Source organism: Maylandia zebra, linkage group LG23 (assembly GCF_041146795.1).
Source record: "Maylandia zebra isolate NMK-2024a linkage group LG23, Mzebra_GT3a, whole genome shotgun sequence".
Taxonomy (NCBI): domain Eukaryota; kingdom Metazoa; phylum Chordata; class Actinopteri; order Cichliformes; family Cichlidae; genus Maylandia; species Maylandia zebra.
The window spans coordinates 49,848,763-49,992,941 of NC_135188.1; the positions used below are offsets into that span (position 1 = coordinate 49,848,763).

The following is a 144,179-nucleotide window of genomic DNA, read 5'->3' on the forward strand; positions in this document are numbered from 1 at the left end:
TGAGTTTAAGAAGTCTCTTTTCATCCAGTGTATTCTGACCGGTAGGAAACTGCACAGGAAATGCCATGGCTTCCAAATGAGGAGTTCTGAAGAAGCTAACAGGATTGTTTCTTTCTGCAGGAGCCACACAATATGTGTTATCAGTGAAACAGAGAATCTCTTCTGAAATGTCAACAGGCTGCAGACAACTTTCTAGAGCAAAACCTCCATTGTTCAAATCACTTTCTGGTTCATCTGGATTTTGTTCCTCTGGTTGTTCATCACAGGATTGCATATTAATAGCTTGGTCACTTTCAGACTCACTTTCGCACAAAAGGGCATCTTTTTCATAGTTGTCAATTTCCATTAAATCTGCTTCATCATAATCATCACTTCCCATGCTGGCTTCATCACTGCTGTCATCATCAGGTAACGTTGGATCACAAAGCAATGCATCATCTCTGATAATAATATCTGTGTACTGTGGATGAATTTGTTTGAGTTTACGCAGGGCTTGAATGAGTTTAGACCAGGTGACAGTCTGGAACAGCTGATGGCCTTTGTAGCACAGTCGTCTTTTCAGCTTTATCCTCATGATCTGTGATTGGCTTCTGATCCTCGGTAAACTGTCAACTGTTTGTTGGACTTCAGATGGTACACACACCACATTACCACGTATGAGTCTCTGTCTGCCCTTTGGAAGAGGAATAATCTTAGCAAATGGTATGCATTTGGCAATCAGATGTCTCTCCAGAATGTTGAGATCGCACAGTTCAGCTGGAATATCCTGCAGTTCTAAACCGTTGACAGCAGCAAGTCTTGGCATGCGTCCACTTTTGAGGGAACTGTGACACGTGTGACAGATATACTCCTTTTTTCTCTCAACAGGAAAGCTGCAGTGATCATGACATGCTTCATCACACACATGAACAAATTTACCAGTTAGACACTGCTGAGCTACAATTTGGTGTTTTGAGTAATTTTCTCTTTTGCAGATTTTCACCTGATTAGGAAAAGAAGCTTTTAGACAAACAGTACAAACATAAGATGGTGCTGACTTAATGTTGGATCTGAAACGAGATATGGCCTCATTCATTAAAGTGTTCTCTGGATGACACTGTAAACTGTCAGCTGGTCGATGCATCTGACGATATTTTCTTTTTATTTTCATTGCACATCTGATATTATGCATCTGTCTAAAAGAAATACTGTTCCAATATTTTACTCTCATTCGTTCTCTCATATTGTCCTTGTGTTGCTGCTGAAATTGTCTCTCTTCTCCATAACGTTTAGTGATGTAACATTTTTTTTTCTGTCTAAATTCTACACTTTCTTTATATAGGTTAGAAACATATGACCTCATGTAAGCTTTATGTTTCTCTCTGAATCCAGCACAAGTTCTGTAATTTCTTCTTATACGTTCCTTCTGCTGTTCTTTGAATATAGGAGATTGTCTATAAGATTCTTTATATGTTTTTCTCATACGTTCCTTCTGCTTTTCTCGAAAAATGGGAGATTCTCTATATGTTCTTGTTATACGTTCCTTCTGCTTTTCTCGAAAAATGGGAGACTCTCTATATGTTCTTGTTATACGTTCCTTCTGCTTTTCTCGAAAAATGGGAGATTCTCTATATGTTCTTGTTATACGTTCCTTCTGCTTTTCTCGAAAAATGGGAGATTCTCTATATGTTCTTGTTATACGTTCCTTCTGCTTTTCTCTGAATAAAGAATCTTCTTTATACATCCTTATGACACGTTCTCTTTTTCTCTCTCTAATTTTAGCACTATCTCTATAGATTTTTCTAAAATGTTCTCTCTGTTTCTCTCTATATGTAGCATTGAGTTTACACAGATTATTTTTGTACACACTCTTCTTCTGTCTGTGATCAGGATCATGAGACTTTCTGCTAGAATCTTTTTTCTTTGCCTTAAAGCTTTCATCAAAAGCGTACATCTGTCTTTCTTTCTTTTTCTGATTTTCCCTTCTCTGTGGTAGTTTTTCTTGGACCAACAGTCGTCTCCTAATCTTTCTCCTTTGCTGTTTATTATGCTTCAACAGTTTATGTGAGAGTTCATCTGTTGTCATAGTTAAACAGGAGGCAGTGTTTAAATCATTCAGAGGAACAGAATCTTTTGTTACCTGAGTGTCTCTTACAGAAGATGCAGAGGTTTCTATTTCTAAATAATCAGAATTGTTCAGCTCAGCAGCTGGCTCATTTGAATAATCCACTCTGGATGACATCACTTCAGTAGCTAAAGTGTCGGCCACAGTTTTCTGTGTTTTCTCAGTGGATTTGGGGGTTTCAAATTTAGGTTCATTTAAAGCTGGTGCTGGAACAGTTGTAGCTGTTTGTCTGTTTTCATCAGCATTTCTTTGGTCAGCAACGTTTTCACTGTGGAACTCAACAGGCTGTAGCTCATAAGTGCAGGTTGGTGCGATGCTACACATTCGGTACAAACGTTTGATCCTGTCAATCATGTCGTTAAGACGTGTGAATTTTAACATAACTGCAGTTCCACCACTTACACTTAGCGACAATGGCATTCCTGTAGACTTACGTGGGTGAGGATCAAAATATGCGTATTCACCTGAAGTCAGCCTGGAAACTGCAATGGCGGTTCCTCCCATGACTAGCAAAGCATAGCAAATGTCTGAAGCCAAACACTGTAGTCCCTGTTCAAGGCTCGGAAGATGATCTGTACCGTCAAATGTGCCATAAAGAGCAAACTGAGACATGTCGACTTGATACTCGTGTCTGCGGCTGATGATCACAGTGGGAAGTTCATCACAGGCTAGAAACACGCTGTTCACAAACCTCTTTCTGGCATCTGAATACACGGCATGGCCTTTGTCCAACACACGGTTAAGATCTGCTCTGGTAATGAATTCATCCTCGTGTAAGAATGACAGGAAAACCAAACTGTTCGCCATGCATTGCTGATTCCGGTACTTTCCATACTTAGCATTGGCCTGGCTTCGGGATGCACAGATGCTACTCACTCGTGGACGACTTTCACTGTTTGTAACCTGTACATGAGACGGTCCTGGAGCTTCTCCATCATGCTGCGTTTTGCACAGTTAGCTGGGGTTCAGTCTGGATTACCTGCTGTACTTTAGCATTTGGCACCGATGATGAGCAAACACCTCTCTTTACCACATCTGCATAAGACACTGCGGCTGTCTGAACGCTGAGCTGCACTTCTGGACTGGGAATACTTGTAACAGACACCTTTACCTGCTCACCGGTCTGAGAAAGATTTACCTGTTCCTTCTGCTTTTGCCATCTAAGCTTCTGGGACTGTGACCTTTGACCTTTCCTTGGCATTTTGTGCAAGTACAAACTGGACCTTATATGTATTTATACACAAATGTATACAAAAATCAACCTGTAAACACTGAAAAACTCCTCAAGTTTCTATTAAATGGATAAATGTAAAACTATACAAATGGTAAAGTGTTCTTATAACTGTTTAATTGATGTAAAAGGCTGACTTAAATACAAACTCAATATAAAAGTTATTGAAAGATCTTTAAAAAGTTTTATTGTAGCTTTTTCAAAAACTGTATATTATACTTTTTTTTTTTTAACCAGACTGGTTAATAAATAGGTCTATACTTCTGTGAAGTAATATGCAGAATAAATCTCAACAATCAATCAACAGGCTATAATAAAACTCTTAGTTTTAAAGTAGACTTTGTGTAAATCTTTCAGATATCTAAAATCTAAAGCAAATATAAGGAGCTGTGGTGGTGATCAGATGACAGGCGATGAGGATTCTTCAGCTGGATGTTCTGCAGCAGTCAGGAAACAGGAAGTCTGGGTTCTCAGGGCAGCCTCTAGATGACAATTGTAACTGAATACTTACACTGAGTGACAAAAAAAGGGTTTGTCCTTAAATAATAATAGTTTAAACTTGTAGTCAAATGTTATAGCCAGTGAAACAGACTTGAAAAATGTATTTGAATCTAATTTAATATTTATCTAAATAGAGCAGTCTGAATGTATATATTACAAAATAACCAGATTGTCTTATTACAAATAAACCTTTAAGAGGTGTATATTTTATATAATTTCTCAAAGTAATTGCACCTGTAAGCCAAACAGCCAATCAATGTTTATTCCAAAGTGTAATGCAAAATTAAAATGACAAATTTAGGGCTGTGTAAATAGTTTCTACAGTGACTTCTACTGTACTGTATATTCAACTTCTTACTTGTAATTTCCAGTAAAATGAGTGGATATGAGAGAGTTTAACGACAGGAAAGAAGGAGCAGTGAGAGCAGAGATCTCTCAGATTTCTGAAAACAGATCGTCGAAGTTGCGGTAACTTCAATTTCCAAAAACTTGGTTTGTTGTCAACCTTGGTTTGTTGTCAAACTTGGTTTCTTGTCAAACTAGGGCTTATGCTTGTCAAAATTAGATAGAGTACATGGCGGAGAAATGATAGAAGATAGAATCCCTTGTCAAAAAAGATGGAGCAGGGAGAGGGAGAGTGATAGGACAGACTGAATTTGCTTGTTAATGGCTTGTTAATGATAGAGGGAGAGGGTTTTCTGCAGCAGGTCACCTGTAAGACAGAAAGAAAGTGGAATTAGACACACTTCCAATAAACCTGGCTTTACCCTATTTTTCAGACTATAAGGCACATTTAAAAGCCTTTAATTTTCTCAAAAATAGACAGTGCACCTTATGTATGGTTGTGCTTACTGATTTCAAACCAATTCTATGTGGTACACGGCACTCTGTCAAATGTTTTAGTATGACTTTGGTAAGCTACAAAGCAGCACCACTTGATGTATCGTCGGAGCATGGCTACCATAGTCAGCACCCTCGTAGAGTAATTCGTACTGTGCTTCAACATAATATGGTGTGTGTGTATAAGGGCCTGGCACCTGTTGAGAGCCATGCTTATGTAGCAGATTTCAAACTGATCAATCCACATTCATCAGTCCATAAATCCTGAAAAGTAAGTGTATTGTTCTGTATTTTATGTCTTACAACTGAACAATTTTGAGAGTTATTGTAAATGAGTTGAATAAAGTTTGACTTATCTGTTTTGTTTGGCTTAATGTGCCTTAGAATTTAGTGCGCCTTACAGTCCGAAAAATACAGAACATATATATCATTACACACTGAAGAGTTGTACAGTACATTATTAGATTCAACTGAATAAAAATGTTTATCATATGGTGGTGGAACATTTCTAAGGACATTTTCGCATTCTATTAACACAATAAAAACAAACAGAGTCTGTAAACCAAGATATGGTGCTATAGTAACTTACTATAAACATTATATGGTCAAGCTAAACCCACACAATGAAGTCAGAGCAGACAGTTTCAGACCACCTGCTTTAAACACTTCACATGCACTCAACTCACATGATCCTAAATGCCCAAAGGTCTCAAATTCCCGTTTCTGTGTGTACTTACCTGGTACAACAGTATATCATAATGTCTGGGGAGCAGTTAACATAAAAGTAAAAAATAATTTACTCAGTATGACTTTTGGCAAAATGAAAAATTTGGAGACAGATGACTCCTAAACAGCAGTTTCTACATTTTTCAGTCAAATTTGGGGCATGTTTAATACACACTCCACTAAATCTACAATAAACTTAGCATGGCCGATATTAGGGCCTAATTAAAAATGTACTATGATGATAAGAGAGATCTGTAAGTCTGGAAATGTTTACATAGACTTTTCTATGATCTGATTATTCCCAAGAGCTGTGCTGACTCACTGCACTAAACTGAATCTCCTATAATGAGAAACATTTCCCAGAACTGCACCTCAGACAAACCTTTACTTACCAGACTGAGACGATCAGATCAGCAGTCTAGAGAAAGGAAACAATTCATCAGATCACTGTTTGATGATTCAGACTGTTGAGCCTCTTCACACACAATCCAATTTACTGTGACATAAATTAACTAGTAAATTTATTTAAGGCTTTATGAGCTTACTGTAGTCTAAAGAGGAGATAAATGAACTGCAGCGTCTCACATGGCTATAGCAAGTGTAATAAAAGCATTCTTTACTACAGAAATACAAAGAATAGCCACCAATATTTGTTGGCACAAGTGCAGGATATACCAAATATTTCCTACACAGAAGCTTTGTGGCTCCAACATTTTCTACAACAGGTCAGTACTAGTAAAGTGTGAAAACCAAAACTTTTAAAAATGTTAGATACAAAGTAATTATATAAATCAGAAGCAACAGAAAACCTCATGTCTGATATGAATATGTAAATCTTAAAATAAATATTGACATGTTACAATAGCAGAGGTGCACCATGTTTTGTAATTAAAATTAAATGTCTTAAATTTTTACACTAAAAAGTCCTCTCATTGTACCCGTTGCTAGGAATATTTATGTATTTTGCAGTGTACCTTTTTGGCAACTTTTCTATTTAATTTTAAAACACATTATATTCACCAAATAAGTGATAAACTAATTAGACACACTGGCTGTAATGTACCTAACAATGTCCACTCACACCTCTGGTTCTCTTAGTTTTTCATTATGACTTTGTGTTTTTGCCAATCAGTAAATGGAAACATATCACAAAAAGTCAGACTACTGTATGTAAGTTGCCAAATGTGCTACGCAATGCCAGGTTCATACTGCTTCAGTTACAATCACTGTTTACTTACCAGCAAAGGCAAAACCAAAGATCTCTTTCACTCTGTGTAACAAAAGACAAAGCACAAAAACACAGAATAAGACAACTCAAATCAGCATCACAGTCAATACTGCATCACTCTGTGTAGTCCAAAAGATTCAGTACACTTCTTTGTTTACCACAGCAACAAACAACTCACCTCTTTTTTCTACACCTTATTAAAGATTACGTCTTCATTAAGGTAAAATGTGGTTTCATCCATTTGTAATAAGCCACACACGTTTCTCAGTTATGTGATAGCTCTATTAGTTTGGTGCTATTAGATAACACAGTAGATTTAATAAGCAATGATTTACTACACCTAGCTCTGCACACTTTATCAAATTCTGACATCACAATTTCAAAGCATGAACAATCATAAATGAAAGCTTGGATGATATTTTTGTAGGCTTCAACATTTGAGTTCGTCTGCATTCAAATTCTGCTTCCTAAAAATATTATCACCTGCACACAGTATCATTTAATATGCTGTTGTTTTAAATATCTACATATCATATTTATATTAATGGTGCACTGCTGCATTTTATTTATTTGAAGGTGGACGTTTTTTATATTTCGTTAGTTTTTCACAAAGTGAGAAGTTAAACAGAACTGCAGGTGAAGGTTTTATTTAAAAAAAAAACAACCTGCACAAACAAGTGTTTGTTAAACAGTTCTTAAAATTTAACTAAAAAACTAAAATTACCTAATTAAAAAAAACTTCTTGTTAAGAGATGTTATTATTCTTATATTATGTGTTTCATCCTCACTCTCTCTCTCCCTTCTGTTAATTAACCCACAGCACAAAAACACACCGGTACAGGCACGTGACTCTTCTTCTCCCGGCTTTCAGTCAGAAGCTGTGTCCCAAAATGTCGGCTGCATCCTCCGGAGGCCGCATTTGAAGGCCGATTATGTCACAGCCAGTCGATGAAGGCTGTCTCAAATGCGGCCGACAAATGAGTCCTTCATTTCATAAACTTTTAACATATTTTTAGGCGAGAAAGTAGCGGTGTAAATTGCAAATATCTGCTTGGTTTATCAAGACATCGCATATTTGCAAAAGTGTGCCGACGTTTTCAGAGACGTCTGTCACCCACCGGCTCGATGGCAAGCCGGGAGGGGGGTTCAGACCCCCGCTCTTTCGCTACTCAGGTTAAACATGATATACAAGTCACTCTGATAACTTAAAAATGTAATTGTTTGCCTTTTTCTGTGTTTTATTTGTTCTGGAGTAAATCGGTTTGGCTGAGATCAAAGTTATTAGATTATTAGATTAAATAAAGCTTTATTAATCCATCCGGTGGGTTCCTCCGGGATTTTCACATAGCTCAATAAACGTTAAACGGTCGAGAATTTACGCCAGTGTCCTGTTATATTTTAAATAGCAAGGAGCAGACGGCCGAGTTTATTAAACTCCAGCGAGACAGCGGTGACGCAAATCTGAAGGCTAGACCGTCCAGTTTCACAGCCTTCTCGGTCCACGTAGACCGCGAAGGCCGGGTCCTCCGAAAGATGCAGCCGACGTTTTGGGACACAGCTAATGGCGGTAAAATGGCTCCTTTGAAGTTGCCGACCCTGCTGCTTCAGCAGCTAATCAGTGGTTCTAAAATGACGGCTCATTACCTTACAACCGAAAGAATGAGGCCGTTTTAACTGACTGATTTGTGAAGAGAACTAACTTCAGCTTCCCTAACAGACTCAGAAACACTAACACACCGAATGAACCAAATACAACACAATAACTGTAATAAACAATCAAATGAACCATATTAATTTCACACTGGGCCTATAGCAGCTAGGCTAGGCGTTAGCACTTAGGGCTAGCATACCAAACACTCCTTTTAAATAGTAAAATTACAACGTTTCACTAAAAAAGCAGCCATTGTGTTACTTTAACATGACTTATACTTCGACTGGCTTCATAAGTCACTAACAACAACTGGGTAAATCCCTCATACAGCTTATAGACATTTCATTTCAGAAAAGAGAGACAGAGAAGCAGCGCTTACCGGTGGGGATCGAGCTGAGAGTGGACGGAGATTCAGGAGTCAGGCAGAGACGTTAAAAAAAGAGGCATTCACGGGTAGTGGGAAACTCCGCAATTACACAAAATTGGCATGGAAAACGTGAAAAATATATGTAAATTTAAATATTATTATACTAGATTTTTTTGCAACAAAAAGCAACTAGCAGAAATTTAATTCTATAAGTTTAATAAATGTTTAAAACAGGATTCTTTGAATTTGAAATAATGGTTAAAAGACATAAATAAACACAAGGTCATTATGTTAAAATGTACTTTATTATGATAGATTTATTTAACTGACTGCAGTAATAAGAACAGTCTTCTGCTGAACACCAACACCAAGGAGCTGGTGTTGGTGATCGCCTAAGCATCCTCACAGTAGGAGCTGCAGAGGTTCATCTCACTCCACTGCAGGACTCAAGAGGTTCAGGAGGTCCCTTAACCCCACTGCTATGAGACTTTTTAACAGGGACTCCTGATATGTTCATTGCACATTTGTTTCTTTTATTCTACTACATATTGGTTGTAATCATGAATTCTGAATTGCTTTAAAGCTGAAGCTGTCTGCTAAAACTAGCTGAAAAAGCTGAAAAGTTGCAGAAATTGTAAAAACTTTGCAGAAGCAAAGGAACTTTGCTAAAATGTAATAACTTCGCAGAACTGCAATATCTTAGAGGAAACATAATACTTGGCAGAAATACAATAGCAGAACTTAGCAGAAATATTGTAACTTACCAGAAACATGATAACTTCTCAAAAATACAAGAATTTAGGAGAAATAGTATAAGATAACAGAAAGAATATATTTCGCCAAAAATACTTAAACATTACAGAAACACTATGATTTAGAAAAATAATACAACAGAGCAGAAATATTGTGATTTACCAGAGATACTGTGATGAACTATGAATATTGTAATTTTAAATTAAGACTATGTTTTAGCACAAATATTATAATTTGGCAGAAATACTATAATTTGGCAGAAATACTATGTTTCAGCACAAATACTCTGGTTTAGCACAAATATTATAACATAGCAGAAATACAATTATATAGCAGAAATGCTATATTTAGAAAGAAAAATATAATATAGTAGAAATAGTATGATTTAGCAGAAATACTGTATTTAGCACAAGTACCAAAAAGTAGCAGAAATACTATGATTTAGCAGAAATACTATGATTGAGCAGAAGTACTAAGATGTAGTAAAAGTACTTTGATTTAACAGAAATACAATTATGGAGGAGTAATACTTTAAAATGGGAGAAATAGCCTAAAGGGAAGAGTATTTGTGCCATGGAGTGTTAACAAGAATGTGAGGTCCATATTAGAAAAGCTGGTAAAATCATAAAAGTTTGCAGAATTGTAATAAATGATGAATATGAATTACCGGTCTGTGACAGTGTATTAATTTGTAGGAAAAAAAAAACATGTTGACCAAGGTGGAATCGAACCCACGACCTTTGGTTTGCAGACCCGTGTCATTACCAACTGCGCCACTTGGAAAGAGAGGAGCCCCTTTGAAAAACAGGGTGATGAGGAGTCAGAATTAGATCGCGGTGAGAGGCGAAAACCCCATTTTTTGCAGTTACAAAACGTTGTGTAACTCAAACACTAGGTGGACTAGAAGCATAATTCTTCTACTGGCTGAATCAGTGGACTTTGGTGTACTTTGACTGCGATTTTCATTGCTCTTTGTACAACCGTCACTGAGATATGACGAGAGAGGAAACGGAAGACCTCAGATATGATTGGCTGACTGGGAAGCCGTGCAGGCCCTGATATGTGATATGTGTCTGAGTCCGCACAGAGGATTGGCTGCCTGGCAGAAATATATAGAAATAGTATGATTAAGCATAAATACTACATTTAGCAGAAATACTATATTAAGCACAAATCCTATAAAAAGCAGAAATAGTATATTAAGCACAAATCCTATTAAAAGCAGAAATAGTATGATTTAGCACAATAGTAATAAGTTAAACAGAAAAATCGGAAAAGCAAAATGGACAGCTGAAAAAATGCTGAACATGCTGAGGGTCCCTCAAATATACTTGTTAAATGAAAAAAATCAGCAAAAAAAAGTATATAACAGCCACACAATCAGAAATATGTACACATAAGGAAACACACATGCACAGAGAGAGACACACACAAGATCCAATTCAGTCAACCAGTCTAAATATATTGAATTTGAAGCTTAGAATGAGGTCATCCCATTGAAAGCCTTTCTCTCTCTCTCTCTCTCTGTCACACACACACACACACACACACACACACACACACACACACACACACACACACACACACACACACACAGGGAGAGAGAAGTAAGTTTCTAGGTCAGCCTGGGAGCTGCTGAATTTGAATCCACCAATCAGAGAGCCTGTGCACTTTTTCCCGCCAAAACAGGTGCTTCTGTTTACACACGCAGCACAGAGACACACAGGATTTTTGCAGTCTATTTCTCATAGTGACGACTCCCCTCAAACAAATGACCATAATTTCCTAACCGTAGGGGCTAGAAGGGTCATTCTTACACCGTTTTGTTCAGAAGAGATGGGGGAATCTTCAAGTGTTGACAATTTATCATTAAAATATGAATTTTTAGAGATATATGACATGGATGACTTGTTGACTTAGAAGCCAAGAATTCCCCAATATGCAAATTTGAATGCCTGGAGCCCACATACATGATTGGCTGGCTGGGAAGCTGTGCAGGCCCTGATTTGTGGATTTGAATTCCTCAGCCCTCAGATATGATTGGCTGGCTTAGAAGCCACGAAGGCCCCAATATGCAAATTTGAATGCCTCAGGACACATATATGATTGGCTGGGAAACCGTGCAGGCCCTGATTTGAAAATTTGAATGTCTAAGTCCTCACAGAGGATTGGCTGCCTGGGGACCTGGCAGAAATATATAGAAATACTATGATTAAGCATAAATACTACATTTAGTAAAAATACTATGTTTTAGCACAAATACTATAAAAAGCAGAAATACTATAATTTAGCAGAAATACTATATTAAGCACAAATCCTATAAAAAGCAGAAATACTATATTAGGCACAAATCCTATAAAAAGCAGAAATAGTATGATTAAGCATAAATACTACATTTAGTAGAAATATTATGTTTTAGTACAAATCCTATAAAAAGCAGAAATACTGTACTGTGATTTAGTAGAAAAACTATAATTAATCAGAAATACTATATTTTGCACAAATCTTATAAAATAGCAGAAATACTATGATTTAGCAGAATAGTAATAACTTACAAAATTACAAATATGGAGGCATATTGAAACAAATGCACAGAGGGACACACAAACACAGGCTCTAATTCAGTCAACCAGTCTAACTATATTCAATTTAAATCCTACAATGACATGCTGCCAAATAAGGGCAGGGTCCTCTCTCTCCCACTAAACACACACACACACACACACACACACACACACACACACACACACACAGAGGGAGAGAGCTGCCGAATTTAAATCCACCAATCAGAGTGGCTGTTTACGTTTTCCCGCCAAAACAGGTGCATCTTTTTACACACGCAGCAGCACAGAGAGGCACAGGATTATTGCAGCCTATTTCTCATAGTGAGGACTCCCCTCAAACAAATGACCATAATTTCCTAACCGTAGGGGCTAGAGCGGTCATTCTTACACCGTTTTGTTCAGAAGAGATGGGGGAATCTTCCAGTGTTAACAATTTATCATTAAAATGTGAATTTTTAGAGATATATGACATGGATGACTTGTTGACTTAGAAGCCACGAATTCCCCAATATGCAAATATGAATGCCTGAGACCACATATATGATTGGCTGGCTGGGAAGCCGTGCAGGCCCTGATTTGTGGATTTGAATTCCTCTGCCCTCAGATATGATTGGCTGGCTTAGAAGCCATGAAGGCCCCAATATGCAAATTTGAATGCCTCAGGACACATATATGATTGGCTGGGAAGCCGTGCAGGCCCTGATTTGAAAATTTGAATTTCTCAGTCCTCACAGAGGATTGGCTGCCTGGGGACCTGGCAGAAATATATAGAAATACTATGATTAAGCATAAATACTACATTTAGTAGAAATACTATGTTTTAGCACAAATACTATAAAAAGCAGAAATACTATAATTTAGCAGAAATACTATATTAAGCACAAATCCTATAAAAAGCAGAAATAGGATGATTAAGCATAAACACTACATTTAGTAGAAATACTATGTTTGAGCAAAAATCCTATAAAAAGCAGAAATACTATATTAGGCACAAATCCCATAAAAAGCAGAAATAGTATGATTAAGCATAAATACTACATTTAGTAGAAATACTATGTTTTAGCACAAATAGTATAAAAAGCAGAAATATTGTAATTTAGCAGAAATACTATATTAGGCACAAATCTTATAAAATAGCAGAAATAGTATTATTTAGCACAATAGTAATAAGTTAAACAGAAAAATTGGAAAAGCAAAATGGACAGCTGAAAAAATGCTGAACATGCTGAGGGTCCCTCAAATATACTTGTTAAATGAAAAAATCAGCAAAAAAAATGCACAGGGAGAGAGAAGTAAGTTTCTAGGTCAGCCTGGGAGCTGCTGAATTTGAATCCACCAATCAGAGAGCCTGTGTACTTTTTCCCGCCAAAACATGTGCCTCTTTTTACACACGCAGCACAGAGAGGCACAGGATTATTGCAGCCTATTTCTCATAGTGAGGACTCCCCTCAAACAAATGACCATAATTTCCAAATCGTAGGGGCTAGAGCGGTCATTCTTACACCGTTTTGTTCAGAAGAGATGAGGGAATCTTCCAGTGTTTACAATTTATCATTAAAATATGAATTATTAAAGATATTTGACTTGTAATGCACCATAACTGAGTAGAGCGAAGCAAAAACTGCCTTGACTTGCCCTCAAACAACGCTTTCTAACTCGAAATCTATTTGGAGTATCGATATCATTCTTTCACCGTAAGAGACAGCAGGCTTTGGTGAACAATCATGGAAATTTTCAGGTCTCTGTGGAAATCCAACAAAAAGTTATGACGAGAGAAAAAAGTGGTTCATTTCCACAGTTTGAAATCTGAAGAAATCTGAGCGAAGGACGAATTTCCTACCCTCAAACAAGTCCAACTCATTTCAGAACGGTAATAGGTGAGAAAGAAATTCTTGAATTGTGAGCGTCAGGGGTGTCTGAAGATATTCGGGGACAAGCCTCATGTCTTAACTTTGCTTCGTTAAGGAGATATGACAATTCGAATATGCCTCTCATTACAGAAATCCAGCGGTGATTTTGAACAAACTCTCCATTCACTTTATATGGAGAGTTTTCTGACCTTGTGTTAGTCTGAGGAGATTTGCAAAAATTCTATAAATCCCACAACAATGATGGTGACATTTTCTGAAAGCCAGCAAAAATACCTACGTTTTGATGTATAATTTGTGGAAGTTGAGTGAAAATTGAGCAAGTAGCAGGAAGTTGTTCGGACATGAAGTGAAAATTGCAAAACCTTCAGTGGCACACTGGAAGCCAAGAGCATAGCAACCATAACAACACATGTATTTTGTGAAAAATCACAATTTTGCAACTCAAAACTTTAAGAGGCATAAAAGTAAAACAGTAGAAGATTTGAAAAAGCTGAATCATACCTGAATAGCCCAATAATTTGTGAACATTTCAAAGTTTGAATGGTTTTTCTAGGTGAAAGTATGAGGAAGTAGTTAAGTTTCAAAAACAAGCAAATTTTAGCAGAATTGCTGAAGTTTCCCATTCATTTCAATGGGACAAATTAAAGGAAAAAAGTGGAATATTTTAAAAAGTATAATAGTTAAAAATAGCAAAAATCATAGCAGGAATTAGCAAAAATAGCTGAATAGTTTAAAATTTGAACGGTGAAAATCGGCTGAAAATTGTGGAAGTAGTTTAACGGCGAAAAGTGTACGGAAACACCCGGAATAATAATAAAGAATAAAGAGAAACAGGAACTCAATAGTGTGGATGCTTAAAGCATCCACACAATAATAAAGAATAAAGAGAAACAGGAACTCAATAGTGTGGATGCTTAAAGCATCCACACAACTAGAAAAATTTGCATTTCCTGCGAAAATGCAGTGTGGATGCTTAAAGCTGAAGCTGTATGCAAAAAGCAGCTGAAAAAGCTGAAAAGTTGCAGAAATTGTAAAAACTTTGCAGAAGCAAAGGAACTTTGCTAAAATGGAATAACTTAGCAGAACTGCAATATCTTAGAGGAAATATAATACTTGGCAGAAATATAATAGCTTAGCAGAAATATTGTAACTTACCAGAAACATGATAACTTCTCAAAAATACAAGAATTTAGGAGAAATAGTATAAGATAACAGAAAGAATATATTTAGCCAAAAATACTTAAACATTACAGAAACACTGTGATTTAGAGAAATAGTACAACATAGCAGAAATATTGTGATTTACCAGAGACACTGTGATGAACTATGAATATTGTAATTTTAAATTAAGACTATGTTTTAGCACAAATATTATAATTTGGCAGAAATACTATAATTTAGCAGAAATACTATATTAAGCACAAATCCTATAAAAAGCAGAAATATTATAATTTAGAACAAATAGTATAAAAAGCAGAAATACTATAATTTAGCAGAAATACTATGTTAGGCACAAATCCTATAAAAAGCAGAAATAGTATGATTTAGCAGAAATACTGTATTTAGCACAAGTACCGAAAAGTACCAGAAATACTATGATTTAGCAGAATAGTAATAACTTATTGAAACACAAATGCACAGAGGGACACACAAACACAGGCTCTAATCCAGTCAACCAGTCTAACTATATTCAATTTAAATCCTACAATGACATGCTGCCAAATATGGGCAGGGTCCTCTCTCTCCCACTAAACACACACACACACACACACACACACACACACACACACACACACACACACACACACACACACACACACACAGGGAGAGAGAAGTAAGTTTCTAGGTCAGCCTGGGAGCTGCTGAATTTGAATCCACCAATCAGAGAGCCTGTGTACTTTTTCCCGCCAAAACAGGTGCTTCTGTTTACACACGCAGCAGAGAGAGGCACAGGATTATTGCAGCCTATTTCTCATAGTGAGGACTCCCCTCAAACAAATGACCATAATTTCCTAACCGTAGGGGCTAGAAGGGTCATTCTTACACCGTTTTGTTCAGAAGAGATGGGGGAATCTTCAAGTGTTGACAATTTATCATTAAAATATGAATTATTAGAGATATATGACATGGATGACTTGTTGACTTAGAAGCCACGAATTCCCCAATATGCAAATTTGAATACCTGGAGCCTACATACATGATTGGCTGGCTGGGAAGCCGTGCAGGCCCTGATTTGTGGATTTGAATTCCTCAGCCCTCAGATATGATTGGCTGGCTTAGAAGCCATGAAGGCCCCAATATGCAAATTTGAATGCCTCAGGACACTTATATGATTGGCTGGGAAACCGTGCAGGCCCTGATTTGAAAATTTGAATGTCTCAGTCCTCACAGAGGATTGGCTGCCTGGGGACCTGGCAGAAATCTATAGAAATAGTATGATTAAGCATAAATACTACATTTAGTAGAAATACTATGTTTTAGCACAAATACTATAAAAAGCAGAAATACTAGAACTTAGCAGATATACCATATTAAGCACAAATCCTATAAAAACCAGAAATAGTATGATTAAGCATAAATTCTATAAAAAGCAGAAATACTGTACTATGATTTGGTAGAAAAACTATAATTAATCAGAAATACTATATTTGGCAGAAATACTATATTTTGCACAAATCTTATAAAATAGCAGCAATAGTATGAATTGGCACAATAGTAATAAGTTAAACAGAAAAATTGGAAAAACAAAATGGACAGCTGAAAAAATGCTGAACATGCTGAGGGTCCCTCAAATATACTTGTTAAATGAAAAAAAATCAGCAAAAAAATCTATAACAGTCACACAATCAGAAATATGTACACATAAGGAAACACACATGCACAGAGAGACACACACACAAGATCCAATTCAGTCACCCAGTCTAAATATATTGAATTTGAATCTTAGAATGAGATCATCCCATTAAAAGGCTTTCTCTCTCTCTCTCTCTCTCTCTCTCTCTGTCACACACACACACACACACACACACACACACACACACACACACACACACACACACACACACACACACACACACAGGGAGAGAGAAGTAAGTTTCTAGGTCAGCCTGGGAGCTGCTGAATTTGAATCCACCAATCAGAGAGCCTGTGTACTTTTTCCCGCCAAAACAGGTGCTTCTGTTTACACACGCAGCAGAGAGAGGCACAGGATTATTGCAGCCTATTTCTCATAGTGAGGACTCCCCTCAAACAAATGACCATAATTTCCTAACCGTAGGGGCTAGAAGGGTCATTCTTACACCGTTTTGTTCAGAAGAGATGGGGGAATCTTCAAGTGTTGACAATTTATCATTAAAATATGAATTATTAGAGATATATGACATGGATGACTTGTTGACTTAGAAGCCACGAATTCCCCAATATGCAAATTTGAATACCTGGAGCCTACATACATGATTGGCTGGCTGGGAAGCCGTGCAGGCCCTGATTTGTGGATTTGAATTCCTCAGCCCTCAGATATGATTGGCTGGCTTAGAAGCCATGAAGGCCCCAATATGCAAATTTGAATGCCTCAGGACACTTATATGATTGGCTGGGAAACCGTGCAGGCCCTGATTTGAAAATTTGAATGTCTCAGTCCTCACAGAGGATTGGCTGCCTGGGGACCTGGCAGAAATCTATAGAAATAGTATGATTAAGCATAAATACTACATTTAGTAGAAATACTATGTTTTAGCACAAATACTATAAAAAGCAGAAATACTAGAACTTAGCAGATATACCATATTAAGCACAAATCCTATAAAAACCAGAAATAGTATGATTAAGCATAAATTCTATAAAAAGCAGAAATACTGTACTATGATTTGGTAGAAAAACTATAATTAATCAGAAATACTATATTTGGCAGAAATACTATATTTTGCACAAATCTTATAAAATAGCAGCAATAGTATGAATTGGCACAATAGTAATAAGTTAAACAGAAAAATTGGAAAAACAAAATGGACAGCTGAAAAAATGCTGAACATGCTGAGGGTCCCTCAAATATACTTGTTAAATGAAAAAAAATCAGCAAAAAAATCTATAACAGTCACACAATCAGAAATATGTACACATAAGGAAACACACATGCACAGAGAGACACACACACAAGATCCAATTCAGTCACCCAGTCTAAATATATTGAATTTGAATCTTAGAATGAGATCATCCCATTAAAAGGCTTTCTCTCTCTCTCTCTCTCTCTCTCTCTCTGTCACACACACACACACACACACACACACACACACACACACACACACACACACACACAGGGAGAGAGAAGTAAGTTTCTAGGTCAGCCTGGGAGCTGCTGAATTTGAATCCACCAATCAGAGAGCCTGTGTACTTTTTCCCGCCAAAACAGGTGCTTCTGTTTACACACGCAGCAGAGAGAGGCACAGGATTATTGCAGCCTATTTCTCATAGTGAGGACTCCCCTCAAACAAATGACCATAATTTCCTAACCGTAGGGGCTAGAGCGGTCATTCTTACACCGTTTTGTTCAGAAGAGATGGGGGAATCTTCCAGTGTTAACAATTTATCATTAAAATGTGAATTTTTAGAGATATACGACATGGATGACTTGTTGACTTAGAAGCCACGAATTCCCCCAATATGCAAATTTGAATGCCTGAGGCCACATATATGATTGGCTGCCTGGGAAGCCGTGCAGGCCCTGATTTGTGGATTTGAATTCCTATAAAAAGCAGAAATAGTATGATTAAGCATAAATACTACATTTAGTAGAAATATTATGTTTTAGTACAAATCCTATAAAAAGCAGAAATACTGTACTGTGATTTAGTAGAAAAACTATAATTAATCAGAAATACTATATTTTGCACAAATCTTATAAAATAGCAGAAATACTATGATTTAGCAGAATAGTAATAACTTACAAAATTACAAATATGGAGGCATATTGAAACAAATGCACAGAGGGACACACAAACACAGGCTCTAATTCAGTCAACCAGTCTAACTATATTCAATTTAAATCCTACAATGACATGCTGCCAAATAAGGGCAGGGTCCTCTCTCTCCCACTAAACACACACACACACACACACACACACACACACACACACACACAGAGGGAGAGAGCTGCCGAATTTAAATCCACCAATCAGAGTGGCTGTTTACGTTTTCCCGCCAAAACAGGTGCATCTTTTTACACACGCAGCAGCACAGAGAGGCACAGGATTATTGCAGCCTATTTCTCATAGTGAGGACTCCCCTCAAACAAATGACCATAATTTCCAAACCGTAGGGGCTAGAGCGGTCATTCTTACACCGTTTTGTTCAGAAGAGATGGGGGAATCTTCCAGTGTTTACAATTTATCATTAAAATATGAATTATTAAAGATATTTGACTTCTAATGCACCATAACTGAGTAGAGCGAAGCAAAAACTGCCTTGACTTGCCCTCAAACAACGCTTTGTGACTTGAAATCTATTTGGAGTATCGATATCATTCTTTCACCGTAAGAGACAGCAGGCTTTGGTGAACAATCATGGAAATTTTCAGGTCTCTGTGGAAATCCAACAAAAAGTTATGACGAGAGAAAAAAGTGGTTCATTTCCAGAGTTTTAAATCTGAAGAAATCTGAGCGAAGGACGAATTTCCTACCCTCAAACAAGTCCAACTCATTTCAGAACGGTAATAGGTGAGAAAGAAATTCTTGAATTGTGAGCGTCAGGGGTGTCTGAAGATATTCGGGGACAAGCCTCATGTCTTAACTTTGCTTCGTTAAGGAGATATGACGATTCGAATATGCCTCTCATTACAGAAATCCAGCGGTGATTTTGAACAAGCTCTCCATTCACTTTATATGGAGAGTTTTCTGACATTGTGTTGGTCTGAGGAGATTTGCGAAAATTCTATAAATCCCACAACAATGATAGTGACATTTCCTGAAAGCCAGCAAAAATACCTACGTTTTGATGTATAATTTGTGGAAGTTGAGTGAAAATTGAGCAAGTAGCAAACAGTTGTTCGGACATGAAGAGAAGACTGCAAAACCTTCAGTGACACACTGGAAGCCAAGAGCATAGCAACCATAACAACGCATGTATTTTGTGAAAAATCACAATTTTGCAACTCAAAACTTTAAGAGGCATAAAAGTAAAACAGTAGAAGATTTGAAAAAGCTGAATCATACCTGAATAGCCCAATAATTTGTGAACATTTTAAAATTTGAATGGTTGTTCTAGGTGAAAATATGAGGAAGTAGTTAGGTTTCAAAAACAAGCAAATTTTAGCAGAATTGCTGAAGTTTCCCATTCATTTCAATGGGACAAATTAAAGGAAAAAAGTGGAATATTTTAAAAAGTTTAATAGTTAAAAATAGCAAAAATCGTAGCAGGAAAGAGCAAAAATAGCAGAATAGTTTAAAATTTGAACGGTGAAAATCGGCTGAAAATTGTGGAAGTAGTTAAACGGCGATGCTTAAAGCATCCACACAATAATAATAACTAGAAAAATTTGCATTTCCTGCGAAAATGCAGTGTGGATGCTTAAAGCTGAAGCTGTATGCAAAAAGTAGCTGAAAAAGCTGAAAAGTTGCAGAAATTGTAAAAACTTTGCAGAAGCAAAAGAAGTTTGCTAAAATGGAATAACTTAGCAGAACTGCAATATCTTAGAGGAAACATAATACTTGGCAGAAATACAATAGCATAGCAGAATTTAGCAGAAATATTGTAACTTACCAGAAACATGATAACTTCTCAAAAATACAAGAATTTAGGAGAAATAGTATAAGATAACAGAAAGAATATATTTAGCCAAAAATACTTAAACATTACAGAAACACTATGATTTAGAAAAATAGTACAACAGAGCAGAAATATTGTGATTTACCAGAGACACTGTGATGAACTATGAATATTGTAATTTTAAATTAAGACTATGTTTTAGCACAAATATTATAATTTGGCAGAAATACTATAATTTAGCACAAATACTATAAAAAGCAGAAATACTATAATTTAGCAGAAGTACTATATTAAGCACAAACCCTATAAAAAGCAGAAATACTGTACTATGATTTGGTAGAAAAAACTATAATTAATCAGAAATACTATATTTGGCAGAAATACGGTATTTGGCACCAATCTTATAAAATAGCAGAAATAGTATGATTTAGCACAATAGTAATAACTTAAACAGAAAAATTGGAAAAGCAAAAATGGACAGCTGAAAAAATGATGAACATGCTGAAGGTCCCTCAACTATACTTGTTAAATGAAAAAAATCAGCAAAAAAATCTATAACAGCCACACAATCACAAATATGTACACATAAGAAAACACACATGCACAGAGAGACACACACACAAGATCCAATTCAGTCAACCAGTCTAAATATATTGAATTTGAATCTTAGAATGAGATCATCCCATTAAAAGCCTTTCTCTCTCTCTCTCTCTCTCTCTGTCACACACACACACACACACACACACACACAGGGAGAGAAAAGTGAGTTTCTAGGTCAGCCTGGGAGCTGCTGAATTTGAATCCACCAATCAGAGAGCCTGTGCACTCTTTCCCTCCAAAACAGGTGCATCTTTTTACACACGCAGCACAGAGAGGCACAGGATTATTGCAGCCTATTTCTCATAGTGAGGACTCCCCTCAAACAAATGACCATAATTTCCTAACCGTAGGAGCTAGAACGGTCATTCTTACACCGTTTTGTTCAGAAGAGATGGGGGAATCTTCAAGTGTTGACAATTTATCATTAAAATATGAATTTTTAGAGATATATGACACGGATGACTTGTTGACTTAGAAGCCACGAATTCCCCAATATGCAAATTTGAATACCTGGAGCCCACATACATGATTGGCTGGCTGGGAAGCTGTGCAGGCCCTGATTTGTGGATTTGAATTCCTCAGCCCTCAGATATGATTGGCTGGCTTAGAAGCCATGAAGTCCCCAATATGCAAATTTGAATGCCTCAGGACACATATATGATTGGCTGGGAAACCGTGCAGAACCTGATTTGAAAATTTGAATGTCTAAGTCCTCACAGAGGATTGGCTGCCTGGGGACCAGGCAGAAATATATAGAAATACTATGATTAAGCATAAATACTACATTTAGTAGAAATACTATGTTTTAGCACAAATCCTATAAAAAGCAGAAATACTATAATTTAGCAGAAATACTATATTAAGCACAAATCCTATAAAAAGCAGAAATAGTATGATTAAGCATAAATACTACATTTAGTAGAAATACTATGTTTTAGCACAAATCCTATAAAAAGCAGAAATACTATAATTTAGCAGAAATACCATATTAAGCACAAATCCTATAAAAAGCAGAAATACTATATTAAGCACAAATTCTATAAAAAGCAGAAATACTATATTAAGCACAAATCCTATTAAAAGCAGAAATACTATAATTTATAACAAATAGTATAAAAAGCAGAAATATTATAATTTAGCAGAAATACTATGTTAAGCACAAATCCTATAAAAAGCAGAAATACTATAATTTAGCAGAAATACTATGTTAGGCACAAATCCTATAAAAAGCAGAAATACTATAATTTAGCAGAAATACTATATTAGGCACAAATCCTATGAAAAGCAGAAATAGTATGATTTAGCAGAAATACTGTATTTAGCACAAGTACCGAAAAGTACCAGAAATACTATGATTTAGCAGAATAGTAATAACTTATTGAAACACAAATGCACAGAGGGACACACAAACACAGGCTCTAATCCAGTCAACCAGTCTAACTATATTCAATTTAAATCCTACAATGACATGCTGCCAAATAAGGGCAGGGTCCTCTCTCTCCCACTAAACACACACACACACACACACACACACACACACACACACACACACACACACACACACACACAGACAGACAGACACAGAGGGAGAGAGCTGCCGAATTTAAATCCACCAATCAGAGTGGCTGTTTACGTTTTCCCGCCAAAACAGGTGCATCTTTTTACACACGCAGCAGCACAGGCAGGCACAGGATTATTGCAGCCTATTTCTCATAGTGAGGACTCCCCTCAAACAAATGACCATAATTTCCTAACCGTAGGGGCTAGAGCGGTCATTCTTACACTGTTTTGTTCAGAAGAGATGAGGGAATCTTCCAGTGTTAACAATTTATCATTAAAATGTGAATTTTTAGAGATATATGACATGGATGACTTGTTGACTTAGAAGCCACGAATTCCCCAATATGCAAATATGAATGCCTGAGACCACATATATGATTGGCTGGCTGGGAAGCCGTGCAGGCCCTGATTTGTGGATTTGAATTCCTCAGCCCTCAGATATGATTGGCTGGCTTAGAAGCCATGAAGGCCCCAATATGCAAATTTGAATGCCTCAGGACACATATATGATTGGCTGGGAAGCCGTGCAGGCCCTGATTTGAAAATTTGAATTTCTCAGTCCTCACAGAGGATTGGCTGCCTGGGGACCTGGCAGAAATATATAGAAATACTATGATTAAGCATAAATACTACATTTAGTAGAAATACTATGTTTTAGCACAAATAGTATAAAAAGCAGAAATACTATAATTTAGCAGAAATACTATATTAAGCACAAATCCTATAAAAAGCAGAAATACTATATTAGGCACAAATAGTATAAAAAGCAGAAATACTATATTAGGTACAAATCCTATAAAAAGCAGAAATACTATATTAGGCACAAATAGTATAAAAAGCAGAAATACTATAATTTAGCAGAAATACTATATTAAGCACAAATCCTATAAAAAGCAGAAATACTATATCAGGCACAAATCCTATAAAAAGCAGAAATAGTATGATTAAGCATAAATAGTACATTTAGTAGAAATATTATGTTTTAGCACAAATCCTATAAAAAGTAGAAATACTGTACTGTGATTTAGTAGAAAAACTATAATTAATCAGAAATACTATATTTTGCACAAATCTTATAAAATAGCAGAAATACTATGATTTAGCAGAATAGTAATAACTTACAAAATTACAAATATGGAGGCATAATGAAACACAAGTGCACAGAGGGACACACAAACACAGGCTCTAATCCAGTCAACCAGTCTAACTATATTCAATTTAAATCCTACAATGACATGCTGCCAAATAAGGGTAGGGTTCTCTCTCTCCCACTAAACACACACACACACACACACACACACACACACACACAGACAGACACAGAGGGAGAGAGCTGCCGAATTTAAATCCACCAATCAGAGTGGCTGTTTACGTTTTCCCGCCAAAACAGGTGCATCTTTTTACACACGCAGCAGCACAGACAGGCACAGGATTATTGCAGTCTATTTCTCATAGTGACGACTCCCCTCAAACAAATGACCATAATTTCCTAACCGTAGGGGCTAGAGCGGTCATTCTTACACCGTTTTGTTCAGAAGAGGTGGGGGAATCTTCAAGTGTTGACAATTTATCATTAAAATATGCAAATTTGAATGGCTGAGACCACATATATGATTGGCTGGCTGGGAAGCCGTGCAGGCCCTGATTTGTGGATTTGAATTCCTCAGCCCTCAGATATGATTGGCTGGCTTAGAAGCCATGAAGGCCCCAATATGCAAATTTGAATGCCTCAGGACACTTATATGATTGGCTGGGAAACCGTGCAGGCCCTGATTTGAAAATTTGAATGTCTCAGTCCTCACAGAGGATTGGCTGCCTGGGGACCTGGCAGAAATATATAGAAATAGTATGATTAAGCATAAATACTACATTTAGTAGAAATACTATGTTTTAGCACAAATCCTATAAAAAGCAGAAATACTATGTTAGGCACAAATCCTATAAAAAGCAGAAATACTATAATTTAGCAGAAATACTATATTAGGCATAAATCCTATGAAAAGCAGAAATAGTATGATTTAGCAGAAATACTGTATTTAGCACAAGTACCGAAAAGTACCAGAAATACTATGATTTAGCAGAATAGTAATAACTTATTGAAACACAAATGCACAGAGGGACACACAAACACAGGCTCTAATCCAGTCAACCAGTCTAACTATATTCAATTTAAATCCTACAATGACATGCTGCCAAATAAGGGCAGGGTCCTCTCTCTCCCACTAAACACACACACACACACACACACACACACACACACACACACACACACACACAGACAGACAGACACAGAGGGAGAGAGCTGCCGAATTTAAATCCACCAATCAGAGTGGCTGTTTACGTTTTCCCGCCAAAACAGGTGCATCTTTTTACACACGCAGCAGCACAGGCAGGCACAGGATTATTGCAGCCTATTTCTCATAGTGAGGACTCCCCTCAAACAAATGACCATAATTTCCTAACCGTAGGGGCTAGAGCGGTCATTCTTACACTGTTTTGTTCAGAAGAGATGAGGGAATCTTCCAGTGTTAACAATTTATCATTAAAATGTGAATTTTTAGAGATATATGACATGGATGACTTGTTGACTTAGAAGCCACGAATTCCCCAATATGCAAATATGAATGCCTGAGACCACATATATGATTGGCTGGCTGGGAAGCCGTGCAGGCCCTGATTTGTGGATTTGAATTCCTCAGCCCTCAGATATGATTGGCTGGCTTAGAAGCCATGAAGGCCCCAATATGCAAATTTGAATGCCTCAGGACACATATATGATTGGCTGGGAAGCCGTGCAGGCCCTGATTTGAAAATTTGAATTTCTCAGTCCTCACAGAGGATTGGCTGCCTGGGGACCTGGCAGAAATATATAGAAATACTATGATTAAGCATAAATACTACATTTAGTAGAAATACTATGTTTTAGCACAAATAGTATAAAAAGCAGAAATACTATAATTTAGCAGAAATACTATATTAAGCACAAATCCTATAAAAAGCAGAAATACTATATTAGGCACAAATAGTATAAAAAGCAGAAATACTATATTAGGTACAAATCCTATAAAAAGCAGAAATACTATATTAGGCACAAATAGTATAAAAAGCAGAAATACTATAATTTAGCAGAAATACTATATTAAGCACAAATCCTATAAAAAGCAGAAATACTATATCAGGCACAAATCCTATAAAAAGCAGAAATAGTATGATTAAGCATAAATAGTACATTTGGTAGAAATATTATGTTTTAGCACAAATCCTATAAAAAGTAGAAATACTGTACTGTGATTTAGTAGAAAAACTATAATTAATCAGAAATACTATATTTTGCACAAATCTTATAAAATAGCAGAAATACTATGATTTAGCAGAATAGTAATAACTTACAAAATTACAAATATGGAGGCATAATGAAACACAAGTGCACAGAGGGACACACAAACACAGGCTCTAATCCAGTCAACCAGTCTAACTATATTCAATTTAAATCCTACAATGACATGCTGCCAAATAAGGGTAGGGTTCTCTCTCTCCCACTAAACACACACACACACACACACACACACACACACACACACACACACACACACACACACACAGACAGACACAGAGGGAGAGAGCTGCCGAATTTAAATCCACCAATCAGAGTGGCTGTTTACGTTTTCCCGCCAAAACAGGTGCATCTTTTTACACACGCAGCAGCACAGACAGGCACAGGATTATTGCAGTCTATTTCTCATAGTGACGACTCCCCTCAAACAAATGACCATAATTTCCTAACCGTAGGGGCTAGAGCGGTCATTCTTACACCGTTTTGTTCAGAAGAGGTGGGGGAATCTTCAAGTGTTGACAATTTATCATTAAAATATGCAAATTTGAATGGCTGAGACCACATATATGATTGGCTGGCTGGGAAGCCGTGCAGGCCCTGATTTGTGGATTTGAATTCCTCAGCCCTCAGATATGATTGGCTGGCTTAGAAGCCATGAAGGCCCCAATATGCAAATTTGAATGCCTCAGGACACTTATATGATTGGCTGGGAAACCGTGCAGGCCCTGATTTGAAAATTTGAATGTCTCAGTCCTCACAGAGGATTGGCTGCCTGGGGACCTGGCAGAAATATATAGAAATAGTATGATTAAGCATAAATACTACATTTAGTAGAAATACTATGTTTTAGCACAAATCCTATAAAAAGCAGAAATACTATGTTAGGCACAAATCCTATAAAAAGCAGAAATAGTATGATTTAGCAGAAATACTGTATTTAGCACAAGTACCGAAAAGTACCAGAAATACTATGATTTAGCAGAATAGTAATAACTTATTGAAACACAAATGCACAGAGGGACACACAAACACAGGCTCTAATCCAGTCAAGCAGTCTAACTATATTCAATTTAAATCCTACAATGACATGCTGCTAAATATGGGTAGGGTTCTCTCTCTCCTACTAAACACACACACACACACACACACACACACAGACACAGACAGACACAGAGGGACACACAAACACAGGCTCTAATTCAGTCAAGCAGTCTAACTATATTCAATTTAAATCCTACAATGACATGCTGCCAAATATGGGTAGGGTTCTCTCTCTCCTACTAAACACACACACACACACACACACACACACACACAGACAGACACAGAGGGAGAGAGCTGCTGAATTTGAATCCACCAATCAGAGAGCCTGTGTACTTTTTCCCGCCAAAACAGGTGCTTCTGTTTACACACGCAGCACAGAGAGACAGGATTATTGCAGTCTATTTCTCATAGTGAGGACTCCCCTCAAACAAATGACCATAATTTCCTAACCATAGGGGCTAGAGCGGTCATTCTTACACCGTTTTGTTCAGAAGAGATGGGGGAATCTTCAAGTGTTGACAATTTATCATTAAAATATGAATTTTTAGAGATATATGACATGGATGACTTGTTGACTTAGAAGCCACGAATTCCCCAATATGCAAATTTGAATACCTGGAGCCCACATACATGATTGGCTGGCTGGGGAGCTGTGCAGGCCCTGATTTGTGGATTTGAATTCCTCAGCCCTCAGATATGATTGGCTGGCTTAGAAGCCATGAAGGCCCCAATATGCAAATTTGAATGCCTCAGGACACATATATGATTGGCTGGGAAGCCGTGCAGGCCCTGATTTGAAAATTTGAATTTCTCAGTCCTCACAGAGGATTGGCTGCCTGGGGACCTGGCAGAAATATATAGAAATACTATGATTAAGCATAAATACTACATTTAGTAGAAATACTATGTTTTAGCACAAATAGTATAAAAAGCAGAAATACTATAATTTAGCAGAAATACTATATTAAGCACAAATCCTATAAAAAGCAGAAATAGGATGATTAAGCATAAACACTACATTTAGTAGAAATACTATGTTTGAGCAAAAATCCTATAAAAAGCAGAAATACTATATTAGGCACAAATCCTATAAAAAGCAGAAATAGCATGATTAAGCATAAATACTACATTTAGTAGAAATACTATGTTTTAGCACAAATAGTATAAAAAGCAGAAATATTGTAATTTAGCAGAAATACTATATTAGGCACAAATCTTATAAAATAGCAGAAATAGTATTATTTAGCACAATAGTAATAAGTTAAACAGAAAAATTGGAAAAGCAAAATGGACAGCTGAAAAAATGCTGAACATGCTGAGGGTCCCTCAAATATACTTGTTAAATGAAAAAATCAGCAAAAAAATGCACAGGGAGAGAGAAGTAAGTTTCTAGGTCAGCCTGGGAGCTGCTGAATTTGAATCCACCAATCAGAGAGCCTGTGTACTTTTTCCCGCCAAAACAGGTGCATCTTTTTACACACGCAGCAGAGAGAGGCACAGGATTATTGCAGCCTATTTCTCATAGTGAGGACTCCCCTCAAACAAATGACCATAATTTCTAAACCGTAGGGGCTAGAGCAGTCATTCTTACACCGTTTTGTTCAGAAGAGATGGGGGAATCTTCCAGTGTTAACAATTTATCATTAAAATGTGAATTTTCAGAGATATACGACATGGATGACTTGTTGACTTAGAAGCCACGAATTCCCCCAATATGCAAATTTGAATGCCTGAGGCCACATATATGATTGGCTGGCTTGGAAGCCGTGCAGGCCCCAATATGCAAATTTGAATGCCTCAGGACACATATATGATTGGCTGGGAAACCGTGCAGGCCCTGATTTGAAAATTTGAATGTCTAAGTCCTCACAGAGGATTGGCTGCCTGGGGACCTGGCAGAAATATATAGAAATACTATGATTAAGCATAAATACTACATTTAGTAGAAATACTATGTTTTAGCACAAATACTATAAAAAGCAGAAATACTATAATTGAGCAGAAATACTATATTAAGCACAAATCCTATAAAAAGCAGAAATACTATATTAAGCACAAATTCTATAAAAAGCAGAAATACTATATTAAGCACAAATTCTATAAAAAGCAGAAATACTATATTAAGCACAAATTCTATTAAAAGCAGAAATACTATATTAAGCACAAATCTTGTAAAATAGCAGAAACAGTATGATTTACCACAATAGTAATAAGTTAAACAGAAAAATTGGAAAAGCAAAATGGACAGCTGAAAAAATGCTGAACATGCTGAGGGTCCCTCAAATATACTTGTTAAATGAAAAAATCAGCAAAAAAATGCACAGGGAGAGAGAAGTAAGTTTCTAGGTCAGCCTGGGAGCTGCTGAATTTGAATCCACCAATCAGAGAGCCTGTGTACTTTTTCCCGCCAAAACATGTGCATCTTTTTACACACGCAGCAGAGAGAGGCACAGGATTATTGCAGCCTATTTCTCATAGTGAGGACTCGCCTCAAACAAATGACCATAATTTCTAAACCGTAGGGGCTAGAGCGGTCATTCTTACACCGTTTTGTTCAGAAGAGATGGGGGAATCTTCCAGTGTTTACAATTTATCATTAAAATATGAATTATTAAAGATATTTGACTTCTAATGCACCATAACGGAGTAGAGCGAAGCAAAAACTGCCTTGACTTGCCCTCAAACAACGCTTTGTAACTCGAAATCTATTTGGAGTATCGATATCATTCTTTCACCGTAAGAGACAGCAGGCTTTGGTGAACAGTCATGGAAATTTTCAGGTCTCTGTGGAAATCCAAAAAAAAGTTATGACGAGAGAAAAAAGTGGTTCATTTCCAGAGTTTTAAATCTGAAGAAATCTGAGCGAAGGACGAATTTCCTACCCTCAAACAAGTCCAACTCATTTCAGAACGGTAATAGGTGAGAAAGAAATTCTTGAATTGTGAGCGTCAGGGGTGTCTGAAGATATTCGGGGACAAGCCTCATGTCTTAAAGTCGCTTCGTTAAGGAGATATGACGATTCGAATATGCCTCTCATTACAGAAATCCAGCGATGATTTTGAACAAGCTCTCCATTCACTTTATATGGAGAGTTTTGAGACCTTGTGTTGGTCTGAGGAGATTTGCAAAAATTCTATAAATCCCACAACAATGATAGTGACATTTTCTGAAAGCCAGCAAAAATACCTACGTTTTGATGTATAATTTGTGGAAGTTGAGTGAAAATTGAGCAAGTAGCAAGAAGTTGTTCGGACATGAAGTGAAAATTGCAAAACCTTCAGTGGCACACTGGAAGCCAAGAGCATAGCAACCATAACAACGCATGTATTTTGTGAAAAATCACAATTTTGCAACTCAAAACTTTAAGAGGCATAAAAGTAAAACAGTAGAAGATTTGAAAAAGCTGAATCATACCTGAATAGCCCAATAATTTGTGAACATTTTAAAATTTGAATGGTTGTTCTAGGTGAAAATATGAGGAAGTAGTTAAGTTTCAAAAACAAGCAAAATTTAGCAGAATTGCAGAAGTTTCCCATTCATTTCAATGGGACAAATTAAAGGAAAAAAGCTTAATATTTTAAAAAGTATAATAGTTAAAAATAGCAAAAATCGTAGCAGGAATTAGCAAAAATAGCAGAATAGTTTAAAATTTGAACGGTGAAAATCGGCTGAAAATTGTGGAAGTAGTTTAACGGCGAAAAGTGTACGGAAGCAACTAGAATAATAACTAGAAAAATTTGCATTTCCTGCGAAAATGCAGTGTGGATGCTTAAAGCTGAAGCTGTATGCAAAAAGTAGCTGAAAAAGCTGAAAAGTTGCAGAAATTGTAAAAACTTTGCAGAAGCAAAAGAAGTTTGCTAAAATGGAATAACTTAGCAGAACTGCAATATCTTAGAGGAAACATAATACTTGGCAGAAATACAATAGCATAGCAGAATTTAGCAGAAATATTGTAACTTACCAGAAACATGATAACTTCTCAAAAATACAAGAATTTAGGAGAAATAGTATAAGATAACAGAAAGAATATATTTAGCCAAAAATACTTAAACATTACAGAAACACTATGATTTAGAAAAATAGTACAACAGAGCAGAAATATTGTGATTTACCAGAGACACTGTGATGAACTATGAATATTGTAATTTTAAATTAAGACTATGTTTTAGCACAAATATTATAATTTGGCAGAAATACTATAATTTAGCAGAAATACTATATTAAGCACAAATCCTATAAAAAGCAGAAATGGTATGATTAAGCATAAATACTACATTTAGTAGAAATACTTTGTTTTAGCACAAATCCCATAAAAAGCAGAAATACTGTACTATGATTTAGTAGAAAAACTATAATTAATCAGAAATACTAAATTTAGCAGAAATACTATATTAAGCACAAATCCAATGAAAAGCAGAAATAATATGATTAAGCATAAATACTACATTTAGCAGAAATACTATATTAAGCACAAATCTTATAAAAAGCAGAAATACTATATTAAGCACAAATCCTATAAAAGCAGAAATAGTATATTAAGCACAAATCTTATAAAATAGCAGAAACAGTATGATTTAGCACAATAGTAATAACTTAAACAGAAAAATTGGAAAAGCAAAATGGACAGCTGAAAAAATGCTGAACATGCTGAGGGTCCCTCAAATATACTTGTTAAATGACAAAAATCTGCAAAAAAATTTATTACAGCCACACAATCACAAATATGTACACATGAGGAAACACACATGCACAGAGAGACCCACACACAAGATCCAATTCAGTCAACCAGTCTAAATATATTGAATTTAAATCTTAGAATGAGATCATCCCATTAAAAGCCTTTCTCTCTCTCTCTCTCTCTCTCTCTCTGTCACACACACACACACACACACACACACACACACACACACACACACACACACACAGGGAGAGAGAAGTAAGTTTCTAGGTCAGCCTGGGAGCTGGTGAATTTGAATCCACCAATCAGAGAGGCTGTGCACTTTTCCCCACCAAAACAGGTGCATCTGTTTACACACGCAGCAGCACAGAGAGACACAGGATTTTTGCAGTCTATTTCTCATAGTGACGACTCCCCTCAAACAAATGACCGTAATTTCCTAACCGTAGGGGCTAGAAGGGTCATTCTTACACCGTTTTGTTCAGAAGAGATGGGGGAATCTTCAAGTGTTGACAATTTAATATTAAAATATGAATTTTTAGAGATATATGACATGGATTCCCCAATATGCAAATTTGAATGCCTGAGACCACATATGTGATTGGCTGGCTGGGAAGCCGTGCAGGCCCTGATTTGTGGATTTGAATTCCTCAGCCCTCAGATATGATTGGCTGGCTTAGAAGCCACGAAGGCCCCAATATGCAAATTTGAATGCCTCAGGACACTTATTTGATTGGCTGGGAAACTGTGCAGGCCCTGATTTGAAAATTTGAATGTCTCAGTCCTCACAGAGGATTGGCTGCCTGGGGACCTGGCAGAAATATATAGAAATACTATTATTAAGCATAAATACTACATTTAGTAGAAATACTATGTTTTAGCACAAATATTATAAAAAGAAGAAAAACTATAATTTAGCAGAAATACTATATTAAGCACAAATCCTATAAAAAGCAGAAATACTATAATTTAGAACAAATAGTATAAAAAGCAGAAATACTATAATTTAGCAGAAATACTATGTTAGGCACAAATCCTATAAAAAGCAGAAATATTATAATTTAGCAGAAATACTATGTTAGGCACAAATCCTATAAAAAGCAGAAATACTATAATTTAGCAGAAATACTATATTAGGCATAAATCCTATGAAAAGCAGAAATAGTATGATTTAGCAGAAATAGTGTATTTAGCACAAGTACCGAAAAGTACCAGAAATACTATGATTTAGCAGAATAGTAATAACTTATTGAAACACAAATGCACAGAGGGACACACAAACACAGGCTCTAATCCAGTCAACCAGTCTAACTATGTTCAATTTAAATCCTACAATGACATGCTGTCAAATAAGGGCAGGGTCCTCCCTCTCCCACTAAACACACACACACACACACACACACACACACACACACAGGGAGAGAGGACTAAGTTTCTAGGTCAGCCTGGGAGCTGCTGAATTTGAATCCACCAATCAGAGAGGCTGTTTACGTTTTCCCGCCAAAACAGGTGCATCTTTTTACACACGCAGCACAGAGACATAGACCTGCTTCTTTCAGTTTATTTCACATAGTGAGGATTCCCCTCAAACAAATGACCATAATTTCCTAACCGTAGGGGCTAGAGCGGTCATTCTTACACCGTTTTGTTCAGAAGAGATGGGGGAATCTTCAAGTGTTGACAATTTATCATTAAAATATGAATTTTTAGAGATATATGACATGGATGACTTGTTGACTTAGAAGCCACGAATTCCCCAATATGCAAATTTGAATACCTGGAGCCCACATACATGATTGGCTGGCTGGGAAGCTGTGCAGGCCCTGATTTGTGGATTTGAATTCCTCAGCCCTCAGATATGATTGGCTGGCTTAGAAGCCATGAAGGCCCCAATATGCAAATTTGAATGCCTCAGGACACATATATGATTGGCTGGGAAGCCGTGCAGGCCCTGATTTGAAAATTTGAATTTCTCAGTCCTCACAGAGGATTGGCTGCCTGGGGACCTGGCAGAAATATATAGAAATACTATGATTAAGCATAAATACTACATTTAGTAGAAATACTATGTTTTAGCACAAATACTATAAAAAGCAGAAATACTATAATTTAGCAGAAATACTATATTAAGCACAAATCCTATAAAAAGCAGAAATAGGATGATTAAGCATAAACACTACATTTAGTAGAAATACTATGTTTGAGCAAAAATCCTATAAAAAGCAGAAATACTATATTAGACACAAATCCCATAAAAAGCAGAAATAGTATGATTAAGCATAAATACTACATTTAGTAGAAATACTATGTTTTAGCACAAATAGTATAAAAAGCAGAAATATTGTAATTTAGCAGAAATACTATATTAGGCACAAATCTTATAAAATAGCAGAAATAGTATTATTTAGCACAATAGTAATAAGTTAAACAGAAAAATTGGAAAAGCAAAATGGACAGCTGAAAAAATGCTGAACATGCTGAGGGTCCCTCAAATATACTTGTTAAATGAAAAAATCAGCAAAAAAATGCACAGGGAGAGAGAAGTAAGAGAGCCTGTGTACTTTTTCCCGCCAAAACATGTGCCTCTTTTTACACACGCAGCACAGAGAGGCACAGGATTATTGCAGCCTATTTCTCATAGTGAGGACTCCCCTCAAACAAATGACCATAATTTCCAAACCGTAGGGGCTAGAGCGGTCATTCTTACACCGTTTTGTTCAGAAGAGATGGGGGAATCTTCCAGTGTTTACAATTTATCATTAAAATATGAATTATTAAAGATATTTGACTTGTAATGCACCATAACTGAGTAGAGCGAAGCAAAAACTGCCTTGACTTGCCCTCAAACAACGCTTTCTAACTCGAAATCTATTTGGAGTATCGATATCATTCTTTCACCGTAAGAGACAGCAGGCTTTGGTGAACAATCATGGAAATTTTCAGGTCTCTGTGGAAATCCAACAAAAAGTTATGACGAGAGAAAAAAGTGGTTCATTTCCACAGTTTGAAATCTGAAGAAATCTGAGCGAAGGACGAATTTCCTACCCTCAAACAAGTCCAACTCATTTCAGAACGGTAATAGGTGAGAAAGAAATTCTTGAATTGTGAGCGTCAGGGGTGTCTGAAGATATTCGGGGACAAGCCTCATGTCTTGACTTTGCTTCGTTAAGGAGATATGACGATTCGAATATGCCTCTCATTACAGAAATCCAGCGGTGATTTTGAACAAGCTCTCCATTCACTTTATATGGAGAGTTTTCTGACCTTGTGTTAGTCTGAGGAGATTTGCAAAAATTCTATAAATCCCACAACAATGATGGTGATATTTTCTGAAAGCCAGCAAAAATACCTACGTTTTGATGTATAATTTGTGGAAGTTGAGTGAAAATTGAGCAAGTAGCAGGAAGTTGTTCGGACATGAAGTGAAAATTGCAAAACCTTCAGTGGCACACTGGAAGCCAAGAGCATAGCAACCATAACAACGCATGTATTTTGTGAAAAATCACAATTTTGCAACTCAAAACTTTAAGAGGCATAAAAGTAAAACAGTAGAAGATTTGAAAAAGCTGAATCATACCTGAATAGCCCAATAATTTGTGAACATTTTAAAATTTGAATGGTTGTTCTAGGTGAAAATATGAGGAAGTAGTTAAGTTTCAAAAACAAGCAAATTTTAGCAGAATTGCAGAAGTTTCCCATTCATTTCAATGGGACAAATTAAAGGAAAAAAGCTTAATATTTTAAAAAGTATAATAGTTAAAAATAGCAAAAATCGTAGCAGGAAAGAGCAAAAATAGCAGAATAGTTTAAAATTTGAATGGTGAAAATCGGCTGAAAATTGTGGAAGTAGTTTAACGGCGAAAAGTGTACGGAAGCAACTAGAATAATAATAATAATAATAATAATAATAAAGAATAAAGAGAAACAGGAACTCAATAGTGTGGATGCTTAAAGCATCCACACAATAATAAAGAATAAAGAGAAACAGGAACTCAATAGTGTGGATGCTTAAAGCATCCACACAATAATAAAGAATAAAGAGAAACAGGAACTCAATAGTGTGGATGCTTAAAGCATCCACACAACTAGAAAAATTTGCATTTCCTGCGAAAATGCAGTGTGGATGCCTTAACGGCTGAAGATATCTGCTGAAAAAAGCTGAAAAAGTTGAAACAAACAAAAAAAAAAGATGCCCTGAGCAGGATTCGAACCTGGCCCTCCTGGTCAAAGGGCAGCTATTTAGCTCACTGAGCAAAACACTTTCTCACCAAGAAAAGGTGGAGAGATTGACAATTGTGCTGAAATGAGCAGAAGCTACTGAGAATTGTGCTGATAACAGGTGGAAAGGCGGAAAATTTTTCAGAAGAGGTGAATAAGCAGAATTTGGGCAAAAATAAAGGGGTGAAAATTCTGCTGAAAAGAGTTCAATCAGCAGAATTTCTGCTGAAAAGAGGTGAATGAGCAGAATTCTGCTGAAAAGAGTTTTTTTCTGAAAACAGCAGAAAAAACTGAAAATTTTGCTGAAAAGAGTTGAATGAGCAGAATTCTGCTGAAAAGAGGTTTTTGCTGAAAAAGAGTTGAAAAAGTTTGGATTTGTGCTGAAAAGGGGTTAAAAAAACTGAAAATTTTGCTGAAAAGGGGTGAAAAAGATGAAATTTGTGTTGAAAAGAGTTTAAAAAAAGTTTAACTGTTAAGTGAAAGAAATGTTGCCATAAGCTGGATTTGAACCCAGGCCTCCCAGTCTGAGAACGGATGCTTATCTCACTGAGCTAAAACACAGCTCAGCCCATCATGCAAAATCAGTGACCACATTGATAATGTGTTCCATTCATTTCAATGGTCAAAAGTCATAACACACATCAGCAGAAATAGCAGAATTTTTTAAAGTTTAAACATAGTATTTCTGCTAAAACTTAGTATTTATACTAAATAATATTTTTTTCCTGCCAAATCATAGCATTTGTGCTGGAACACAGAAAGTTCTGCCAAATCATACAATTTGTACTAAAACATTATTTATGATTAAGCAGAAACACTGGGACTTGGTAGAAATACTATGATTTACATGAAATACTTTGACTTAGCAGAAGTACTACAATCTAGGAAAAAAGTACTACAGCATAGCAGAAATTCTATCATTGAGCAGAATTACTAGGATTTAGAAGAAATACTAAGATTTGGCACAAACACTGATGTGGCTCAAGAACCTTTATTGTGCAGTTATACTATGATTTGGAAGAAATACTATACTTTGGCACAAATACTATGATTTGGAAGAAATACTATGTTTTAGCACAAATACTATGATTTGGCTCAAATACTATAACTATCCTCGGTCAGAAGGAGAGGCTGACATCCAGGGATTAGATTACCACAGGTGGAGTTTATTGCGGTCAGATGGATGGTACAGGGAGGTATGGCATACAGTAGGAGGATGTGGAGAGGTGATATGGTGTGGTTTCTATGATTAAGAACAGGGTATGCATTACAACATGCATACAGATTAAAGATTAAGAAAACTGGCAACAAATTCCTCCACTACAAATCAGTCTGATGCCACTTTTTACAGGGTTCCCGTTTACTAAGGCACTACCCAAAAAGCGCCACAAGAGGGCACCCCAACACAAGAGATGACCTATTTACACTGATGCACTTAGTAAACAGCCCCTACTTAGCCACTACATAATACAGTGATATTACAGTATACAAATTCACACAAATACTATGATTTGGCAGAAATACTATGACTTAGTAGTAATACTATAACATAACAGATTTCCTAAAAAAAAACTATGAAATTGCAGTAATTCTATGACTTGGCAGAGATACTACGTTTTAGCACAAATACTATAACAACGCAGAAATACTATGACTTAGTAGTAATACTATAACATAACAGTTCAATGTTCTTGCACAAATACCACAATATGGCAGAAATACTATGTTTTAGCACAAATACTGTGATTTGGTATAAATACTATGATTTGGCACACATACTATATTCCGCAGATACACTATAACATAACAGATATTCTACAACTTAGTAGTAATACTATAACATAACAGAATTATTATTTGGGCACAAATACCACGATTTGGCAAAAATACTATGATTGGGTACAAATACTATGATTTGGCAATAATACTGCATTTTAACACAACTACTGAGATTTGATTGAAATACTATGATTTAGAAGAAATACTATTACTCCATACAAATACGATACTTTGGGACAAATACTATGTTTTGGTTCCAATACTATGATGTGCAACAAATACTATGATTTGGCACAAGTACTATGATTTAGTACAAATACTATGATTTGGCAGAAATACTATGACTTAGTAGTAATACTATAACATAACAGATTTCCTAAAAAAAAACTATGAAATTGCATTAATTCTATGACTTGGCAGAGATACTACGTTTTAGCACAAATACTATAACAACGCAGAAATACTATGACTTAGTAGTAATACTATAACATAACAGTTCAATGTTCTTGCACAAATACCACAATATGGCAGAAATACTATGTTTTAGCACAAATACTGTGATTTGCTATAAATACTACGATTTGGCACACATACTATATTCCGCAGATACACTATAACATAACAGATATTCTACGACTTAGTAGTAATACTATAACATAACAGAATTATTAATTGGGCACAAATACCACGATTTGGCAAAAATACTATGATTGGGTACAAATACTATGATTTGGCAATAATACTGCATTTTAACACAACTACTGAGATTTGATTGAAATACTATGATTTAGAAGAAATACTATTACGCAATACAAATACGATGCTTTGGGACAAATACTATGTTTTGGTTCCAATACTATGATGTTCAACAAATACTATGATTTGGCACAAGTACTATGATTTAGTACAAATACTATGATTTGGCAGAAATACTATGCCTTAGTAGTAATACTATAACATAAGAGATATACTATGGTTTTGCAGACATACTATGTTTTTGCACAAATACCATGATTTGGCACAAATGCTATGATTTAGCAGAAATACTATGATTGGGTACAAATACTATGATTTGGCAATAATACTGCGTTTTAACAACAACTACTGAGATTTGATTGAAATACATACTATGACTTAAAAGAAATACTATGACTCCATACAAATACGGTGCTTTGGCACAAATACTATGATTTGGCAGAAGTACTATCATTTAGTACAAATACTATGATTGGGCAGAAGTACCATGTTTCAGTACAAATACTATGATTTGGCAGGAATACTCTGGTTTAGCAGAAATACTCTGATTTAGCAGAAGTACTATCTTTTGGTAGAAATTCCTGCTAAAAGGTACTATTTCTGCGTTTTAGCAGAAATACTGTAATTTGGCATAAATACTATAATTTGGGATAAATACTATGATTTGGCACATATAATATATTCAGCACATACATTATAAAATAACAGAAATATTTGGCCCCAAAACCATGATTTTGCGCAAATACCATGATTTTTGCAAAAATACTATTATTTAGCAGAAATACTATGATTTGGCAAAAGTACTTAGATGTAGTAGAAGTACTTTGCTTTAGCAGAAATACTATGATTGAGGAGTAATACTTAAACATAGGAGAAATATTGATACACAGACACACATACACAGAGAGTAAAGGGAACAGGAGCTGTGGAGAGTCTGGGCTTGGTATATGTAGGTCAGTTAAATTAGCTGCACCTGCTGTAGTCAGCCCTTACACACACAGACACAGAGAGAGGTGTGAGTTTTCTTCAGTGTATTTCTGACATTCAGGATTCCCCTCGAACAAATGGCCATAATTTCCTAACCGTAGAGGCTAGAACGGTCATTCAGACATCGTTTTATTCAGAAGAGATGGGGGAATCTTCAGGTCTTCATAATTCAGAGATAAACTATAAATTATTAAAGATATATGACTTGTAATACACTGTAACTGTGTAGAGGCGAAGCAAAAACTGCATTGACTTGCTCTCAAACAACCTTTGGTAACTCTAAATCTATATGGAGCATCAAAATCATTCTTTCACCGTAAGAAACAGCAGGCTTTGGTGAACAGTCATGGAAATTTTCAGGGCTCTGTGGAAATCCATCAAAAAGATATCATGAGAGAAAAAAGTGGCTCATTTCCAGAATTTGAAATCTCATGAAATCTGAGCGAGGGACAAATTTCCTACCCTCAAACAAGTCTAACTCATCTCCTAACGGTAATAGGTGAGAAAATAATTCTTGAATTGTGAGCATCAGAAGTGTCTGACGATATATTGGGACAAGCCTTATGTCTTAACTTTGCTTCGTTAAGGAGATATGACAATTTGAAAATGCCTCTCATTACAGGAATCCAGCGGTGATTTTGAACAAACTCTCCATTGACTTTATATGGAGAGTTTTCTGACTTTGTGTTACTCTGAGGAGATTTGCAAAATATCTATGTGTCCCACAACAATGATAGGGACATTTTCTGAAAGCCAGCAAAAATACCTACGTTTTGATGTATAATTTGTGGGGCTTGAGTGGAAATTGAGTGAGTAGCAAGAAGTTGTTCGGACATGAAGAGAAAATTCAAACAGTTTCACTGTCCCCTCTGAGTTAATTGCATAGCAACCATAGCAACGCATGTATTTTCTGAAAAATCACAATTTTGCAACTGAAGACTTAAAGAGAGATAAGATGAAAACGGTAGAAGATCTGAAAAAGCTGAATCACACAGGAATAGCCCAATAATTTGAGAACGTTTTAAAGTTTGAATGGAGTTTCTAGGTGAAAGTATGAGGCAGTAGTTAAGTTTCAAAGACAAGAAAGTTTTAGCAAAATTGTGGAAGTTTCCCATTCATTTCAATGGGACAAATTAAAGGAAAAAAGTGTAATATTTTAAAAAGTATAATAGTAATAAACACCAAAAGTCATAGCCGGCATTAGCAGAAAGAGCAGAACAGTTTAGAGTTTGAACGGTGAAAATAGCACAAAAATTGTGGAAGTAGTTCTGCGGCGAAAAGTGTACGGAAACACCCGGAATAATAAAGAATAAAGAGAAACAGGAACTCAATAGTGTGGATGCCCATTGAGGGCATCCACACAATAAAGAATAAAGAGAAACAGGAACTCAATAGTGTGGATGCTTAAAGCATCCACACAATAAAGAATAAAGAGAAACAGGAACTCAATAGTGTGGATGCTTAAAGCATCCACACAATAAAGTATAAAGAGAAACAGGAAAACAATAGTGTGGATGCTTAAAGCATCCACACAATAATAAAGAATAAAGAGAAACAGGAACTCAATAGTGTGGATGCTTAAAGTATCCACACAATAAAGAGAAACAGGAAAACAATAGTGTGGATGCTTAAAGCATCCACACAATAAAGAATAAAGAGAAACAGGAACTCAATAGTGTGGATGCTTAAAGCATCCACACAATAAAGAATAAAGAGAAACAGGAAAACAATAGTGTGGATGCTTAAAGCATCCACACAATAAAGAGAAACAGGAACTCAATAGTGTGGATGCTTAAGCATCCACACAATTAGGGGTATAACATGGCATAAAATAATATTATAATCTAACAACACCTTGGCTCAGGCGATTAGAGGATCATCAGGGGGTCCTTTTGTCCCTCTGTGGGGGGTTACTCCCACTAGGTTTATATCTGGGACTCTCCACCACTTGACCTTAGAACTGAAGAAGCTTCTCGGATGAGAGGTGAAACATCTTCAAGTAACTTAAAGAAGTCCAGACGCTTCTCTTTGCAAGCTCCTTTGACTACGATGACCTGGATGACTGAGAACCTTCACAGACAAGTCTAGATACTGTGTACAGTGGGGCAAAAAAGTATTTAGTCAGCCACCGATTGTGCAAGTTCCCCCACTTAAAATGATGACAGAGGTCAGTAATTTGCACCAGAGGTACACTTCAACTGTGAGAGACAGAATGTGAAAAAAAAAATCCATGAATTCACATGGTAGGATTTGTAAAGAATTAATACTTATTTTCCACCCTGATTTACGAATAAATTCTTTACAAATCCTACCATGTGAATTCATGGATTTTTTTTTTCACATTCTGTCTCTCACAGTTGAAGTGTACCTCTGGTGCAAATTACTGACCTCTGTCATCATTTTAAGTGGGGGAACTTGTACAATCGGTGGCTGACTAAATACTTTTTTGCCCCACTGTATATTCAGACATCCCTGGATGTTTAAGAGTTTAGAATTTCTCTGGTTCATTAGCTTTATTCAGATAATTCAATAATCACTCAAGATTCCCAAGTCCTCCTGAATTCAAAGAAATATTCAGGATATCCGGCGCTGTGCTTTCCCACAGGTGAACTCAGGTGAAATGAAAGAAGTAGTGGATGCCCTCCTCCTCTGGCACAATGATAACTCAGAAAAGCTCCTTGGAGTAAGAAGAGCAGGTGCAGAAGTGGTTCTTTCTAAGAACGTATATCTGTATTTATAAATGACATACTAAGGATGAGTAATGCTTAAAGAATGAGGAAAGTAAGCAGCGACCAATGACACGTTTAACAATGTGTCATTGTTATCCACTATTCTATGTTTGTTTATGAGTACAAGATCCTTTTTTCTATCAAATAACCTAAAACATGACTGACTGCACCTTTAAAAATACTAACTTAAATAAACCAAGATAACCCAGCAGTCCATAGGAAACAATGTGTGCACTATGTCACTAAAGTTATTTTAACTGCAAATGTAAAAGTAAACATAAATGAACCACAGAGGAAATGACATGACTTTCAGGACAGATGTGATCAGGTGGAAAGTGCAGAAAGCTGACTGATGTCCACCCGTGGCTGCATTCAATGTTGGCCTGTCAGGATTTTCTTTGATGGCCATTTAGCTCTTATGGCATGAACTTGCTCGGTGCATTATTATTGGCTTTTCTACAGTCTGATATTTGTTTAATAATTGATTGATACAGTGCATTAAATAAGTTGATAAATAAGATGTTAAAAACGTCATCATCATATCAAGCATGATCGATTTGGGGGGAGTTTGTTTGGCACATGCTGACTGCATTCTAATTGTAACCAGAACAGGAGGCGAGAGCAGAGAATGAGAGTGCAGCAGTTTGGTGAAAGGAACAGGAAAGGTGAAGAAGAGGTGAGCATCCAAGAGATGAGCAAGAGGACAGTTTCAAAGGAGACATCACGGCACAATAAAAGCTGTAAGAGCAGAGATTCATTCATATCTTTACTATTTTTTACAGTAAATCAAATATATAGTACAAACAAGAAGAACTCAAATTGCATTGTTGTTCAGTATAATTCTGTGACTTCAACCTTTAGCTAACGTATGATGTTTGACATTTTATATAAATGTGACTATAACATATAGTCGATAATATTAAAAAGGTGCTGTTACTGAGTGAAACAAAGATTTCAGGTCTGGATTTAGCCCCAGTGTTGTAAGATCCCAGCAGCGCTCGTATTTATGGCCACATTTTTAAAAGAGACGAGCTTTCTGGGTGCTGACTCAGAGGGACCACCTTAGTTCATTGAAACTTTAATGCCAGTTTAGTTTAAGACATTAAACTGGACACGTTTCGAATCAAATTGATAATAACAGAGCGATGCTGGACATAAGCAACTGTGTTAGTGTGATGCCCTGCATATTTGAAAGATTACGATAAACTTCCGTTCTTACTGAATCTGTAACATTGCCTTGATCTGCCTACATCATTTTTTAAATAGTTTGCGTTGTTGAATGAGTTTTGTGTCACTGTGCACCAGAGATGGGCAGTAACGCGTTACTTGTTTCTATACAAGATTTTTCAGTGCATTTATTTCAGTTACAATTTTTTTTTTTCGAAGCAGGTGTGTGCTCAACAGAAAGTTCATGCAGTGTTGTGTGAATCAGACCACATTTCCCATAATGCTTAGAGTTCCCAGCTACAATAACCAATAACAAAGAGTCTCATCCTTAGGGTCAAAGGTCCTTATAAAACACCGTTCTGATTGGTCGCACACAGGCATGTTGCTTTCAGGTACCGTTGGAAAACAAATTATCAATCTCCACATTATAAGACCGTACTAATGAACAGTAGTGAGGCAAAATGGCCGTTCAAAGTCTGTAAAACAGGGGTTAGGGTTAGGGTCCATAAAAAGTCCTCATAATAACATAAATTGTCCCAATAAGTGGGTTTGAGCTTTCAGCTGCTCTGCTCCCAGAAATAAGAAACATTGGTTCTCCCCCAGGTTAAATCCCAACTCAAAACTCATCTGTTGAAATCTGCATATTCACTGTGAATCCACTGTTTGTTAATTTTATCTTGTGCTTTTGTTTTATTGTTCTTATTCTTCCATTGTTTTACTAAGTGTTTTATCCTATTGTAAAGTGTCCTTGGGTGACTTGAAAGGCGCTCATAAATAAAAAAAATTATTATTATTATTATTAATAATAATAATAATAAAAAACATCAAATCAGAATTGGGCTTCAGATTGTAAACAATAATGGATGTACAGAGCTTATAATGATCCTCTGAGCTATGTACACAATCAAAATACACAAAAGGCACATGTTTTTATTGTCCAGTTCAGCTGATTCCCCTAGTTGGGGACCCCTTTTCCTCTCAGTTGTTGCAATGTGAGGACATAGGGTGACCCGAGTGGGGGGCCAGGCAGCACGGGCGGGTTAGGGGGAGCTCAAGTTGGGAGGTTGGCCACCAAGGGTGGCCAAACTCCATGCACAGTCCATACCTGTTCCCATCCCGGGCCCCCACGTCACTCATGGATTGCTCTCCAGGAGGGAAGTGTCCTCTCTTGTCCCGAATAAGGGGGTTGAAGCTGGGCTTAGGGAACCCAGAAGTTAGGTTTAGGACTGGAAGAAGATGGGGATTGAAATTAGGGCCCAATGTCCGGTTGGGGCTCCAGGCGGTTAGGTTTAGGGCCGGAATGAAGTCCCTGCATGGGGTTAAAAGAGGTTAAGGTTAGGGAAGGCCTCAGGGCCAGGAGTTTATAATGGGATGGCCATAAAAGGGCCTATACAAGTAAAAAGTGAAGGAAAAAGGAAAAAAGTAAAGAGAAGGGGAAAATTCCCTTAATTGGAGTTACAGCACCCTCTAGTGGGTTGTATTGGGGTTAAGCTCTCACATAATGGCATCTGAAGCCTCCCTCAAGCACAGAAATACATAAAATCAGTCACTCTGATTGGTTTCATGGAGATGCCCCATTAACATGATTATTCCAATGATCCAACATGTGCTCTGCAGTCTTGTCAGTCCAGCGGAGATTGTCTGATTCCGTGCTGAACTTATCAGCAGGTAGTGCAGGAATGTGCTCCTTTAGACCTGTAATGAAATTGTTTATGTGCAATAATGTGTCTTGTTCTGTTTTGGGAAGGGCAGAAGAGAAGTTAATCACTGGGATATAAATGTCAGCTTGGGGGAATTTTTCTTGTGCTGACCTCAGCGCCCTTCTCAGCTCCGTTATTGGTGCATTTTTATCCCTCTGACGCCTGTTATTCAGGCCGAAGGATAGAACCAGCTTCTCCACCGGTGTCATAGTCTGCTTTATCTAGATGGATCTCTGCATGGCCCCATCTAGCTCCTGGGAAGCTGTCAATTTGTACTCCCTCCGCTACATAGAGAGGGATCATGCCCACATTGGAGTCTCCGATGATCACCGATGCTTCCTTTGTGTGAAGTCTCCACTCTCTGAGCTTTTTCTTTGTGCTTGGGTGTCTCTTCCGGTCTTTGAAGACTTTAAGAGGTAACCCTAGGTAATGAATGATTGTGTTAGTGTACATATATTCAGGGATGCACATAAGTGGTCCGCAGGTGCGCATGCGCTGTTAAAATAAAGGATGCGCGCCAGATAAGAAGTTGCAACGCACGTTTGCTTACATAAGATTTTATCTTATGTACGCAAGTTAAGGTGAGCTGGCTTCAAATGATTTTCACAGCATATTCTGCACCACATCTCTGTGCGTTCATCATTTCTTTGAACCCAGCTCACCTCCTGCAACCATTTTTCTGAGAATACGCACTTCTTTTGCTGTTCGTACTCCTGCTGACATTTCTTTGGAAGTGAAGGAACACCAAAGCAATTTCTTCGGTGGCTATAGCTCAGCAGATAGAGCAGGTCACCTACTGATCGGAAGGTTGGAGGTTCGATCCCAGGCTCCCCCAGTCTGCATGTCAAGTATCCTCGGGCAAGATACTAACCCCAAGTTGCTCTCCGATGCATCCATCGGAGTGTGAATGTAGTTAGAAAGCACTCAGTATAGATGAAGTGCTTGTGAGAATGGGTGTGATTGGGTGAATATGGCATGTTGTATAGAGCGCTTTAAGTACTCTGAGAGAGTAGAAAAGCGCTACATAAGAATCAGTCCATTTAAAGGAGCTTCTTCGACATTTTTAAGAGTTCTAAACAAATGTCTGTCCCCCTCCAGAAAATCTTATGTACGCAAACGCGCGTTGCAACTTCTTATCTGGTCTTTTAGTTTGACAGCACATGTGCACCTGTAGGACCACTTATGTGCTCTCCTGCATGTATTTAAGGAAACAACTGTGTTTAATGGAGGCTGTCAGTGACAGTCAATGCCCAAAAGGTTTTTGTTCAAGCAGTCCTGGCAGACGGCCTCGCTCTTACTTTCCTCATGTTCTCATTTTATTTAACTGGAGTTGATAAATGACTTCATCCACCCATCTAATATGTTGAAAACATCAAAGCAAGAAACTTGCTCACCATGTTTTCTTGATACTGCAGTTAATAAATCTTTCGAGCTCAGTAACTTTAACAATTTATTTCATCAGCATTCCAGTACCTGAAAACATTCCAGCATTTATCGTTGATAAATCTTGTATGAGAAGAAAGATTAAAAGTAATTGAGCAATATAGAGTTTAATAAATAATCACATCCGGTGCAGTGCAATAAAGTTTGCTTAAAAGAAACCTCAACATAAACAGACACTTAAACTGTGTACATGCCGGAAGTGATTCACTCATCACACATTGCTTTGAAGCTGGTGGTTGGTCGCTTGCTGACGCCCCAGTTGCCCAGATACCACTACCCTGTGAATCAACAACATTCTTCATTCCCACAGGTAGCACTTCAGGCTTTCACCTGACGCCTGAAAATGAATAAACTTTTATTCTGAATCCCGTCTACTTCACATCACCAGTGGTTATTTTGCCCGCTGTAGTCGTGGAACACCCTTCACTTTCTGGTCAGCGTGTAGCTGTGAATCTCTTCCAGTATGCACACAGCGTCACAGTGGAATCTGAGTTTCAGGATTGCAGCTGTTAACTCAAATTAATGCAAACTTCTTTGTGTTGTGTAAACTCTCAGCACTTTCTTAGTTCTTCCATGTGTAGCTGTAGTTGTTCATGGTGATGTGTGTCAGGGCTGTCTTTCCCAGGGTGGAAGGCTGCTGCAGCTGCTGGATGGAAGCAGGATGGAGACCACAAGAGGACAGTTCTACCGAGGCCTCGCCAACCTGCAAAGTGTTCACAGAATAAATACCCCTACACTAATTCACACTTTCTCTCCAACTCCTATTTTAGAATAAATCTGAGGTTGTTAGCTGGCACTAAGTGCTGTGGACAGCACGTTGACACAGGTTAACAGACAAACAGCAAAACCAGCCATGCAAACTAGCTCGTTCAACATCTGCATTATTTAAATTACCAATGCACGTGCCAGAAACCTGAGCGCCTCAGTGGGTACATTTAGTAAATTATCGTGAATTAAGTGGCTGGCCCGACTGTGTGAAGAAGACAGAGGCTTCACACATGTTACATGCAGATAACCCTGGTTATGGTTTAGGCATCATCTACTTCTTAGCAAGCAACCTGCAAAGTTGACATTAAAGTTGATTTGATCACATTCAGGCTACAGCTCATACATGCATGACATTCATGAATCAAACAAAAAGCAGCTTCATGTTTTCTGTGTGTTACCTGCTGCTTGGTGCCGTGTACGTTCATAACCGCGGTAGGAGTATGTGTGTAAAGCGCAGCTGAGAAGTTTCCTTTCTGCGCAGGCCGAAGTAACGTTAGGATAGCATGGAGAGACGAGGGGAGGACAGGTCCTGCAGTGTGGCAAGTACAAGTATACTGAACACTAACACACACAGTGGGAGCTGAGAACTGATACGAGACAAAAGTCTGCTTGTCCAGCTGCGTACCTGTGATCTCCAGACTGCTGATGTTCTGGTAGGAAGAACCAACTTGACTTCTCACGTTCACACAACGGCTCTATAAAAGCATAAATCACACACAGTGTCAAATTCAACTCAGAAGTATAAATGATACGTGAGATGGTTACAGACAGAGCTTCGTGTGTGTGCTCCAAACACCTTCAGAGTGTGCATTGTAGCTCCTCTAAAAGCACTGGGAGCCAGCAGTGTGGGCGGTAACCCTGCCTGGGAGCCGGATGAAGCAACCACACCCTTCCAATTGATGAAGAAGTTGATGAGAGTGAAAGTGTGAAGTCCTTTCACACATATCACAGACTCAGGCTTATGGTCCACAGACATGACGTGGCCCTCCTTATGACTAGAGAAGAGGTCAAGGAGTTGTCACAGAAAAACACACAGAGTACATGTAAAACAGACTAACGTGACAGTGCTAATGAGGATACAGCTGTAGGGTGTGGAGGTCTGGCTTCTTGATTTTGTCCTGGACTCCCATCTCCTTCAGCCAAGACAAAGTGCTGTCTTCATCTCTGTAGTCTCCATCATGGTCTCCTCCATCAACTGTATCGCTCAGCTTGGAGCACCTATACATTGAGACCACATTTACACACAATGGCACAAAAACACCACAACAAAAGGTTCTTCTTACGTCTGACTGATTACACTTTTAAAATTTCCAGGTTATTAGTGCCTCATTTTTCCTTATGGTATATTTAAAGCATGACGACTGGTTATATCTAGTTCCTTCTACAGGCCTTTATGGCTTAACTTACCATCGTTAAAGTAGACTTTCATATGTGGCGCTCTCTGCTTCTCCTTGCTAACAGTTTTATTTATCATAAAAATAACTAAACTTTTTACTTTTCTTATCTTTTGTAGAGTGCTTGTGTTAAGTCTGTAGGGTGCAGGTTTCTTTTTATTGCCCAAAAAGTTATTCCAGTCATTCCCCGTTTAATTAACATTTAATTTAACCTAATTAACAAGAATAATCCAGGCATCTGAGTCTCTTAAAAAGTATTAGATCAGTTGTATCTGACGCATGAATATCCTAATCTCCACCATGTGTTTGGACTACCGAAGCCTCTGCTGCAATCTAATTAAATCCTTTCTTTATTTCTCTTGATTGGGTTGTGCAAACCATTTACATGAAGGGTAATCATACTACGTACTTGATTTTGCATTTGGTTGTTTTTTGTTCTAACAGTTGAGTTACGTGGTGACCAAACGTGAGCTGTTGCAGAACTATGAAGCACACTGATGGATATTTTCAAACAGAAAGAATGAGAGAGAGAAAACAAAGCTGGAAGAACTTCATTTTAGCGTTAGCTATTTTGGTGTGCGAGGGATAATGTAGCCAACCCAGCAGAGCCCCCTTAATGCAACAGGAAAAAAAACAACTTCTAAAGTGTGTTCTGTGCATTTTGTCCATTTAGATTCGATCTTTCACCAAATGTTTCATTATTCAGTGGATAGTCTGAATTATGCTTATGTTAGGCATAGGGGTACCTGGTCATCATGCACATACAAACAGTCATAACCCACTAAGTCATTGAAAGTTGGGTTCAATGATATAGTAAGGCCAGACACTCCCTGGTGCACTCGCCTTGCTGTCAGTGGTCCAAGCATCCAGTGCAAAGGCCAGGAAACTATGAATGTTAGAAGAAACATCTGTAGTACTGAGTGTTGCTAGTACTTGGCTGCTCCATCCAGTATTTGAATCCATAGTGTGGTACTGCGTTTGTATGGACATTGATCCACAGCCGGGTAAGAACGTCCACACTGACCAGCTTCAGTGAATAATTCTGTGAGAAGGCGACTCCGCTGAGAACCGGAGTTCTGTCCACGCAGGAACCAAGAAAATGTGGTTCCATAAAAGTGAAATGTGAACCACGATCAGTTATTAAACATGCCAGCGATGGCATTACTCCACATACTTGGTGTCGACTTCTCTAACTGCACATTCTCTTACCCAATTTCTTCATTATTGCCATGCAGTTCTTTCAAACTGTTGCCTTCAGTTGCAAAGTTGTAATTTAGCACAGCCATTGGAAGCTTTGCAGGGTTGCTCTGATAGCTCTCATATGTCCTCACTGGAGATGGACCGATCCGATATTACGTATCAGACCTAACTTACTGGATCGGATATCAAAAAGAAATAAAAAATGTAATCCGATCCATTAAATATCAAAAAAGCAGCTCACAGAACTTGCGACAACTCCTAACTCAGCTCATAACCGTAGCACGTGGGAGCAGTATGCATCACGTGATAGAGCGGCTGTGGTGCGCCAGACCTGTCGGCGGTCTGGTTGAACATTTGTAGCCTTGCTACCAAACCGGCATTTCATCTCCGAGAAAGTGATCCCAGAGAGAAGTAAAGCAAGTGTGTAAGTTCATCTCTGAATGTTTGTAAAGCATTCCAGCGTTAGCGACTGCCTCTCTCTCTCTCTCTCTCTCTCTCCTGCTGCTACTTCAATCATGAAACTGATCAATGATCAGCTGATCGGCTTTTCTGTCGCGAGTCCGTCTCTCTTGTTTGTTTATTGCCCACTTTGCACCAGAAAGAGGAAACCAGCGGCTGAACAACAGCAGCTTGATAAGCTTAAACGTGTATTTAATATTACTTTCTACACCAGGATCTTTTTCTACGCAGCTGACGGCTGGTAACTGTGCAGGGGCGGATCTAGCAAACTTTAGCCAGGGGGGCCGATAGGGCATGAACAGGGAAAAGGGAGCACAAAGACATACTTTTCTCTCTTATTCTCATTTAAAATGTCTCGCTTTTAATAAATAATTATCTGAATCTTACACCCAAATTTTAATCTGATGTAAAATGTATAGAAGTCCATTACTGTATATAGTAACTGTTAAGTCTAATATACCCTAGTAAGCTATACTACTTTTTCCATCTGTGCAGTCTGCAGTTCTGTTGAAGAAAGATGATGAATCTATATAATTATTCTTGAAAAATAATTTATTTCTGTGCATTTTTTTCACACTGCATCAAATTAAAGTTGATTACGTCGATTAAGTATCATGAGGTGGAGGGTGGTTCCCTTTTTTTTTTTTTGCTGGAAGTTTGCAGCCCTATTAGTTAGGTTGCTTAATATTTCTGTTAAGTACTCTTTAAAATACCAGAATAGGGAGGATGGAGCAGGTTTAGCTTTATTAGATTGATCAGTGTTGCTGAACTATGAAATATTTTGGGTGCAGTGTATTTTTTGCATACAGGTATAACAGAATAGCTTTAGTGTTTGTTTGTTTTTTAAACTTGAGTATGAACTTATACAAAATGCAGCAATACATTAAAAAAAAAAACGTTTCATTGATTAAAAAATACACTATATTGGATTCATATCGGTATTGGCCAATATCCAAATTTATGATATCGGTATCGGACATAAAAAAGTGGTATCGTGCCATCTCTAGTCCTGACTTGGGCGCTTCTCAGTTTCCACCTCGAGGTGTCCTGTGCAGCAGATCCCCTTGGTCTCCTTAAATCCTCCACTGCCTTGTTTGCCCTGCTGTACACTACCAGCCTGTACACTTGTATTCTGGCAGCAGGGCTGGTGTCTGGGATCAAATGTCTTGCTTCGAGTTTTGCTGCTGTATTCTGAGTTTGACTCCACTCAGGGCTCTTGAGCTGTTTTAATAAAATCATTTATAGAATCAGATGTTGTATCCTTCCAAGGCCTCCACATGTTGGGAGCCTCCAGGTCTGCTCATGAATGCAGATTCGAGTTCCACTCTTCCATATCAGCTCATCTTCCCACCCTGTTGGTCGTCGTCTTCAAATCAGTTATTAGGTCGCCTAGTTTCTGTTAAAGTTCTGCTATCATTTCTCAGTAGAGCTGGGCGATAGAACGATAACAATATGTATTGCGATATAACTTTTTCTCAATAGAAAAATTTAACTATCGCGATAGACCTCGCCGCTCTTGTCCTCTTAAAAAAAAAAAAGAAAGAAAAAAAAGAACAGCCAATCCAAATTACGTAGCGCAGAGCCGAACCAATCACAGCCACAGCGTCACGTCACGTGACTTGTTACGTACAGCACAAGTGCCAAGCCGCACGTGTGTATTTGTTTGGGAAGCAGCCAGCCACTGTACCGCCCGGGTAATGAGTGTGCCGACTAGAAAAATCAACCGAGTGTGACTGAAGGCTACCGAAGAGAAAACAGATGATGGTTCCAACGCCGGAGAGATTGTCGAACGGAAGAACCATAGAAGTTCCGTAGTGTGAAGGTATTTCGGCTATTTCAAGTCTGACAAAAAACAGAGTAGCGTGCACTGTAAATTGTGCCGAAAGCAAGTCTGGAAATACAATAAACTGGTGCATGCGCTACGTCCACACGTACCCGGGTATTTTTGAAAACGCAGATTTTTCTATGCGTTTGCACCTTTCGTCCACACGTAAACGGCGTTTTTGGTCACTGAAAATGAAGATTTTTGAAAACTCAGTTTTTGCATTTACGTGTGGACTAGAAAAATGGAGAAAACGCAGCGTCAAAGGTGTGCGCATTTTTTGACGTCACACTGTGCGCCACGTTATTGTTTCGGTGAAATGAATTTCTACAATACTGTTAATTCTACTCTCTGCAGTGTTTAAATGCTTACATATACACACAGTTACTGTCCCTCCACACATACGACTCTGTTCTGCTTCTATGCCCAGGCTTTGTTTACTTTTTCCCACCGAGGCTTCTAGACTTCTGATTGGCCAACATTTCTGCACGGTTAGGAATCTAGCGCCACCTAGGGCTGGGCCATATTATACCGTTCACGGTAATACCGGTATAATGTTAGGCAACGATAGGAAAATGAAATATCGCGATAGAATGGGAGTAAAACGCGCATGCGCAGTGCCTTTGTTTTCATACGCACATGGCCGATTGTTGAGTGAAACAGATGAACCAGAATTGGTTTGTAAAAATGGTGCAACTTCCGTGATGTGGAACTGGTTTGGTGTTTGTCCGTCAGATACACAACAAAGCACATTTTTTTGCAGAACATGCAAGCGGGCAGTCGTTATTGTCGTATTTGTCGGACTAAGATGCTCTTAAATCTGGGAGTAATCTGGGTCCTAAACTCCGTATACTTCAGGTCAAACAACACTGCAGCATCACTTAGAGTTAAAAACTGTCTAAATTCTTTCATCTTTAATAAAACGATCAGCATTGCTGCTTTACCAGGTGTAACTATAAAGTTTAACTTCCAGGCATCCATGAAAACAAAAGTTATTACATTTAACGGAGTTAGAAGTTAGCAGGAAGCTAGCGGAAGTTAGCTCGCTAGTTTCGCTAGTTACCTAAGCATGATATTGCATGTTCTGACTGAGAGATTTCTGAAAAAAATCAAACGTACAGCTCTGCTATCACTTCCAACATAAATGAAGACAGGAAACTAAACAGCAGTGACGTTTGTAGGGTTACTGAAGTTGGGCTAGCTGGTATATAATGATGTGCTACGTGATCGCTAGCGACACAGCTATGTTAGCATAACATAAACAGTGAAGCTGGAGGACGAACACTAACACTTTTCCACTTATAAAAAGTTAACGTGAAGGTTCTTCATGGTTAGAGACAAATGCAATCGCATGGCAGGATGCTGTAAACGGACCAAACTTCAGTCAGGAGTGGTCTGATTGATGCCACAATGGACCATTGATCAGTCGTCCATTGTGGCATCAATCAGACCACTGGTATAATAAAAGCATAATCACAACTGATAAGTTCGCTGCAATTTCCAGTGTGTGGGGATCATTTGTCACCAACTATGGAATTAACAATTTATCTTATTTCTTAGGTGTTTTCAACCTCTGCTGCCACGCTGACGGCGTATGCGGCCAAACGGAAGAAGACAGTCTATATTCTTAGCAGCATGCACAGCATGGTTCAGACTGATAACACTACCAAAAGGAAGCCAAACACTGTCACCCTTTACAACAAAACAAAGTGTGGCGTGGATGTGATGGATGCCAGGATTGTGAGTGATTGCTGAAAATGTTGAAATGTACTCACTCACTTTTTATTATTATTTGTAAATATGTGTGCAAATGGTTGGTTTTTTGTACTGTTTTCATCAATAAATCTCAGCAACAAAGGACATACACCCATGTGTGTTGATTTCTCCCTAAGATGGCAAACTGAAACACTCCAAGTTGGTGACTTTTGGAGATTTATTTCCCTGGATGATTGAGAATGCATCAAGATGAAACACAAAAGGGAAGTTCACAGCTTTTAGCAGCTCCCCCACCCCCTCATCCACATACCCCCACTCCCCTCCCTCCAGAATTCCCAGGTAACAACCTAATTTACATATGAATGACTAGCCAATTTAGCTTCCACTTCCAGCATTTGACTGCTCTCCGGCTTTTAAAGGTAGAACGGTAGAAGCCTGGGACTCCAGGTGTTTTAAACCCCGAAGAAGAAGAAGCTGTGTCCGGTATTGTAGCTGTGTCCAAATTCAGGGGCCGCATCCTTCGGAGGCCGCATTTGAAGGCCGATTACGTTACAGCAATGCGATGAAGGCTGTCCAACTTCGAAGACTTCGGCAAATACAGTCGACAAATGCGTCCTACTTTTCCCCAGATTTGAAGGACGGGTCGGGCGTATGGCCCAACCTATCCCAGAATTCACAGCCAATTCCAGTTTCCAACAATGGCGGCAGCTAGTTAGTTTTAATATTACTCTTATTATTCTTTCTGGGTCACAAAATACACGTTTAACATATTTTCAGGCCAGAATGTAGCTGTGTAAACTTCAAATATCTGCTCAGTTTATCAAGACACCACATATTTTCAAAAGCGCTCCGACTTTTTCGGAGACGTCTGTTACCCACTAGCTCGATAGCTAGAGCCGTGAGAACAGCGGACTCCCGGCAAATCGTTTTCAAACCCACCACCGTCTTTCGCTACTCAGGTTAAACATGATATATGAGTCACTTAGATAACTTAGAAATGTTGTTGTTTGGCTTTTTTCAGTATTTTATTTGTTCCTGAGTAAATCGGTTTGGCTGAGATTAAAGTTTTTACACAGCTGAATAAACGTCAAGCAGACAGCTGATTATCAGAAGTGTGAGATGCTCGAGGATTTACTCCGGTGTCCTGTTATATTTTAGATAGCAAGGAGTTTATTAAACTTCACCGAAACAATCTGCAGATTTCATTAAAATTTAATAAACTATCATCTTGTCTTTATTTTTAGTTAGCACCTTAAACACTTAAAGCTGTAAGCTAATGATAGTTATATAAGAGCAGATGCTGCTGGTGCAATAAGCTGTACGTTTTATGTTCAATGGATGATGATCTGATTGGTCGACTAATCGGATCATGCATCTGTTGGACGTAAAACATACAGCTTATTGCATCAACATGTGTCTGCTCTCCAAATTCAGGGGTCAAAAGATGTGGCCCCTGAATTTGGACACAGTAAGCGGAGACTGCTGCTTCTTCCGCTTCTTATTCGGGGTTTAACGGCAGCTGGCATCCTTTTACATGCAGTGCTGCCATCTTCTGTTTCAGGCGTTATTACACTCTTAAGTCCTACTACTTATTCCTGCGTTTTTCGGGATCCTACAAAGCTTCACATGACGCATCGACTATTAAATTGGCTCATGGCCGCTCAGACATGGTGTTTGTCTCTTCAATCGTCTTTTTAAAAATCTTTCCCATCTGGCAGCTCCGCCAGATGTGAACTACCCAAAGATTTTTCATTTTAAAAAAGGAAGTATTATTATTTATTATTAGCTGTATGAGAAGTCAGCTATTCTAGAATGATATGAAGCTGTGTGGAAACTGCTGAGTGTTTTTTAGAAACAGTGATCAGAATCAGAACCCTGACAGCTCCCAGCCCTACTGAGCTCAGACAATGAAAGAGCAGCACTTACGTGACCTCTTGTTCCTTCTGCTCCTCCTCTTGGTGAATGGTCTGCTTCTGTGCCTCCCTGCACCTCCTCTGTTCCTCCAGCAGAGGAAGGCTGAACTCTATACCTATATGGGTAAACTGATCAGTGAGGAGCAGCGAATGATGAAGCTGTCATGTCCTCTGTTCAGTCCTAACCTCAGGCTCGAGGTCTGACATTGTTTGACTCCTACAGCTAATTTTTCTTGTACTTTTTTATTTGACAAGTCATGTCTTAAAGAATAAACTACAGGCAAAGCTTTTTCATACAGCGGTCAGGTTTGTGGACTATTTTACTGCCACTACATGTCACATTTCAGACGAGTGGAAAGAAAATGTTGGTTGTCCACGCTGCCTGCCCGGCAGGCTGACGACAATGCCTTATCAGCCTTTTACGGCTGTATCAAATGAAAATTAATTTTGAGACCAAAGCTACAGTTCAGCTCTCACCTTCAGCCTTCATTGCCTCTCTGAGGCCCCTCGTTGTGGGGGAAATGAAAGCAGTGATGCTGCTGGATCCTCCAAGACCTGCTGCCCGGAACAACACTGTGAACTGACAATGAAACAGATGAGCTGAAGGACGGTGTTGCTGAGCACAGTTCAGATTGCATATTAACACCTACCTGATAGGAACAGAGGTAGAAGTACGGACACAGTCTGGCCTTTAACAGACTGTAGAGAGATGACAGACTGACGGACCTGAGCAACAAACATGGACAAAGGAAGGAGTGTGGGAATAATGCCACTGAATACATGTACAGTACACAGAACACAGCAGCCAGTGTTCAGCAGTTTCACAGTACACACAGCATTCATTTGGACTCTGGCTGCATCGAGTATTTTGAATTACAAAAAAGAAACCTCAACAAGGCAGCGCCTGTTCCTGGAAGCTCCACTAAAACCTTTACTGGATACAGGCTGGCGTTAAAACACCTGTTTCACTTTATAACTACACCTGACCTGTTTGTCACAGCTACAGTAAAGTTACATTCAAACTCACAGCTGAACACACGCACACGTCACCTGGTCCAGGAGATACAACAATGTCAGAAGTCTTTTTGCAGAGCATCACCATGGAGCTCCACCTAAAAATGCTATTTCATTGTGTGGCTGCTCTTACTTGGCCATGAAACACTTCACTGTACAAAGGTTCATTTAATGTGCAACCCTGCTGTGTGAGATTTAACCCCACCTGTGAAGCTGGATTCAGGAAAGAAGTGTTTAAACATGTTTAGCGCTAGTACAGAGCGTGATGTCACTGGGTCCGATGGTTAGCTGGTTGCTGCTAACAGACTGGGTTTGTGTTAGCTAACTGTGACAGAGCTGATAACTCGGCGGAAAAAAAGGTCCCTGATACTAAAACACAGTCTAAGGAGGTCATAACTTCCTTCTCTCTCTGACAGATTTATTGGGGCTACTCAGCCTAACAATGACCTCTTTCATCTACATCTCTTCGGACCTCCAGTGTAAAGATCTCAAATCTTAGAATCCAGTTGAGTTTTTTTTAATGATTCATTTATCAATAGGACATATCAGTGAAACCACCTGTCAGCCAGTTATACATAAAAATGGCTGTAATTCCTAAACAAACAATATTTTTATTAAAATCCGTCGAGTTAAAGCTGAAAGTCTGTGATTCAATCGCATCTTGATTCATTTAAAATCAGGACAGAGAGAAAAATGAAATCATTGCAGTAAAACCTTGTCACCCTGTCAGCCTCACCATTCTGTCATGAGACTCTGCTGTATCGTTGCATCATGAGCCCAGGGGGCGCTCTTGCCAAAGAAGCTCCTTTCAGCGTTGATCCTAGGGAACAGAGACAGCCAGGGTATGGAGGGATGCTGCCAGTAGACCAGGCTTTGCTGGAAGGCACAACGTAGCTCTGAGCAGGACCTGGGATCCTATAGCAGGCACAGAGACAGGTCGGGCTGAGGAACAAGCTACTGAAGAACCCAAGACAAACTAAGAGCTGTCGGGTGTCCATATCAGCATACTTTATTAATACCTAAGGAAATTATGTGGGTTACAGTTGCTCCAGTAAAGTAACAGTATCAGACGAGTAGGGCTGCCACGATTAGTCACTAGTCACGACTATTAAAATTGTCGACGACAAATTTAATAGTCGACACGTCGTTTGAAGCTTTGTAAGATCCCAAAAGACGCAGGAATAAGTAGCAGGATTTAAGAGTGTAATAACGGACTAAAACAGAAGATGGCAGCACTGCATGTACAAGGATGCCAGCTGCCGTTAAACCCTGAAGAAGAAGAAGCTGTGTCCCTGTCACTACCCGATCCGTACCGGAAACCCGATCGGTACCCCGCATGCGCGAAAGGTTTCTACTTCCGGTGGTAGCGTTTTACGATAGTTATGGGTCAGAGTATCTGTTAAGATGTTAAGAATTGCACATTTATTTTGGCATTGCCCGGTTTTGAATGCTTTTTGGAGCCGGATTTTTATGTGGTTTTCAAACCAATTTAGGAAAAAAGTACCACGTGATGGTACATTGGCTATACTTGGATCATTTGCATCAGTCGAATCTTTTTCCTTTTCACAAAAACAGATAATTACAATGGGTATGCTGGCTGCAAAGAAACTTATTCTTTTACAGTGGCGGTCTTCTTCGGCCCCGTGTTTTAACAGGTGGCTTAATGAGATGGTGTCTGTGGCCAGGGTGGAGCAGATAAGATTTGATAGAGAGGGGAAACTGGCGAGTTTTTGTATGATTTGGCAACCATTTCTAGAATTCTTAAAAAAAAAAAAAACTGATCATAATTCATGCCTCACTCTCCGCGTGAATTATTTTATTTGTTTTTTGTTTTTTCTTCCTCTTCTTTTTCTTCTTTTTTCCTTTCTTTTTTTTTTTCCTTTCATGCTTATAAGTTCACAAATGTTAAAAACAGTAATTGTTCTTGGTTGATTTTGTATAAGCATGTTATGTTTAATTTAAATGCAAAAATAAAATTTAAGAAAAAAAAAAAAAAAAAAGATGTTAAGAATAACAAGTATATCTTAAAATGTTTGCAATAATGAAGCATTTCAGTACAATGTAGACAAAAACGAAAAATAAAAAGAAAGTTACGGATCAGGACTCTCCGATCCTTACTGCGCATGTGTAAAGTCTGACCGTACAAATCGGGTCTACCCGATCCGTACCGCGCATGTGCAGATGTTTTCTTCTTCTTCTGTTCGTTTAATGGCAGTTTACTCCCCAGTGTACGAGGATACCGCCACCTGCTGACCGAGCGAATAAACCCTATTATAAACTGAATTATCGTCATTACAAACGTGTGTTAAATCTGATTTAGCGATAGTCGAGTGTGTTTATGCTTGTCTGTGAGGAGAGGATTGTTGGAATAGTGATGATGATGTGCGCTATCACTGTCAATTGTCAGTAAACACTTAATCTGGCTGATGAATCTACACGTGAGATATTACAAAGTCTGCATTATTAACTCTGTAATTAGGCGCCATTCTTCTTATTTTACGGCGCTGTTGCTCAATCGGGGGACGCTCTCTGTTGAGGAGAAAAGCATGAATTTCTTTGTATACGGATTATCCATTGTTCAAATGTCCCGGGCAGTCGAAAAGGAGGCAGAGCTGTTGAGAAATGCTAGGAGCTAACTGGGCGCGTATCATTCAAATATATTGAATGTCGCAATGTTGGCAAAGAGAGGAAGTGACGTAAGATTTGCACATGCGGGGTACCGATCGGGTTTCCGGTACGGATCGGGTAGTGACAGTCCCAGAATTCATAGCGCGGCCCTGTTCAGTTTCCAACAATGGCGGCAGCTAGTTAGTTTTAATGTTACTCTTATATTCTTTCTGGGTCACAAAATAAACGTTTAACATATTTTCAGGCGAGAATGTAGCTGTGTAAACCTCAAATATCTGCTCAGTTTATCAAGACACCACATATTTTCAAAAGCGCTCCGACGTTTTCGGAGACGTCTGTTACCCATTAGCTCGATAGCGAGCCGGGGGCAAGGTCACTAGAGCCGTGAGAACACCGGACTCCCGGCAAATCGTTTTCAAACCCACCACCGTCTTTCACTACTCAGGTTAAACATAATATAAGTCATTCAGATAACTTACAATTGTTATTGTTTGGCTTTTTTCAGTATTTTATTTGTTCCTGAGTAAATCGGTTTGACTGAGATTAAAGTTTTTACACAGCTGAATAAACGTCAAGCAGACAGCTGATTATCAGAAGTGTGAGATGCTCGAGGATTTACTCCAGTGTCCTGTTATATTTTAGATAGCAAGGAGCAGACAGCAGAGTTTATTAAACTCCACTGAAACAATCTGCAGATTTCATCCATCCATCCATCCATTCGCTTCCGCTTATCCTTTTCAGGGTCGCGGGGGGAGCTGGAGCCTATCCCAGCTGTCATAGGGCGAGAGGTGGGGTACACCCTGGACAAGTCGCCAGTCTGTCGCAGGGCCAACACACAGGGACAGACAACCATTTGTGCTCACATTCACTCGCACATTCACACCTAATGGCAATTTGGATTTTCCAATTAACCTATCCCCACAAGCTACAGATTTCATTAAAATTTAATTCATCTTGTCTTTATTTTTAGGTGGCACATACGTAAGCACTTAAAGCTGTAAGCTAATGATAGTTATATAAGAGCAGATGCTGCTGGTGCAATAAGCTGTACGTTTTACGTCCAATGGATGATGATCTGATTAGTCGACTAATCGCAAAAATAATCGGTGACTAGTCGACTATCAAAATAATTGTTTGTGGCAGCCCTACAGATGAGATTATTTAATGATACAATATGTTACACATGTGTATTTAGTTCTATACTTCTGGAGATAATTTGTTCACTCTGGTGCTCTTACACTGGTGCAGATTAATTGTCATCTGGTATTGACTAATAACAAATACACACATGCATTTTGTGTGATAAGCACAAGTATTAAAACCTAATGGTGAAATAACTAGTAGCTCAGTGTTCCAACATGCAGAAGAAGCAACTGCTATTGCAACTGCAATCTTTCTGGTTAAAGGATCCAGAATTTTTAGAATACATTGGAAAGCAAATAGATTATTATTTTGCTTATAACACTACTCAAGCTACGGCGACTATAAAATGGGAGGCCTTTAAAGCTTTCCTGAGAGGGCAAATGATCAGTTTTACAAGCTTTAAACATAAAGCATCCGGGATGGAACTGGTTCATTTGGAGAAAAAGATAAAAGATATTGAGGAAGAGATATTTATATCCAAATCTAATGCTCGAATTGTAGAGTTAAATAAACTCAGAGTTAAATTTAATATTTTGTCATTAAATAAAGCTACTAAAAGTTTACTAAGACTGAAACAGTCACAGTATGAACAGGGTGAAAAAGCAAGTAAAATACTGGCTTGGCGTATTAAACAGACTCAGGCTGAAAGAACAATAAACTCTATAACTACAGATGAAGGACAGCTCACAGCTGATCCTAAACATATAATGACTCTTTTTGTACTTTTTATAAACAGCTATACAAAACTGAGCATTTAAAGTCATTTTCATCAAAACAAAAAATCTTTTTGGATCAACTGCATTTTCCTAGACTACCAGAAAACGATATGGATGAACTAGAGCTTAATATAACAGTAGAAGAAATTACTAATGCTATAAGGAACATGAAAGGGGGCAAAACTCCTGCACCTGACACAATACCAATAGAAATATTTAAAATATTTAAAGATAAATTAATCCAGCCTTTATTGGATATGCAACACATTATAGTTCTTATAGACCAATCTCACTGTTGAATTATGATTACAAGATACTTTGCAAACTATTAGCTATAAGTGTCACGGGCGCCGAGGCGAGCCGTGTGGAATAAATGAGGATCCAATCGCAGGCAGTCGTGGAGAAGTGAAGGTGATTTATTGAACACAAAAGGAAGGTGGACAAACAGCAAACGGGGCTCGAACTAAACTAAACTGGGGAAACAACTAAACTACAGAGCACAAACCTGAATGAAAACGAGCAGAGGACGATGAACAGCAGGGAGAAGACACGGTGGATACACAGACTGACACTGAGTAATACAAACTGACACGGAGTTACACAGACAAACCGGCAACAGGCAGGAGAACACACAGGGCTTAAATACACACACCAGTAATCAGGGGATGAGAGACAAGAGGGCAACACAGCTGGGAGGAATCTGAGCTGACGGGACAGGGGAAACGTAAACTGAGCACACTCACATATGACACAGACCTTCACAATAAAACAGGAAACTCAGACACATGGAACCAGACAAGACATTGAACTAAACAGACAGATTCACAAACAGATGGGGAGACACCATAGACAGACAGATACAGACGCAGACTCAGATTAGAGCTGGGCGATATGAGATTTTTTCATATCACGATATGTTTTTTTCATTTCAGGCGATAACGATATCTATCACGATATCAGCCAAATAACTATATTTGTAAGATTTAAATGTGCCGTTGCTCACAAGTAAAATGTGAAATAATCAGCAGCTTGTTTTTATTTAAATATTTATTTCCCATAATAAGTTCAACAGGGTAGATGTACTTAAGGAACATGAGACTTTTTCAGATAAATAAAGGCAAATATTGCAAACTACACAAAAGGCAGCCGCTAAAGCGTTTAAGTTTCAAAATAGAACAAACGAAACAGACTAAATTGTCAATTCCACTTAGAAACAAAATATTAATTCTAAAAATAAATCTTAGTTTGTGTTACAGAAGAACAGACAAAACTGACTAACTTTTGTCAATATCAAATAAACTGAGAACTAAAAGGAAATTCTCAATCTCTCCTTGTTGTAGAGCTGAGCTTTTCAAACAGTTTTAACAGTTACTTTAGTCTGACAAAAGCCGAATGAGGAATTAGCGCTTCCAGTCAGAGACTGAGGCTACGTCCACGCGTACACGGGTATTTTTGAAAACGGAGATTTTCCGTTTTCGTTTTAAAAAATAATCCCGTCCACACATAAAGGCAGAAATGAAGGAAAACGCTGCTATGAACATGCCAAAGCAGCAGGTGGCGCTAGATTCCTAACCGTGCAGAAATATTGGCCAATCAGAAGTCTAGAAGCCTCGGTGGGAAAAAGTAAGCAAAGCCTGGGCATAGAAGCAGAACAGAGTCGTATGTGTGGACGGACAGTAACTGTGTGTATATGTAAGCATTTAAACACTGCAGAGAGTACAATTAACAGTATTGTAGAAATTCATTTCACTGAAACAATAACGTGGCGCAGTGTGACGCATGCACCAGTTTATTGTATTTCCACACTTGCTTTCGGCACAATTTACAGTGCACGCTACTCTGTTTTTTGTCAGACTTGAAATAGCCGAAATACCTTCACACTACGGAACTTCTATGGCTCTTCCGTTCGACAATCTCTCCGGCGTTGGAACCATCATCTGTTTTCTCTTCGGTCACGCTCAGTTGATTTTTCTAGTCGGCAAGCTCATTTCCTCCATTACCCGCTGGCTGCTTCCCAAACAAACACACGTGCGGCTTGGCACTTGTGCTGTACGTTACAAGTCACGCGACGTGACGCTGCGGCTGTGATTGGTTCGGCTCTGCGCTACTTAGTTTGGATTGGCTGACCTTTTTTTTTTTTTTTTTTTTTTAAGAGGACAAGAGCAGCGAGGTCTATCGCGATAGCTTAATTTCTCTATCGAGTAAAAGTTATATCGCGATACATATCGTTATCGTTCTATCGCCCAGCTCTAACTCAGAGGCAGACACATAGAACTTAAACAATCATCATCAAGAAAATGATAACGAACTAAAAGCGCTGGGTCACCGACCCAGGACCATGACAATAAGACTAGAGACACTCTTGCCTAAGATGATTCATTCAGACCAGAATGGCTTTATCCAGGGGAGGCAGGGGTTTCACAATATGCGGAGGGTCATGAATATCATTTATGAAAAAAAAGAGACAATGCGTTAATCTCAATGGATGCGGAAAAACACTTCGACAGGATCGAATGGCCGTTCTTATTTGAAGTTTTGAAAAAGTTTGGTATTGGAAACAGATTTTTTAAATGGATTAAATTGATATACTCCAACCCTCAAGCAGAGATTTTAATTAATGGTCTTTTTTCCGCACCATTCAGATTATATCGTGGAACTAGACAAGGGTGCCCCTTGTCACCTCTCTTGTTCACCTTGGCAATTAAGCCTCTTGCGATGGCAATTCAGAATCATAAAAACATATCAGGAATTAAAGTAGGCAATGTTGACCACCGTATTGCCCTATATCAGGGCTCTAGACTAACTTTTTGCCATGGGCGTACCGGTACGCCTAACTTAAAAAAAGTTAGGTGCACACAAATTTTATAATAATTGATATAATACTAGAAAAATTTGCATTTCCTGCGAAAATGCAGTGTGGATGCTTAAAGCTGAAGCTGTATGCAAAAACTAACTGAAAAAGCTGAAAAGTTGCAGAAATTGTAAAAACTTTGCAGAAGCAAAAGAAGTTTGCTAAAATGGAATAACTTAGCAGAACTGCAATATCTTAGAGGAAACATAATACTTGGCAGAGATACAATAGCATAGCAGAATTTAGCAGAAATATTGTAACTTACCAGAAACATGATAACTTCTCAAAAATACAAGAATTTAGGAGAAATAGTATAAGATAACAGAAAGAATATATTTAGCCAAAAATACTTAAACATTACAGAAACACTATGATTTAGAAAAATAGTACAACAGAGCAGAAATATTGTGATTTACCAGAGACACTGTGATGAACTATGAATATTGTAATTTTAAATTGAGACTATGTTTTAGCACAAATATTATAATTTGGCAGAAATACTATAATTTAGCAGAAATACAATATTAAGCACAAATCCTATAAAAAGCAGAAATGGTATGATTAAGCACAAATACTACATTTAGTAGAAATACTTTGTTTTAGCACAAATCCCATAAAAAGCAGAAATACTGTACTATGATTTAGTAGAAAAACTATAATTAATCAGAAATACTAAATTTAGCAGAAATACTATATTAAGCACAAATACTATGAAAAGCAGAAATAGTATGATTAAGCATAAATACTACATTTAGCAGAAATACTATATTAAGCACAAATCCTATAAAAGCAGAAATAGTATATTAAGCACAAATCTTATAAAATAGCAGAAATAGTATGATTTAGCACAATAGTAATAAGTTAAACAGAAAAATTGGAAAAGCAAAATGGACAGCTGAAAAAATGCTGAACATGCTGAGGGTCCCTCAAATATACTTGTTAAATGACAAAAATCTGCAAAAAAAATTATTACAGCCACACAATCACAAATATGTACACATGAGGAAACACACATGCACAGAGAGACCCACACACAAGATCCAATTCAGTCAACCAGTCTAAATATATTGAATTTAAATCTTAGAATGAGATCATCCCATTAAAAGCCTCTCTCTCTCTCTCTCTCTCTCTCTGTCACACACACACACACACACACACACACACACACACACACACACACACACAGGGAGAGAGAAGTAAGTTTCTAGGTCAGCCTGGGAGCTGCTGAATTTAAATCCACCAATCAGAGAGGCTGTTTACGTTTTCCCGCCAAAACAGGTGCATCTTTTTACACACGCAGCACAGAGACATAGACCTGCTTCTTTCAGTTTATTTCACATAGTGAGGATTCCCCTCAAACAAATGACCATAATTTCCTAACCATAGGGGCTAGAGCGGTCATTCTTACACCGTTTTGTTCAGAAGAGATGGGGGAATCTTCAAGTGTTGACAATTTATCATTAAAATATGAATTTTTAGAGATATATGACATGGATGACTTGTTGACTTAGAAGCCACGAATTCCCCAATATGCAAATTTGAATACCTGGAGCCCACATACATGATTGGCTGGCTGGGAAGCTGTGCAGGCCCTGATTTGTGGATTTGAATTCCTCAGCCCTCAGATATGATTGGCTGGCTTAGAAGCCATGAAGGCCCCAATATGCAAATTTGAATGCCTCAGGACACATATATGATTGGCTGGGAAGCCGTGCAGGCCCTGATTTGAAAATTTGAATTTCTCAGTCCTCACAGAGGATTGTCTGCCTGGGGACCTGGCAGAAATATATAGAAATACTATGATTAAGCATAAATACTACATTTAGTAGAAATACTATGTTTTAGCACAAATACTATAAAAAGCAGAAATACTATAATTTAGCAGAAATACTATATTAAGCACAAATCCTATAAAAAGCAGAAATACTATATTAGGCACAAATCCTATAAAAAGCAGAAATAGTATGATTAAGCATAAATACTACATTTAGTAGAAATACTATGTTTTAGCACAAATAGTATAAAAAGCAGAAATATTATAATTTAGCACAAATAGTATAAAAAGCAGAAATATTATAATTTAGCACAAATAGTATAAAAAGCAGAAATACTACATTTAGTAGAAATACTATGTTTTAGCACAAATAGTATAAAAAGCAGAAATATTATAATTTAGCACAAATAGTATAAAAAGCAGAAATATTATAATTTAGCACAAATAGTATAAAAAGCAGAAATACTACATTTAGTAGAAATACTATGTTTTAGCACAAATAGTATAAAAAGCAGAAATATTATAATTTAGCACAAATAGTATAAAAAGCAGAAATATTATAATTTAGCACAAATAGTATAAAAAGCAGAAATACTACATTTAGTAGAAATACTATGTTTTAGCACAAATAGTATAAAAGGCAGAAATATTATAATTTAGCACAAATAGTATAAAAAGCAGAAATATTATAATTTAGCACAAATAGTATAAAAAGCAGAAATATTATAATTTGGCACAAATAGTATAAAAAGCAGAAATACTACATTTAGTAGAAATACTATGTTTTAGCACAAATAGTATAATAAAGCAGAAATACTATAATTTAGCAGAAATACTGTATTTAGCACAAGTACCGAAAAGTACCAGAAATACTATGATTTAGCAGAATAGTAATAACTTACAAAATTACAAATATGGAGGCATATTGAAACAGAAATGCAGAGAGGGACACACAAACACAGGCTCTAATCCAGTCAATCAGTCTAACTATATTCAATTTAAATCCTACAATGACATGCTGCCAAATAAGGGTAGGGTTCTCTCTCTCCCACTAAACACACACACACACACACACACACACACACACACACACACACACACACACACACACACACACACACACACACAGACAGACACAGAGGGAGAGAGCTGCTGAATTTAAATCCACCAATCAGAGTGGCTGTTTACATTTTCCCGCCAAAAAAGGTGCATCTTTTTACACACGCAGCACAGAGAGGCACAGGATTATTGCAGTCTATTTCTCATAGTGACGACTCCCCTCAAACAAATGACCATAATTTCCTAACCGTAGGGGCTAGAGCGGTCATTCTTACACCGTTTTGTTCAGAAGACATGGGGGAATCTTCCAGTGTTTACAATTTATCATTAAAATATGAATTATTAAAGATATTTGACTTCTAATGCACCATAACTGAGTAGAGCGAAGCAAAAACTGCCTTGACTTGCCCTCAAACAACGATTTGTAACTTGAAATCTGTTTGGAGTATCGATATCATTCTTTCACCGTAAGAGACAGCAGGCTTTGGTGAACAATCATGGAAATTTTCAGGTCTCTGTGGAAATCCAACAAAAAGTTATGACGAGAGAAAAAAGTGGTTCATTTCCAGACTTTGAAATCTGAAGAAATCTGAGCGAAGGACAAATTTCCTACCCTCAAACAAGTCCAACTCATTTCAGAACGGTAATAGTTGAGAAAGAAATTCTTGAACTGTGAGCGTCAGGAGTGTCTGAAGATATGCCGGGACAAGCCTCATGTCTTAACTTTGCTTCGTTAAGGAGATATGACGATTCGAATATGCCTCTCATTCCAGAAATGCAGCGGTGATTTTGAACAAACTCTCCATTGACTTTATATGGAGAGTTTTCTGACCTTGTGTTAGTCTGAGGAGATTTGCGAAAGTTCTATGAATACCACAACAATGATAGTGACATTTTCTGAAAGCCAGCAAAAATACCTACGTTTTGATGTATAATTTGTGGAAGTTGAGTGAAAATTGAGCAAGTAGCAAACAGTTGTTCGGACATGAAGAGAAGCCTGCAAAAGCTTCAGTGGCACACTGGAAGCCAAGAGCATAGCAACCATAACAACGCATGTATTTTGTGAAAAATCACAATTTTGCAACTCAAAACTTTAAGAGGCATAAAAGTAAAACAGTAAAAGATTTGAAAAAGCTGAATCATACCTGAATAGCCCAATACTTTGTGAACATTTTAAAATTTGAATGGTTGTTCTAGGTGAAAGTATGAGGAAGTAGTTAAGTTTCAAAAACAAGCAAATTTTAGCAGAATTGCTGAAGTTTCCCATTCATTTCAATGGGACAAATTAAAGGAAAAAAGTGGAATATTTTAAAAAGTATAATAGTTAAAAATACCAAAAGTCATAGCCGGCATTAGCAAAAATAGCAGAATAGTTTAAAATTTGAACGGTGAAAATCGGCTGAAAATTGTGGAAGTAGTTCTACGGCGAAAAGTGTACGGAAACACCCGGAATAATAATAATAAAGAAGAAAGAGAAACAGGAACTCAATAGTGTGGATGCTTAAAGCATCCACACAATAATAAAGAATAAAGAGAAACAGGAACTCAATAGTGTGGATGCTTAAAGCATCCACACAATAATGTGTTTTTCTGGATACACTGTGCTTTTTCAGCATTCAAAGATTGATGACACCGTGTCAGAGCACTGGCTATGAATTTCAGAAGGATCAGGCCTTAACTTAACAGAAAAGTTAGCAATAGTTCTTTTCCTATTACAGCTACAGTGGGGCAAAAAAGTATTTAGTCAGCCACCGATTGTGCAAGTTCCCCCACTTAAAATGATGACAGAGGTCAGTAATTTGCACCAGAGGTACACTTCAACTGTGAGAGACAGAATGTGAAAAAAAAATCCATGAATTCACATGGTAGGATTTGTAAAGAATTTATACGTAAATTAGGGTGGAAAATAAGTATTTGGTCACCTCAAACAAGGAAAATCTCTGGCTCTCACAGACCTGTAACGTCTTCTGTAAGAAGCTTTTCTGTCCCCCACTCGTTACCTGTATGAATGGCACCTGTTTGAACTCATCATCTGTATAAAAGACACCTGTCCACAGCCTCAAACAGTCAGACTCCAAACTCCGCCATGGCCAAGACCAAAGAGTTTTCGAAGGACACCAGGAAAAGTATTGTAGACCTGCACCAGACTGGGAAGAGTGAATCTACAATAGGCAAGCAGCTTGGTGTGAAAAAATCAACTGTGGGAGCAATCATCAGAAAATGGAAGACATACAAGACCACTGATAATCTCCCTCGATCTGGGGCTCCACGCAAGATCTCATCCCGTGGGGTCAAAATGATCATGAGAACGGTGAGCAAAGATCCCAGAACCACACGGGGGGACCTGGTGAATGACCTGCAGAGAGCTGGGACCAAAGTAACAAAGGTCACCATCAGTAACACACTACAACGGCAGGGAATCAAATCCCGCAGTGCCAGACGTGTTCCGCTGCTGAAGCCAGTGCATGTCCAGGCCCGTCTGAAGTTTGCCAGAGAGCACATGGATGATACAGTAGAGGATTGGGAGAATGTCATGTGGTCAGATGAAACCAAAGTAGAACTTTTTGGTATAAACTCAACTCGTCGTGTTTGGAGGAAGACGAATACTGAGTTGCATCCCAAGAACACCATACCTACTGTGAAGCATGGGGGTGGAAACATCATGCTATGGGGCTGTTTTTCTGCCAAGGGGACAGGACGACTGATCCGTGTTAAGGACAGAATGAATGGGGCCATGTATCGTGAGATTTTGAGCCAAAACCTCCTTCCCTCAGTGAGAACTTTGAAGATGAAACGAGGCTGGGTCTTCCAACATGACAATGATCCAAAACACACAGCCCGGGCAACAAAGGAGTGGCTCCGTAAGAAGCATTTGAAAGTCCTGGAGTGGCCTAGCCAGTCTCCAGACCTCAACCCCATAGAAAATCTGTGGCGGGAGTTGAAAGTCCGTGTTGCTCGGCGACAGCCCCAAAACATCACTGCTCTCGAGAAGATCTGCATGGAGGAATGGGCCAAAATACCAGCTACTGTGTGTGCAAACCTGGTAAAGACCTATAGTAAACGTTTGACCTCTGTTATTGCCAACAAAGGTTATGTTACAAAGTATTGAGTTGTATTTTTGTTATTGACCAAATACTTATTTTCCACCCTGATTTACCAATAAATTCTTTACAAATCCTACCATGTGGATTCATGGATTTTTTTTTCACATTCTGTCTCTCACAGTTGAAGTGTACCTCTGGTGCAAATTACTGACCTCTGTCATCATTTTAGGTGGGGGAACTTGCACAATCGGTGGCTGACTAAATACTTTTTTGCCCCACTGTACATCCACTTCTGTCGTGCCTAGGCTGCTCACTAGGGCTGGGTATCATCACTAATTTCTATAATCCATTCGATTCCGGTTTTCAAAGTCCCGATTCGATTCAACTTAGCCTCAGACAGTCAGAAATATTATAATTCTGATCATTTATCAGTACTGACTTCATCAGAATTGTGAACATCACAGCAGATGCCTTTGTGTGAAAGTAACTGAGAATAAAACACAGAAAAACATGAAAGGAGATTTTCCTGGTCTGGCTTTTTATAGCAGATAACCTTAAAAATATTCTACAATGTTCTGCATATAAAGTTTAAATTTCTTCAGTATTGAATAACAGAAAAAATAGGCTTTCTTGTCCGAGGTCATTTAAGTGAAAAAAGAAAAAGAAAAGAAAAAGACAGCAGCCACAGCGCTGTAAACAACGGTAGACTGGTGGGTAATAAGCGAAAGAATAATACAGAAAACAGAGATTGGAGACGGGAAACTGTTCTTGAAGTACAGAGAGCGATAGAGAGAGCTAGCTGTGCATGAAGTGTGATTTTAATAGTCGTGGAAGCAAAACAGCAAAATTCATGACGACATTGATCAAATGTGAAGTGCAATTTGCTGCTTCTTTTGGTGCTGGCTCGGTGAATTTTGGTTGGAGAGACAAAACCTGCAGCTCAGAATCAGCGCAAAAAGACGTAAACACAGCGCGGACCGGACGCATCAGAATCGCTAAGCTCCGACAGCGTGTCCGTCTACGGGCCGTCGGGTGAGAAAGCCGAGAAAGACAAAGCTGATTCTGATGCGTCGGGTCTGTGTTTACGTCTTTGTGTGGAGTCCGTGTACCTGCTCTCATTTGCTGTTTGGTTGTTGTTGAAATGGTTTTGTGAGTTTTAATCTGAGAATCTGGCGTTTCTGGCAAAACACAGTTATATTTAAAAGTCGATTCAGGATTTAATGAATTGATATCGCTTTATTCAAGCTACTCACCTCCCACTTCCACCTGCACCACGGCCAATCAGAGGTCCCGCCCCTGACTATCTCTGATTGGTTTAGTCCACGATAGGGGCATAATGTGTGTCTGTTGTTGACCACAGGGAAGGTTGCAGATTTTTTTTTTTTTTTTTTTTTTTTTTTTTTTTTTTGCTACCCGAACAGTTGGTCGCACAGGTGCAACCAAATTTTTTTTTTTTTTTTAGTCGCACCACTGAAAAATTTGGTCGCACTTGTGACCAAATTGGTCGCAGTCTAGAGCCCTATATATGCAGATGATGTGATCCTGTTCTGCACTAATTTAAACAAATCAACACCATCCATATTAAGTCTCATTAATACATTTAGTACATTTTCGGGTTATAAAATAAATTTTGATAAATCCGAAATATTATTTTTGAATAAAAATGAACGACAAAATCCTCCAATCAACACTCCCTTTCTGCTATCTCAAATTCAAATTTAAATTTTATTTGTCACATACACAGTCATATGCAGTACGATATGCAGTGAAATGTTTAGAAAACTGCTCGTGACCTAAAGAAAAAAAAAAGAAAAGGCTATGAATAAGATAGGAAATAAATATGAAAATTAAAAAGGGTAAATTTAACTAGGAAGCAATAAAATAAAATATAAAAATTAAAGTTAAAAATGAAATAACTGTACAACACAAATTAGAATGAAGGGTAAATTTAACTGGGAAAGAATAAGATAAAATATATAAATTAAAGTTGAAAATGAAATAACTGTACAACAAAACACACAATATAAAGTTTAGAAATATATAAGAATGAATGAAGAAATATAAATAGATATATACACAATAACAGCAGCTGTACAAGTGAACATGGGTTTACTTATCTGGGTGTGAAATTAACTCACTCAATTGAAAATATTCTGGCATCCAATTATAATTATAATTCCTTGACGACGTCAGTTACTGCATTTCTAAACAGATGGATGAAACTACCTATATCTTTAATTGGTTGTATTAATATACTAAAAATGTCAATTTTGCCAAAATATCTTTACCTTCTTCAATCAGTATCTCTCTCTCCACCAAACTCTTTCTTCTTAGATTTGCAAAAACTATTCCAAAACTTTATTTGTAACAACAGAAGACCAAGACTCAGAATCTCATTACTATACCTTCCTTATGAAAGAGGGGGTTTACTTATATCTGTACTCAGCCGACAGGAAGACACTAAATAAGCAAACTAAGAACCCCTTTTTAAAAAACACTATAATGATCTGGTTAGAAACACATAACTACTTGGGAGAAATGATACAGCTGTCTAGGTTTACTCCGATATTTGGAAATAACAGCTTTCTTCCTGGTAGGGCGGATGCAGGTTTTAAACTTTGGTTTGATCAAGGTATAAGAAAAGTGTCTGATATATTTAGGAATAATACTCTTATGTCTTTTGAACAACTTAGAAGTACTTTTTCTATTCCTGTCAAACCTTTTTTAAATTTCTTCAATTAAGAAATTTTATCTTAACCACACAAGGTAACAGCTTAGAAATCCCCACCTCCTCCTCTCTAGAGAACACAGTTATAAAGCATCTAAATAGGAGAGGCCGAGTTTCTGCATTGTACAAATTATTTATGGAAAATTCCAAAGAATCAACACAGTCTATTTTAGAGGCAAACGGATATATCTGATGATGAGTGGTATAAATCATGCTCCTTGGCCCAGAGTCAGACAATTAATGTGCAATCTCGGCTACTTCAATATAAATGGTTAACAAGACAATATATTACTCCGTCAAAAATGCATCATTTTAACTCAAACATCCCAGACTCCTGTATTAAGTGTGGAGTGGACAGGGGCACTTTATTTCACTGTATATGGGAGTGTCCACGTGTGAAAATCTTTTGGGAAAAGGTAATAAATCTGTTGAGTCAAATCATTGGTGATGTGATTCCACTTCATCCTAAAATATGTATTTTAAATATATACCCGAATAATTTTGTACCTGCTGCAAACAATAGAGCTCTGTTAACGACTGGACTTGTGGAAGCCAAGCGCTGTATTGCTATGTGTTGGAAAAATCAAAAAATATGTGGACTATCTAAGTGGCTTAATGGACTGACATCTATACTATCTATGGAGAAAATAACTTATGCATTAAGAAATAAACTGGACAAGTTTGGGCTATATGGTCAAAATTCTACAACTTTCTGGAGAACTGCAGCGTGCACGCTGTGGACTTAACGTCCTGAAACTCTAACTTGATTTGTATATCTGTCCTTCCCTTCTGTTATGCTTTGCTTTGTTTTTGTTTCTATTACTATGTTGTTTCTGTTGTTGTTGTGGTTTTGTTTTTATTTATGTATTTATTTATTTTTAATGCTCGCGGTGCACCATGTAAAACCGGTTAAAACCAATAAATAAATGTTAAAAAAAAAAAAACAAAGACAGATTTCACAGCTGCTCTGTTCCCAAGTTGACTGCGCGACTGACAGCCTGGAGTTTGAAATCCGCTTCATAACCACGTCTCTTAACAGGTGCCCTTTGTGGTCCTTATACGCACACAATCCGGTAGTATTGCGTTGAAGCACAGTATGTATCACTCCGTAATGCTCCGTAAATCCATCAAGCGGTGCAGCTTCGTAGCTACCAAAGTCGTACTAAAACATTTTTGACAGATTGCTGAGCGCCGTGTACATAAAATCGGTTCACGGTCAGTAAGCACAACCAGAATTCATACATAAGGCGCGCTGTCGATTTTTGAGAAAAAGAAAGGACTCTAGGCCGTGCAGCCCCCGTGCGATGTGAATGCAACATTACAGACAATCCCCACTGTGGTCATCAATGTAACCAACCAACTGATCTACCCCACAACAGCAGTGATCAGTGAGTTTTTTGGCAACAAAATGAGCACCCACAAGGAGCAGTACCCTCCATGGAGAAGGAAACTAGAGGCCAAGGTCAAGGCAGCATAGAGGGAAGTATCGGAGCTGCAGAAAGGTGTGATAAAGGAAGGGATGTATAAGAAGTACAGCAAGCTGGTCATACCTGATCATCAAAGACTCACAGCCTTGGCTAGCAGCTTGAAGAGGTACACCAGAGAGATCGAAGCCATGAAAATCAAATCATCTGAGGTGTGAGGTGCTGGAGATGGAGCAATATCGGAAGAGTATACAGCAGAAGGACACAACCCGTGACAGCAATGCTCAGTGTTCAGTGGATCTAAGAGCGGACCACAGCAGCCTCTCTGAACGGGATCCATTAAGCATCACAGCAGCAGACATCCATGAAAGAGTCTCAAGCATGAAGTGTTGGGCAGCACCAGGCCCTGACATCATCCACGCCTACTGGCTAAAGAAGCTCATATATACAAAACCCCTACTAATGACAGCAGGGACCTGCAATTTTCATTATTATTATAAATAATAATTATTAAGACGCAAATCTTTGTTTTAGACTGAGACTCAGAATCATCAAACTGATCCAGGTTTACATGGAAACTGTGACACGGATCATCTCTGTTATTCTGTGATATCATTTTTTAATTTGGTTACAGAAAAAAAATCTGGCTGAATAAAAAACAAGATTTTAGGTTTAAACATCTGAAGTAGGTCTAAAATCGAAAAGTCGTGAGATGGTGAGGGCTCAACAAGTGCTGAAAAAAATATTTATTTGGAGGGCTGTAACTGGTGTCACTGGTGTCTCAACATATGTGACTATTGTGTGCCTGTCCATCTTCCACATGTATGCAATGAGCCTACCTGTGGACTGTGTGGCAGGGAACTGAACTGTGCCTTGCAGTGCTGGCTGAGCCCCTGAGCTTCTTCCTGAGCTTTGAGCTGCTCTGCCCATGAAAGGGAGACCAGAGAGGTCAGGAGGAGACGAGTCTTCAGGCTCCAGTCTGCTGGATACTGGGTGCACACAGGAGCTGCAGTGGGAGCACTGGCTTGGGGGCTCTAGAAGGACAGAGGGGAATCCTTTGAATACACGGTTATACACTGCACAACAGAAAACCTGGGAAAAAGTGACAATTCTCACAGATATGTCAGTCAGCATTTAAAAAAATACAGAAAAAATCCCCACCTTTAGCAGGGGGCTTTTAATATGCTCCGGTTCTTCTTCCAACAACACATCACTGTCAGACAGAGATCCAGATTTCTGCAGCAGGACACAGACAGGAAAGGTAAGAGGGGGTCCTATAGTGTCTCCCTTCATGTTTACATCTCTACCACATAAACACAGGAGCTTTCTGATGATACGGGCGGTGCAAAGGACCGAGACCAACCTGGCTGGAAGCTTGTCGGTACTCCTGTTTTTGTGCCTCATCGAGCCTGAAACTGAGAGCCAGATCTAGCGTGCCTTCTCTCTTCGATGATTCTTCATCTCTCTCATTGTTTGTGATCCCGGAGCTATCAGAGTTTTCGGGGTTACAGCTGGCGTCCCTGAAAGTCAGACGTTTCTTCTTGGGACTGTAAGTGTTTTCTATTTTTGCGAACGGGTTCCTGCGTTTTATTCCAACCCCGGAATGGTTCTGGGCGCCGGAGAGCGGTTCCGGGGAGAAAGTCCGCACGCACGTCGGAGATGAGCCGCTTTGTTCGGGGCGGTCTGTGGACCCGGCACCGGTGTCGCTTCGGGCTCTTTTGCACCTCATTCGCAAAATTTCCGCTGGTCGCTTGAAGCTGGGTGAGTATCCAAAGTGTTCCGACATCCTGTGGAGATGCAGTTTGCCCCAAACAATCCGCTTTTAGCGCTGTTTCCTTTAGAAAGCGCAGGACCCGCGGCTGTTTTTGTTTTGCACTTTCTGCGCTGTAAAAATTTGGCGCGCAGCGTGCTGACGTAGAGTCCCCGCGTGATAATGGCTGTGAAAAGGAGCTAAACGGACGTCATTTCCTTACGTTTGTTTTTGTGACGCACGTTAAAAATAAATACACAATAATCTACAGTGTTAAATGCAATTATTGTATCTGTTGGAGCCTTTACTCATCGGGAACTTTGGACATTATGTCAGGATGTGACGTCGTGTCGGGTTTTACTACATTTGAATTGTATGATTTAAATTAATAATTTAATAATAATCAGAGACGTATACACAAGGAGATGTTGGAACAGTTTGAAAACTTGAGGGTTTGTGGAAAGACCTTTTCAGAAAAACACAAGGCAAAGCCTTGACTTCCGGCTTTGACTTCTTCTCTTCCTATATCAGCGCTTATGTGGCAATATTGTCTGAGTGGCGACGCCTATCATCCAGGAGAATACTGCAGCGGCTTCCTGTGCCTTACCGGCGGATATACAGTGACGAGTACCTGGAACTTAGAGGGGATTTGAGACAAATTTAACGTCGCCAGCTTCGCACAGATCTACAAATGTAAGCTGCTTTCAAGTTCCAGTGTAAAACTGGGACATTTGGGCTTCCATTGTATACCTGCATTTTGTTTTCAGATGAAGTAGTCTTTTCTTTCTAAAAAACAAACAAACTTGAAAGCGTTATTTATCATTGCAGACACTATACAGTAGCCTGTAAAGGTTAGTATATGGTTTAAATAATCTGTTGTTACATGCGATGATTATACTGATCTTGTAATGACCGTAAACAGGGAGCTAAAATTAATAAAAAAATGGATGGACATAAATAAATTATCATTAAATATAAATAAAACTAAAGCAATGTTTTTTGGTAATTTAAAATATAATGTAGAATTACCAATTATCATTGAAGGTGTACCAATTGATAATGTGAGTGAAAACAAATTTTTGGGAGTCGTAATTGATAATAAAATTTCATGGAAACCCCACGTCAGACACATAAAAACCAAAATTTCCAGAAGCCTCGCAGTTTTGAACAAAGTGAAACAATTCCTTGATAAAGATGCACTTCGTACTCTGTACTGTACCCTGGTTCTTCCATATCTTACATATTGTGTGGAAGTGTGGGGAAACACATATAAAAATACAACTAATCCATTAGTCACAGTACAGAAACGAGCACTGCGTATTATTCACAAGGCTGGTTATCTAGATCATACTCACAAACTCTTTCTTCAGGCAAAGTTACTTAAATTCCAGGATCTGGTTAATTACAATACATCCATAATTTTGTATAAAGCTTTTACTAAACTTTTACCGGCAAATTTACAAACTAGATTTGAAATTCGAGAAAAGGTTTATAATGTGAGAGGCTTTGGAGAATTCAAATTACCCAGAACTCGAACAACCCGTAAAGGTTTTTGTGTGTCTGTATGTGGTGTGAAAATCTGGAACAGTCTGAGTTTACAATTGAAACAATGCAAAAATATTCATAGATTTAAATTCCTCTACAAACAGTTGGTCTGGTCACAGTATACTCAATGATGGGTTTTAGTGTGCTCTGTAATGTCTGTTCTCTTACCATTGCTGGTATGGATTCCAAAAAAAAAAAAAAAAAAAAAAAGTGTGCGTATGTATGTACATATATGTACATGTGTGTGTAGATATATATGTATGTATATGTATGTGTGTTTGTTACTTGTAGTTATTACTGCCTGTTACCTGTGGTCAATGGCGTGTCCAGCGGGGTGGCCTGGGGGGGCACAGGCCACCCCCCCAACCAGACTGGCCACCCCAGGTGCCACCCCAAAGGCAAAATAATAAAATTCAATCAAATATCAAATGTCCGATTATGTTTTCACGGTGACGCTCAGATATCCGAGTGTAAGTGAATGCAGCATCGCTTCTGCGCTATGCGCATCACGTTAGCAAAGGTAGGAGAGCCAAGCGCGAAAGATGGCACTGCAGGAAACAATTTTTCGGTGAAAGAAAATGAGGACAGAATAAATGTCCCGGTAAGTAATATCAAGTTTGTTGAGTTTAGTAAACTTCGGTGAAATTAGAATACCAAGGAAAAAATAACACTTAAAGAATTATTGCAGCTGTGGAATATTTCAGACAGTATGCTACTGAGGGGAGCTAACATAAGAGTTATGAGTTATAAGATATAATCTAAGTCGTAACATTGCTGTATGGAGCTGCAGATTTGGTTGCAGGTTAACATAGCTGGACTGGCATACCGGACATATCCCCAGTGACTTATTTTTTATTTTTTTTTGTAATGGCATGAACAATGAGAGGTGGTGGATTGGCCAGATGCAGGTCGATGTGTAGAAATAACTCAGTTGTTTGGTGGTGGCTATGGTGGGGCTTCCACAGAGGCCAGCAGGTGGATGAGGGAAGGGGAGGCAGGAGGAGAGCCCCGAAGCAGCCGCCAGTCCGAGTGTCAGGTGAACTGAACTTCAGGTAAGAAGTTATGACCTGCAGTCTGTCTGGGTCAGATATAAACCAAGTTTAGGTGGAGTTTATTTTCATGTTGCTGACTTTTTACTGTCAGTTGCAATAACTCATACTGCGTTCTAGCCAGTTTGACGGAGTTTTTATACAGCTGGGTGGGTGCTATGATGTTACTGATAGTGAACTTTATTTTATTCATAAGGTTAGTAGAGTTGCCAACGGCTCCTTAAAAAAATGGAATGGTCCCTCATTCAGAGAAAATATTACACGTTTCGTATTGAGCTGAGAAGAGACGCAGTTTGTCCCGAACTTCAGCTAGAATGGAAAAAAGACACAAAGCTGGAGTTATTCTGTCTTTATGCTGCACAGCTGCCTCTTCTTCTCTCATTCTCTCCCCTCTCTCTCCTGTTGCTACTTCAATCATGAAACTGATCGATGATCAGCTGATCGGCTTTTCTCTCTTGTTTGTTTATCGCTCACTTTGCGCCAGAAAGAGGAAACCAGCGGATGTCGCGCTAAACAACAGCAGCACGTTTAAGCTTGATCAGCTGTTGTTAGAATGTATTTAATATTAATTTCTAGTATCAGCTGTTGTTTGCTGGAGCCACAGCTGTAAAGCTGCTGGTCATGATATCGGTTTGGATATGTGGTGAGAGGGAAACATGAAGATGAAACCAGGAGATGTCCTTACTGAACCATCAGAGCTGAACAGGTGATGGAGAAACAGGTTTACCTTTTAGGTGACATGGATGAGTTGAAGTTATCAACTGTTTCTGAGAGATAAATAACACCAGGATCCTTTTTTATGTAGCTGACAGCTGGTAACTGTGCAGGGGCGGGTCTAGGAAAGTTTTTCCAGGGGGGCATGTAGGGCATTAACAGGGAAAGGCACAAAGAAATACTTTTCTTTCTTATTCTCATTTAAAATATATAGCTTTTATTAAATAATTATCTAAATCTTACAACCCAAGTTTTTATCTGACGTAAAATGTATAGAAATCATACATATACCAACAAGACTGTACATCACTGTCACAACAGGGTTTGTTTTCAGTCAAAGTCTTTATGGCTTTAATACCTGGTGGGTCGGTCTGTAGTAAAAATGCCCAATTTTTTTGTCCCAGTCCAGCCCTGCAGGTTAATACTGGCAGTGTCACCGTGCCAGCTGACTGTATTTCATCATCAGCCAGTGTTGTTCTTTATCAATATTACCAAAGTTTACCATAAGGCAGCATAGAAAGTATTTACTTGCTTTCAGGTTTCATTCAAATGTTAGTCTTTTCATTTGTTTCTCCACTTTTTTCCTGTTTCAAAATCAAACACCAGTTTGTGAGAAGATTATCTTCTTTTTTTAATAAGCAGATAAAGTTTTGCATTGGCTAATTTGTCAATTGTTTGTTACAAATGTTCGTATTTTAATATTCAAAAATGTTTTTGCCCAAAACATATGTGTACTATATGTCAGTAAAAATACTATGCAAATATTGATGTCCTTGACTGCTGAGTAAACACTGACAAAGCACTGATTGTATCTCTTGTACTTTATCAATGCAGTATCTAAAAACTTTGCACCGTAGTGGTTAAAATCTCATTCTAATAAGAGTTAAAAGTGCATTTGGTTATTAGGTTTATAGGATTATTGAATTATGGTTAAGGGTTGGTAGAATTTTTTTTTTAAACATTATCTGCCAATTAAATCTGCCACCCTTCTCCAAATCTGTGCCCCTACCTGGCCCCCCCAACAAAAATTTTCTAGACACGCCACTGCCTGTGGTAATGCAATTTATAATTTATATATTCTGTATTCAGTTATGAAGGCTCTAATTGTTGGTTGCAAGCTGCCGTTTAGATGCTTGTATGTGCCCGGGGCTGTTGATGGGTCTGTATGCAATGATGGGCGTAGCTGCGGGAAGTTTTTTTTTTTTGTTGATGAGTGAGTATAGGGGTGGGATTTAATAAGTTTTCTTCATCCCACTCCTTTTTCAGGCAATTTTTGTTTTTTGTTTTGTGCATTTTATGTTCAATATAGGTATTTGTTGTGCCTGAAAATGAACAAATAAATGAAATGAAATGAAATGAATGCTGAACGCTCTTCTGTGGGGAAAAGCCAACCAGTGCTCAGCTGCAGATAGAGGGAACAACATGGTTGTATCATCCTCTCGAGTGAGTACAGTTTTCCTTTTCAAGATCAGCTCTATAAATTCGCTATAGGCTCCTCTTGTTCATGTGTATCTTTTATCAGTTTATTTATTCGTTTCTTTTTGTGTCATTTCAGTTATTACATTATGTGTGGTATAGTATGACAATGTCTAAGGCAGTACAGGCAAGAGGAGAAATAAAAGGGGGAAGGAGGGAAGAAATAAGGGAAAATATAATAAAAGGATAGTGGCACGAGCCGAGAACAGGGTCCCAGGGCTCCAGGCGCCCAAGAATTGGCCAGCACCTGAGCCAGAGCCCCCTAACAAGGAAGAGGTCCAAGCCATCCCATACCAGCAAGGGAGCGGCTCAACAACCACACCAGAACATCCAGCCACGTGCCGTTGATCCCTCCCTGGGATGCTGCCCCTCCCTACATCCCAGGGAGGGGCAGCATCGTCCAGCGGAAAGTGGTAGGAAGAGGGAACCACTCCCTCCATGACCATTTCCCAAAGGGGCCAAGGTTCTGCAAGCCCCAGGTCCGGTCATGAGCTTACACTGGATTTTTGAGCCAGTATTTTGTACTGGTCTTACTGAAGTGCTCTTACTGCACCATTGCTTATAAATTGCTCCACACTGCAGTTTTGATATCACAATAATTTGCCTCGCTTAGTAAATCTGTCCCATGGCATATAAAATTTAATACATCTTATTTTCTTATATTTTATGGTTGTGGTCCAGTTTAACCCGTTTCCTCCTTCCTGGTTAGAATTTCAAAATAGGCCAGGGGTCAAAAAGAGGAACACCAATGCCCTGTTCCACACTAATATAATCAGTGTTCTCACAATCGAGGTAAACAAGGCAAACAAGCTAGAAAACGTGGTCCCAATATGATAGAGAAGCTTAAACATGACTAGAGTTTGCTTATGAAGAAATCAATGGCATTAACAAAAGAAAAAAACAAGCTCTTGAGAAAATATTCAAAAACAGCAAAGTGATATCAGTAACAGATTATCTGAAGCGGAGTGCTACAAAAAAGGATGGCGTCTGCATCTGTACGCTGAGAATGAACAAGAGAACAGGACATGAGACAGAAAGTATCCTGATTCTGTCAGAAAGCTGCTACCGAGCTCAGACAGAAGGCAATGATTGATGTGACGCACACGCTGGGCAGACGAGCCATGTGCAATCATCGTCCTCTGCTCTGTGAGAAACATCTGAAAGAGAGCAAACAACAGTTCCTTCCTGAAAGAGAAGAAGCTTCATTTTGGTGAGAACGAGAGTGGTCAGAGCAGCGCTGTGGAAACAGCTTACATCCAAAGATTCTACTCTGTCTATAATCACTGAATATAAATGAGGCAGACATTTTTCCTGCTATTTTGAAAGACCACAACATTTTGACACTGACACCAAATATCAGTAAGTGGAACAATAGAAGGGGTTAGGCTCAGACTAGCTCACTTCTGAAGAGTGAACAGCCCATATCAGATATCAAGGATGTTATAGGAAAGTCCTGGAATTTGGCCTCAAAAAGTAATGTATGTGGAAAATACTGGGAATTTCTAAGGTTTTAAATGAGAAAGATAGCCACTGCATATGGCAAAAAAACAAGCACATAAAAATAGCTCAAAAATAGAAAAAATAATGATGTTTCTGCTGTCAATTTACCAATTAAATGATTAGCTGCTCTCTTTAATGAAGCGATCTGTAAAAGAAGAACTGTCCCCTTCATTGAAGAAAGGACATCTCCCTTTAATTCCCCAAACCAACAAAGATCCTTTATTTATTGATAACTGGAGACCAATTACACTCAACAATGATTATAAAATGACAATTTTCATAGCTTTGAAACACTGATCCAAATAAAAGAATTCAGGAATCCCACTGTGGATTCGTGAGTGGCATTCATATCTCAATAATATTCACCTGTTTTTGGAGCTAACTACAAATAATGGCTTGTTGGCAGTCACCTGATTTTATTCTTGATTCTCTACAGTTCTCCACAATTTTATCTTTAACCCTAAATTTTTAAAAATTTGATAACTTTTTTTATCAAAGCAATCAAGACATCATCGGTGAAACTGCCATCACTCAGATTAAGAGGGGAATTTCGTTATGGCCGTCCCATCTCTTCTTAGCGGTAAGCCAAATTCTGAACCTTTCAATAATCTACCATAAGTTTAGTTGCATTATCTTTAAATATACACAAGTCACTGTCTCTGGGGTGACTGTAGCACAGGAGGTAGAGTGGGTCACTTTAGTGGTTTGATCCCCGTCTGCATAAATAACCCCAAGCTGCTCTCTGATGCATCCATTTGAGTACGAATGTGTGTGACTGTTAGATAAAAAGCACATAAGTATAAGAAAAAAGTGATTGTATTAATGGCAAATGGACTGATATGAATGGTGCTTTTCCACTCTCTCAAACACAATAATAATAATGTGTACGTTGCTCAGGGGTACCTCAGGGGAGCCGTTCAGTGGAGTCAAACCCCCGACCTTCCGATCATGGGGCAACCACTCTACCTACTGAGCTATCCCTGCCCCTCAATGTGTCACAATGACACAAATGAAATCTCAAAGTTTGATCTGTTATTAACATCAGGCTTAAACCTTAATTTAAATAATTTTGACATTCTTGCTTTAAAAGACATTGCTGATACAGAAATATCCCAGGTAAAAATATTGTTAAATATTTGGTAGTTTTGATCCCAGTGGAGGACAAAAGCTTGATGGATGATAACATAGACCTGGTGATTTGATATGTTCAAATGAAATGTAGCTCCTAGCTGGCTAAAGACTTCCTCTTTATGTGTAAGTGCTGTTAAGCGAAGAAATAAGCTGCACAACATTTTTCCCTGCAGATTATCACAATTATTGGTCCAGTTGCTGCATCCACACAGAGGATGGCTACACGGATTTCTTCACCATTGAGACCGGTGTGAGGCAAGGGGGTATCCTCTCTCCCTTCCTCATCCTTCTTGCCATTGACTTTGTTATGCAGAGGGCCATGGACCAAGATGGCTTTGGGATACCTTGGCATCCACCAACATGCCTCAAGGACCTCGACTTTGCAGACGACATCGCTTTGTTGGCTGACGTCCGGAAAATCATGACTACTATGACATCATGCTTGGAGCAAGAGGCAGCCAAAGTGAGCTTATGGATCAGTGGAAACAAAACCAAGGTCATGAGGACAGGTTACGTGACGAAACAGGACCCCATTACGGTAGGACTGCAACCACTGGAGGAGGTGAATCAATTCACCTACCTGGGCAGCATCCTGGCAAGTGATGGAGATGCTGAGCATGACGTTGTGTGTCGAATTGTTAAAGCAGGTGCGGTCTTTCAGCAGCTCCGGCCAATCTGGTCGACCCCAAAGATCGTGGTCAACTCCATCGTTATACCTACTGCAATCTACACTTGTGAGATGTGGAAAACATCAGCCAGAATTGCAAAAAGACTCCATGTGGCCCAGCAGCAATGGCTAAGACATATTCTGGGGGTCTCCTACCGGGACCATGTCACCAACGAATAAGTACACCATCGAACTGCCACACGTCCCCTCCAGGACATTGTGACTGAGTGGCGTGTGCGGTTTGGAGGTCATGTTCTACGTCAACCCCCACATCAACTGCCCAAGATTGCCATCACATGGAACCCACCCCATGGAAGACGCAAACCAGGCCGCCCCCATACAACATGGCGGAGGACCTTCATCGATGACTTATGCACCATAGACATTGCATGGGATGAGGCCGAAGCAGCCGATCGAGTAGGTTGGTGGACACTTGCCGCCCAATGCGCTGAACAGCACAGGAGGACCTAAGTCCAAGTAAGTAAAGGTCTCCAAAGAGGAGATCCCATACTAAATATATTAATATATAGAAAAAGATCTATTTAAAAATATTTTTTAAAGCTTAAAAGAGTATGAATATGTAAGATTTCCATGGGAGTGCAGAGGATCCTCTTTCACAGCATATTTTATATCTAAAGAGACTTTTAATAGAACATATTTTAAATGTCCAGTACATGAAAATAAGATGCCAATCCAGCAGTATTAGTTTGTCCCACTGTTGGCAGTAAAACAGAACTGTTAGTTCACCCCTGACAAAAAACTACAGGACTATCACACTTTCACTCAGGCATCACCAGAGTACACAGACCAGAGTTTTCCTCAGTACTTTCATTTTGATTCGCCCATGGTTATTATTCCAAAAGGAAACTATACCAAGTTCATACTCACACTTGTATAATAAATCCCTGAACTCAACAGGCTTTAAGAGCAACAGATGTTAACTAGTTACTTAAAAAAAGTCAACTTCTAATGTAAAGTTTGACTAAAACTAAGGGTTTACTGTTTTTGTTCAATGTGTTATTCATTATATTGTATTAAAAGTAGACAAATGCGTGTCTAAGAGTGATTCTTTTTTTGTTCAGTCACAAGGCATTAATGCAGAAACCAGCGCAGTGCTTCAGATGGATGTCAGAGCCTGAAGATTTGATATATGCTGTTAAGGAATATTGAACACATTTAAGGTATTTCTGAAAATCGTGATATAAATAAATGTTTAAGTGGATCTGTAGTTATTTAGATTCAGGAGTCTCCTGTATTTGTAGTTGGTATCTATGGCAGTTCCCTCTGAACTCAGATGTTTAATTTGAGATGGAGGGTTAGTTAGAATCTCTAAAACACTAATGCGCTTATATTATCATTGTATTTGACAACACGTGGACCCAAATAAATCAAAGGGATATATTTACATTGATGTATATATTAAAACTGGCCTCTGGAGATGAAAGAAGGGCAGCAGGACAGCGCAGGCTGAACAGGTGAAATGCAGGGAGTTAAGTAGGTAGGTGCTTGGTCATGAAGCATGATGAAAGTGTCAGTGGCGTTTAGGTTGGGTCATGAGCATGGTGGGTGACACTGGAGATTCAGGGGAACAGCGAGAACCATGGTTAGTACAGTGAAGATCAGACAGGACCAATCAGACAATATCACGTATGTTATGCAGTCAATACAAGGAAAAAAGTAAAAGAGCTGTGTTTGTAAATATTAAAATAATAAATAAACATGAATAAAATGTGAATACAGGTTTGGAGATTTAAACTGTAACTGTAATTTCAAATTTGTGTGAGAAATTTTACAAATGAAAATTTCAAAATACAAGTTTAAATTTTTAACGAGTTTGTTCAGACTATTGAAGGAAAATCATAAACAGCGAAACAAATAGTCTCAGGTTTTTTTCTCACTGTAGCTCCTGTTTCCCTGTCATGATGATCACTGAGACTTTATGAGAATCCAGCTCCTTGTTAATCTGTCATCAGTCATACAGAGCTCAAAAAATGGAGCACCTGGATCAGAGTACAGTATTACATTTCTGGGATACTCATCTGGTCAGTTGTGTGGGGGGTATTAATCAGGGGGAAACAATTGGCTGACTCTATCCTCATCTTTTCAGAGTTTTTTCCACTAGTTTTGATTTGGCGAGGCTCAGTGTCACTATGGGTAGCATGAGGCGATACCTGGACTCTACCATTGCCTGAGGGTTTGCTGTGTCTCCCAGCACAGTCTCAGGAGCATGGAGGAGATTCTAGGAGACACACAGCTACTCTGGATAGTTGAACAAAAACTTTTTAAACAGTCAGCAGCAACAGTATCCGGATGAACACTGCCAATCCCTTACAAAATGACCTTCAGCAGGCCAGTGGTGTGAAGGTCCAATTGTCATTTATGTTGTTTGTATCATCGTTCTACATAACCATTTGGGTACTGTGCCAGTAATGATCTGGGAAGACAAATCAATGAATGGATTGCATAGACCTCTACAGGCTAGGCAATGGCACCCTGACCACCATTAGATACTGGGATTAAATTGTCTTAACACATTATTAGACACTACACTGGTGCAGTGGGCTCTGACTTCCTCTGACAATGCATGACAATGGCCTCCCTCATGTATTAACAGTAGTTCATCCTTTTGGATGGAGGAAATAATATAATGCACTGGGCTCCACGCTTGCCTGATCTAAGTCCAATAGATCATCTGCTCAGTACTCAATTTTCTGAAGGGTCAATTACTACAGACCTCCAAGCTTCATGTGGCCTTCAGATTAGCTCAAGAACAAAGAGCTTAATCGGAAGGGTTTCCATGAATGAGGACCTACATCTAAGCTTTACATAACCAAGCACAACACAAAGTGTTGGATAAAAATAAAGCATGCTGCCACTAAACTCTAAAGCAGTGAAGATGTGGTATCTGGAGTGAAGAGTCATGCCTCTCCATTTGGCAGTCTAATGGGCAAGTCTCGGTTTGTTGCCAGGAGTTAGTTGTCTGACTGCACCGTGCCAGGTGTAATGGTTGGTGGAGGGGGGATTATGGTGTTGGATAGCTATTCAGGACTTGGGCTGGGACCCTTAATTCCAGTTAAAGGAACTCTTAATAATTTAGGATACCAAAGTATTCCAATTTCAAGCACCAAACTTTGTTCCAACAGGAGTGCACACCAGTGCACAAAGCGGTTTGGAGTGGAAGAACTGGACTGGCCTGCATATAGACCTGGGAATGAGTTAGAGTGGAGATTGCAAGCCAAGCATTCTCGTCCTTCATCAGTGACTCACATCATAAATGCACTCCTGGAAGAATGCTAAAACATTCCTATAAGCACACTCCTAAACCTTGTGGAAAACCTAATCAATTAAGAATGGGATATCATATGTATGTGAAGTCCGACAAGCAAATGCTTTTGACAATATAGTGTATACTGTGTCATATATCAAAACTCAAAAGAAAGCACCAATACCTGTCGTCATGAGATGGAAACATCATGCTACACACCTTAGAGAGTACCAACTCTTGTTCTTACATTTGGGAACGATATTACTCATTTGGTATTAAATTCCAGGCTGCAGGTGTCAGGTATCTCACTCGACTTTTAAGTGTGTTGGTGTTGCACTTCAGGTTCAGGGTCAGAAACAGCAAAAGATCGTGTGTGTGTTGTGTGTGTGTTTTGTCTTAGGACAGATTATTCATGAAGAGACAAATAACAATGAAAACATATTAAAGGACCAGGAAACAGTTGTGTTTTCTTTATATTTACATCAGTCTAATTGAAATATACACAACAGTGTTATAGCAAACTATGACGTAAGTGTGTGTGTGTGTGTCTTTGTATGTCTCTCTGAGTCTGTGTGTCTATTTGAGAGAGACAATGAGAGAGAGGAAGGGGTGATGAAAACAATCTTAGGGTGTCATATACAGTCATTGCTATATATGGTACAAATCAGTAGTGGATCACTGGAAAATTTGACACACAGACACACAATTACATGGACTCTCACCCAAACACACATATGCACACAGACAGGAACAAATATGAAATAAACTCTAAAAAGGTGTCATGAGAACAAATTCAATGCTTTTACAATGGTGCAGTCTTTGGTGCAATGGTTTGTTGGTTCAAAATTAAATGGTGGTGGATTTGGAGGACAGAGAAGACCATCTTGGATGAACACAGCTAATGGGATACAGTGAACTTTGGAAATGGAAACAATGGAAAACTTTGAACTATTTCATGTCTAAAATGATATTTCTTGAACTTTAGTTGAGAAAGAAAAAAGGGAGAAAGAATGCTGATACAGTAAACACAAACAGTTCATCACAACATTTGTCAGGAGCAAATAATATATTCACATCATCAACCACATTATGACGAATAAGTCCTGGTACTGAACAAAGGATGCTTGGCTGAGATCAGTCCAGTCCTGCTCGAGCACAGTGTCTTCAGTTTGTTGTTTCTCCTCTACAGAGAGCAATCCTATCTTGATAGACCCTGATGTGACAGTATTTCCTACTGGCTGTACTCTTCTGGCTCCTAGTTGTGTGATGTTTGGTACCGACATTAGCCAGTTCTAACATAAACTGGTCTTAACATGCAGCTTAACTTAAAACTCAATATTGCTTGCTAATTAGTAGGCAGACCCACCGGATGTTACCGTTTCATTTTATTTGTTCCACCCTTGCCAGTGTGTGCATCACATGACAAAGTGGGTGGGTGCACCCTTCACTTCTGCCATTGCTCGTTTAGTAGGGTCTCCAGACAGCTTCAGCAGGAGCCATGTTTGTTGGTGAGCTACTGTGACTGGACTCCACCTCCGCACCCACCCCTTCGTTCTGACTGGGTAAAGAGGGGTGCAGGAGGGAAGAACCTGTGGAGGCATTGGTGCATGGTGGCAAGATCCTTGGTGGTGAGCGTGAATCACTGCTGCCTGCTCCGCTTGTCATCATGGAGAACTGGTAGGAGCCAGCGGCAGTGGAGTAGTAGAGATATGGTGAGGAGGTGGACTGGAAGGGCCCGTTCTGAGCTTGGGGTGCATTTGCAGGATAGGGTGGAGGCAGGTAGGTGTGGTACCTCCCTGCAGGGGTGGTGGCCATGGCTGTTGCCATTGTGATACCGAGTGCACCATTGGAGACTGGATTGTGGGATGGGGTGTAGGTAAAGGCAGCTGCAGTGGGAGGATAGTGCACCCGGGGATCAGAAAAACGTGAGTCAGGCAAGGAGGGCAGGGAACTGAAAGGCCGTTCTAAGGTCATCCTTGGGTCACCAAAGGCAGTGAGCTCAGAGCCTGAAAGAAGACAAAGGTTGATTGTTACAACTTAATCACAGTGTTCCCTACGTGTGTCACCACGCATAGGTTTGTTACCTGTTAGTCGAGAGGACAGGTCACTGAGAGAAGAACGACCAGGTGATAGAGAATTAGCCGTGGGAACAGTGGGTGTAGTTATCTGGCCAAGATAAGGATACGATTGATCGTAAGACCATGATGGTGATGACTGCATCTGTCTGGAATCTGAAAGAGATACAAGCAGACAGGAGAAAGGGACTGTGAGCGAAAATACATGTAATATATAATCACTGATACCTTTGGAGCAGTAAAATGTTTCAAAGGTTTATTCCTTCAACAGTGCTAGTTTCAGTTACTGTGCAAATGTACTGTATATAAGGTTGGAATCCCGCAGTCAGCTGAGACTGAAGAAGTCATCTGGATGAAATGTTTCTCCCACTGAAAACGCTACGTCCAGATGAACAGGAGGTTCAAGAAAAGTTTTTTTCACATGACTTTTTCCTGTGCTACTGACACTCCCAGTTTATGTTATGTTGCATGTGGGTGGGGTGATTAGCACTGTTTCTATTTAGTGAGAAGGTCCTGAGTTTGATTCCACCCCCAGGTTTTTCTGTTTGGAGTTTGCATGTTCTCCTGTGTTCGCGTGGGTTCTCTCCAGGTACTCCGGCTTCCCCCCACAGTCCAAAGATTAGCAGTTGGGGTTAGGTTAGCTGATAATTCTAAACTGTCCATAGGTGTGAATGTGAGTATGAATGGTTGTCTGTGTTAGCTCTGCGGCAGGCTGGCGACCTGTCCAGCCCTATGACAGCTGGGATAGGCTCCAGCCCGACCCTGACAAGGATAAGTGGATGAGACTGGATGAATGTTGAATGTGACTATTAAAAACTTCAAAGCCACACTTTAAAGAAATGTTCATGTTCAAAGTAGCCATTCATTTTACCCCAATCTCTCCCTTCCTAATTATGTCCCTCCATCTATTTTCTTACAACGTTAATTATGTCTTCCTTACTCTGTTGTTGGGGCTGCAATTAAGTCAAAACTCTTACCTCAGGATTGAGGACTGGTATGATATGTTCGTGCTGAAATACTGTGTTTTTTTCCTTTCACCAAACAAGCCAATTTGGCCAAACATATTCACATTAGACTTGTATATCCAACATCGTCCCAGAAGTCTTGTGGCTTGCTCAGATGCCATTTTGCAAAGCTAAGGTTTTAGGGATACAAGGCTTTTGGCTGACAATGCTACCAAACAAGCCATACCTCTTCAGTTTTTTCTAATCAAAAGAAAAACATTGAAAGAAACCTGGAACTGATGAGCCTCTAACATTGATCTCTTTCTACCTTGGTGTTGCATTAAATCCCAAAGGAATACCCCACAGAGCAAACGACCAAAAATGTCTGCCTTTATAGAGGTGGGCACACTCGCTGATGATCATTTAATCATGACCATTTGATTAACATCTTCATGGAAGTAGTAATGGTGTGCTTGGTTTTTTATACACTGCTTCTGCATTTTGGCTTATTTTCTTTAGTAAATAAATAATAACACAGTGTAATATGTCACATTTTATAGTTTATCTGAGTTTGTATTAAACTAATGTTAAGACCTACTACAGACCACATTATTTTTTTTACATGTTCTGAGATATAAAACTTTAGAATTTAATTTTAATTTGTTAACTATTACACTGAGAATTTGGAGTTACATTCATCGTAATAAGCAACTTCTATGATAACAAAAACTGTGTGGTACGACTGATTCAAGAAAAATAACTAACCTGCTATACTGAGATTAAATTAAGGGAAGAGGTTCATGCCAGTAACTCTTTAAGCATAAACTAAACATCAGATGAAAAAATAAAATTACATGACACTTCAAGAAATAATCATGTACGAGCTTAATAAATTAAATGATGCATTGCATCAGCTTGCATGAAACAATACAGAAGTCTTTCTAGATAATTGATTTTGGCTCCTGATTGTTTCTTTTTTTGAAGGAATTATGGACTGATGCCGCATACAAACAAAAATCGCCCTTCTTACAGCTTTATTAGAAAGGTGGAGTGAAGACTGACAGGAAAGCAGAGGGGGGAGACATGGCAACGGGCCACGGGTCGGACTCAAACCTGGGCTGGCCACTCTCAGCCATGCAGCATTTGATCACCTGCTTATCCAACTGAGCTCAACCAGCACCCTGTTTTGACATTTACTTGCTTTGTTTATTTCAAGGCTTTTACCAAGGCTACTGGCTCATGGGTTGCTCCTGGTTAGTATTTAATGAAGTGGCAGGCCAGTGTATTTCCACCTCCAACTTGTGGTGGTATTCTGTACCCAGAGCTTAAGTATGGAGGCTTGTTCTCTGGATTTTCTCCCAGTCACTCACAAATGGAATTGGTTGGGTTGGCATGGGTTTTCACACTGGTATTGATGGTAGTCCCATGAGTTAAAGGGCTATCTGCCTGTATCAGTATTAGTAGATCCTAACCTTTCACAAAGTGAGGATACATCTGAGCATTCCTGGTGCTATAAGAGGCAAACTGGGTCTTAATCAGCCCAACAGGTAATATTTGTGGGCAGTGGAAGACTTGAAAATTGCAGCTATGCAGACAAAGTATGTAAAGATATATAAAGCTTTTTTACACAACACGTGTTAATTCTAACTCTGTATTTCTTGGACTCACTTTGTCAAGTCTTAACAAAATGATCAAGTCTTGAGCTGTTTGAGGTCCAAAAGACTGGCAGGAACAGGAACTTTGAAATGCCTGTAGAAAAGCCAGTTCAGCATCAGAGTCCTTTGTTTTTAATGGTCCTATATGATCTCTTCAAAGGTTTTGTAACGATAAAGGCACTGATCCTATTAGAAGTCCATCTGTAAGGAAGACCATTGATCATTGATCAAAGACCACTGATCAATATCCATGAGTCCCATTCACAGAGAGTTGGGGAATGGCTGCAATCACAGCATGTAAGATGGTGTACGACGCTTACAAATGTGGATTGCACAACACTGGACATTATATTTCTTCATTTCCATTTAATACTTGTACAGCTGCTGTTACTGTATATATATATTTATATTTCTTCATACATTCTTATATATTTCTAAACTTTATATTGTGTATTTTGTTGTACAGTTATTTTATTTTCAACTTTAACTCATATATTTTATCTTATTCTTTCCCAGTTAAATTTACCCTTCATTCTAATTTGTGTTGTACAGTTATTTCATTTTTAACTTTAATTTTTATATTTTATTTTATTTTATTGCTTCCTAGTTAAATTTACCCTTTTAAATTTTCATATTTATTTCCTATCTTATTCATAGCCTTTTCATTTTTCTTTAGGTCACAAGCAGTTGTCTAAGCATTTCACTGCATATCGTACTGTGTATGACTGTGTATGTGACAAATAAAATTTGAATTTGAATTTGATTTGATGACAGATGTACCCTTAGGCCCCTCCTCGATTCAGAGATGGTCTTTCCCTTTTCACGTAAATGGCCTCCTGGACTCCACCCTCAAACCAGCGTTCCTCCCTGTCCAGGATGTTACATCCTCATCCTTGAAAGAGTGTCCACTGGCCTGTAGGTGTAGGATAGACTGCAGAGTCCTGGCCTGACAAGGCGGTAAATGGTAAATGGACTGATTCTTATACAGCGCTTTTCTACTCTCTACTCTCCCGGAGTACTCAAAACGCTGTATACAACATGCCTCATTCACCCATTCACACCCACTCATACAGGCACTTCTAAACTCAAGTGCAACTAATTAACATTCACACACATTCACACTCCGATGAACGCATCGAGGAGGGTGGGCCAATTGGGGTTAGTATCTTGCCCAAGGATATTTGGCATGCAGACTGGGGAGCCAGGAATCGAACCACCAACCACCCAATCAGCAGCTGATCTGCTCTACCACCTGAGCCACAGCCACCCCACAGCTGTTCTGTTTTGTGCCATCCGCTTCACCAGAGGTTGTTTGGTTTCCCCCATGTATAAATCCTGGCAATCCTCCTGGCACTTAACAGTGTACACTATGTTAAGGATTTCCCAGGTTGCGGAGTCGCGTTTCCAATTCACTAAGCCTGGCCTCCAGAGCTGCAAATAGGCTACATTTCTCACAAATATTTGTAAAGGATGCTGAAGAGTAGCTATATGTCTGACATGCTGAGCAGGAAAATGTGGGAGGGACAAGTAAAGAAGCCACGCTGCCAGTGACTTGGCTATGAGCTAAGGTAGCGAATACCTAAAGACAAAATGAATGAATACTAGAAACTTATCAGCTGGTTCAGTGGTGTGTGCTTTGGATAAGGCACATAAAGATGAAACTATGTGATAAGTCATTATCTGAAGGTTTAAATTAAATTGGCTACACAAAATACCACTGTGCATTTAACAGGAACTGGAAGTGATACAATAGCGCAGAGAGAGCCAACAACACAAATGTGTAATAAGCTGCCATTTCAAATGTAACGGAGATACAGCTACGTGCATGTTTGTTTATTCACAGCATGGAGAAATTATAGATGTGAAAGAAAGGAAGACAAATCAGAAATGAATGCTTGGTGGGGTTAGTGAGAGCGACAGGTTGTTCAGAGAAGAAAGGGCGAGGAAAAAGTAAGTTAACTGCTGAACGTTGATTTTTTTTTTTTCATTTTAACAGGGTCCATGACAGTAGGAAGCACTTAGAGATCACCTCTGTTTCTTTTTCACTCAGTGTACACACACCTCTTCTGCTACTTTACATCTCCGCTCATTGTCACAGCTTGAAAATACATGAAAGAAATATCAAACTGTTCATAGAAAGCAATCATCCACCACAGTCACATTACCTCCATGCCTCCATGCCATGCTACAGTACAGTCGTTTTAAAGGTAGTAAGAATGTTATAACAGGAATCCAACAAATGTATATATATTTCTTTGCGTATTTGAACTTAAGGTTCCTTAAAACAGGTTCGTTTGAGCAATGTTATGATGTTTGGCTGCTTAGTTATCTGGAATTTTACTTTGAGTTTTATTCCTTTTAACATATTTTTAAACAGCACAAAAACAGTTCAGTTGATTCACTTCTGAACTGTTTCAGCTGGAAGGGGCATTTAAGCTACATATGGCAGCTGTAGTATGCGAGCTTTTTCTTTTTAGTTTGTGACAGTTACATACAAATTTTTTTTTCTCACAGTAGCACTTCCTGCTAGCTGACTCTCATTTCCTCCTTAAGATGCCAGTTGTGTCCTCACACACACACACACACACACACACACACACACACACACACACACACACACACACACACACACACACACACACATAGATATATTTAAATGCACACATTAGTAGGAACTGACATTCTGTGTCACCTCCACTGAAGATGAGGAGAAACAAATACTTTCTTTCGGTACAACATAGAGCATCCATGGAGAAGATAACAGATCTCATTAACTAAAGCCACAAGAAGATAAATGACACACAAATGCCTGTTATCACTAGAAGCGGAGTTAAATGGACTAGCTTTTCTTTTCCTTCTTTTCCTGGGTTGCTGATCGAGGATTTTGAGCTTTGGCATTTTTGGTGGTTGTCTTGTTTTTATGATTATTCTTGGTTCTTATTTCTGTCTATGGGGTTTGGATTATTCCTGTCATCTGTGCCTTTAGTTGGTTAGCAGTTATAGTTTCTCTTCGTGTTCCCATTCTCTTCCCTTGGTCTTGTCTCCATGATTTGTCTTCTGTCCCTGTGTCAAGCTTGTTTCTTAGTCTTGGTCTCAGTGCTACTTCCAGTTTTATTCACTTGTCCTGTGTGTGGCATATTCAGTTTTGCTTCCCCTGTCTTGTTACTCCTGATTTGTCCCTGATGTGTTCCCAGCTGTCCCCACTTCCCTAACAACCGTCCAATATTGTGTCCGAGTCTCCCTTTGATCTTTGTTCGTGTTCTCCCTGGATAGTATGATTTCCTGTAGACAAATTTGGACTCATCAGCCCAAATCCCCGTTAGTTAACGCAGATCGCCTCGTGCGAGGGCTGTATGGCGTGAACGTGTTGGCGCGGCTAGCTCGTTAATGCGTTGATGCATTAACGAGCGTCATCTGGACCAAGTATCCGTCGCCTTCGCCAATGCTGGTCCCCTACCAAGCCTCCAGAGGTGTTCCATTGACTCCACCTTCACCGATCCCCGGTGTGTCCGGTACAGCCATCTGATGGGGTCTGTCAACTCCACTGCCTATGTGGACCTCCAACCCAGCTTAAGGGAGTCTGTCACTCTAATCACCTTACAGCCATCTGAGAGCTTCCTTCGATGCTGTCCTCCATCCAAACCACCGGAGAGGCTCTGCTGCAGTCGCTGGAATCCAGTCTTTGCCACCATTGTCAGCCTCCAGTCCTGTCGCTCAAAGGTTTCTGACACCACAGTTGGCGTCCAATAAATCATCGCCGGAGTAAAAAATAGCCTCCTGCCATATAACTGGATTGGCCACATCTCCTCAAACACTGTCACCCATGATGCCCCCTCAATTCCTTTCTAAATTGTTGGCCTCCAAGGCAGACCTCCTCAATGCCTGCCTGTAGACCTTGCCTTATGGCCAAACCAGCCACTCAAGCTGCTGCAGCCTTTAAGACTAACCTCTTGGCCAGGCCAACTCCCTCATTATCTGCTTTTTTTAGATCTGCTTTTGGTTCTGTTACTGTTCGCATTGTCCCTCATGGCTGTGTCGTCCCTTGCACGTCACTTTGCAGTATGAATGTAACAGCAAGATAATCAACTTCTGCCGCAGTAGACTTTAGATAGCTGCTTTGTACTGTTTTGGCACATGGTATTGAAAAGTGTAAAAGTAGAGGAATTATGTCCTTAAATTTAGTTACAGCACTTTCCAAAAGACACTCTGCTGTAATGAAATGTATTCCCACTACTGTGTAATCCATTACTGTAAATTTAAATATTAGGAACTGATCGAATGAGCAAGATCTTGCATGGAGCTTCAGAAAGAGACAAAGGACAATCCCTATTTTCAAACCAGTATATACAGTGTGAAGACCTGGATGTAGTGACCCACTTGGATCCAACTTAGTTTTCTTTTGAAGAGTTGAGAAGTTCATGTGTGTCTTTCCTTTGATCTAACGTGAAATAAACCCAGACCCACTTCACAATTGTTGATGGTCATTTCTATGCATTCGGACTGGCTGCCCATGGTGATAACAACTTCATCTCACCTTCGAACTTGCTATTTAACACTGACACATAGTACAATGAACCTGGGTCTGGTTGAAAAACAGCTACTATATCCTTTACACCTACATCAGGAAAGCTGGATGACTGTCATGGATATGGATCCACATTAAAGGGGCATCAGTTAATGAAAATGGTGATATATATAACAGTTGTACAGTTGTGGACAGGTAGGAACATGAGTGACTGATTTGAAGGACATAAACATCCTTACCAGGAGTTATCTGAGTGTGCGTGGGGCTGGAGAAAGCGGCAGAGTTGAGAGTTGGAGGTTGGCGACTGTTGGCTGACGATTGATGATGGTGATGAGGAGGTGTCACCCTCATGGAGCTCCTTCTCAGCTGTTCCAGTTCTGTTAGCCTCTCAGAGAAAGCCAGGGAGCCTGGTTTGACTTCGTCCATCTTCTGACGATGACCTGAGGCAGAAAGTTAAGAGGAAATCGTTAGAATTTCAAGTATCACTCCTGAGCTCAAAATTCCTGAAATTTATTGAGTTGTCAGCAAAGCACTCCATGCTTGTGATGTGATTACACTGTGTGTGTGTGTGGCTGCACTTTAAAGCTCTGATACTGAGCTCCAGTTACAGGCACTTCCTCACAACAAGGGAAGTGTGCATTTGTGTATTTATACTGTGTGTGCATGGGTGAGTTATAGACGAGTGATGGGTATTCACAGCTAAGCAGATTTGACAAGTGCTCCTGTTGTTTTGTTACTTCTCCTCTTGTTCTGACCAGTTTCACTTTGTTCATGTCATATGGAAGTGAAGTGGACTAATGTTATTTTAATGACACTTATTAGCATTTATTAGAAGAAACACGTCTATCTTCTTTCTTCTCACATTCGTAAGCCTAAAGAAATCCCCATGTTTCATCATACTCAGTGGGAGAGGAAGTAAGTGTTGCATCAGGTTCCCCTTATGAAAATACTCAATTGAAAGTTTGTCTGCAGGGGTGCGTCTTCATTGAGTATGCAGTTCACAAAATAAAATAAAATTGATGAAATAATGACATTAAATAAAACACAGTATCCTAAGAATTTGTTAATGATATTAGTATAATTCAAAGTGTTTATTGTCATGTGTACAGAAGAAATAGCATTTCTCTGTGCAATGAAATTCTTCCTTTGCTGTCCATACACAAATGCCAAGTAGGTAGGGTTGGAGGAACAAGATAAACAAGGATAACAATAAGACAAGATATTAGATATATAAAGATAAAAATAAGGATAAAAATAGTGAAAGTTAAATAAATAAGTACAAAAATAAGTAAGTGAAGACAAGTGAGGTATGCAGATGTAAATGGATGTACAAAGGAGCTCAATGTGCAAAAATAAAGTTAGTGTGCAAAGTGTACTAATGTGCAAATTGCAGTTGAGGTAGGTCAGCTGTTGTTGAGTCGGGACAATTAAAATGGCATGATATAAATGCAGCCTAGCACCAAATACAGTAAAAAGGTCTTACATTTGGTAGGTCGACCTTTTGTAATAAACTAAATAAAAAAAAGTTGTTTATTATTGGTGAGTCTAATGTGTTGTTAAAAGGAAACCCTTTAAACAATGGCACATCAGAAGTTTGTTTTTTAGTTTTCAGGTTCATTTATTATTACCATGCCTTGTTCTGCGAGCCCAATAAACAATGCCAAAATACAAACCGGATTCCAAAAAAGTCGGGACACTAAACAAATTGTGAATAAAAACTGAATGCAACGATGTGGAGATGGCAAATGTCAATATTTTCTTCAGAACATAAATCACGGAACAAAAGTTGAAACTGAGAAAATTTATCATTTTAAGGGAACAATATGGTGATACAAAATGTCATGGTGTCAACAAATCCCCAAAAAGTTGGGACAAGGCCATTTTCACCACTGTGTGGCATCTCCCCTTCTTCTTACAACACTCTACAGACGTCTGGGGACCGTGGAGACCAGTTTCTCAAGTTTAGAAACAGGAATGCTCTCCCATTCTTGTCTAATACAGGCCTCTAACTGTTCAATCGTCTTGGGCCTTCTTTGTCGCACCTTCCTCTTTATGATGCGCCAAATGTTCTCTATAGGTGAAAGATCTGGACTGCAGACTGGCCATTTCAGGATCCTTCTCCTACGCAGCCATGATGTTGTGATTGATGCAGAATGTGGTCTGGCATTATCTTGTTGAAAAACGCAGGGTCTTCCTTGAAAGAGATGACGTCTGGATGGGAGCACGTTGTTCTAGAACCTGAATGTATTTTTTTTGCATTGATGGTGCCTTTCTAGACATGCAAGCTGTCCATGCCACACGCACTCATGCATACCATCAGAGATGCGGGCTTCTGAACTGAGCGTTGATAACAACTTGGGTTGTCCTTGTCCTCTTTGGTCCAAATGACATGGCGTCCCACATTTCCAAAAAGAACTTCGAATCGTGACTCGTCTGACCACAGAACAGTCTTCCATTTTGCCACACTCCAGTTTAAATGATCCCAGTGAAAACGCCTGAGCTTGTGGATCTTGCTTAGAAATGGCTTCTTCTTTGCACTGTAGAGTTTCAGCTGGCAGCGCGGATGGCACGGTGGATTGTGTTCACTGACGATGGTTTCTGGAAGTATTCCTGAGCCCATTCGGTGATTTCCTTTACAGTAGCATTCCTGTTTGTGGTGCAGTGTCGTTTAAGGGCCCGGAGATCGCGGGCATCCAGTATGGGTTTACGCCCTTGACCCTTACGCACAGAGATTGTTCCAGATTCTCTGAATCTTCGGATGATGTTATGCACAGTTGATGATGATAACTGCAAAGTCTTTGCAATTTTTCGCTGGGTAACACCTTTCTGATATTGCTCCACTATCTTTCTGCGCAACATTGTGGGAATTGGTGATCCTCTACGCATCTTGGCTTCTGAGAGACACTGCCACTTTGAGAAGCTCTTTTTATACCCCATCATGTTGCCAATTAACCTAATTAGTGTTAATTGGTCTTCCAGCTCTTCGTTATGCTCAAATTTACTTTTTCCAGCCTCTTATTGCTACTTGTCCCAACTTTTTTGGGATTTGTTGACACCGTGTAATTTTGAATCAACATATTTTTCCTTTCAAATGAAACATTTTCTCGGATTAAACTTTTGATCTGTCATCTACGTTCTACTCTGAATAAAATATTGACATTTGCCATCTCCACATCATTGCATTCAGGTTTTATTCACAATTTGTTTAGTGTCTCAATTTTTTTTGCAGTCCGTTTGTACTTCACTTGGACATGAATGTCATGGTAATTCTTTGCTTTTAATAATTCTTTTAATTGTTTTTTTTTCAAAAGTGGAATGATTGCACTGCATACATTTTTAGTGATTTAAAAAAATGAGAGGTGGGTTATCAAGTTTGACTTTATTTGGGATTTTCTCTGCTCACAGGTTCAAAGATGATTCTGACAGTTCACAGGGCTCTAGACTAACTTTTCGCCATGGTTGCACTGGTACGCCTAACTTTTTTTCTTAGGCCCATCAGCACAAAAGTTAGGTGCACTCAAATTTTTCAACCGCATCGCTTAACACCACAGTTTTACATGTGCACTTTTTGGGGGGGGAAATTGCAGTCCATATAGACAGTATTCATTTGTAAATGATTAACTAACAATTTTGTGCTTAAAGTGCTTTGGCACTCTTTGGCAATATTGTAGAAAATGTTCAACTTAATCATCATCTCGACCTCCTCTGACGACCTGTTTGCTGCTGCCTGCCGCTGAAAGGCAGTGGTAGAGGGAACACTTGGGCAGTGCATTTATGACGACATATAATGTGTTTTCTGGATACACTGTGCTTTTTCAGCATTCAAAGATTGATGGCACTGTGTCAGAGCACTGGCTATGAATTTCAGAAGGATCAGGCCTTAACAGAAAAGTTATCAATAGTTATTTTCATCTTTTCTTATTCCCCACAGCTACATCCACTTCTGTCAGGCCTAGGCTGCTCACTAGGGCTGAGTATCATCACTGATTTCTATAATCCATTCAATTCCGATTCACAAATCCTGATTCGATTCAATTTTGCCTCAGACAGTCAGAAATATTATAATTCTGATCATTTATCAGTACTGACTTTATCAGAATTGTGAACATCACAGCAGATGCCTTTTTGTGAAAGTAACTGAGAGTAAAACACAGAAGAACATGAAGGAGATTTTCCTGGCCTGGACTTTTATAGCAGATAACCTTAAAAATATTCTGCAATATTCTGCAATTTTGCATAGATTTAAAAAAGTTAAAATTTCTTCAGTATAGAACTGCAGAAACTAGGCTTTCTTATCCAAGGTCGTTAAGTAAAAAAGAAAAAAGAAAAAGTGGCCGACAGCGCTGTAAACAACGGTAGACTGGTGGGTAATAAGCGAAAGAATAATGCAGAAAACAGAGATTTGAGATGGGAAACTGTTCTTGAAGTACACTGAGAGAGAGAGTTGTGCATGAAGTGATTTTTATCGTGGTGGAAGCAAAACAGCAATAGTAAGAGGGAATTCATGACGACATTGATCAAATGTGAAGCGTAGTTTGGATCTTCTTTTGCTGCTGGCTCGGTGAATTTTGGTTGGAGAGACAAAACCTGCAGCTCAGAATCAGCGCAAAAAGACATAAACACAGCGCGGACCCGACGCATCAGAGTCAGCGAGCTGTCGGCTTTCAGCCCCGATGGCGTGTCCGTGTCCATTTACTGTTTGGTGGTTGTTGAAATTGTTTTGTGAACTTTAATCTGGGAATCTGGCGTTTCTGGCAAAACACGGTTATATTTAAAAGTGGATTTAATGAATCGATATCGCTTCATTCAAGCTACTCATCTCTCTCTATCCACCTGCACTTTCAACTAGACCACGGCCAATCAGAGTGGTCCCGCCCCTGACTATCTCTAATTGGTTTAGTCCACGATAGGGGCATAATATGTGTCTGTTGTTGACCACACGGAGACTTTCAGAGTTGCAGAGATTTTTTCTTGTTACCCGAACATTTGGTCGCACCGGTGCGACCTACGATTTTTTTTAGTCGCACCATCGAAAAATTTGGTCGCATTTGTGACCAAATTGGTCGCACTCTAGAGCCCTGGTTCATGTTTTAAAGGCCAAGCTCTATTAACTTCATGTTAGCAATTAGAACTTGTGTGGCATAAAAAGAGTTTGCTCGACAGCGCTTGTTGGATTGACCAATACTCAGAACCATGGAACTGGGGAACGACAAACTCAGTGAAGATCTAAGGAGAACTATAGATTAACACAAATTGCGAAGGTCTTTTGGAACCATTTATAAACAAAAATGCAGTATTGATCAAGGATCAATCCTGGCATGGACTATGAACACTAGTGTCACCATCGACTGTCAACCCCTATTCCAAAATCAAGGCCTTCAAGCGTGGCTAAAACTAAATATTTACAAGAGAAGAAGAAAAGAAGAAGAAAGAGATATACAAGAGAAAAGCTGAGCTATTTGGCCAAAGTGTCCAGAGGTAATTTTTCTAGGTGTAAGTCTGAAACATTCAGGCCTAATAACACTGTACCAACTGTCAAGCATGGAGATGGTAGTGTTAAGCTCTGGGGCTGTTATTCTCCTAGTGATGAAGGAGGAGGATGACCTCCAAATTCTTTAACTTCAGTCAACAGCGAGATGGTTAAAACTTTTAAACAACAATATATTTAACAGGATAATAATCTCAAAGATAACAAAGATACATTAAACTGGTTTTGTAATGGATAAAGCAGGCTAACATAAAGATTCTGCAATGCCCTTCCCAAAGCTTCCCAAAGGACAACATTTAACCGGATCCATGCCAGGAAAGGAAACAATTTAACCAGCCTGTGTAGATCCTAGAAAATCCAAAATGAAGTCAAACTTGTTCACCCAATTCCTCATTTTTAGTCACCTTGAGGCAGCTGTGGTGATCTGATGCTTTATAAATAAAATGAAAAATGAAAATGAAATGAAAATAAATATATACATATACAATCATTCCACTTTGAAAAAAGAGCAATTTAAACCTCACTAAAACCCCCAAATTACCATGACATTCATGCCCATCATGACTGTACGTAAACTTCTGACCACAAGCATATGTATTTTTGTAATTTGATTTGATCTACAAGCGAACTGTATTTAACACCAGGTTAGCGTTTGCCTAGGAGGAAAATGTGAACATTTGTATGTCAGTAGTACTCACGCCGCGGCTCTCTGGGACCATCCACTGTGATTTTAATGGCTCTTTGGTATGTGGCCACCTGTGGAGGGTTGGTGAATACTGTGATGGTCAGTGTGAAACTTTTCCCTATGAAAACACAAGAAAGGGAGAAAAAGGAGGGTGAAAAGAGAGAGATGACGAGAGAAAGGGAATGGACAAAAATCACAGGGCAAAACCTTTATACAACATATGTATATATATATATATATATATATACAGGGCTCTAGACTAACTTTTTGCCATGGGCATACCGGTACGCCTAACTTTAAAAAGTTAGGCGTGCTGCACCTAACTTTTGTGCCAGTACGCCTAACTTTTTAAAGTTAGGCGTACTGGCACAAAAGTTAGGTGCACACAAATTTTATAATAATTTATATAATATAATGTGTTTTTCTGGATACACTGTGCTTTTTCAGCATTCAAAGATTGATGACACCGTGTCAGAGCACTGGCTATGAATTTCAGAAGGATCAGGCCTTAACAGAAAAGTTAGCAATAGTTCTTTTCCTATTCCTATAATCCATTCGATTCCGGTTTTCAAAGTCCCGATTCGATTCAACTTAGCCTCAGACAGTGAGAAATATTATAATTCTGATCATTTATCAGTACTGACTTCATCAGAATTGTGAACATCACAGCAGATGCCTTTGTGTGAAAGTAACTGAGAATAAAACACAGAAAAACATGAAGGAGATTTTCCTGGTCTGGCTTTTTATAGCAGATAACCTTAAAAATATTCTACAATGTTCTGCATATAAAGTTTAAATTTCTTCAGTATTGAATAACAGAAAAAATAGGCTTTCTTGTCCGAGGTCATTTAAGTGAAAAAAAGAAAAAGAAAAGAAAAAGACAGCAGCCACAGCGCTGTAAACAACGGTAGACTGGTGGGTAATAAGCGAAAGAATAATACAGAAAACAGAGATTGGAGACGGGAAACTGTTCTTGAAGTACAGAGAGCGATAGAGAGAGCTAGCTGTGCATGAAGTGTGATTTTAATAGTCGTGGAAGCAAAACAGCAAAATTCATGACGACATTGATCAAATGTGAAATGCAGTTTGCTGCTTCTTTTGGTGCTGGCTCGGTGAATTTTGGTTGGAGAGAGACAAAACCTGCAGCTCAGAATCAGCGCAAAAAGACGTAAACACAGCGCGGACCGGACGCATCAGAATCGCTAAGCTCCGACAGCGTGTCCGTCTACGGGCCGTCGGGTGAGAAAGCCGAGAAAGACTAAGTTGATTCTGATGCGTCGGTCCGCTCTGTGTTTACGTCTTTGTGTGGAGTCCGTGTACCTGCTCTCATTTGCTGTTTGGTTGTTGTTGAAATGGTTTTGTGAGCTTTAATCTGAGAATCTGGCGTTTCTGGCAAAACACAGTTATATTTAAAAGTCGATTCAGGATTTAATGAATTGATATCGCTTTATTCAAGCTATTCACCTCCCACTTCCACCTGCACTTTCAACTGGACCACGGCCAATCAGAGAGGTCCCGCCCCTTACTATCTCTGATTGGTTTAGTCCACGATAGGGGCATAATGTGTGTCTGTTGTTGACCACAGGGAAGGTTGCAGATTTTTTTTTTTTTGCTACCCGAACAGTTGGTCGCACAGGTGCAACCAAATATTTTTTTTTAGTCGCACCACTGAAAAATTTGGTTGCATTTGCAACCAAATTGGTCGCAGTCTAGAGCCCTGAATATATATATATATATATATATATATATATATATATATACACATATATATATATATATATATATATACACATATATATATATATATATATATATATATATATATATATATATATATATATATATATATATATATAGACTGACCAACCTGTGCACGGCCTGGATTGATTACAAGAAGGCCTATGACTCAATGCCCCACAGCTGGATACTGGAATGCTTAGAATTGTACAAGATCAATGGGACCCTAAGAGCCTTCATCAGGAACTCAATGGGGATGTGGCACACAACACTAGAGGCAAACTCCAAGCCCATAGCACAAGTCACCATCAAGTGCGGGATCTACCAAGGAGATGCTCTGTCCCCACTGCTGTTCTGCATAGGCCTGAACCCCCTCAGTGAGATCATTAACAAGACTGGCTACGGATACCGACTACGGAACGGAGCAGTTGTCAGCCACGTCCTGTACATGGATGACATCAAGCTGTATGCCAAGAGTGAACGAGACATCGATTCACTGATCCACACCACCAGGATATACAGCAATGACATTGGAATGTCGTTTGGACTGGAGAACTGTAGTCGGATGGTAACAAAGAGAGGGAAGGTAGTCAGAACTGAGGGGATTGAACTACCAGAAGGCAACATTGCAGACATAGAGTTACAAGTACCTGGGGATCCTGCAGGCAAATGGGAACCATAAAGAGGCCGCTAGAAAAGCTGCAACCACCAAGTACCTGCAGAGGGTCAGGCAAGTCCTGAGGAGTCAGCTGAATGGTAAGAACAAGATCCGGGCTATCAACACGTACGCCCTGCCCGTGATCAGGTACCCTGCTGGGATAATAGGCTGGCCAAAGGAGGAGATAGAAGCCACTGACATAAAGACAAGAAAGCTCCTTACCATGCATGGAGGGTTTCACCCCAAGTCCAGCACCCTGAGGCTGTACGCTAAGCAGAAGGAAGGGGGCCGGGGACTGGTGAGTGTCAGCACCACAGTCCAGGATGAGACAATACATTGGGAAGATGGCCGCAACTGACCGAGTGCTCAGTGAATACCTCAGGCAGCAGAAACCCAAGAAAGAGGAGGGAGACGAGGAACCATCATGGGAGGACAGGCCCCTGCACGGTATATACCACCGGCAGATAGAGGAGGTGGCTGATATCCAGAAGTCCTACCAGTGGCTGGACAAAGCTGGACTGAAAGACAGCACAGAGGCACTAATCATGGCAGCACAAGAACAAGCTCTGAGCACAAGATCCATAGAGGCTGGGGTCTATCACACCAGGCAAGACCCCAGGTGCAGGCTGTGTAAAGATGCCCCAGAGACAATCCAGCACATAACAGCAGGGTGCAAGATGCTAGCAGGCAAGGCATACATGGAACGCCATAACCAAGTGGCCGGCATAGTGTACAGGAACATCTGTGCCGAGTATAACCTGGAAGTCCCGAGGTCAAAATGGGAGATGCCCCCAAGGGTGGTGGAGAATGACCGAGCTAAGATCCTGTGGGACTTCCAGATACAGACGGACAAAATGGTGGTGGCTAACCAACCGGACATAGTGGTGGTAGACAAACAGAAGAAGACGGCCGTAGTGATCGATGTAGCGGTTCCGAATGACAGCAATATCAGGAAGAAGGAACACGAGAAGCTGGAGAAATACCAAGGGCTCAGAGAAGAGCTCGAGAGGATGTGGAGGGTGAAGGTAACGGTGGTCCCCGTGGTAATCGGAGCACTAGGTGCGGTGACTCCCAAGCTAGGCGAGTGGCTCCAGCAGATCCCGGGAACAACATCGGAGATCTCTGTCCAGAAGAGCGCAGTCCTGGGAACAGCTAAGATACTGCGCAGGACCCTCAAGCTCCCAGGCCTCTGGTAGAGGACCCGAGCTTGAAGGATAAACCGCCCGCAGGGGCGTGCTGGGTGTTTTTTTATATGTATATATGTATATATATGTATATATCTCACACATATATATACATATATATATATATGTGTGAGAAGGCTAGGTCTCGGGGGGGGAAAGGATTCAGGCTCGGGTCCTCTAACGGGCCTGGTTGGGTCCTGCGCCATTCCCATTCAATTACCGGCCAATATATATGTATATGTATAAGGAACCAAGGAAGATGTTTGTGGGGGTGCTTGTGGGGGAGCTTGTCCTACAGCATGATTGTATTCAAAGCAGAATTACAGTCCACAAAACCATTATACTAAGTTCCTGCAGAGTTCAGATGCTGGATGATGAAGTCTAGTGCCATGCTAACTACATCACCTACTGATCTGTTGGCTCTGTACGCAAAACACAGGGAGTTCAAGAGAGAGGGGGTCAATCATTGACTGTAGATGGGACAGGCAAAGGTGAGAGCGACAGGTCTGTAGTCATTAAGGCTTGTGATCATTGTTTTTCAGAACAGGAATGATATTGGCAGCCTTGAAGCAGGCTGGCACATGACATATCTGCATTGAGGTGTTGAAAATGTTAGTGAACACTGTCAACAGTGTTTCAGGGTGGATAAAGACATTGAGTGCTGAGGTGCTTTGTGGGGGTTCTGGCTCTTTCTATATAGTAATCCTGGAAATTACATTGCATTTGGTTTTTATTGGTAATGGTCGATATGTAAACTTTATTCCAGCTTCTGAGTGTGATATACAAAAAGTACTGAAAGTAAAAAAGTTTTTGAAAAGCAAACAATATGTATGAGAATAAAAAACTATTACTTTGTCCTTTGCTGGATGTGACTTGATTCCTGAGATTGTGGAGCAAAGAAAAAAGGATGGTGTACATGAAAATGTTTTTTCATGCAAACTTGTGGTCATAGACAAAGTTAACAATTCAAATGTAGAATATTACATATTCTACAATAATACAGAATGTTACCTGTAATCATGAATATTACAAGGTATTATGAAGCTATTCGCACATATCTGCAGTCAATCTTTTCAAGTAGATATTTTTAAAAAATGAGAGAAAAACTAAAAAACTGTCTTTCATTTATAAACGAAATTCTCTGCTTTACCTTAAATGTTATAAAAACAAGTTTTTGTAAAGGTTTGATCATTTAAATGACAAATACTTTTTTGAGTGACTTAAAGTTTGGCTTTGGATGTAGCCTAATTACTTATTTAGAAAACTACTGTGTCCCATTTCTAATAGACACCTGCCAGCCAATCACAAACCAGTGTTTAACTGCGGTCATATCTAAGAGATATGAGTGTATGTACCACACATTAATAGGACTATCTCTGTGTCTGTGTGAAGTAGCAGTCACTTAACACTGTGCTAGATGTAAACACTGCACATGGCAGAGCCCCACTGCTGTTGTGTGTCGGGTGTTACTCTCATTTCCCTCTCCCTTTCTGTCTCCTCTCATTGTCTTAAATTATGATACATGAAACGTAGTCATATATTATATAACATATATAGTGCTATACAAAGCTCAGAACTGAATAACAGTTTAAGTTGTCTAGAACCCTTCTATAGGAAACACTAACGATTAACACATGCCATTCTCAGCTGTATTAATGGCCACTAGATGGCAGCTGACATCAGTGTGTCTCTGCTGTCTTTGTGCAACCAACAGAAAGAGATCGTGATCCTGGTCTACACACAGTGTTTTCTCTGCTCTATATAAGCAAAGGAAAAGCACATCATGAATGAAAAATGTATAACAGCATTTCTGTTCCCTTGTTTACAAAAAGAGTTACATGCATGCACACACACACACACTACATTAACAGATAACAAAGAGCCTGTGTGCGTCTTAACAAATGTTTTCTCTGCAGTCACTCAGTTAAATATACACAGAGTGTGTGTGTGTGTGTGTGTGTGTGTGTGTGTGTGTGTGTGTGTGTGTGTGTGTGTGCACATGTATGTAACCAATTTTCAGTCTTTTTCTCAGTTCCTCTTTCAAGACCATGATTTCTGTATTTCACGATATATGGCCACACACACACACACACACACACACACACACACACACACACACACACACACACACACGTCTGGTTTGCTATTCTCATGGGGACATCTCATTGGCATAATGCTTTCCTGAGCCGGTTACCCTAACCATCAAAAATGCCTAGCCCTAACTATAACCATAACCTAATTGTAACCATGACACTAAAACCACATTTTGAGTGTGAAAAACGCCTGAACCTCGTGGGGACGTGGATTTTGGTCCCTACGAGGGGACTGAAAAGTCATCAGAAAGCATAAACAAAGAAGAAATACAGGTTAGCGAGGCAAACGTTCTAAAGTCAGAACATCTCTGTGCAAAGCAAAGGCAGCACTCGTGAATAAACGAAATCAGGCTTTGATTGAGTGAGCATGAGATGATGACATCTGCACAAAAAATGATCTTGACTTGAATCCATGAGTGTACAGGTTTATCAAAAGCAAACAGAAACACGGTGAGATGTGATTTTACACATATAGAAAACGGTAAGAAATAAAATATGTATTTACTGCACGAGGCATATTGTATGCACCTGTCTCCTCTACATTTATTCAAAAATGAAGAAGCAAGGTCCAGATTTTTCACCAGATTATTTCCATATTGACTGCTTTATTTTTCCAGACAGAGTCCAATAATTGCATTCTGAGAACTGATCCACGAACCACCAGTTTTGTTACCAAGTCTGTAACAAATTTTTCACCAATTTCCAATTTAACTTTTGGCCATTTAGTGGAAATGAAAGTGACATTTGTGCAGGTTTGTATCGTCTCCGTCACATCTGTACGTCTTACACATGTGTGTGTAAATGATTTGCGTCCTTCCTGCGTGTTGTTCCTGTCACCTTATCATGAAACGCATTAATAAGAACTAGACGCACAGAGAACAAAGCACTGCGTGTCACAGCAGTTTGGGTCAGACACTGTTTTACAGACAGATGCAACTACAGTCTTCCAGCTGTAAGTCAACATTACAAAAACACTATCTTAAAATACTGCTGGGAGAGAAAATGGTCCCATTGTATTCTGTGCTGTTAAATTTGCATGAAACAAATTTAGACTCCTCACTCTTCTTCATTTGAATTCTGCTGCACTTGAAATATTAATATGCTCATTTTTTCAACTTAAGGTCTGCACAGCTGATAAAATATTGACAGTTATACCAATTTCTTTTGGCTGGGGGAGGATTTATCAATATTGTGTGTGTCTGTATGTTAGCAGGGTTTGTGTACACAAGACTGGTGTTTTAAATAGATAAGTAGGGACATTTGCCTGTGCCTGATTTAGAGTAACTGTGCTTGTGTGTCCGTTAAAAAGAGAGGGAGAAAGAAAGAGGCAGACACTGGATGGGATATTAGGAGGAAGTTGTGTGAATGCTGTTTTTATTCACATGTACTTCCCCTAATTTAATGCTGTATGCTTGTACAAAACATGTCTATTAATTTTCAACCTGTGGAAGATTTAAAGGTGAAACTCTTCTGACTAATGTCACTCATACTAATAAACTGGTGCCTGCTAATTTCACACTGTACAACTTTTACACTATACAGTAAATCTGCATTCACATTTCCATGTATGTATTTGCGTGTCTGTGCGTACCTCTACCGCTGCGGCCCACAAAGCGGAGGTCGTTGAATCTGGCCACTTGGTTCTTGATTGCAGCTGTCGCATTGCGAAGCTCTGCTGAGTAATTCTCATCATTTCCTGCCATCACTGTAACCAAGGTGCCATCTGGAATGTCGCCCAGGGCAACCACCTAGTGACATGTTGGCACAAACAAGAGAAAAGCACGAGTGTGCGCTGTGTCTGCGCGAGGGTTTAATCCAAGTTTGAGGTTTTCAGAACATCTTTGTATCCAACCTGTTCGGTGCCATTTTTCAGTGCACACGTCCCACAGAGGTTTTTACACACCTGATGCTACTTTGCACCAAATGTCAGTCCATGCAAAGCAGGAGTGCAAAACTCCTGATTATGCAGATGGGACAGGGGTGTCAAACTCAAATACACAGTGGGCCAAAATTCAAAACTGGAACAAAGTTGTGGGCTAACATTAACATTTATTGAAAAAAAAATCTTCCTCCAGATATAAGAATGAATCTTTTCTTATGGACTCAAATAAGTTTTGCTGAAAAACTGAATATGGAACAAGCAAAGCTTAATACTAAACAATATATATATTAGCTGTATAATACCAGTAGGCCAGCTCTAATAGTAATTTGGTATGGCTTCGCGGGCCAAATGTAATTAGGTTGCGGGCCAAATTTGGCCCGCGGGCCAGAGTTTGACACCTATGAGATGGGATGATTGTGGGATGATCCAAAGTAGAGTACAACAAAAAAGTCATCTATTAGTGACTGAGCAGCTAATGTTCATATATAAAGACTGAATTGCTGAGAGGCTAGCACAATTTCAAACTGACCATACGCTTGGTTTGACTGAGAGGCAAAGAGGCAGTTTTACACTGAACTTCATGGACAGTAAAAGATGCAAATGATTAACTAAAAGTTGTTGAATAAAGCTTTTGTGCGTACTGTTAGGCTTTACCCTCCACGAGAGCTCAGCACACTAGAAAGCACACTCTCCTTTTCCACACCTACACAAATATAGAGCCAGGCAGGCTGATTTCCATATTGGGGCTAATCACACCAAAGCATCATTGTGCAAATAAGCAGGGCAGATATAGTACTATGGAGCATCTCTGTCTGTGACCCAGAGCGCTCCAACCAGCGCTGACTGCCACACTAGTATTAAAACGACAATTATACCTTCCACCTATTGGTAATCACTTAAAGTGGTGTGAGACTGAGTACCAGTGCCGGTCACAGTAATGAGATAAGTTGATGGAATCACACTGGCTGCAATAAGCATTTCACTGGGTTTAGAAATTATTCAAGAACAAACAGTAAATTCACCGTCGGGCAGACTGTGGAGCAGCAGCAAAAAAGCAGCCCAGCAAATATGTGTGTCTGTCTATGTATACAGAACAATACCTGCAGAGTGTGTGTTATCAGCTACATACAATATGGATGCACGTCTTTCGCTGTGTGCATAAAATGTGCGTGTTCATCTCAACAGTCATCCATTATCAGTAAGAGGCAGTGACATCCGCTCATGACACTCCATAATGATGCATAATGCACCAAACTCTCTCTTACACACACATGTATGCGCAAACACTAATGCATAAAACTCAGTAAATCAATCCACTGTGTTTTCTGCAGCTAAAAGCCGCTTTTCCACAAATGCATTTTGTCTCAAAGTGCAGGAAAACCATCCACATGAGGGAAACGCAGCAAAAACAAACAAACTTGTGTTAAATCACTGAGGGTGGATGGATCATATGACCCACTGGTAAGACAGTATAAAGGTCTGTAAAAACGGACCTTTGTGAGTGATGCTGGAAAATGTACAAAATGTTAGATTTGGTACATTAAACACTAAAGTCGTAAATCATCCGGACCACTTACATCAATTAACTTTTAAAGGCAAAATGTCAAAGATTTGTTCCCAGATGTGAGGAAATGCTGCTTTTCTCTGTTTGTCAGTGAATATACTGAACAGCATGTTGGACAAGAACAGTAAAGGCAATCAAAGTAATAGAGAGATGAACTCATGATGATGTAATAATATATAAATGCTACATGTTATTATCAGGAAACTTTCAGTAGGTGAAAGGTTCGTGATCACTTGGTTAGAGGTGGAGCTGACTGCATACGTAACAGTAAAACCTGGTATGTATGTGAACTCTAAGTACGCACAGTCCATTACAATGTACAGCACGGCCCGTGCTAAAATGACAACATACACACCTTAAAAGCAATGGGCAGAGTCTTATTACACCTCCAGTGAGTAGGCAACACAGAGCACAGAAAATTGGGACTGTCTGTCTTCACCAGCTCTCCTGGATGATCTGGCATCACCTGAAAAAACAGCAGCACAGTTATTTTAGTCTAAGACAGAAATAAGCAACCAGTCCCGTGCTGCCCTACCTCCACCATGCCGTGGTCTGCAATTCGCAATTTTCCCACCATAGCAGCTCCACCACCGGCCTCCTGGGCTCCGAGAGGCAGGGCCTCGGCCATCTTCCCCCCCGAGGCGAGGGTGGTAGAGGGGGGAGTATAGCGGCGACCGGGGGCAGGGTCTGTGACAGAACCCAGGAAAAAATAGTCTTTGAATCACGTAATCATCAGAACAGTATGAGAATATATTTTCACTCTTCATTCATTGTTTAAGAAATAATTTCAGCAGAGAAAGAAAACGTAGCGATTCTGTTTGCTCACAGATATTTTCTTTCCCCCCAGTCTGCACTAACAAGGACTTTTTTCACTATTCTGTCACAACTTATGATCAATCAGTAAGTAGATTAGTAGGTAATGACTAGAAAGATTTCTATAGATAGTGTTTGACAAATTATGACTACGCTTGCTTTTTATTCAGGTTAAAGACACACACACACACACCTGTTTCACTGTACAGGTGTGTGTGAACTGGGATCTATAAAACACACAGAGTGAGACTGAGAGATGTTTAAGTTGTACACTTGTCGGGGCACCACAACCACAGGAGACGGTAACCAGGTGAACAGGTGTGACCGTTTATTTTGCTAATAGTTACATTTGTATCTAAATGTTAAATTGACTGATTCTTATATCTGATTTTTTAAATTTCTAATCTGGAGCCTTCAAAGTATTTTATACAACACACCTCATTCACGTCCTTTCATACAAGCGCTTTTGGTCTAACATTCACACACATTCACACTGAGAGCACAGAGAGTACCCTGGGGTTCGTATGTTGCCCAAGGATGGCATGCAGACTGGACCAACCTGATGACCTTCTCAGTCAAATCCAAAGTTTTGGATCCTAGTGAGCTCAGGTAACACTCATTCGTATTATAGCACACATTTGTTAGTTCAGAATGAACACTTCAACACATGGTTAACATTTTGCATCAATCTCTGAAGAATTCTGGCAGCAGTGCAAAACTCAGACTCCACTTTTTCCCCTTTTACAAACACTACAAACCACATTCACCAGTTCACACAATAACTCTGTTTCCATTCACGAACGCAGTCACTGAGAAAAGGTGGGGTTGTATATTTAAATCTAAGAAACTTTGACTCGTGGACTGGATCAAACCAATAACCTGACAATGATCGTTTGAGCTGATTTGGATGTCACAGAGTAAACCGGTACACGAACGCTGGATTGTGCTATATTATGTATAAAGCTACAGTTTTCTACAGGCCTGTAAATGACAACGTTGTTGTACAATGACACACATTCCAGTATATGGATATCACCATCACTGCTCACACACAAACACACACGGACCGACAAACCACGGACTAACACCGCGCCGTCAGAGACCATTTCTCCAAAAGCTCAGTCAGTCAAACTAATGTGACAGCTGAAGAGAACAAATATGTTCTCTGCACATGTCTTCATACTTTACCGTGAACAACAACCAGAATAACACGTCGTACCGTATTTGGCGTCCCACGGAAACACCATCTGTGCGTCCACAGTCTCCTCTCGCTGACTTTCACTATAAGCCTCCTGCTTTCCTCCTGTTTGCGGCCAAGAAGCGGATTCCTGTGTGCGCGTCGTCCAGTACTTATCTGTCAAACTACCCCGACCAAACGCGACACATTTAAATCCGTGCAAACATGTCCCCGACGCTTTCAGATGTGTTTGATGCGTCCTCCATACAGAGTAGAAGTCAAAGGCAGACTTGAGATGGGTTCTGTAGTCTTCAAAGCTCAGCAGAACAAACTTCCGCTCATACTGAAAGTGGAAGGAAATGGGCAGACGTTGGAGGGGAAAAAAGAGAGAGTATCTGACTGTATTTCAAAGTAAGTAAGCGCTTTCATCATAACTACTTCTATGTCCTTTCCGCTGCAGATGAATGGCCATCTCCGATCTTGGCGTCAGCCTTTTACCGGCACCGCTCTGGATTTGCATCTCGTCTGCGCAAAGACCTGCTCTCAGCCAATCAGGACACGTTCTAGAGGCTGTCGCCGAAAACACAAGACCAATCAGCATCCTGTGCGTCCGAAAGGAGGCGGCTTTAGCTGAGAAACAAGGAGGCAGAGCTGCGCTTCTTCCTGCGTGACACTGTGTGGTTATGTGCGTTATCCACACATAACAAACTAACGACATATGAATGCATCACTGCGGATCAAAGTCAGAGTCACATGCCTCCAAATCTTTGTTTTCTTATTCTTTTCACCACAGCAGACCGAGGCGTGAGAATCTGTGTGCTTTATATATGCAAGCTGTCAGTAGCACATACAGACGATAGAGGGCAGCAGGTGATCTAAAGCACGTTACTGATCCTAAATGAAGACGGCACAGGCCGAACGAGCCGACTCACATGGATGACACTTTCATGTGATTTCATCTGTTTCTAATAGTAAGAGTTCGAATACACATTCAAACATCTGCATTAGTACTTTGATATAAATGATACCTCTGAACTCCTGACCGTTTTATAATGCTCTCAGCCTCTAACTAAATTGCATTATTGTGATGTTATCATCATAACTGTGAACACTGTGTTATTGCTGCCTATACTGACCAGGGATAGTTTGAATCCCGCTCAAGTTTTTACTGGAAAGTATTTCACAAAACAAATTAAGCACCAAAAATAACTTTAAATGAAGGAAAAGCTCTTTTTATTATATTGCTATTATATTAATTTCACATTTGAACAACATTTGCACATGCACATTGTCTTCATGCACACACAAAAACTTTAATGCACAAAAAAATGGTTTAGATACTGAGTTCATTTCAGCACTCTGTCTTCTGCATGTACTGTATGTAAAGTCTATATAAATGAAGATGACCAGGAAGGTTATTATTATGGAGCTATTAACCATTTCTGGAAGAAAGCAGCAACAGGGAAAGAGCTGACAGATGAAAAAAGTAACTATGACTTATCTGCTCAACTAAAAAAAGTCTCAATGATGAAGAACTAAACTGTGTTTAAGCTGCTGCTGAAACTCCAACAGCACTTACAGAGTCACACAGTAACCACGTGGGAGTTCATGTGTTTCAGTTTTACATTATGTTCTAATCTTAAAGACTAAAACGAGTGTAGGAAATCATGTTTTTCTTTCTTTTTTTATCCAAAAATGAGAAAATGATCCACTCATTTGTGTGTGCGTGACGTTAATGTTCCTCTGTGTCTGTGTATATCTGTATGTCAAACCGCAGCACACCAACTTATAAGTGAACGTATCTCTGAAATCATTTTGCAGTTGTTTGCTTTGAAGCCAAATTCAAATATCTGTTTTCCTCTTCCATTAATATTTGGAGGAAATAAAAACTAAAAAATGAAATAAAAATTTCTGCTCATTCTGTTGGTTTATGTCTTTTGCCCTTCTCCCCCGTCCCTCTTCTCAGCTGTTTCTCTTTCCCTCTTTCTTTCTCCCCTTCTTTCCCCCAGTCAAGTCTGTCCCGTATTCAGTAAGTGAAAATAAAATAAACAATAAAAGGTGAATCAAATGGACCATTACGGCAAGGCTGGGATGGTCAATTTGGTAAAGTAAATCCGTTGGGCATCTTTCTTTGCCTTTAGACAACAATTCTGATGGCAAAAGAGCCAAACGGGACAGGCAAAAAATAAATAAAATTTAAAAAAAAAAGAAAAAAAAACCCAGGAATCAGCAGCTTGGAGTTTTTCCAGAAACAGGAGTAAACCTATGCTGTACACACAGTAGCGATGATTCCTTTCACTATAAAACTATATTAAATACAGCTTTGTGTTGCCTGAGAAACACATGCTGTCCATGCAGACACCCGTCTGTCTTTGTAGCCAACGGGGGATAATAAAAAATGTAAATGCCCCAGCCCCAGATGGACACGGTGTGTTTTGCTCTTGGAAATATCCATTTTTCACATCATGCCTGTTTGTCCACACTGTGCAGGTCATCAGGAGTTAACAGAAATCAAAACGTTAAACCTATTAAAGGCTGACTTCACAGCTTTTTACCATTATTTTCCTTCAAGTACAAGTACAAGTTGTTTTAAAATATAGATTTTTTAAACGTGACATTTCCTTTTCTTATGAGTAAACTGCTAAATATTCCAAATACTGAAGGATTGTTTGAAACAGTATATCTCTGAAGACAGAAATAGAGTTCTGGTGCTCATCACAATAAAAGAAAAAACAAAGAGCAGCCTGCTAAACACTATTTCAATGAAAGTCCTCTGTAGACATCTGAGAAGTCAAATAAAACAACAGATGAAGAAAGAAAGAAAGAAAGAGTGATGACAGTGGCAGTGGAGTTGGATTTCACGAAGCCAGCATTTACCGCTGACTATCTTGTAATGTGAGCTGCTTACTGCCCTCTGATCTATAATCAATACTCAGCCACAGTGTCCTATCAACGTTATTGATACTAACATTGCTTGATATCTTTCATAGAAATACAGTGTGGATCAGTAGTGTGCATGCAACTGTTTTCCTTTTCTAATTATTTATTAGACATAAAAATTTCATTGTGAAAACCAGAAGCTGCTTCTTTAAAATAGCAGGAGGACAAGTTTACTAAAGAGATATGTCCTGTCCAGGGTAGTGATTGACACTGATCGATATCTGCAGTCAGAGTCAGCTGTGCTTCTCACACGTTTGATGGTTTTTTTGTTTATTTCTCTTTTAAAGTTAGATGATTTATATCAATAAACAGGCACGGCTGCAGATCTGAGACAATGCAAACTTTGGTAGCCTTTAGCCAGAACCAACTGAAGCACCCAGCAGAATTTCAAAAAGCCTTGAAACTCCATCTACAAATGCTTGTAGAAATCCAAGAAACAGAATTAGACAAGAAAATGGAACAGGTAAGAGCCATCTGATGATGGGCAGCACAGTTCAGTTTAACTGTTTGTACTGTGAGGATTTAGGTCATGCAAAACCTCCCAATAAGGAGCCCCAACAGAACAAATAGTTAAGAACAAAAACAACATAATCACGAACAGAGCAGATATGATAGTGATCGAGGTGACGTCAAACATGAAGAAGAATCAGCTTTACCAAAGAGTCCGCTGCCTGTCCGGCCTTTCCTCATCAGATACATAGCCCAAGACAGAGGCCCAGAGCTGGAGAAAGCCCCGGGGTTCATGCTCCGGTCCTGTGTGTAGAAGCACCAACAACTGGGGCCCAATTTCAGATACTCAGAACGTATGAGGGAAAAACTGTACGGAGAAGGATAAGAGGGAGGAAAAAGAGAACTTAAATAGGAAGGGAACAAATCAAGTATTTGTGAAACTTAAGAACAACATGTGTAAGAGAGTCCAAAAAGCTGTTCAGCAATGAAGTGCTCCAGCCTGCCCTTACCTTCATCATTTGCTTTTATACCCCTCGTTCATCTCCTCAACCCCCTCCCTCTCCCTCCATGTCACCCTACATATTAGTGCAAACCAGAAGAAAAGTGAGGGAGTTAAAAGTGAGAGCAAAGAAGAGGAGGAGGAGGGAGAGGAGCAAGTCAAGCTTAATTCATTCTCCCCTTCTTCAAAGCATAGCCACGAGGGACACAACTCCATTTTGCCCTCAGGCTCTTTAAAGCTGCTAATTTTATTTAAGCGCTCAAATAATTTTCTCTTTTTTTCTCCATCTCTCGATCTGCTCTTTGCTCTTTCTATTTGGTTCTGCTAAGATCTGCTTGAACACTGAGGTCAAACAATCAGTATGATGAGCTTTATTTAGGTGTTGAACTTGCAGATAGCTATTGTGTTCAATTTGAAACCATGATAACTAAATATTACATCACTGATATTTGACATATGGACCATCCCAGTCCACCAAAAGCAGCATTATTCATTTCAAAGACCTGCACACAAAGCAAATTGGTAATAGAGCTGTTTTGTAATAAAATACAGCCCTCCCTTTTTATGCAGTCTCAGCACAGAGCACTGTGTACCCCAATTTCATGAGTGGAGAGTAGACTTGTAGTCCGTCACATCAGTGTAGCAGCCATCCTGTGAAATGTTACCATTCATATCAATATTTCCTGTTTAGAATGTGCACTGGCATTTTTTAAGTGTGCTACTAGAAAGCACAGATCCTTGAAATACACGAACAATTACTTTATAAACAATAACGTTTGTTTTTCAGCTAACTTCACTGTTTGCTCCGTCGTCCTTCCTGTACCCGTACCACCTCTCTGTGCTCTTTCTTAAATATTATAAGAGCCCAAATAACTGATGAGAGTACAGTACACTGCTTAGTTATGTGAAATCATCATCAATAAATGTGGGCAAAACAGAAGCTACAGCTTTGTAATAATGACATGTTCTCTGTCGTTTCTTAGTGTTTGTGCCGTTACCCAAAAGTGAGATTTTACACTGAAAGACATAAAAATATTCAAAGTGATACAGGCTGCTGCTGGACACTGTCACCATAGCGACCAGTGACAGCTCTGTGGGTTGTTTAAAAAGATGAGCTCAGGCTAGCTCAGGAACCTGAAACCCAACAAACTCATCCTGGGCAGGTTTGGCATCCCTGATGTGCTGGTACATGTCCCAGTTGTTATAGACCAGGGGTAGGCAACCTTTCTGATGACGAGTGCATCTAAAATTTCCTCAGAGGTCAGTGTGCCATATGACTGCATTAGCAATAAATTTAATAACGCTCTATATGAACAGTTACACACTATATAGAACCACTTTATAGAATTATATGTGTTCGCACATGTTGGCAGCTATCAGTGAATAGTTATCAGCTATTTGGAAACAAAAAAAAAGACTTTTTATCCATAACAGCAAATGAACTGTACAACTGAAAATACAAATGCTCTCTATGGTCTCCTCACAACAATGATAAGAAAAATAAACTGGGCCAATATGGCATGTTTGTTAATACAGAGACACATGTTAATGTGATCTCTGGTCTCCCACTCAGAGACACAGGTCTCCCAGTGTCCAGCATTCAGAGGCTACCTGAGGACTCATGTGAGAGAAAATCTGCTCACACAGACATGTAGAGCCAAATACTGTCAGTAAGGCCTCTGCAATGTTCTGAAGACAGTTAAACTTGTCAGGTAGTGATGTCCAGCAGGTGAACATGCAGCTCCATGAACACGCACAGCTGTGGATTCCAGCTGCGTGTTGCATTAACTGGCATTAACTCAGCCAGTTAATGTGAGACAAATCCAGCTGCTCATTAAAGATTTCTGGTTTGATCAGAAAAGAAAACATTGGTCCAAACACCTGACAGTCCCCAAAACACATTGTGAATTCTGTCTCGAGTCTACGGATGTATCCGTGTATCTCCGTGGTGCTGATGCTGCGCTGAGCAGATAGCTGCTGAAACTTTTGAAGTGTCAGAATGTGGAAATTTTAACATCGCTTGATAAAACTGCCAGCTAGCAACGTCCCTCTCACCGGTAGCTAAGTTATTTTTAGCCAATTACAAGTTGAATCTGGTAGTTGGGGTTGTTAGCTAAGATACTGTCATTAAGAAGCAGCACAACTAATGTGTCTATGTGAGCTAGTTTGCTATGTGCATCGCTGGCGCGGCCATTTATTTTTTAATGCACCTTCTCAGATTAACTCACTGTGTGTCGTGCCCAGGGCTGGACTGGGACAAAAATCAGCATTTTGACTAGAGACCGGCCCCCCAGGTATTAAAGCCATAAAGCCTTTGAATGAAAATGCTGTTGTGACAGTGATGTACAGTCTTGTTGGTATATGTATGATTTCTATACATTTTACATCAGATGAAAACTTTGGTTGTAAGATTCAGATAATTATTTATTAAAGCGAGACATTTTAAATGAGAATAAGAAAGTATTTCTTTGTGTCTCTCAGAAACAGTTCATAACTTCAACTCATCCATGTCACCTAAAAGGTAAACCTGTTTCTCCATCACCTGTTCAGCTCTGATGATCCAGTAAGGACATCTCCTGGTTTCATCTTCATGTTTCCCTCTCACCACATATCCAAACCGACATCATGACCAGCAGCTTCACAGCTGTGGCTCCAGCAAACATCAGCTGATACTAGAAATTAATATTAAATAAATTCTAACAACAGCTGATCGAGCTTAAACGTGCTGCTGTTGTTTAGCGCGACATCCGCTGGTTTCCTGTTTCTGGCGCAAAGTGAGCGATAAACAAACAAGAGAGAAAAGACAATCAGCTGATCATTGATCAGTTTCATGATTGAAGTAGCAACAGGAGAGGGAGGGGAGAGAAGAAGAGGCAGCTGCAGCATAAAGACAGAATAAATCCAGCTTTGTGTCTTTTTCCATTGTAGCTGAAGTCCGGGACAAACTGTTCCTTTTCAGCTCAACACGAAACTCGTAATATTTTCTCTGAATGCGAGATGATTCAGTTTTTTACGGGACAGTTGGCAACTCTACTAACTAACCTTATGAATTAAATAAAGTTCACTATCAGTAACATCATAGCACCACCCAGCTGTATAGAAACTCCGTCATGCTAGCTAGTAGCAGTATGAGGTATTGTAACTGACTGTAAAAAGTCAGCACAGCTAAAATAAACTCCACCTAAACTTGGTTCATATCTGACCCAGAGAGACTGCAGGTCATAACTTCTTACCTGAAGTTCACTTCACCTGATACTCGGACCGGCGGCCGCCTCGGGTGTCTCTCCTCCTCCTGCCTCCCCTTTCCCTCATCCACCTGCTGGCCTCCACCACTTGCTAATGTTACTGAATCTGTGGAAGCTCCGCCATAGCCACCACCAAACAACTGAGTTATTTTTACACACTGGCCAGCATCTGGCCAATCCACCACCTCTCATTGTTTATACCGTTACAAAAAATAATCATCGGCCCACCAGCCAGTCCAGCTATGGTCGTGCCATCAGTTAACCCGTCGCATGCCAGCTGTGGCATGCGTGCCTAGGGTTGCCGACCCCTGTTATAGACACATAAATGTGATTTTGATGTGAGTTTGAGTTTAATGGCCAATGGGCAAATGAGTTTAATGCACCTCAAGGGGATTAACAAAAGTATTACATGAATATTTAGGAGAATGGACATTTTTATACATGGCCCAAAGGTAAATGTTGCTGGTACTCTGTGTGTTTAGTGACACTAGAAAACTCCTATATAAATTCTAGTCCACCAACATGCTTACATGGTATGTGCAGATTTACATTTCAACATAGATGTAAAAGAGTATTATACGTGGCAGAGATGGTGCATGCTGCCAGACCTCACACCAACATCGGTGCTCACTTAGCCTCCCACAGAGGATTTTTAGCTGGTGACGTCTATCTGTCTCCCCTTAGTGGCTCTGGCAAACTTATAGCGTGTATGTGACTGCTGGACCAAAAACTCTCTGTGATTTTGGTGAGCCGCTGTGGTCGTGGTCGAGGCCTGCTTCAGATCTGCTTGCTTTGATGCTTCGACATAATGCAGAAGTGAAAACCAACACAGACAGTTACCTTGATCCCTATGATGGTTTTCCTTGGATGCAAATACATCACTGCTTATCATCGCGTTGATGTATTTAGTGGATAATAATAATAATAATAATAATAATAATAATAATAATAATAATAATAATAATAATAATGGATTGGATTTATATAGCGCTTTTCGGGACCCCTCAAAGCGCTTTACAATTCCACTGTTCATTCACTCTCACATTCATACACTGGTAATGAATACTGACAGGAAGAATGGCGCATAGATATTATCTGACCAAATAATGGTTTGAGTAAATGTAGTAAATGTTTTAAATCAATATCCCATAGAATAAGTTGACATAACAGAGTCACATGTTTGAGTTTAGAAAACGGTTCATTTCTGTGATCCTTTTGAATTAAACAGAAGTCAGTCAGCTGAAATTCAGAAATCTCCAAAACATGTAACACAAAACTCAAATACACTGAAAATACAAAGCAAGATAGCGTGCTCTGAAACAGACTCCAGCTGTACTCTGAATGAATGCAGTGTAGTACTGTAGGTATGGTGCATGCATCAATTCCTCAGCAGTTGGTTGCAGTTTCAGACTTCCACACCATCGCTTTGAATGATGCTGGACTCGACAGGCACCTTCTCAGATTCGGCTCATCAGATGATGATTTTACAAATCTCCAGTTTATTATTTAATGCTCGAAAGCTACGTATTATATTAGTTACTTTGTATTTTTATAATTGTTTTGAGAACAAACGGAGAGATCAAAACAGATCGCCTGTGTATGGTCACCAAACCCAGATGACAAACAGAGGAAAGGCTGAGATGGTTTAGACTCCAGCAGGAGGAGGGACAGTGGGCACAGTGTGCAAGGATCTACAAAAGCACTAAAAAGAGGAAGAAGAGAAAGAGGAAAACAAAGTAAACTACTGGTCAAAAATCACATTTTGAGGTTCACATTAAACGATCTCTTTGCACTGTGAAACTTTAATGTTTCACCCAGAACCTTTGCTGATTTGACTTTTTTGGTTGGCAGGCTGGGAAGTTTGGTGTAGAAAGTGTCCTGCATCCTCTGAATCCTCCTTTAAATGTTGAAACTCTGAGTAAACCTACACTGAAAAAAACAACAAAGATGCAGCGTGACTACTGCTGCGGTATTTGTTTCAAACACAAGTGTGAGGGATGTTCTGACCGGCCGTCATCCTGGCTGTAGATTTCTGCATTGCTTTAACTGAGCAGATGTGCAGCAACATATTCCACCCAAAATGTTCAGCCATTTCTTTACGTATCATACATACTTATTATATCATCCATCCATCCATCCATTTTCATCCGCTTTGTCCGGGGCCGGGTCGCGGGGGCAGCAGCCTAAGCAAAGAGGCCCAGACCTCCCTCTCCCCAGCCACCTCCTCCAGCTTATCCGGGGGAATACCAAGGCGTTCCCAGGCCAGCCGAGAGATATAATCTCTCCAGCGTGTCCTGGGTCTGCCCCGGGGCCTCCTCCCGGTGGGACATGCCTGGAACACCTCACCAAGGAGGCGCCCAGGGGGCATCCTTATCAGATGCCCGAACCACCTCAGCTGGCTCCTTTCGATGTGGAGCAGCAGCTGCTCTACTCTGAGCCCCTCCCGGATGGCCGAACTTCTCACCCTATCTCTTTTTTTTTTTTTTTTTTTTTTTTTTTTCTAAATGACATCAGAAACAGCAGTATGCGACATTACGTGATGGCAGAGCTTAAGTTCATCCTTTGTCTTTTTTTTTTTTTTTTTTTTTTTTTAATAAATAGGACAGGGGGAATGAATGAGAGAGAGAGGGGGAGAGAAAGAAAGAAAACCAAAGGGGAGAAGAGACGGTGAGAAGGGGGGGGAAGAGAGACAAAAAAAAAAAAAAAACTCCTGGGTCACCTGTATGGAGAAAAAAAACAAACAAACAAACAAACAAAAACAAACAGAGGAGACAGCAAACAACAAAGAGCAACATAATAATAGAGAAAACAAAGCACCATCACAATAAACTAGCTAGTCATAGATATCAGTATTTACTAAGTAATAAACGATATTGTGCAGCACGCAAGATAGACAGCGCACAGTGTGCTTTGAGGCAGCAGCCAAGAAAGCTTTAGTCCGCGTCTGTGAATACCCATGTGTGCATACCTGTGTGGATCAGCATGCTTGCATTCCAAAGGTTTCTCCATGTAATGATCTGCTAGGGAGTGTGGGGGGGCCACAGCCCCGTCCTCCAGGGTGTGAAGCGGGTATGGAGGAGATCAAAACTCCAGACATCCAGAGGCCCCCAGAACACAAGAGACCATGGAAGACCAACAGAGGGGCAGCCGCGCCACTGTCCCAGTAAGAGCTGAGGAGAGTCCCAGATGAGGGCTCGCCCAGCAGCCGCGGAGCAGAAGTCAGGGGGAGTTGCAGTGACGCGCCCGTGAGCTCCGCCGGCCCCCAGCTGCGCCTGAGTGACCGAGCCCTAGGCCGAGAGGCCGGGGGCACCCCACCTCCAAAGGGGCCCAAGCGAGCCCCAGGCCCCGACAAGCGGCCGCCAAGGAGTGAGCCGGTGTGTACCCGGACGCCCACCCCCAGACACAAAGAACCACCAACACACCGACACCTGAGGGAGTCCGCCACCGGCAGGGGAAGTGGTGGTGGGTGGAGATAGGCCTCCAGACCTTGGAGGGCCTGAGGTGTCCCCAGAGAGGTGGCGTCTGATACCCAACCTGACATATAGACACAGACATACAGGCACACACAGACACAAACATCCATTCCCACCCTCATGCTCTCATACAGTGGGGCAAAAAAGTATTTAGTCAGCCACCGATTGTGCAAGTTCCCCCACTTAAAATGATGACAGAGGTCAGTAATTTGCACCAGAGGTACACTTCAACTGTGAGAGACAGAATGTGAAAAAAAAATCCATGAATTCACATGGTAGGATTTGTAAAGAATTTATTCGTAAATTAGGGTGGAAAATAAGTATTTGGTCACCTCAAACAAGGAAAATCTCTGGCTCTCACAGACCTGTAACGTCTTCTGTAAGAAGCTTTTCTGTCCCCCACTCGTTACCTGTATGAATGGCACCTGTTTGAACTCATCATCTGTATAAAAGACACCTGTCCACAGCCTCAAACAGTCAGACTCCAAACTCCGCCATGGCCAAGACCAAAGAGCTTTCAAAGGACACCAGGAAAAGTATTGTAGACCTGCACCAGACTGGGAAGAGTGAATCTACAATAGGCAAGCAGCTCGGTGTGAAAAAATCAACTGTGGGAGCAATCATCAGAAAATGGAAGACATACAAGACCACTGATAATCTCCCTCGATCTGGGGCTCCACGCAAGATCTCATCCCGTGGGGTCAAAATGATCATGAGAACGGTGAGCAAAGATCCCAGAACCACACGGGGGGACCTGGTGAATGACCTGCAGAGAGCTGGGACCAAAGTAACAAAGGTCACCATCAGTAACACACTACAACGGCAGGGAATCAAATCCCGCAGTGCCAGACGTGTTCCGCTGCTGAAGCCAGTGCATGTCCAGGCCCGTCTGAAGTTTGCCAGAGAGCACATGGATGATACAGCAGAGGATTGGGAGAATGTCATGTGGTCAGATGAAACCAAAGTAGAACTTTTTGGTATAAACTCAACTCGTCGTGTTTGGAGGACGAAGAATACTGAGTTGCATCCCAAGAACACCATACCTACTGTGAAGCATGGGGGTGGAAACATCATGCTATGGGGCTGTTTTTCTGCCAAGGGGACAGGACGACTGATCCGTGTTAAGGACAGAATGAATGGGGCCATGTATTGTGAGATTTTGAGCCAAAACCTCCTTCCCTCAGTGAGAACTTTGAAGATGAAACGAGGCTGGGTCTTCCAACATGACAATGATCCAAAACACACCGCCCGGGCAACAAAGGAGTGGCTCCGTAAGAAGCATTTGAAAGTCCTGGAGTGGCCTAGCCAGTCTCCAGACCTCAACCCCATAGAAAATCTGTGGCGGGAGTTGAAAGTCCGTGTTGCTCGGCGACAGCCCCAAAACATCACTGCTCTCGAGAAGATCTGCATGGAGGAATGGGCCAAAATACCAGCTACTGTGTGTGCAAACCTGGTAAAGACCTATAGTAAACGTTTGACCTCTGTTATTGCCAACAAAGGTTATGTTACAAAGTATTGAGTTGTATTTTTGTTACTGACCAAATACTTATTTTCCACCCTGATTTACGAATAAATTCTTTACAAATCCTACCATGTGGATTCATGGATTTTTTTTTTCACATTCTGTCTCTCACAGTTGAAGTGTACCTCTGGTGCAAATTACTGACCTCTGTCATCATTTTAGGTGGGGGAACTTGCACAATCGGTGGCTGACTAAATACTTTTTTGCCCCACTGTATGCACTCACTCCACACTCAACCAACGTGGAGACAGACATAAAGAGACGCTGTACACACAATCACACTCCCCAAGCGTACTCTACAAACCGGGTCTAGGTACCCTTGCCCCTGGAGGGGGGAATTGCACCCAGACCCAGGTGGTGTTACCCTTTTCCCTGCGGTGGGGAGAGGCAGACCACCCCGACTCCGCAGTAGCAGGGAGGCCCCACACCCCAGACCGCAGTCGGACGGCCAACTCCTCCTACTAGCCCTCCCGCTCCAGCAGGCCGCAGAGAATGGGGGTGGGAGAAGACTCCAAACCTCCCTCCACCCGCTCATTGTAGTGTTGATGCATATGTGTTCTAAGGTGCAATTAAAACCCAGGAGGGCATGGAGCTACCTGCCAAGGAGCAGCACGTAAGCGCATAGTCCCTCCTGCTAACCCTCAATGACTAAGTGTATTTAAAATTGAGAGGTGGGCAACGACGTCAGGGGTGAGGTATACACCCTGATGGTGATTTGGACTCCGTGATTGTGCCCACCCCCAAGATCCTATATGTATGTGTAATGAGAGTGTGAATAATGTGAATGTCTAAGTTGTGGGATAAAATTGAGGCAGAGGCAGCCAGAAGGGGACAGGGGGGGGGGGGGGGTAGCCTCCTCTGCACCCTGGTGACATACCCCCACTCCAAGGCCCTGCATGTGTGGGTGGTTGTGGAGGAGCGGGAAGAGGGAGGCGGCTGGAGATGGGGAGGGAAGGAAGGGAGGGGCAGGTAACCCCTCCCTGGGGCCAGCTCCCCCGCTGACCCTAGTAGGCACTCCCACCCTCCGCGACCCGCCAGGGAAGGGGGGCCCAGGCCCATCAGACCGGGGCCCAGTGCAGTAGCGCCCCCCGGCTCCACAGAGCCCTGGACAGTCCACCCAACCCCACCACAGAGAAAACTGCACCCACCCCACCAACCACACATCTTCCAGACTACATAAGACGGTAAACGCCCAGGCTGAGATCTTCCTCCACCTCTCCTGTATCTCCCCCTCCTGCAGAGAGTTCCTGAGAGAAGAAAGCTCCTGCAAGATGTGACCATCCCCCCCACCAGTTGAAGAGCCCCCCAGGCGGCTCGATGCACCGGCGGCACCCTGCTCCAGGGCCGGGCCCCCATGCACCCACCCGCCCACAACCCCGGCAACACACCAACCAGGACCCGAGCCCCCGAGGCCCAGCCCAGAGACGGAGCGCCCCCCAGAACCTTCTCACCCTATCTCTAAGGGAGAGGCCAGCCACCCTTCGGAGGAAGCTCATTTCTGCCGCTTGTATCCGCGATCTCGTTCTTTCGGTCACTACCCACAGCTCGTGGCCATAGGTGAGGGTAGGGACGTAGATCGACCGGTAAAATGAGAGCTTCGCTTTTACACTCAGCTCCCTCTTCACCACGACGGACCGGTGCAGCGTCCGCATTACTGCAGCTGCAGCCCCAATCCGTCTGTCGATCTCCGGCTCCCTTCTCCCATCACTCGCGAACAAGACCCCGAGATACTTGAACTCCTCCACTTGGGGCAGGAACTCATCCCCGACCCGGAGTGGGCACTCCACCCTTTTCCGGCTGAGAACCATGGCCTCAGATTTGGAGGTGCTGATCCTCATTCCCGCTGCTTCACACTCGGCTGCGAACCGCTTCAGTGCGAGCTGGAGGCCCTCACCCGATGAAGCCAACAGAACCACATCATCTGCAAAAATCAGAGATGAGATTCTGAGGCCACCAAAGCGAAAGCCCTCCGCCACTTGGCTGCGCCTAGAAATCCTGTCCATAAAAATTATGAACAGAACCGGAGACAAAGGGCAGCCCTGGCGGAGCCCATCACCCACCGGGAACGAGTCCGACTTATTGCCGGCAATGCGAACCAAGCTCTTGCAACGGTTGTATAGGGATCGAATGGCCCGTAGCAATGGGCCAGACACCCCATATTCCCGCAACACCTCCCACAGGACACCCCGAGGGACACGGTCGAATGCCTTCTCCAAGTCCACAAAACACATGTAGACTGGTTGGGCAAACTCCCGTGTGCCCTCAAGTATCCTCGAGAGGATAAAGAGCTGGTCCAGTGTTCCGCGACCAGGACGAAAACCGCATTGTTCCTCCTGTATCCGAGGATAAAAATTCATTTCTCTTTACCTGGGAATAACTGCAGGTGTTTTTCATCAGCTCTCTTTCATCCACTGATTCCCCTTCACTTTGAAAGGTTAGACTTTGTTATAATGTGCGTCTGTCCATTGCACCAAATAAGAATAGCACATTGTCTATAATTTAAAAACTTAGAGGTCTGTCTCAGCTCCCAGATGTCCTGCAGTGATAGCACAGCTCCATGGTATACATGGTATGTATAAAACTCTACTGCTAACTTCCAAATCCATGAAACTTTGTAAATCCTTTTTTTACAGGAAGGAACAGCTGGAAGGGTTTGGGTCACTGAGTTTTGGTTAATTATATTAGACTTGGGAGACAAACTGAAGACACTGTTGGACAGTAGATTACCTCACATTATTTAATGACCTCAGAAAGAAATGCATTTAAAAAGTTAAAACCCTAAATTAAAAAGTCGGTTGACTCTTTTTAAGATGTTCATACTGATTTTTCCCCTGCAGTTTACAATAAATAAATAAAAGCAACCCAAAAATGATTCAACTTAAACATAATGGAAGTGCAAGAACTTGTGAACAGCTGACAAAAGACTTAAAACAAAAGATTTCTTTATGTTTGGGGTCAAATCGACCCAAACAATAAAACCTTCCAAAGATGAAATTAATGAGTAAAATTACATTATTAAAAGAAATAATCACATTTTAAGTAGCAGGAATGTAATATGCAAACTAGCTGAAGTTGATCAAAAATAATAAGTTGAAGAAAATGTTGGATGGGTTTATTGAATACGTTAGAGTTTGTAGGACTGCTTTAAAAAAACATAACATAAAGGGGAACTGCAATGATACTCCACGTGTTAAATTCAACAATTTAACAGGCAGAACATGTTGAAAGCTGAGAAACTGTCTTTCTTTTTCTGTTGTTTTTCACCATTTTGGCTGAATGAGGAACCAAATGCAATAATTTGTTTTGTGATTTCATTTAAATGACCAAAAGTTCTGTACTACTTGAACTGTAAGTGTTTAATTACAACAGCTTGTAATAATAAATACATGCTATTTGATATTGTGTGCAGTTTATGTAACTAAGTTGTGTATAATCAGAGTCCGGTGAAAAAGCACTCAGATAAAATGACCTCATGGTCCCCGCCCCCACCCATGCCAGTGGCTGTCAGTCCCTGTCGTGGCCTGAACTGAGGCCAGCCTGAGGCTAATGACAGTGCTTGTTCAACACACACACACACACACACACACACACACACACACACACACACACACACACACACACACACACACACACACACACCTTCAGCAGGGGATCAATGGATTGAGAAACCAGTGGCTGTATTGAGGGTGAATCCTTTGTTTTTTCTAACATGTCTCATCATATTTTCTCAAAAGCAGAATTTCGAGTTCAGACTGCGATAAAATCCAATCTTTACGAGCATCACTGAATTTCTCCAGAAAATGATACAGAGAGATCACACAAAGGAATGTACAGCAGTGAAATGTTTTAGACATCACGTTAAATGCTTTATTGGATTTTCATTAACTTTTGTTTCTTTCATGTTACTTGACATCTTTGTATTATTGTCCTATTATTCATTTCAGTTGCTTCAGACTCTTCACAACTCAGTGGATTTGTGTCAAAGCACTCTCATCAAGTTATTAGGGACAGAAGAGCTAGCAATTGTCTCTAGTTAACAGAGAAACCATTGGTATTGCACACACACACACACACACACACAGAGACACACAGATTATTTGCACACACACTTCATCTATAATTCATGGGGTGTATTGTGCGGATGCAGTTAACTGCCACTTCAAAGTAATTAATTGATTTTCTGACATATCAGTTCGCAGCAGCACTAAATGACACAAATAGACCCAAAGAGTCTGGATAAAACGCAGACCTGCACCACGATGTGCACTAACTGCACATTATAGAATTACACAGTAAACTGTCTCATTCTGCCCTCTTCCCATTTGATCGCTCATAAACGTAGACAGTCCTTAACTGAATCATTGCCCCTTTGGATTTGAGAATTTATCCTGATTACTGTGATGAGTACAGCATGTTTAACGTGGTGCTAATCACTCAGATTACTTTATGACACAGATGGGTGCTTTCACAGTTTGTCATTGCAAATTGTGGGAGAAGTAAAAGGCTGTCAGCCACAAAAAATCAACTCCCTGTGACTACCTATGAATCATTAAGGAAGTACAATGTGCTGCAAAATATTAGATTTATTATTAATATTATTTGTCATATTTCAGGAATTCTTTTGTTACAGCAGTTAAAATGATGATGACACCATTATTATTGTTATTATCATTAACAACAACAACAATAATAATAATAATGTGTGGCAAACAATGCTCTAGACAGCTCTGTTGTAGATGATGTATCAAGGTTTCTTGTTTGCAGCGAAGCTTAAACAGTGTGAAGGTACTCCGCTGCCTCTTCTGTACATGCTGTGGTCGAGTTTATCCACAGTAACAGGTAATAATGACATGCTTCCACCGCAGAGCCAGCTTTCCTAAGGGATGTTGCTCCTCCAGTTTTCACGGCTGGCTCATAGAAAACCTTCATTATTTTACTGCACACACTCACTGGGAGATCTCATCCTCTTTAAGGAAATAGAGCCTGCTTCTTGTATACACTGTGTTGGTTTGAGCGGGCAGGTGGACGGGTGGACAGGCGGGCAGTCAATAGATGGACACTGGCATTAGATCTCCAACATCTTGCTGCATATGATGAAGGATCTGAGCTTCCTCGGAAGATAGAATCTTCCCATTCGCTTCTTGTGCACAGCATAACTGTTGGCCCTCCAGTTCTGCTGGATTACTCCACAGAAATCTTACCAGTTCCTTATTCCCCAGTTCCTGCCCAACTCTAAAAGACCCCGCCACTGTGGTGGGAACAGAGAACTTCTGCAGGTGGCATATTTCACTGTTTCACTGGACTGGAAAGCTTAGGAGTACAGGCATCCCCAGCACAGTACTTCTGTATGTTGTTTCTGTTTCTGTTTCTAAAGCTGTTTCTGTGCTGTGATGAGCTCTGAAACCTGACTGAAACTCTTCAAATAAACCATTCCTCTGCAGATGATCTGTTAGCTGTTTGACAACTACTCTTTCAAGGATGTTTGATATGAAAGGAAGGTTGGAGATTGGCCTATAATTAGCTAAGACTGCTGGGTCTAGAGATGCTTTTTGAGTAAAGGTTTAACTACAGCCAGCTTGAAGGCCTGTGGTACATACACCATTAATAAAGGTAGATTTGGTTTAAGATCATATTTAAGCATTAATTAATAGGACTCCACACATACCCTGTGTTGTTTGGTCTCCACCTTTCCTGCTGTAGGAGTCACTGAAATACCTCAGAGCTACCTAAAAAGTTCTGAAGCCAGAAACTATCAGACTGTCAAGTTTGAGATCAGTATATAATACTAACGTCGTTGTATTTGCTCTAGGTCTTAAGCAATGCTCTAGGCTCATCCACTATATTGCCTCATTCGCTAGAGGACCTCAAAGAATCCGTGCTGACTGAACGGATGGTTTCATTTGCCTCGTCTTAGTTTGCTGTGACTCCAAAGCCCTGTTTTTTCCTTTGTACCTCAGTCTTGCTGGTGTGAATTCGTTTTGCCCTGTGTATCCACTGCTGGCTGACTTCTGGCATGGTGAGTGGTATGTCATCCAGATTTGGGCTTGGCCTGGCATAGATGGCACTGTTTATGTGATGGCATGTCATATCTGGCCCGATTGTGGTTTGGTTTACGTGGCCCAGGCTCATAGAAAACAGGTCTGGCCTGGATCTGGCATCAAGCAGGCACTTCGGACTGACTGGTGTCATGGCAGAGTGTATGTCAACCAGATGTGGGCCAGGTCTGGCAATGATGACACTGTTTATGTTCCTATTTTCCTATTTTAGTTAGAAGATCCAAATGCCATGTTGCAATACTATACTGCTATGGTAGCCAACGTTTCAAAAGCAGGTTTGTGAGTGTACACTTTATCCAAAACCTAGTGACGGTTTACTCAGGTTTGCCACTGGGTGGCTGTAGCTCAGGTGGAAGAGCAGGTCACCTACTGCTCGGAAGGTTAGTGGTTCGATCCTTGGCTCCTCAAGTCTGCGTGCCAAGAGTGTGAAAGTGTATGAACGCAGTAGGAATCACTCAGTTTAGAGGAAGTGTCTGAATGTGGCATGTTGTATAGAGCACTTTGAGTAACCCAGGGGAGTATACAGTAAGATTCAGGTAATTCATTGTCTGAACAGAATTTTGTCATGTTAATTTTGCACTATTATGTTCTGGCATATTCTGTTATTACATGGCTTGAGTAAGGTACACATTATGCAGACATCTGGAGCCAGAGCTGAAACTGTTGTGGGCCAGCAGTCTGCAACTGGCCCGTGGCTGCACACAACTTACACATGGCACAGATATCGCAAAGAATGACAGCCCTTTGGTGGCCCAGACCAGGTTTGCCAGAGGTGGCCCACACATGGGCCAGCACAAGGCCAGGAGTGTGTCGGCAACTGGCCTTGTGCTGGCCCATGTGTGGGCCACATCCGGGCCATACCAATTTTGCTATGTGGGTCAGTTCGAGAACACCCTTGGAGTGGTTGGATTATGCATCTATGTATTTGAGAGTCTATTTGAGAGTCATGTAAATAGGAGTGGAGTCCAATAATGAATATGTTGTTGTATTTGATTTTTATGGTATGTTGTAACAAAAACACAGAGTAGATTTAATGTCTCGGAGGGATAGCTTTAATAATTCTCTAAAATGTATCAAAATCACAGACACACATTGATGTAAGAAAGAAAAATGATAAAATGCTCAGCAATGTTCCTTTTCACAAAAAGTACTTTACAAGTGCAAAAGTGTGTAATTGTTTTTTAGGTGTATGTGTGTGCATATATGTACTCAATTATTTAGCCAGCCTCTGCGATGAAAGGAGACAGGTTTATTCTTGCTAAACTAAAAATTGATTTTGTGACAAGAAATGTGGTGATGGTGATGTTGGGGTTGGGTTTGGGGGGAGGGGAGACATACCTATTCAGTCTTGCACACAGTCAGAGTTATTTAAATCTTCATTCTTTTAACATAGAAATGGACATAAAAGGGAGCAAGACAGAGAGAGTGATAGAGAGGGAGAGATAGAATCGCCTCAGGCTGTGTTTAGTGCAGTATGAATGGATAACAAGGTGCATTAGAGCAGAAACTTTTAACTCTCCCCCTTCTACTCTCTCTCTCTCTCTCTCTCTCTCTCTCTCTCTCTCACACACACACACACACACACACACACACACACACACGTCCATCTGTGACCATCGAAAATTTAAGCATATCTCTCCTGCTGTGTGGATGTCGAGACTGAAGGTACTGCAGATACAGTGGGGCAAAAAAGTATTTAGTCAGCCACCGATTGTGCAAGTTCCCCCACCTAAAATGATGACAGAGGTCAGTAATTTGCACCAGAGGTACACTTCAACTGTGAGAGACAGAATGTGAAAAAAAAATCCATGAATTCTCATGGTAGGATTTGTAAAGAATTTATTCGTAAATCAGGGTGGAAAATAAGTATTTGGTCACCTCAAACAAGGAAAATCTCTGGCTCTCACAGACCTGTAACGTCTTCTGTAAGAAGCTTTTCTGTCCCCCACTCGTTACCTGTATGAATGGCACCTGTTTGAACTCATCATCTGTATAAAAGACACCTGTCCACAGCCTCAAACAGTCAGACTCCAAACTCCGCCATGGCCAAGACCAAAGAGCTTTCGAAGGAAACCAGGAAAAGTATTGTAGACCTGCACCAGACTGGGAAGAGTGAATCTACAATAGGCAAGCAGCTTGGTGTGAAAAAATCAACTGTGGGAGCAATCATCAGAAAATGGAAGACATACAAGACCACTGATAATCTCCCTCGATCTGGGGCTCCACGCAAGATCTCATCCCGTGGGGTCAAAATGATCATGAGAACGGTGAGCAAAGATCCCAGAACCACACGGGGGGACCTGGTGAATGACCTGCAGAGAGCTGGGACCAAAGTAACAAAGGTCACCATCAGTAACACACTACAACGGCAGGGAATCAAATCCCGCAGTGCCAGACGTGTTCCGCTGCTGAAGCCAGTGCATGTCCAGGCCTGTCTGAAGTTTGCCAGAGAGCACATGGATGATACAGCAGAGGATTGGGAGAATGTCATGTGGTCAGATGAAACCAAAGTAGAACTTTTTGGTATAAACTCAACTCGTCGTGTTTGGAGGAAGAAGAATACTGAGTTGCATCCCAAGAACACCATACCTACTGTGAAGCATGGGGGTGGAAACATCATGCTATGGGGCTGTTTTTCTGCCAAGGGGACAGGACGACTGATCCGTGTTAAGGACAGAATGAATGGGGCCATGTATCGTGAGATTTTGAGCCAAAACCTCCTTCCATCAGTGAGAACTTTGAAGATGAAACGAGGCTGGGTCTTCCAACATGACAATGATCCAAAACACACCGCCCGGGCAACAAAGGAGTGGCTCCGTAAGAAGCATTTGAAAGTCCTGGAGTGGCCTAGCCAGTCTCCAGACCTCAACCCCATAGAAAATCTGTGGCGGGAGTTGAAAGTCCGTGTTGCTCGGCGACAGCCCCAAAACATCACTGCTCTCGAGAAGATCTGCATGGAGGAATGGGCCAAAATACCAGCTACTGTGTGTGCAAACCTGGTAAAGACCTATAGTAAACGTTTGACCTCTGTTATTGCCAACAAAGGTTATGTTACAAAGTATTGAGTTGTATTTTTGTTATTGACCAAATACTTATTTTCCACCCTGATTTACGAATAAATTCTTTACAAATCCTACCATGTGGATTCATGGATTTTTTTTCACATTCTGTCTCTCACAGTTGAAGTGTACCTCTGGTGCAAATTACTGACCTCTGTCATCATTTTAGGTGGGGGAACTTGCACAATCGTTGGCTGACTAAATACTTTTTTGCCCCACTGTATGTCCAGAATATCGGGAAACTCCCTTCTGACAACAGAAAGTGCTAAAAGAAAGAATGAAGGCGTGCTCACATAAGGCAGTTTCTACCATCCCTTTTTGTTCCATGCCTTTTTAAGCCAACAATTCAGCTGGGCACAGTACATATCGAGTGTGTGTGTTATTCCTGCCCCAGCACAGACCAATGCTTCCATCAGGCACCCAGGGAACGATCTATACTCTCATATCTGAAGCTTGACACAATATATTTTATTCAATGTAGTGTTCATGGAACAAATATGAGGAATTATTGAATAATTAGGAATAATATGAACTTAAATATAACATAACATAAATACAGCTTTTACAAGGAAATGGTGATGTATTTGTAAATGTGAGCATGCCTTTATTCTCTCTCTTTGCAGTATTCTTCAGACACAGGTAATCCAAACATAACAATACAAAAGTTTTAAAACGCAAGTCTCCTTCCCACTTAGTGCTATTCAGCCAATGCACATCACTATTTAATATGAAATAATCCTAATTTCAGCACAAAACACTGTCAAGTAAAAACGATTTCTATGCTAAATAAATATTTCAGTATGAGAGAATCCTACATATCAAACTTAGAAAACAGTCTCCTTTGCTGACTGACTGATGACAGTGCATCACCCTCTTTTAGCCACATCTGCAAACCTTCCTAAAGGGAAGGAAGCAGCCCGTTTGTTACTGAGATCAGCATCAGACTGTAAGAGCTAATAAATATATGAAAAGGATTCAATGATTTTAAAGGATGCAGTAAATGATGTTCAGATCAGGGCTGATCTTTTACACAGCTGCATAATCAAACAAAGCCAACAAATTGAGCATGTAGTTTCTTCAGAGATTCCTTTGGCAGCAATACCTAGTGACGGTTTAGTCGTCTTTTCTAGTGGGTGGCTGTAGCTCAGGAGGAAGAGCAGGTCACCTACTGATCAGAAGGTTAGTGGTTCGATCCCTGGTTCTTCCAGTCTACAAGAGTGAGAATGTGTGTGGCTGTAGTTAGGAAGCACTCAGTTTAGAGGAATTGGGTGAATATGGTCTGTTGTATAGAGCACTTTGAGTAAACCGGGAGAGTAGCAAAGTGCTATATAAGAATCAGTCTGAACAGAGTTTCGTCATGTTGCTTTTGCACTATTAGGTTCCAGCACATGTCGTCATTACAAGGCTTGATTAAGGTACACATTAGGCTAACATCTGGGGCCAGAGTTGAAACTGTTGTGGGCCAGCAGTGTGTCTGCAACTGGCCTTGTAATGGCCGATGTGTGGGCCACCACTTGTCAGTTTTGGCCGGCGGTCATAGGTTCTGTCCAATAATATGACGCGAGACTGGAGTAAAAGACATCCATGGATTGGCACTTTATTAAAGAAGGAGCATGATAACACTAACTACAACTAAACAAAATGGCTTCCTTTTATACTCTACCTTTTCAGGTGAGCATCCGGAATAGCCCAAGTATGGGGGTTAACTAATCAACATGAAACATAACCCTCCACACAAACAAACATACAATAACATTAAAGCACATCACAAACATATACATATTTCCAGCACATGCTATAAACAAACCAATAACATAAGGTTCACCCATTTCTATCTAAATTAAAACCCTCTTTAACCATACTCCCTAACCTGGCACACTGGTCTGCTCCAAGAGCTCTTAAACAGGTGATTGAGCCGCTTTCACTCTTTTGCTCCACATCCTGCAAGAGGCAACCAGGATAGATGAGTACCTTTACAAGTTCTCATTTCACATATGCCTCCAAGGGGCCATCATTTTTTGCGGTATGTGGGCCATGTGTAAGCACATTGTGTGGGCCAGATCCGGGCCATACCAATTTTGCTATGTGGGCACATGAAAAGCAACACAAGCAGGGCAAATTCTGGCTTCTTTTTCACCTGTGGTCATCTGACCGATTACTGTGTAAAATGGGTAGTGGACTGATAAACGTCTGGCAGAATGACATTTAAAACTTTAGAAACAGAGTCGCAGATGCAGCTGTTTTTAATACTTCCCATTAGATGAATTGACAGTATGTGAGGTAATATACAGAAAGCATCACATGGTCAGAGAACCTCAGCTACTGCTGCCTTTACAAAAAACAAAGCTTATTGGGTTATCAGGAACTGCAGCTGACGTAGTGTATGCGTGTAATGGCTCAGGACATGACAGTGCTACTCCTGTACGCACTAAAATTCTACAAGCACTATTAAATGGACAACACTGGAATCTGTACAGACAATATTGAGCTCCACTGAATATAGTTTACAGATTAAGGTTCAAGGTTCTTTATTTGTCACATGCATAGTTATACAAGTATAACACACAGTGAAATGTAGCCTGACACGCTCCTCGACATGTCAAGAGGAAGAACATTATTTATATATATATATATATATATATATATATATATATATATATATATATATATATATATATATATATATATATATAAAGAGAGAGGGCACGGATGGCTTGGGGATAGAAGCTCCTCTTGAGTCTCTCTGTCCTTGCCCGGATGATGCGGAACCTTCTACCAGAATGCAGAAGTTGGAACAGTTTGTTGCCAGGATGGGACGGGTCCTTCAGTATCTGCTCTAGTCTGGCATCTCCTGGTGTAGGTGTCCTGAAGCGGGGGGAGAGCAATCCTGCAGCAGCGTTCTGCTGTGCGGATCACTCTCTGGAGAGCTTTTTGGTCCTTCACACAGCTGTTCCCAAACCACGATGTCATGTTCTGTGTGAGGATGCTCTCCACAGCGCCTGTATAGAAAATCCTGAGGATCTTTGGAGAGACCCTGAACTTCCTCAGTTGTCGTAGGTGATACAGGCGCTGCCTAGCCTTTTTGGTCTGGACCTGAATGTGGGCAGCCCATGTCAGGTCTGAGGAGATGTGAACACCAAGATACTTGAAGGACTGCACCCTCTCCACTGGAGCTCCATTGATGATAATGGGCTTGTAGTCTCTGTGCTGACCCCTTCTGAAGTCCACCACCAGCTCCTTGGTCTTGCTGACGTTCAGCTGGAGGTGGTTGTCCTGGCACCACGATGCCAGATTCTTCACTTCATCCATCATTGTTGGAGATGGCACCCAACACCACTGTGTCGTCAGCAAACTTCACAATGGTGTTGGAGCCGTGGGTGGCCACACAGTCTGAAGTGTAGAGGGAGTAGAGCAGTGGCGAGAGGACACATCCCTGAGGTGCTCCTGTGTTGATGGTGATGCTGTTGGAGAAGCACCTGCCCACCCTCACCACCTGAGTTCTGCCAGTGAGGAAGTCCAACACCCATGCACACAGACCCTGAGCTTTGTGAACAGTCTGCAGGGCACTATTGTGTTAAACGCTGAACTGTAATCAACAAACAGCATTCGCACATAGTTACCCTGTTTCTTGATTAAATATAATACTCTGATCTCAAGACATTTCATTATGGAACTAGTAGACTCTTGATTGTTTTAGTAAAGGTGACTGTTTCCATACATCAGCTACACTTACACAATATTGGTGCAAATCTATCCAAAACAAGTGTGTCTCTTCTGTGTAAAGATTTTATGGTGATTTCATGACAAAATGTGCACAAAATGCAAGGAGGATGGATGGAGCAGCAGCAGCACTGGTGTGGTATGGAGGACTGAATTCAGGTTCTGAGAGCAGGAAAAGGAGAATGAGAAGAGAAATGGAGATCTGTGTGGAAAACAGCTTGAGTGAAAGCTGCAAAAAGAAAACTAGAGCCTTGATTTTAACAGCATTTACTTCCCAACGTTGTGGATATTTTGTAAATGAATAAAAGCTGTGATTGAACAATCTGCATACCCTTATCTAAATGTAAAAATGTGTACTGTAATATATATGTGCCTGCGTGACTGAAATCTCTGTGACCTCAACCACACTTTGCTATGACATAGCAACACTGATATGAATACTGAATAAAGAATACTTCAGAATTCAGATATCACTGTAAAGGCTGTGATGTCAGGACTTCACAGCTGTGCAGTGGAACCAGGACATTACTACGGCCAAAGACCTACAAGAATCTTTTCTCACAACAACAATTGGAAGATGTGAACCTGTAATATAAATGGGGAACCTCTGCACATCACCACTTTAATACATAGAGCTTTATGTAAACTCATGTCCTACAAACAGGTAACAAAAACAGGAAAACCAGTTTCGGTATTGGTGATGGGGTACAAGCTCAAATGATGTGATTTATACACCTCACAGATCTCAGCCCAACTGAACATATATGGGAGACTTCATACTGTTAAAGAAACAGCATCAGCTGTCCTGACAATTAGTTTAAGCAAACAGTCCCAAATTTGTGTTGGGCTGGCCGCTGTGCTCTGCCTGTACTGTCCTCTTTTTAAAACAAAAACAAAAAAAACCCCCATAATCTTCATGTGTCATCATGCATTTCTGTTGGTTGTGTGAATGTATGTTGTTCTGCGCTGTGGTCCTCGTGCCATTCTTTACTTGAACACCAGTAAATTGAAATTGAGTAGCCCAATCCATAGAAAAGAGCACATGCCGCTTCCCCTATGGAGGGGTTTAAGAATAGCGTTCATCACTTCATGAAGAGAAATTATTTTTCAGTTCTAAGACTGGAGAATCTGTAACAAGCAGCAACAAAGCTGTTCTGATAGAGGCCCAGCTCAGTCATTAATATGCTAGCTTGCTGGGTTGATACAAGGCATTTGCTGCTACTGCTTGTTGCTAATAACTCACCCTGTATCACATGTTTTGGATTGTACATGTTTTCTTTCAATATAAGGATGACTAATGTTGCTTTGGGGTTAGCCCTGTAAGTTCTGAGTAATCGGATTGTTACTTCGTATCGTACCTTAACCAAAAGAAGCAACAATGAGAAATACATTATATAACATTTGCATGTTTTCACATAAAAAGTGTTACTTCACACCATGAAACCTCACTAGGTTAATCTTTAAAAGTTCATGTATATGGGCCTTGACTCGGTGTAATGTCTAAAGAGTAACTGTAAGAACTGAAGTGATATATCAATAGAAGAGCTATTTGACGATACATCTGGCTTTAAGATGGTAAACACTGGATTGTGAACAGGCACAGACAGTAAATACACAATACAGAAGTAACTACAGACAAGCCCAAAAATCAATGACTGTCTTTCATGACATAGATCATTTCAGACAGCTTGAGAAGGAGACTTCCAATTAACTAATTAGCCATTCACACCCCTCAAGATGTCATTACTTTATGCCTTTGTAGCATGTGTGTTTGTGTATGTGCACATGTTAAGTAACCCAGAAGATCTGTTAAAACATAAGCAGGTCAGTGGTGCAAGCAGCAGAGGCAGCCAATCTTAAAACCAACCACACAAGGAGACACAAATCCCAAACGAGCCAATGAATAAATCAGAAGGCTTAGTCACTTGGTGGCATTTACGATACAGAATATAAGGGCACTAATGGGTACAGTCCAAGCACAAAGACAACACTTTGCATTCACTTGTTAACCACAATGTGGGAACAAATGGAAATGGAGGGAAAATAGAGGGTGAGGAAGAGTGAGAAATGGGTGAGGCAACTCTTTGCATGACTTCTTCATTAACCACAAGACTAAAGGGACTTTGCCCTGCCTCACATAGGACACCTGTCACACTAGACTTTACAGATATGCACCCGGCATTTTGCCCATTAAGGCTGAGGGGGAACCAATGTGGCTGTGAGAAAATGTAGGGAATACTGAAAAAGCTTCAGTATTCATCGATTGCCAGATGGCTATTTGCTGTTAGCGGTTTCTCCAAACTTCAGAGGAGCTTAAAGTCAGCAGGGAAGTGTAGCGAAATGAAGAAGGTGACTGAAAATAGAGATAGACGATGGCGTTAAAAAAAGATAAAGAAAAGCTGTCAGAAGGCTGTAGGTAGCTATAGGACTCATGGGTTAGAGAGAAAACCCAAACACAGACATATGGAGTGAGAATGGGTTTAACTTCAAGCGAGCTGTTCTTTGAAGGAAGACTGGTAATCTATAAATCTGATAACCTGAGCCCGTTCTGTTGCCCACCTGTGTTGTCCTAAAGGTCTCCTGACAGATCGGATACTTGGTCAAGACAGCAGCAGACCAAACCCAATCCTGGAGGTGGACCACCTACTTGACTCTATGTTCCTACAGCAATAAGGCCCCAGGTAATCCTCTGGGCTCACACTGTAAGGTTCAACTGCCAACTAAGGCAGTAATGGACAGTCTTATTTCTCCAGAGGTTGTTTTGGTGTCTGTCTTTGGTTCCAGGTTTAATATGTCTCCACCTGCCCTGTCTGTGCCCAAAGCAAATTTTCAAGTTTCCCATTGGGCCTCGGTCAACAAGGTTAGACTCTTTGCTAAGTTCCATGCACAGACCAACGGCCAGACCAAGACAGCCAACCAGGCTCTGTGTGGTCCAATCAAACCAGCCTATGTGGAGTACCCAGCTGGCTTAGCTAGAGTAGGTACACAACTCCAGATGTTTTCTGTTTGCATTCCCAGGACAGCAAGTGTTGTGCTCCCTCCATCCAGCATCATCTCCATTGCTGCTGTTGCCTTTGGAGAGACACCAAAACAGCATTTCTAAGGATGCAGGAACAAAACAAGCACCAAGCCGATTGCCATCAAATCTCAGGCCCCAACTACTCTCCAGGTCAGAAAGTCTGGTTGTCTGACAAAAATATTCTGACTAAAAGAGCTGAATCAATAAAACTATCTCTAAACTAGGGTTGGGAAATGACTAGTTCAGTTCTTTGATATTGTTAGTCTGCTGCCTATCAATCCCCCTTATCAGTTCTACTTACACTACAATCAGCTTTTCATTCCTTGTGCCGGAGGAGGAAAATAGTGGCGCAGTCTACAACGTACAGTGTGGATATGAACATTTTATTTATACGTTAAATAAAAAGACAAGTTGAAACTGCATCCAGGACAGAAACAACTGCATTTTGCTGCTAATGCAAAAATGCAATTAATTTACACAAATGAAATAGATGGCAGTGACACTCAAGGTGGGGCCAATGAGAAAATAATGACAATAAATAAAAGAAGTGACAAGGAATCAAACTGATAGGTGATATCAATGAAATCAGATTTGCTAAATTCTTATCAGATCCCATCCCTGGTCAGGGTGTCCTGGTCCTACTGGCCTGTCTCGCCCTTTTCCTCTTCTCTGTCCAGTTTTGACTCTCCCTTTGACTCTCTTCCCTTCTTTGTCTCTGTGTTTGTGCGACCTGATATCAGGCAAAATGTGTAATAGACACGCCAGCCCACCGTGATACTTGGGTTGGTTTGTGGCTGTGTCTTGAGCCTTGTGTGTTCCAGAGTTTTACCTTGGTCTCCACCAGAAATGTTTGTTGAAGGCTGCAGTTGTTAGATTTCTGCTGGCTGAGTTAGGATGGAGGTTTTTCCTCACCAGACACTACATCGTTACCCCACATGTGTTAAGTTGCTCGGCTTGTCATCTTTGTGAGTACCGGAAAGAAGTAACTATTTTGGAGTTACCTTGTAGGCTGTGCCCAATGTATCCACTGCTGAGGAAAAGTTTTGCTTCAAAAAGTGAAACAGAAGCTGAGATTCAGCAGAGTTTGAACCATGAAATGGAAATTATGTCGGGTCTGTTGTAAGCAAAACAGGACTCAGTTACAGGACTTCCTTAAAAATAACATTGACTTTATTTATAAGTGATACATATTATTTGTAAACAAAATCATGTTTACAAGACACTCAGTACTCTATCCCAAACCACAGGTTTCCTGAACAAAGAGAACAAAGGTAAGGTTTCTTTAGAGTCGTAGGATAGAATCGCTTCATGCATGATTCAGGGTTTCAATGGTTGTCATTCAACAATGTAGCGTAGACTCAAGCTCAGCCACTGCCTTCAGTAGTGGCTCTTGTCAAGGTCATCACAGCCAAAAGACGGGGACCCTCCATAAAGTCCCAACACGGCACAAAAACAAGAACACCAGAACCCATATGCACGTGCGCACACACACACACACACACACACACACACACACACACACACACACACACACACACACACACACACACACACACAGACAAGGATCTTAGAGGAAAAACGTAGCAAGAAATATCTGGGACTCTCCACCATTTGACCTTAGAACTGAAGAAGGTTCTCGGATGAGAGGTGAAACGTCTTCAAGCAACTTAAAGAAGTCCAGACGCTTTTCTTTCCAAGCTCCTTAAGCTATGATGACCTGTATGACTGAGAACCTTCACAGACACGTAGCTGGACACTGGAGACTGAGCTGAAAGCGACACTGGAGGCTTTGGAAACTGAACTGAGGGTGGCTGCGGGGGAGCTAACTGAGCTGGGAGTGGCTGCGGGGGAGCTAACTGAGCAGGTGATATGCTGTTCACAATATCATATGCTGCACAGAACATCGCCCCTGAATGAACAGTCATACAGTCCGAAAATGAAAAAGAGTCCTCACTCACCACAGCCGGCGATTTAGAAGCCCGAACGTCCGGCTGTGGGGTGGCGCGCTTGCGGCGCGATCGGCGTTTCCTCCCCGCAGACGGCTCCGACGGGCCGGGCAAGATCACATCCGGCGAGTCGGGCAGCGAGGCAGGAGTGGCTGAGAGAAGGTGCGGTGTGAGCCGGAGAAAAGCCTGCATGGTCGGAGGGAGCGACTGCAGAAGCCATGGCAGGCCAGAAAAGAGCCGTTGTAGCCGACTTTCCACGGCACGACGGAGCTCCTCTGGAGGGTTCTCTAGCCATAGCCCGAGGAGAATCTCCACATTGTACGTAATGTCGTCCTGGAGCTCCTCGGACGGATTTACTGCCGCTGGGTCCATGGTGGCTGGTTCGTACTGTCACGGATTGCCGGGGCAAGCCGTGTGGAATGTAGAAAAG

General features: G+C 40.0%; 2 protein-coding genes and 1 long non-coding RNA gene across 4 annotated transcripts; all 3 read right to left on the reverse strand.

Moving 5' to 3' along the window:
- Positions 1-4,083: 4,083 nt before the first annotated feature.
- LOC112430433 (uncharacterized) lies at positions 4,084-7,099 on the reverse strand. The gene is made up of 3 exons (XR_003022049.2): positions 6,641-7,099; positions 5,795-5,820; positions 4,084-4,548 (listed from the first exon to the last, which is right to left on the reverse strand). It is a non-coding gene; the product is annotated as an uncharacterized LOC112430433 (long non-coding RNA).
- A 39,485-nt stretch (positions 7,100-46,584) lies between these two features.
- donson (DNA replication fork stabilization factor DONSON) lies at positions 46,585-76,029 on the reverse strand. Its single transcript, XM_024798734.2, has 12 exons — positions 75,607-76,029; positions 75,405-75,479; positions 75,083-75,277; positions 57,613-57,791; positions 56,513-56,588; positions 56,340-56,442; positions 55,876-55,978; positions 48,439-48,576; positions 48,155-48,353; positions 47,984-48,053; positions 47,757-47,887; positions 46,585-47,293 (listed from the first exon to the last, which is right to left on the reverse strand). The coding sequence occupies exons 1-12, from the start codon at positions 76,027-76,029 to the stop codon at positions 47,153-47,155; spliced, it is 1,833 nt and encodes a 610-aa protein (XP_024654502.2). The 3' UTR covers positions 46,585-47,152.
- An 11,766-nt stretch (positions 76,030-87,795) lies between these two features.
- On the reverse strand, positions 87,796-117,665 carry runx1 (RUNX family transcription factor 1). Of its 2 annotated transcripts, none has more exons than XM_076880400.1 (8): positions 117,417-117,665; positions 112,366-112,517; positions 112,186-112,296; positions 109,976-110,132; positions 102,726-102,830; positions 96,779-96,979; positions 89,425-89,571; positions 87,796-89,346 (listed from the first exon to the last, which is right to left on the reverse strand). In XM_076880400.1, the coding sequence occupies exons 1-8, from the start codon at positions 117,502-117,504 to the stop codon at positions 88,805-88,807; spliced, it is 1,503 nt and encodes a 500-aa protein (XP_076736515.1). In that variant the 5' UTR covers positions 117,505-117,665; the 3' UTR covers positions 87,796-88,804. The 2 variants fall into 2 exon arrangements, with proteins under 2 accessions (XP_076736515.1, XP_004564191.1); XM_004564134.4 differs by lacking the exon at positions 117,417-117,665 and adding an exon at positions 113,863-114,280.
- Between the last annotated feature and the right edge of the window lie 26,514 nt (positions 117,666-144,179).

Excerpts from the sequence above, each read along its gene's own strand:
- donson (XM_024798734.2), bottom strand. The coding sequence starts at position 76,029 with ATGTCGGAACACTTTGGATACTCACCCAGCTTCAAGCGACCAGCGGAA. Across the intron at positions 75,480-75,606 it reads ACCGACAAGCTTCCAGCCAG|AAATCTGGATCTCTGTCTGA; the intron begins GTTGGTCTCGGT and ends GTCCTGCTGCAG. Across the intron at positions 56,589-57,612 it reads CAGAGTCTCATGACAGAATG|GTCCGTCAGTCTGTCATCTC; the intron begins GTGAGGCTGACA and ends TTTGTTGCTCAG.
- runx1 (XM_076880400.1), bottom strand. The coding sequence starts at position 117,504 with ATGAACCCCGGGGCTTTCTCCAGCTCTGGGCCTCTGTCTTGGGCTATG. Across the intron at positions 112,297-112,365 it reads CAGACCACGGCATGGTGGAG|GTGATGCCAGATCATCCAGG; the intron begins GTAGGGCAGCAC and ends CTGTTTTTTCAG. Across the intron at positions 110,133-112,185 it reads CTCTGCCCATTGCTTTTAAG|GTGGTTGCCCTGGGCGACAT; the intron begins GTGTGTATGTTG and ends ACATGTCACTAG.